Source organism: Bos indicus x Bos taurus, chromosome 3, assembly GCF_003369695.1.
Source record: "Bos indicus x Bos taurus breed Angus x Brahman F1 hybrid chromosome 3, Bos_hybrid_MaternalHap_v2.0, whole genome shotgun sequence".
Lineage (NCBI taxonomy): Eukaryota > Metazoa > Chordata > Mammalia > Artiodactyla > Bovidae > Bos > Bos indicus x Bos taurus.
Genome location: NC_040078.1, coordinates 19,381,301 through 19,525,479, shown reverse-complemented (window position 1 = coordinate 19,525,479; position 144,179 = coordinate 19,381,301). Strand labels below are relative to the sequence as shown.

General features: G+C 42.9%; 4 protein-coding genes and 1 pseudogene across 13 annotated transcripts in view; 2 read left to right on the top strand and 3 right to left on the bottom strand.

The window, feature by feature from the left end:
* RFX5 (regulatory factor X5) overlaps positions 1-2,414 on the bottom strand; it is a 7,024-nt gene extending 4,610 nt beyond the window's left edge. The window contains exons 1-5 of one of the 3 annotated variants that reach the window (XM_027533739.1): positions 2,308-2,414; positions 1,323-1,451; positions 1,038-1,071; positions 542-624; positions 1-102 (exon numbers count right to left, since the gene is read on the bottom strand). The exon at positions 1-102 is cut by the window's left edge and continues 18 nt beyond it. In XM_027533739.1, coding sequence (XP_027389540.1) covers positions 1-102; positions 542-624; positions 1,038-1,071; positions 1,323-1,438 — 335 coding nt within the window. In that variant the 5' untranslated portion in view covers positions 1,439-1,451; positions 2,308-2,414. Of the gene's footprint in view, positions 103-541; positions 625-1,037; positions 1,072-1,322; positions 1,452-1,858; positions 1,954-2,247; positions 2,271-2,307 lie in introns of those variants that run through there. The other 2 variants (XM_027533754.1, XM_027533747.1) reach the window with 2 other exon arrangements.
* Positions 2,415-14,592: 12,178 nt separating this feature from the next.
* SELENBP1 (selenium binding protein 1) lies at positions 14,593-23,401 on the bottom strand. The gene is made up of 12 exons (XM_027533726.1): positions 23,293-23,401; positions 20,479-20,535; positions 20,224-20,336; positions 19,765-19,950; positions 18,966-19,086; positions 17,306-17,488; positions 16,845-17,023; positions 16,064-16,142; positions 15,847-15,968; positions 15,501-15,593; positions 15,219-15,337; positions 14,593-15,020 (listed from the first exon to the last, which is right to left on the bottom strand). Exons 1-12 carry the CDS (start codon positions 23,294-23,296, stop codon positions 14,858-14,860), a joined length of 1,419 nt encoding a protein of 472 aa, XP_027389527.1. The 5' UTR covers positions 23,297-23,401; the 3' UTR covers positions 14,593-14,857.
* Positions 23,402-60,738: 37,337 nt separating this feature from the next.
* On the top strand, positions 60,739-61,769 carry LOC113890458 (annotated as a pseudogene).
* Positions 61,770-92,325: 30,556 nt separating this feature from the next.
* Positions 92,326-95,071, top strand: PSMB4 (proteasome subunit beta 4). 2 transcript variants are annotated; one of them, XM_027533711.1, is made up of 7 exons: positions 92,326-92,878; positions 93,123-93,329; positions 93,574-93,720; positions 93,897-93,978; positions 94,349-94,465; positions 94,674-94,762; positions 94,949-95,071. In XM_027533711.1, exons 1-7 carry the CDS (start codon positions 92,739-92,741, stop codon positions 94,959-94,961), a joined length of 795 nt encoding a protein of 264 aa, XP_027389512.1. In that variant the 5' UTR covers positions 92,326-92,738; the 3' UTR covers positions 94,962-95,071. The 2 variants fall into 2 exon arrangements, 1 of the variants encoding a protein (XP_027389512.1); XR_003509615.1 differs by having other exon boundaries at positions 94,349-94,762.
* A 1,399-nt stretch (positions 95,072-96,470) lies between these two features.
* Positions 96,471-143,852, bottom strand: POGZ (pogo transposable element derived with ZNF domain). Of its 7 annotated transcripts, none has more exons than XM_027533658.1 (19): positions 143,506-143,852; positions 127,245-127,369; positions 126,112-126,270; positions 117,627-117,802; positions 116,618-116,726; positions 115,171-115,461; positions 114,872-115,090; positions 112,003-112,109; positions 110,984-111,321; positions 110,435-110,589; positions 105,853-105,953; positions 105,024-105,170; positions 102,040-102,174; positions 101,751-101,923; positions 101,454-101,594; positions 100,919-100,975; positions 100,612-100,724; positions 100,337-100,361; positions 96,471-100,206 (listed from the first exon to the last, which is right to left on the bottom strand). In XM_027533658.1, the coding sequence occupies exons 2-19, from the start codon at positions 127,366-127,368 to the stop codon at positions 98,535-98,537; spliced, it is 4,242 nt and encodes a 1,413-aa protein (XP_027389459.1). In that variant the 5' UTR covers position 127,369; positions 143,506-143,852; the 3' UTR covers positions 96,471-98,534. The 7 variants fall into 7 exon arrangements, with proteins under 7 accessions (XP_027389459.1, XP_027389462.1, XP_027389480.1 ...); XM_027533661.1 differs by having other exon boundaries at positions 114,872-115,063; positions 143,506-143,732; XM_027533697.1 differs by lacking the exon at positions 143,506-143,852 and adding an exon at positions 142,003-142,881 and having other exon boundaries at positions 97,992-100,206.
* Between the last annotated feature and the right edge of the window lie 327 nt (positions 143,853-144,179).

The window sequence follows — 144,179 nt, the reverse complement described above, 5'->3', positions numbered from 1 at the left end:
CTTTGTTTTGGCAGGCAGGTGTCGGTATGCTCCTCTAGGTGGTTGCGGATCCACCTGTAAGCATACATGTACTCCTCGTTGCTGAGTGTACTTGGCTCTGAGCTGCAAGAGAAATAAGAGAGACAAGTATTGCCAACATCCCAACAGTTGCCCTGGTTCCATCCAGATTATCACCTCAGTAGGGCTGGACTGAATCAGTGCATCCAGAATTCACCTTTCTCTGGTAAACCAAGGCAGGACAGCAACTTTTATTCCCGACTAAGGAGAGCTGTTATGAGTATTCCTATTCACCAAGCCCTTTTTAAGGGAGCCTTTCTTTTTTTTTTTTAAGTTTTTATTGAATTTGTTACAATACTGCTCCTGTTGTTTACGTTTTGGTCAGGAGTCATGTGGGATCTTAGCTCCCCAACCAGGGATTGAAACCGCACCCCCTGCATTGGAAAGTGAAGTCTTAACCACTAGACCACCAGGGACCACCCCTAGGGAGCCTTTCTTTAAAAATAAGCACCTCTGATATCTAAAATTCCAGCACCAAACCTACCTTTTGTCTCCAGTACTGGGCCCTGAGGGGAGCTGAAGGTAGAGATACAGCTTGTCATTGTCTGAGAATTTCTGTACATCTTGCTGAGGTAGGGAGTAACAGAGAGGTAGGAAAAATTATAAGGCCAAGAAATACCCAAGGTAGGACCCTCTGATCCTTACTAAACAGTCTAGCTGAGTGAGTGAGTGTCAGGCTGACAAAGGACCTTAGAAATGATTTAAGGCTAGGAGCCCTTAAGGATTACCAAGGTGAGAAGGGTAGTGGAGGGGATCAGCTCTGATTTTATCTCTACTGGGCTTCTCCACAAGAGGTCACAGAGATGAAGTGAGATGCTCAAGGTCAAAGCGATAACAAGTTGTAAAGCCAATTATCTTCTGACAGGGCAGACAGCACTGACTCCCTGACTCCCTTGCATGAATCTTTCTAACCCATATCCTCACCATCTTCATCCCCCCCACCAATGCCATCTCTCTTGCCTTCTTCCGCAAATACTCACCAGGATCCCCTCTACTTTGTTCTGCACGGCCTTGCTGTAGAGAAGAGGAAAAAGCTGGAGGTCATACAAAAGATTTCTCCCCATCCCTGTGGCTGACTGCTAGGGAGAGGAAGGGGTCTGAAAAGCCTAGCAGGTGCTCAAGAACTGCTACCATGATGAAAATCTCCCCTGGTCAGATGCACTCGAGTGGGGAGGTGCAGGTCATCCAATACAGAGGAAGAGAAGTGCTATAGGGATCTATACCCAGGTCTGAAACAAGGTTTAGAGATGGTGATGAGTACTTACGAAATGGTACCTCGGAGCCTCTGAAGAAGGGTGGTGGGTTCCCCCGCCTCAGCACTACCTGAGGAAGTCCTTCCCCCAGTCTTTGGGCTCTTAGCATCAGGTTCATCTTCTGCCATCCTGGCATGAGGGCTAGAGTTGAGAGAAGACAGGACAAGATTTAACAAGATTTTCCTTCCCCGCTGGAGGTCCCAGGGCACTCCTCACCTCTCTACCCAGAAAGGCAGAAAAACAGAAAGAAAGCCTCCGAATTTCCCCAGTGGTCTTTTTCTATAATTTGCCTTCTACAAAAATTAGAAATTATTCCATTACTTCTCCAGGCCCATATATACCCAAAGAGATCTTTGCCATTTCCATTCTATCTGCCCCACCTTTCTGCAGTCTCCTAAATGTGGAAAACTGTAAAGGAAGAGATACGGGGGATTGGGAATCCACGTTAGAGAGAAATTTTCATTTCTGCCTCTAACCCCATACTACCCTCCTTTCCCTCAACCACCACCACAGGATAAAGTTGTCTAATTCTCTAATATACTCCTCACCACTGAATTTGCCTGGGAGGTCAGAAAGGATACGAACAGTTTCTGCCCTTCCAGGCTTGGAAAAAACTGGGCCCAACTTCTCATTACTTAATCTCGCCACGGCTTCCCCCGCAGCTCCCCCTCCCCACGTCGCCGGCCCCTACGTCATCGCCCTCACCTCCCCTCCCGACGCGCGCCCCCAGTCTCTCCCTTCCCCCTCCATTCAATCCCGCGTTGCTGCAAAGTAGGGGGTTCAGGGTAGCGGAATTCCTGTGCTGGGCGTAGAAAACCCGGTTGCGGGAAAGGGGGGGTCCTAGATTCGGGGCACGTGCACATGGGTGAAGAAGCAGTTGAAAATACAGCCAAAATCTTGTCTGCTCTCCTCCCAACTCATATTGCCCCCTCCCTACCTTTGAACAGTCACCTTCCAAAACAACCAACAATAAAGGTAAGGGAGAAAGAGAAACTACCTCGTAGCCACCTTCACTCCAGCCCAGCCCCACGATCCTGGCCCAGCGGGCTCGTGCGTTGCTTTATTTCCTTTTTTCTGAATGGCTGGAACGGCCCCGATCTGCCTAGATACTCGGACGGCCTGCTCTACGATTGGTCGTTGCTGCCACCCGGAGACAGAAGGCGCCGGGCTCGCACCGGCAGCCGCTAAAATCTGCCTGGTAACAGAATCTGATTGGTCAATAGGGGAGGGAAAATCCAAAGTTGGTCTTATTTGAGTCAAGAGGGGGAAGTCCGGGTTAGGTTTCGGTTAAAACTGGGGTCGGTTGGGACTGCCGGTCCCAAGAGGTTCTTCTCTTAAAGGGACCGCAGGACGAAAGACCGGACGCTCTCCTCCTTTTGAAGCTTTCTTTGCTTTCTCCTTCCGTGTTTCAGTTTTGACTTCGGGCGTCAGAGCTACTGGAAGAAAAGATTCAATGGATGATAAAATAGCTAGAAAATTATAGGTAGCAGTGATGGAAGTCGCTGGAAACTCACATTACCAGCTTTTGATGAAAAACAAGTTGAACTATTCCCCCCTAGTCCCCACCACCCAACACGTGCTTGCAGATACTCAGAGGAAACCTGCAAGCCCGAGCTCACATTCCTCAACTGATGGAGGCCTCTTAACCTCAGCAGCTGTACCACATAAAGCTAAAGTGCCCTTAGTCTTCCTAGGTTTCCCGCAAGGTTTCCCGCAAGTACCTCGTTTCCTTCCAAAGAGTCGCTGCTGCTTTTGCATCCCCTTAGTTCTGCAGTCAGTGAATAATGGCATTTTGACTGACTCCCCCAAGGGGTGCTGAATTCCCACCTGGACTGTTTTGCTTCAGAGAACATTGTACTGAACGGTCAAGCGTCCCTCTCCCTTTTGATTAAGGCTTTTTAAGGTCAGGAGTCTGATGAAAACAATGAACCTTCTGCCACGAAAATACAGGTACAGGCCAAGTGGTGCATCTAATTTAAGAGGTCACGGACTCTAGGTTAACCACCCTTTGAATGGATGAACAGTTTTTTGTTTTGCACAGCAGATACATTACACCCAAAACTATGTTTGTAGTCCTGTCCTGCAGTTCACCAGTCTCATCATCATTGTGTTTTTGTAAAGAGGAGAGCAGTGTTGCCTCCTCATGTGTTCATGCAGCTCAGTCATTTTGACTCTTTGTGACCCCCCTGGACAGTAGCCCGTCAGTCTCCTCTGTCCAGGGAATTTTCCAGGCAAGAATACTGGAGTTGGTTGCCATTCCCTTCTCCATGGGATCTTCCCAACCCAGGGAAAGAACCCATGTCTCTGGGGTCTCCTGCAGTGGCAGGCAAATTCTTTACCACTGAGCCATCTGGGAAGCCTGATTTTGTGATCATCACCCTTTGCAGCCTGCATTTCCCTACTACTAGCTTTGGTGGGTCCTGGGGGAACAAACCCAGGGGACTGTGGAGTTGGGGAAATACAAATATACTGCCTAGAAGGTTTTCTAGTAACAGCTAAAATTTATTTGTTTATTGCGTGCCAGACACCAGACCGAATGTTAAATACCTTATTTTGAAGTAGGAATTATTGTTGCCTCCATTTTACAGACAAGGAAGCAGACTTGGAGAGGTGAAGGGACTTGTCCAGAGTTACATTGTAGTAAGTGCTGGAATCAGGATCCAAAGTCAGTCCCTCTGCCTTCAGAGCCCATTCTCTTGAATACTGCCCTAGATTGCATTTATACAGATTTTCAGGTGCTCATGTACAAATATGGGTATAGACTGATGGAAAGATACCCCAAACACCACTGTTTGGTATAAAGTGGAATGTAAAGCACTTTAAATGGAAAAAGAATTTGGGGTAAATTATGCGGCTTACGAATTTCATTTTTTTTTTAATAATCTTATTTATTTTTGGCTGCGCTGGGTCTTTGTTGCTGCATGGGCTTCTCATTGCTGTGGTTTCTCTTGTTGCTGAGCAGGGGCTCTAGGGCACGTGGGCTCAGTAGCTGAGGTTCCCAGGCTCTAGAGCACAGGCTCAGTAGTTCTGGTGCACAGACTTAGTTGCTCTGAGGCATGTAGATCAGGGATTGAACCTGTGTCTCCTGCATTGGCAAGTGGATTCTATATCACTGAACCACCACGGAAGCCCTGGCTTAGGAATTTGAAGGTGGCAGAGAATAATCAAAACCTTTAGCAAAGGGAGGAAAAGTATCATAGCTGTGAAAGGGAAATTATTTTGACAGCACTGTAGAAAGGCCAGGTTGAGTCAGGAGGTGGGAAGGCTAGAGATGGGAAAAACAGGCAACTAAATATTTATGCCAAATTTCTGCCTAAGAGCTGAGGATACAAAGCTGAATAAGGTATAATAAGGTACTGTTGCAGGAAGGAAGCCAATTCCGACTCCATGTTGGAAATTGTTCCTTTGACTTGCTTTTATTATTATAATTATACTCAATGGCTTGCCTGGAGGACCCTGCCCCTCTGCTTGACTATAAACTAAAGCCTTTCTTCATCTTATGGACAGATAGTTTGTCCCTGCCCACCTGTGAATAGAAGAGACTAACACACCGCTTCTGAAGGCTGGACATTCCCTTGGAGATGTTTTACAAGACTGAAGACCCTTTCACTTTACTTCCCCACTGCATCTTCCTCTCTATTCTGCCTTTTGACTTTAGTTCCTCATTGCTTCTTTCTCTCTAATCTATAAAACAATCTGGCATCCAGACCCCAATAAGATGGTTATTTTGAGGCGCTAGCCTTGCCTCAACACCTTGTCTCTTGAATTCATTGGTCTATTGAACAGCAAGCAGAGTGAGGTTGGACTTGGTAACAGTATGATGGTCCTTGCCCTGAGAAGTAACAATAAAAATTGTCTGATAAGCATCATTATAAAAACAGCAATTATTTATTAACATTAATATGTGCTGAGGGTTGTTCTAGGGCCTCATATATGTTATGTTTTTAATCTCATAGCAACTCTATCAGATAAGTACAATGATTATCCCTATTTTACAGATGAGGAAACTGAGGTAATGAGAGATTAATACTTTGTCCAAGATTACACAGTAAGTGATGGACCTAGGATCTGAACTGGGCTGCCTGGATTCAGAATTTGCTCTTCAGTTCAGTTCAGTCACTCAGTCGTGTCTGACTCTTTGTGACCCCATGAATCCCAGCACACCAGGCCTCCCTGTCCATCACCAACTCCCGGAGTTTACCCAAACTCATGTGCATCGAGTTGGTGATTCCATCTAGCCATCTCATCCTCTGTCGTCCCCTTCTCCTCCTGCCCCCAATCCCTCCCAGTATCAGGGTCTTTTCCAATGAGTCAACTCTTCACATGAGGTGGCCAAAGTACTGGAGTTTCATCAGTCCTTCCAATGAACACCCAGGACTGATCTCCTTTAGGATGGACTGGTTGGATCTTCTTGCAGTCCAAGGGACTCTCAAGAGTCTTCTCCAACACCACAGTTCAAAAGCATCAATTCTTTGGTGCTCAGCTTTCTTCACAGTCCAACTCTCACATCCACACATGACTACTGGAAAAACCATAGCCTTGACTAGACGGACCTTTGTTGGCAAAGTAATGTCTCTGCTTTTCAATATGCTATCTAGGTTGGTCATAACTTTCCTTCCAAAGAATAAGCGTCTTTTAATTTCATGGCTGCAATCACCATCTGCAGTGATTTTGGAGCCCAAAAAAATAAAGCCTGACACTGTTTCCACTGTTTCCCCATCTATTTCCCATGAAGTGATGGGACTAGATGCCATGATCTTAGTTTTCTGAATGTTGAGCTTTAAGCCAACTTTTTCACTCTTCTCTTTCACTTTCATCAAGAGGCTTTTTAGTTCCTCTTCACTTTCTGCCATAAGGGTGGTGTCATCTGCATATCTGAGGTTATTGATATTTCTCCCGGCAATCTTGATTCCAGCTTGTGCTTCTTCCAGCCCAGCGTTTCTCATGATGTACTCTGCATATAAGTTAAATAAGTAGGGTGACAATATACAGCCTTGACATACTCCTTTTCCTATTTGGAACCAGTCTGTTGTTCCATGTCCAGTTCTAACTGTGCTTCCTGACCTGCATACAGGTTTCTCAAGAGGCAGGTCAGGTGGTCTGGTATTCCCATCTCTTTCAGAATTTTCCACAGTTTATTGTGATCCACACAGTCAAAGGCTTTGGCATAGTCAGTAAAGCAGAAATAGATGTTTTTCTGGAACTCTCTTGCTTTTTTGATGATCCAGCAGATGTTGGCAATTTGATCTCTGGTTCCTCTGCCTTTTCTAAAACCAGCTTGAACATCTGGAAGTTCACAGTTCACGTATTGCTGAAGCCTGGCTTGGAGAATTTTGAGCATTACTTTACTAGCATGAGAGATGAGTGCAATTGTGCAGTAGTTTGAGCATTCTTTGGCATTGCCTTTCTTTGGGATTGGAATGAAAACTGACCTTTTCCAGTCCTGTGGCCACTGCTCAGTTTTCCAAATTTGCTCTTAGGCACTATTATACATTGCTTACTAAAATTGGGAAGGAATACTTTTTTCTTTAATATTTACTTTTAGTTATGTGTTTGGGTATGGCACATGCAATCTTCAATCTTCCTTGCATGTGATCCTTTTTTAGTTTTGGCATGCAGAATCTCTAGTCGTGGCTCCTGGGCTCTAGTTCCCCCACCAGGGATCAAACCTGGGCCCCCCACATTTGGGAGCTTGGAGTCCCAGCCACTGGATTACCAGGGAAGTCCTAGGAGGGAATTTCTTAAACAAACATAAGAATGTAAATCATTAAGGAAAATACTGATAAATTTAGACACATTAATATTAGAAACAAATTTATTTTAAAAACTACTGTAAAAAGAATGCAAAGTCAAGCTACAAACTTGGAGAAGATGTTTTCAAGACATAACTGAAAAGGACTGTTATCTGGAATTTATAAAGACCTCCTACAAATAAAAAGATGAACCACCAAATAGACTAAGGGGCAGCAGAGAAAATGAACAGGAATTTTATAAAAGAAGCAGAAATGGCTCATAAATATGAAAAGTTGTTCATTCTCTATAGTAATCAAGAAAATATAAAGTAAAACCACATGAAGATATCATTTCACACTCACTAATACGCTGGCAAAAATTTAAATGTCTAGCAATATTGAGATTTGACATGGCTGTGGAGCAACAGGAGCTCTCATCTACTGCTGGTGAAAAGTATAACTTGGTATAACTATTTTGAGAAATTGTATGTTTTGGTATAACTATTTTGTATTACTTGGTAATGTTGAATGTGTTAATATCTTATGATTCTGCAATCCTACCCCTACAGATATGCCCTAAAGACAGAAGGAGTAAGGTTTATAGTCCCATTGATTGCATTAGCAAAACTGGAAGCAATCCAAATGCCCACCTGCAGTGGAATGATAAATTGTAGTACATTCATATGATGGAATATCAGAGAGCAGTATAAATGAATGAGCCATGGCTACACATGTCCACATGGATGAATTTTAGAAACAGTGAAAGAACACAAAAGAAAATATACGGTACAATGCAATGAATAGCTATTTAATGGCAGGCAAAACTGAATAATGTATTATTTATGGATTTACATATCTGGTAAAAAAATAAATGAAAAGTAATAGTATCATTATCATAAAGTTAAGGATATAAGTTACCTCTGGTAAGCAAGGGAAGAAAGGTTCGGGAATAATTGTTCAGCAGCCAATCAATCAATAATGTCTTCCATAGGACCTAATTTAATTTGTTTGTTTCCCAAATGAATGGCCAGTCACTTAAAAATATTTATCATTTCCTTCTTATTATAGTTATTTCCTTTTATGATGTTATCTTATACTTTTATCCTATGCTAAGTTCCCTTTTATAGTTGGGCCTATTTCTGGGCCTTTTTCTCTTCTGTTGATTCTATTTGTCTATTAGTCTATCCATAACACTCTATTTTAATTAATGCAATTATATAGTATGTTTGGGGACCTCCCTGGTAACTCAGTGGTAAAGAATTCACCTGCCAATGCAGGTGATGTGTTTCATCCCTGGGTTGGGAGGATCACCTGGAGAAAGTGAAAGTGTTAGTTGCTGAGTCGAGTCTGATTCTTTGTGTGACTCCATGGACTGTAGCCCGCCAGTTTCCTCTGTTCATGGAATTCTCCAGGCAAGAATGCTGGAGTGGGAATGAAGAGATGCAAGAATGAGGAGAACCCCGTGGTTCTCCTCCAGGGGATCTTTCTGACCCAGGGATCTAACCTGGGTCTCCTGCATTGCGGGCAGATTCTTTACTGTCGGAGCCACCAGGGAAGCCCCCTCCCCTGGAGAAGGAAATGGCAACTCACTTTAGTATTCTTGCTGGAAAAATCCCATGGGCAGAGGAACCTGGTGGGCTATATAGTCCATGGAGTTGAAAAAGAGTCAGACATGACTTAGTGACTAAACAATAGCAACAGTGTGTTTTGATGTCTAATGCTGAAACTTTTCCATTATTAGTTTTGTTAACTGAAAAAAATTATTCCTACATAGGGAAGATTATATTTTTCAAATATGGGCACAATAACATTTCTGGTTCCACATGCTATTCCAGAACCTTGCCACTTTCCCATCAAGAAGTGGAGTTTGTTTCTTGTCCCCTTAATTTAGCCTTTGTGAGTGTCTCAATAAATGCATGTGGTGGAAGTGACACTGTATGACTTCCAAGTCTGGGTTAGAACAGGTAATAGCGTTTCTTCTTTCCTGTCTCTTGGGACATGCCCTTGGAAACCAGCCACCATGTTGTGAGGAAGCCATGCAGCCAGATGGAAAGGCCTGTGTATGTCATAGCCCCAGCGGGGGTCCCAGGTGACAGCCAACATCAGTCATCAGACATGTGAGTGAGTGAGCCAGCAAATGGCTCTAGCCTCTAGGCTTTAATTTGCTCCCATTGACGCAGAGTGGACCAGAAACAAGCGGTTCCCATAGAGCCCTTTCTAAATTACAGGTTTGTGAGTAAAAATATTAATCCGCTAAGTTTTGGAGGCCATTTGTTACACAGCAATAGATAACTGAAACAGTGCATTTAAATTTCTAGATTAGTTTTAGAAACATCTTGTCAAGTTTCAGTATAAAACCTTCACTCCTCTGAGGTAACATGTTCTGCTAAGTAGCATCCTGCCCTATTACCCTGTCCTTACAAACACAAGTCTACCTGAATGGAAGTTTTTGTTGAATTTCTTCTTAAAAGTGGGAATTTTACTATATATATGTAAAGTATATACACACGCACACATATCTGCAACTTAACTTTTAAAATAATATTTACTTGTTTTTATTTATTTGGCTGAGCCAGATCTCAGTTGTGGCACGCGGGATCTTCAGTCTTCGTTGTGGCATGTGAACTCTTAATTATGATATGTGGGATCTATTTCCCCAACCAAGAATTGGCGGCATGTGAACTGTGATATATGGGATCTATTTCCTCAACCAAAAATTGAACCTGGGCCCCCTGCATGGGGAGTGCAGAGTCTCAGCCACTGGACCACCAGGAAGTCCCTGCAACTTACTTTTTTTAACCTTACAAAATATTGTACGTATTTGTCTGTCAGGTAGTGTTTAGAGCAGAAAGTCTGCTAAGCATCGAAACCAGTAAGGCAGGGAAGGGACTCCTAAGAGCATGCTGGAGAATGGCCAAGAGCAGATATTTAGAGCATGGAGCCAGGCAATCAAACACATGGATGGTGCAAGAAGGAGGATTATCCTCATTAGTCCCTGAGATGAGTGCAGCTGCCTGAAGATGCCTTTAGGGACCCAACCACAGTGTGTGGGAGGGCTGATCATGCTTGATGGAATGGCAGTGGGGTGGACACTTCCCAGTACTCTCACATCTTTCATCATGGTAGACTGAGGCTACAGCTTTTCTCGGGGCGGAAGGGTGTCCCTGGGCTTAGCAAACTCTCCAGAACCTTCCAGATGGTTTCCTAGGCCAACTTGTGGAGCTGACCATGGTGCTGGCAGGAGATCCCAGGTGATATACCAGAGTTTTCATGTAGCAAGCTCAGTTTTGCTATTGCTCAGTAGCCCAGTGGTGGGCCATGGGGTGGAATCTTCATGAAGACAACAGCGAGAGGTCTTGCCATGGTGGATATATCAGGGATTAGGGGAGACTGGGTCACAGATTGCTGGTGACAGGAGGGCCTCTCTTGTATTTGGAGTGTCTGTTCCAGTGATGTAGGGGCGGAAATAGTGAGATGAGGCCAGGATAAGGATGCAGGTGAAGAGATTTCTTTAAAAAAATAAAATTTTTATTATGAAAAAATTTCAAATATAGAAAAAAGAAAGGAAAACTATAATCCCCATATACACATACCCATCATCCTGCTTTAAGAATTGTCAACATTTGGCCAATCTTGTTTTATCTAGACCTCCTCCACTCTCCAACTCACTCACTCTAGATTATTTAATATAGATATTCATTGTATCATTATAGCTGTTATATATATATATATATATATATATATATATATATATATATATATATCAAATAATATACTCCTCTGTCCCTGGGATTCTCCAGGCAAGAATACTGGAGTGGGTTGCCATTTCCTTCTCCAATGCATGAAAATGAAAAGTGAAAGTGAATTTGCTCAGTCGTGCCCAACTCTTAGCGACCCCACGGACTGCAGCCTACCAGGCTCCTCCGTCCATGCGATTTTCCAGGCAAGAGTACTGGAGTGGGGTGCCATTGCCTTCTCCCATATATCAAATAGTTCAGGATTTATGTAAATACTTCAGTATGACTAAAAATAAGGACTCTTTTTAACACAGTCCTAATGCCATAATCACGCCTAAAAAATAATCTGTTATTATCATCAAATATCCACTGGGTGTCCAAATTTTTCCAATTTTCTGAAAGAAAATGTATTTTTCTGTGATATGTTCCAAACAATAACAGCAAGGTCCACACATTGCATTACATTTGGTTTTGGTTAATGTTTCTTAAATCTTTCTAATCTACATTCCCTCAGTTTATTTGTTGAGGAAACTGGTCATTTGCTCTATAGAATTTCCCACATTCCCCATTTTTATAATTGCACCTTTATAGTACAATAACCTTTTATTATTGAAAAGTTATGTATTTCTTTGTATTTATTTTATTTTTGGCAGCTCTGAGTCTTCGTTGCTGTGCAGGCTTTCTCCAGTGGCAATCGTTCTCATTGCAGTGGCTTCTCTTGTTGCAGAGCACAGGCTGTAGGCAAGAAGGCTCAGTAGGGGCTCACCAACTCCAGAGCGCAGGCTCGGTTGTTGTGGTGCATGGGCTTAACTGCCTGACAGAATGTGGGATCTTCCCAGACGTGGGATCTTCCAGACCAGGGATCATACCCATGTCCCCTGCATTGGCAAGCGGATTCTTAACCACTGGACCACCAGGGAGGTCCTGTTTTTAACCTTTTAAAACTTGTTCCTCTGTCTCCTTTATTTCCTGTAAACTGACCATGAGCTCTTCAGTCTTGATCAGTTTAATTTTGACTTTTTGGCAAGAATACTTTATGGGTGGTGCTGTGTACTTCCTACTGCATCACATTAAGATGTACTCTTCTTGTGATATAAAGATTAAATAGTGTACTCAGGTTTCATCATCTGATCTAGCCATTCTGAAACTCCATTTTGGTCTTTCATTGAATGGTTTTAGCAGTCACTGATGATTATTGCCTGGATCCAGCTGTCATTAGAGGTTACACATTGGTACTATCCAAATTCTATCACTCCTTCTGAATTTACTAGCTAAAATTCTTTGTTGCTGTTGTTTGGTTGGTTGTTTTCTTCATTTTATTTTTGCCTGGGAGTTGGGAGGCTTTGGGCTTTGGGGCATCAATTTAGGGGCAGCATTTGATGTCCCAGGGACTGATGGGACGTGGAGTCCAACCCCTAAAGGCTGTCATGCATTGGGCGAGCTGATGGCTACCCCTCCCCACAGGTCAGGATACCTGGGGCCTGACCGCCTTGGGGTACTAGGTGCAGGACCATGTCCTGCCTACCAGCTGACATTTTGTAAAGGACTTTGTAAGGGACTTTTCCTCATCAACTACTTGCTTACCCTAAGGCAAGTTCTTTCTGAAGAAGTTTGGTTATCGAAAAGGACAGGGTAGAAACCTAGGAGAGACTTGTGTTGTCTGGGTTTGAGTGCTAAGTCACTTCAATCGTGTCTGACTCTTTGCAACCCCATGAACTATAGCCCACCAGTCTCCTCTGTCCATGGGATTGTCCAGGCAAGAATACTGGAGTGGGTTGCCATGCCCATCTCTTCCCAACTCAGGGGTTGAATGTCTCTTGTATCTCCTACATTGGCAGGCAGGTTCTTAACCACCAGTACCCCCTGGGAAGCCTGAGACTTCTGTTACGTGTTACATGCTAAGTTGCTCAGTCTTGTCTGACTCTTTGAGGCCTCATGGACTATATCCTGGCAGGCTCTTCTTTGAACTCTGTTGCTGCTGCTGCTGCTGCTAAGTCACTTCAGTCATGTCTGACTCTGAGCAACCCCATAGACGGCAGCCCACCAGGCTCCCCCGTCCCTGGGATTCTCCAGGCAAGAACACTGGAGTGGGTTGCCATTTCCTTCTCCAATGCATGAAAATGAAAAGTGAAAGTGAAGTCGCTCAGTCATGTCTGACCCTCAGCGACCCCATGGACCGCAGCCTTCCAGGCTTCTCCATCCATGGGATTTTCCAGGCAAGAGTACTGGAGTGGGACTCTGTTAAGACCCAGTAAATCCCAAGGCTCCCTGAAACTTAGTCATCCTTTACAGTCACTTGTTGATTAAGGCAGAAGCTGGATGCTGAGAGTAGGCAGGAAGTCTCAGTATAATGTGGCATATAATCGAGCTGAGATGAAGTGTTTGTTGCTGTTATTGTTTAGTTGCTAAGTCATGCCTGACTCTTTTGTGACTACCATGGACTGTAGCCTGCAGGCTCCTCGGTCCATGGGATTTCCCATGCAAGGATACTGGAGTGGGTTGCCATTTCTTCCTGCAGAGGATCTTCCTGACCCAAGGACTGAACTTGTGTCTCCTGCATTGGCAGGTGGATTCTTTCCCACTGAGCCACCAGAGGTAAAGTGTAGGATGTCACTAACCTGGAGCCATTAGGGAAGGAGGTTTTCCCAGGGATATCACGATCTAGCCCAGATGGCAGGTAAGGCAGTGAGAGGGAATCAACACTCAAGTTGAGGTAGATGTTTCAAGGAGCATGTTTAAAGACCTCAGGGAAAGGGAATTTCCCTGATGGTCCAGTGGTTAAGACTCAGTGCCTCCAATTGCTGGGGAACTAAGATCCCACATGCTGCATGGCATGGTCAAAATGAAACATAACCATAAAGACCTCAGAGGGAAAGAGTGCAGCCTGGCCATCTTGGGGGTCTTAGACTATTTCAGTATTTAGAATAAAGACATCTTTGTGGAAGACAGAAAATAAGGTAGATTAATACCTGCATGTTGCTTGGTACTGTCTTGGGTAGAGAGTGAAGGAGTCAATGGAATTACTGCTTGACTGCTGCCTCTTAGATTCCTGAAACTTCCATTGCATTCCTCTTACAAACAACTGATGACTTAATGCAGAGAAAGGAGACATTTCTGATTTGGGCAAGGTTCTAAAACACCGTCCAGGCAAGGAGGGAAGAGTCCTGGGGCCTGGTTACCTTGAAGTCCCAGCCTTCCTGCCCAGTCTCGTTCCTGTCTTCCAGGTAGGAGGTGACACACCTAACCTCCCCGGACTGGTGTGCTCTCCCAGTCTTGGCAGCAGCACTGGGACCTGACAGCACCATCTATGTCTGGGGTCTAGGGGATCTCCTGTGTGTGACGGGCCATGTTACGTTCTCCTGGGGGTGGTGGATGAGATGGTTGGTTCATTAAAAGAAAGCACAAATTAGCGACTTCCCTGGTGGTCCAGTGGCTAAGATTCCACATTCCCAGTGCAGGGGGTCCAGATTTGATCCCTTGTCAGGGAAGTAGATCCTACATGCCACAATTAAGAGCCTGCACAGCCAAATACATAAACGTTTTTTAAAAAATTTTAAAGATTAAAAAAAAAATAGTTTAGGAACACCGATAGTCTCACCCTGCCAGCTCTCCTTGTGACAACCGCCTTCAAAATCTTCAGGTTCTATCTGGCCATAAAAATGAGATTTTGGCACCAATGGCATCATACTGTAATCATTGGCATGAACTAGTCATCATAACTACCCCACCCCTTGGTCCTCTTCAGGACTTTCCTGTGCAAGATACAAAGGGTCAACAGAGGAGGAGCCATAGGCCCCCAGAGACAAAGTGATCTCAGGAAGAGGTTCACCAGTTTATTTCTTAGAAAAATCATTTCCAACAGCTCATGTAAAAACAGCACAGTGAGCGGTTTGTGGCTGTGGCAGGCAGATGGAGACATGGCTCACTATATGTCACCAGCCTGGGTTTGGCTTTAAAAGGAAAAGCTGCTAAGGGTCAGAGGCTGAGAGAGTAGAGTGAAGCCAGGTCTCTGCAGAATGGAGGGTTCAAAATGTGGAACCCTCCCTAGGAGCTGGAGCTGGGGGGCTGGGGGGCTGCTTCAGAGCCAGATGTCAGAGCTGCAGTCGCCCCCAGGGTAGCGGAGCTCATGGGCCAGGGCTGGGCCAAGGGGCTCCTTCCCAAAATCCACTAGGAAGTTGGGGTTCAACTTCAGCCCTCCCCTTACTGTGTCTACGTCGATCTGCAGCATCACAGAGCCTTCCCTGGTGGAGACAGGGCAGGAGAAGAAAGAGGTCAGAGGGGGCCACCTCTCCTTCCATCAAAATTAGGTAAGTGTTGGTGGAAGGAGGAGGGCTTCCTGAGGAGGGAGGAGAGTCTGCAAGGCGAGCTGAGGAGTCTTCAGGAAGCCCAACCCCTCTGGGAGAGGAGGGCTGGGAGGGGAGCCCAGGCTGTCTCCTTACCTGATGAGATCAGGGTAAAACTGCTTGTCCCAGGCACTGTACAGCGATGTGGTAACATAGAGACGGGTCCCATCCAAGCTGAGCTGGATCATCTGAGGGCCTCCAGCCACTCGCTTCCCCTTGGGAAAAGCAGGGGTCAGATCCCAGGGTTACAAACAGGTCGTGGGAATCAGTGGCACCACTCAAACCCGGAGAGATATTCAGCTGCGGCCCAGCCCTCTCCCCCATACCTCTCCAGCAGGGATCTGAGGGACCCTTGATCTGTGGGAGAGACAGCCTCACCTTGACCACCAGGGGCTCTGGCTGGCACTTTAGCTCCTGGTCCTCCAAGACCTGCACAGGGCCTCCCTTAACAATGCTGCCCCCGAGGAAGATCTGGATGGGGAGGTGCAGAGCGGAAAGGAGGACAGTGGCGGGCGGTGAGGACATTCCAGGAAGAGCACCTCACTTCCTCACATTCCCCATGTGCAACCACGATTCCCTGTGGTTCTGGCCTGAGCGTCCCTCAGCCCCCATCTCTGTTTTTCCTGCACCTTCTTTATCATCCCCCAGGTACTTTGTACCCTTTGCCTCATGTTTAGACATCTACTTCCTCCCTCCCTCCCTCTCCATCCTGCTGGGACCCCACCTGTCCCACGAGGCGGGGCCTCTTGGGGTCAGAGATGTCATACTGTCGCAGGTCCCCGTGCAGCCAGTTGCTGAAGTAGAGGAAGCGGTCGTCCAGGGACAGCAGGATGTCAGTGATCAGGCCTGGGGGTACGGGGTGGGGTCCAGAGGCTTTAGGGACTCTTGTTCCCCAGCCCAGGAACCAACGTTCCAATTCCCATGCTCCCCCGAGCACTCACTTGGCATTTCAGGCAGTATCCAACCCTTCACTTTCTTGGGGGGCACCTGGATCACCTTCTCCACTGACCAAGTCCCTCCCTGCATTGGGGTTAAGAGGCAGAGAGGGGAGCCTGTCAGAGTCGGGTGATGGGCGTCAGGTCTAGGTCCCCCTAGAGTGTACTGTCTGCAGAGAGACAGTAGGTATAGGGTCTTGCCACTAGGGTCTAACTCCCATGCAGACCTTCCTAAGGCAGGGATCATGTCTGCTTTCCCTTTGTGTTCTCAGCACTTAGCACAGAGTGTGTGTGTGTGCTAAGTTGCTTAAGCTGTGTCCAACTCTTTGCGACCCTACGGACCTCAGTCCTCCAGGTTCCTCTGTCCGTGGGGTTCTCCTGGCAAGAATCCTGGAGTGGTTGCTGTATCAGGGTTGCTGTGCCTTGATCCAGGGGTTCTTCTCAACCCAGGGATTAAACCCATGTCTCTTTACATCTACCTGCATTGGCAGGTGGGTTCTTTACCACTAGCACCACCCTGGGAAGCCCTAGCACAGTGCCTGACTCACTAAATATTTTTTGAATGAATGAACGAATATGGCCAGTTGGGGCTTAGGGAGAAATTAGCCTAGGACAGAGAAGAGAGGCAGGGCAGGTGGCCTTATTTTTAATTCCTGGGAAGTCTGGGTTGGTGGAGCCAGAGGAGGAGGAGGCCTGGGTCACCCTGAGGGAGAAGGGAGGGCACAGTACGGAAGCTGGCAGAGAGTTGACAGGACTGCTGGGAGGATAGGGCCAGAGCTCACATCACCTGGTTCTTGTAGAAGCGCTGGATGTTGGAGCCAAGGGCACAGCCCACGAAGCCCTGGTCAGCGGCCGGGTTGTGTAGGAAGCGGATCTCCAGGGGGATGAGACCGTCCTGCAGAGTCAGGGTCTGCACCCTCTCATGGCGCTGCCAGTCCCACACGTATAAGTGTTGCCCATACAGCCCTGGGGTGGAGACACGGCCGAAAGATGGAATCAGGATCAGGGCAGGAGAGCCTGGGCCAAGGCTGGGGCCCAGCCCAGGGTAGAAGGATGAAAGATGGGTTGGAGGGATCAGAAGGATGCTTGAGCAAGTCAAGCACTCAGCACATCCTATACCATCACCCCAAGGTTCCAGGATCCACATGACGGAAATAAGATGGCTGGAGAGTGGGGGTTTGGAAGAGAAAAGCAGGGGTTCATGTGAGCAGGCTCCAGCCAGCCCATGGGTATACGGGGGATTCTCACCTGCCTCCACATCAGCAGGGTTGAAGCCATCTCGTAAGACATTGGGAGCTGCCCATTCAGTACTGATCATGACATTGTGTCGAGGTTGGTACCAGAAGTCATAGCCCATAGGCGCAGCACCTCCAGGTTGCTCCCACGTCCCCTTCACCTCAAATGTCTCTCCATCCAGGAGCACAAAACCCCCTGAGCAGTGAGGAAAGTAGAGCGGTAGATAGAGGTGGTGGAGACAGGACCCGTATCCAGCCCTCACCCCAGGCCTGTCCAAGAGGCTCCAAGCCCATCGCCTGGTGCCCCTCCTCCCACTGGGTGTGCCAGGTCCTTAGATTCAGGAGGTGGATTTGGCCACCTGTCCAAAGGGTCCCACCCAGAAGGCCAGATGAAAGGTGGGGACTTGCTCTGGTGTTCCTGCCTTTCATCAGTTCATCCCTCTCCCAGACCAAAGGGTTCATTTTTCCTCCCTTGTGCCAGGATCTTTTAGTACACTGTACCCTATGCTTCCTCTGCCCAGTCTCCTACTTTCAGTGTAGGATTCCTGCCAGAGTCTAAACTCCATTCAGCTCACTACATTTTTTTAGACAAAGAAAATGCTATTTATTTGTAATTTGACACGAGTGCCCACTGTTTTTCCCTAGCTGAGTAGGTTGTGACACCTTGCCATTTCTTTGCAAATGTAAATAGATGTCTACTCCTAAGTGTTCTTAAATCTCGGAATGTCATGCAACCCGTCTTCTGGAAAAAGCAGTTAAATGGAGTCTAATGCAGTAACCTTGATCTAATGCAGTCTAATGCAGTAATCTACTGCAGTCTAATGCAGTAATCAGTAAGGCCATCCATGACCTTAACTGATAGTTCACTCCAAGCCCTTTGGATGGAAAGCTCTGGTGAAACAGGTGAGGCTGGGAGAGAAGCAGTACACCACAGTGATTAAGACATAATTGGGGAGGCACAGTGCCAGGTTTGAGTTCTAGCTCTGCTACTTAATAGCTGCTGACTTAATCAGTCTGCACCCCAGGTTCCTAACATGTGAAACAGGGATCACAGTAGCATCTGTCTCGTAGGGCGCGTCTGGCACATAGTAGACATTTCATGTAAAAGCTATTGATCACACCATAAGTGAGCAAGTAGCTATGACAATTAAGGATCCCAAGGATTGTAAGATTTGCTCTTGAATTTGGGAAGGCTGATATTAAATGTATCTGTTTTCTGAGGCCATGTCTGTACTCTCTCACGTTCCCCATGGCAGATCAGAACTTGTAAGTGAATTCATCATTCAAGGCTCATCCTCATAAAAATAATTGAAACAACTGAAGTTACACACATATGTGCTAAGTTGTTTCAGTTTTGTCTGACTGTGTTCAACCCTATGGACTCCAGCCCACCAGGTTTCTCTGTCCTTGGGGTTCTCTAGGCAGCAATACTGGAGTGGGTTGCCCTGCCCTCCTCCAGGGGATCTTCCCGGCCCAGGGATCGAACCCACATCTCTTACGTCAATCTGCACTGGCAGCTAAGTTCTTTACCACTAGTGCCAGCTGGGAAGACCAAAGTTACATGATTATTATTTAAATACTGGATGAGACCCACCCTCTGATTCTCCCCGGAAGGTCATTCCGTCCCTCCCGTAGTTTGGAATCTGCTTCCCTCACAGGTGTGCCTACAATACCTTTGCCATTGCCCCTGGGGTCTCCCAGGGCACTGATCATCACCTCCCCACTGGCCAGACAGTGGCTGGTGTGGAGGTAGCTCAGGTCACACTTGGCATGGATCTCCTTGGGCTCAACGACCTGGAGAGGGGTAAGGAATGATGTCAGAAACCAACAGGGCCAGGAGTCTCCACTCTTTACTCCTCCCCTCCCACACTTCCATTTGCTGACCCACCCTCTTTTCCTTTCAAACATGGACACAATTTTCTCTGTAGGAATATGGCAAAGGTTCAGTCTGCAGAGCAGCAGTGGCGTCAGAGAGACTGACAACTCTCTGGCAGAAAGCTGGAATTTCTCTCCTCCCTCCTTCCCATTCCTCCCCAGTCTTGAGGGCATTCACAGCCCTTTGAGACCATAAGCTCCTCCCAGGCTGGGAGGATGCCAGTGTCAATTCTGTATCACCAGCGGCCAGCAGTGAGCGCCTGGCACAAAGAGGGCACTCAGCAAAGTGTTGAAAGGAGGGATCAGAGGCTCCGCCTAAGGGAAACCCTGGGCTCACTAACTCACTGGGGAAGAAATGGCTCCTTCAGCTCAGAGTGAAAAACAAGAGCCTCCTTCCTCCCTTGTGGTGCCCCTGGGTGACAATGACCCAGCACACTTGGTAACTCTCCTCCAAAGTCCAGCCCTGCTCCCTGCTGCTGAGCCTGACCCTGTGCAGGGGCCCGAGGCAGCTGCTGTAGGGGCGGCTTTCCTGCCCATAGGCTGCCCCAGGTGCTGAGCACATTAGGGGCTCAGAGCTGGCTGGGGCAGAGGACGTGCCTTGTGCAGCTTTGGAGCACGGGGCTCGGTGGCCACATCCACCACATAGACTCGGGAGGAGATGAGGCTGGGCAGCACCAGCTTGGTGCGCGACTTGGTGCTGTCCCCAAAGCAGCTGCTGCAGGTGTTCCATCCCGAGTGATGCAGTTCGTCCTTCAGGTTGGGCATGGGCAGCCGGTGGATGACCTAGCAGAGGAGAGCGGGTATGGGCGGTGCTTATCCAGACCATGCCTCTGTGCGCTTTTCAAAAGAGGCCCCCTGGACCCACTGCAGCTGGCAGCAGAGCACCGCCTTGATTCCAGCACTGACCTTGCACATGGGTGGGGGTGCTCTTCTGCAATGAGCAACCTGAACAACCAGACCCAGGGAGGGTGAAGAAGGATGGGGTGGGGAGGGGACTGTCAGAGCAATCTAGAGGAGGGGGTCTTAGGGCCCGCTGGCGTCCAAGCGCCACCTCACCTGGGAATACTGGGGAGACTTGGGGTTGACGTCCACAGTGGCCAGGTAATCCGGGGCTTCAGTGCCCGTGTTTCGGTAAATGCAGGGCAGGTAGACAAGCTCCTCCCTGGGTCCTAGAGGGTAGAAAGCAGGCAGTGGGGGTGATGTGCTGGGGAGGAGGGCCAGACCAGTGCTGGTGTGCCAGCAACGGGGTCAGTAACAGGCACTGGCTTGCCCACCCCTGGGGATGCTGGATCTCAACCTTCTCACACTTACCTTTCATGGCCTCCAGAGGGGAAGGGTAGCCAGGTCCGCATTTCCCACATTTGGTAGCTGTGGAAACAATGGGGCTTGTTGGCTGGCCCACGCTCTGGAGGGCGAAGGCTCCTTCCTTACATGCTGCACCCCCCAGTCCTCCCATCCCACCACTGGCCAAGGCAGAGGAACCGTCCCAGGTCCCCTCCAGACCTTCCTGAGTGTGTGGGAGTGGTGGGGAGAGTTGCAGAGATATATTTGAAGGTGCACGACCCTCAAGCAGGACCCAGGGGAGGCAGGAGAAGGGTAAGTGCAGGGGAGGCTGTGTGGTGCAATGGTTATGACATTGACTTGGGTCCCCATCTCAGCTGGTTGGTCACTGACTGGCCATGGGAACTTAGACACATCACTTTACCTCCTTGGCCTCAGTTTTCACATCATCTGTAAGAAGAGGGTAATAAGAATACCACAGTAGGCTTGTATGAGAAATAAACCAGGAGTTGAAGTCAAGCATGAGGCTGTGTCCTTGCCTGGGAGCAGCCAGTTAACCCTGGTTGTGCTTGAGGAACAGCCCTCAGGTGGCACCTGTTCATCTCATTTCACTTGAAAGGCATCTAAGCCAGGAATTCGGATACTTCCTGCTTCCCTCCCCTCTGGGTCCTGAACCTCAGGCTGCCAGCCAGCGCTAGGGTTATATAACCAAGAGTCTGGGAAGAGTTAGGAGGCTGAAGTTCAAGCCTGCAGGACAGACACCAGCTGAAGATCCTTAGACCAGTTTCTACCCCTGTGTGGGCCCCATCCACTTGGTTTATCTGTAAGTCAACCCTGGAGAGTTCAGATGCCCAACCACCAGAGCTGTAGGAAGTGGCCCTCCTTGTCCCCTGAAGTCTGGCAAGAGAAGCCACGTGGATCTAGGGGACCACAGTCAGGAACCAAAGTCAGTCCCTGACAAGGATGGCTACCACTAGGCATTAAGCATCAGGATTTGGGGCCTAATCTGGAGGAAGGGCTGAGGAATAAACTGAGGGAGTTGTAGACCAAAAAAAACCCTGGAGTGGAGTTCACAGGACTTGACATGGCCTCCCTGCCTGGAGCCTGGCCAGTCTGGCCACTGCTCCAGAATCCAACTTCCACTGGTACCTGGGCTCAGGCCCTCAGCCAGGGAGCCAGGTCCCCTACTTGCAGCAGCCACATGACTTAGGAGTCTAAAAGGCAGTAACAGCAATGGAGAGTCCAGAGTGTGCTTTCAAAGTCCAGGTTTGACATCTACTCTCTCCATTTTCTCCCCCTTTGCCTAAAAGGGCTAATAATACCTCACCTTCTTCTTTAAGTGGCTGTGAAAGCCAAACGAGACAAAGTATTCAGAAGTACTTTCAGGTGAGAAATGTTGTATAAATATGGGGAGATCCAAGGCAGTGCCTGGTGTTCAGAGAGAGGGCTGGGCTGGACTGGGACAGGTGAGGCCCAGCCCCAAGGAATTAATACTTGTTCAGCTCTACAACCAAGCTGTGTCAGGATTTGGCACAGGAGGTGAGGGGGAGGGGAAGGAGCTTGCCAGAAACAGAATGGAAGGAGGTTCAAAACTCCAAGACCTCAAGGGGCTTCCCTGGTGGTCCACTGGTTAAGAATCTGACTTGCAGTGCAGGGGATGTGGGTTCGATCCCTAGTTGGGGAATTCAGATTCTGCAGGCAGTAAGGCTACTAAGCCCACAGCTCTGGAACCCATGCACCACAACTAGAGAACCCTCGCTGCAATTAAAAGACCCCTGGTGCTGCAACTAGGACCCCATGCAGCCAAATAAATAAATAAAAATATTAAAAAAAAAAAAAAACAACTCCAAGACATCAAGACAGAGATACAAAAACTGCAAAGCCAGAGACTGAGAGAGAAGTAAAGGTATGAAGGAGGTGTGTTGTGAAGGAGGTATTGCCCCTAAGCACTATCCTCCCATCCCAGAGCCCAAGTGCCCCATGCCGCAACACCCACAGCATTTCTCCCAGTCAGGGTCAGGCCCTGTGAGCCACTCAGACTCCACTGATCATCAGTCCTCTTTCTCGGGGAGCATCTATCTTAAGCATCTCAAGCAACATCTCTGACTATCTTTGGGTTTGAGATGAGCCCAGGGGTTCTTCCAAAGCCAGGCTGGCTTGTTGGGCATTCCACCAGCACAGGAAAGAGCCAGGTCCTAGGAGGCAAGAACCTCAATACTCCCAAGCAGACCCAGGCTCCTCCTCAGCCTGACATCAAGAAGTCCACGCATAGGGGAATAGGAGAGCTTGGAGACTTGGAGAACTGAGAAGGTGGAGGCACTGAAACAGTCTGAAACAGCCTTTCTCCCCTGCCCCCCGTTTTAAGAGAGTGTGGGGGCTCCCTGACCTCCCTCCTGGAGTGATTGGTGGGGCAGGATAGCTAGAGAGCCCCCTGGCCACGGAAGGCCGGGTTCCCTAGTCCCTGCAGTGAGAAGCTGGCCTAGGACTGAATCAGGGTTGTCAGTCTCCCATGGTAACTGTCAGAGACCGTACAGTAGCTCTTAAGTGCCCTCACCCGTACGTATTTTCTCAGCTGCAGCAAGGCGCCCTGGTCCCAGGTTGCAGCTGGGGAGCTGGGTGGGAGCCCAAGGTCACCCTTCCCAGCAGTCCCTCTGCCTTCCCAGACAGACGATTCCAGAACTTTGGTTCTGGGAAATGCAGGGGTCGGGGTGGGGTGGCGACAGTGGAGCAGAGCCGGGCAGCTCCCTCCGCTAACCAGCTCCCGCTCCAGGTTTTCGGTCACTTCCTGGTGGGGGGCGGGCCAGCGGCGGGCAGCGCACGGTGGTCAGAAGCCCCGCTCCTTACCCATGCTGCTCGCTGGTGCACTTTGCTCCCGAGGGGTCTGCCAGGAGTGGGCAGAGAGAGAAGGTTGTGCTGGTGTCCAGGCTGGCTGGCTGTGCGGGAAAGGGGCACCGGGACGGAATTTATACAAACAATTGGGGTGGGCGGGGCAGGGGGAGGGCCCGGGCCGCAGCTAGGCGGGAATGACGGATAGCGGCTGGCTAGCTGGGGCACTTTCAAATGGCCTGGGCAGCTGTTTGTGTGAGAGTGCAAGTGTGTGTGCGAAGGAACCTGAGCGTGTGCAGATGTGCGCTGTGTCTGAGCACGTTTCCCTTCAGCGGGGTGGGGGCCTGGCCATGCGCTTTTGTGTATCTGGGCGGGTTTTCGCTCCTGTATACCTGTGTGCTGCCTGCGTGTATGTGCAAGTGCCTGCGGGAGTGTGTATTTGTGTCAGTGTGGCTATGTGAGGGTGCTTGTGTGTGCCTGTGTACATCTGTGTACCTGCCAGAATGTTTATGCCTTTATGGGCATGGGCATGTGTATTGGCATGAGTGTGTATGCTCACACGTTTCTGGATCTCTAAACACTCATCTCTGCACATGGACCTGACTCTTGGCATTCAGAGACCCTGAGGACTGTGGGCTCATTTGCTCCCCAATCCATAGCCAGGGTCAACTCCCTCCTGAGGTTCCTTCTTATTCCAGACATTTGTGTTCCCCTACCACAGCTGCCCTGACAGGGGCCAGGGCGGGGTTGTGTGTCCAGGTTCCACCTTCCCCAGACCCATTAGCTCCTCATAAGCTTTGAAGTGGAAAGAAGCTTGGCAGTGCTCATTACTACTCTCTACTACCCTCGTAAACCTCAGAAGGTGAAAGTGGAATGCTCCCCCTCACCTCCTAGCCTGGTGCCCCAACAACTCCTTAGGGCAGCATAGCAGGGCCCAAGGACAGCCCAGCGTGATGCCATTGTCCCTAGCTGACCGTGACAGGCCCTAAAACTCAGGCTCTCCATCTATCCAGGATATAGTTCTCCAACTGGAGGATTCCATGACTTCTGAGCCTGCTAATAGAGTGTCCCAGCTCCTAGGCAAATGACAGCTACTTGTTCAAGAACTGAGGGATGGTTAAAGCCTGATCCCTTATCTCTCTGGGGGCTGCCCTCATCTGGGGAGTGAGGGTTTAGAGAGCTGGAAAAGAGGACCCCCACAAATTGCTGTGCATCTCGAAACCAAGGGCCCCCTCTGTCATCAAACTTGGCTACGTGACTGGAGTAACCCCCACGCCCTTCTTCTAGGAACCTGCTGGCTCTGGTCTCAGGAAGCCTCTTTCATCTCATGGATGAAAGCTCTGCCCTGAAGTTTTTATTGGAGAGTAAAAGTAACAATGTTTGGGCTTGAGGTTGCCTGTCGAAAAGAGCCACAGGGCTTCTAAACCAGAGTGGCAGGCAGGAAAGCGAGGCTGGGCTTTGGTGTGTGGTGTGATGGGTGTCTGGCCTCCTGGTTCCCATGGGTGAGGGATCATTTGACTCAAGGGAAGATGCTCTGTGGCTGCCCATGACCGGGGTCCTCCCTTATCCCCTCATCCCCAGTGTCACTCAGCCCCTCTTGGCTCTTTCCTGCTTCTACATCCTCGCCATTGTACTGTCACCCAGGCAGCTGACAAGGGGGTGCAGCTGTCCCACAGGCGGTGGCCCCTCAGGGCTACTTCTTCACCTTTGCCAGCTTCCTGCTTCCAGGCTGCCTCCACTCACCCTGCCCCATCCCTCTGGCCACCCTCATTCTGGGGTCTCTATTGCCCACCTCTTCTCTACTCTTCTACTTTTTGGCTTGAGGGAGACTAACAGCCAAGATCTGAAAGAGAAAGAACCCTCAGCACCCCCCTTATCAATAGTTCTTAACTTCAAAGAAGCTATTATTTAGCTTGTCCCAGAGTCTGTCACGCAATGCAAGTTCTCTCATGCCCTGCGGCTCCACACTCTCACCTCTAGCCTCTTCCTGTGATTTTCTCTCAGAATCCTCACTCCAGAGCCTGAAAAGTTCTGGGGAAAGTTGTCCCAATCGGGGCTGCAGGTAGAGGCAATCCAGGGTCAGGGTTCAGACTGATAATGATAACGGAGAAGTGCCTTGGTGTATTTGCTTCTTTGGGTATGAACAGGGCTTGGGGTAAACTGTACCCCAATCAGCACGGGTCTCCTGAGTGCCCCTAGTGCTGCTTCTCAGGAATTTCAGGGATCCCTTTCCTGAAACAGAGGCCAACTGGAGCTGGGCGAGTTGGACTTCAGTCTACTCACCTGGGTGGCCCTGCATGACGCCCTGACTCTGGGCATCCCCCAGCCCGAAACTGGGTGCTTGGGAAGGCTGGCAGGGTGGGTGTATTCCTTCTGTTGTTTCAAGCCCCAGAGAGGCACAGTGATTATTAGAGGCGATAGGTTATCAGGTTAACAACTAGACAGCCAGGCGATTGTGTAACCGCTGCCCGAGCTTTGGCTGTGGCCTCCACAAACAGGAAGTGGGGTGTTCCTGGCTGAAGTGGGTGGTCCTGGAGCCGCAGCCACAGGGGGCGGGGGTGGGGGGCACTGCTGGTCCCCCCTTTTTCTTTCACCTGAAGCCCGATTTCTTTGGGGCCCTGAGAACATTGACGGGGAAACGGGGAATTGAGGAAAGAAGTACTAAACCCAGTGAAGGGAAGGGGGAGGAAATGATGAACAACATGATGTTTTTACAAAAGAAAAGAAACCTTGGTGTTCTTCATCTCTAGCAGAACAAAAGTGACAGGGAAGCAGTCGCAATTGGCCTGGGAGTGATATTGGGAAGAAAGAAAAATTAAGTTATGAAATCTCCTCCCACGCACCAACCCTTGTCTAGCGCCCAGTTTAACCCTGTCCCAACCCACTCTTGTAAGTAAATCATCTTTTCTCTTACAAAGAAACTGAGGCTCAGAGAGGGTCAAGGCAACTGACAGATGGTATGGCAGGATTTCCATCCAGATCTGCCTGATTGAGGAGCTCACAGTTTTTATAATCATTCCTTGGCATTTCTGTGTTTTGTTTTGCTTTGTTTGGTTGAAGGAGGAGGGTGGGGAGCACAGAAGGAATGTGGAAAGCTGTGGTGTTTTGTTTCTGAGAAATCTCAGAACATGGAGAGTTTTTCTTGAAAGGGGGAGAGGAGTGAGGAAGCAGATGTCCTCAGCTTGGAACTGTGCAGTCTTGGTGGGGGGAGTGGTGAAAACTCCCCGGTGCTCCAGGAAAGACTGGGAGCATATACATCTGAATGCCAGCCTGGTTAGCTTTGGAAAGAGGCAATGAAAGGAAGGGGATAATTTTCCATTATTTAAAAAATATACTTGTGCATTTTAAAAGATAACCAGCATGGGGAATTCCCTGGCGGTCTGGGGGTTAGGACTCAGTACTGTCAATGCTGTGACCAGGTTTCAAGCCCTGGTCAGGGAACTAAAATCCCACAAGCTGCACAGCCAAAACAAAGGTGTGGCCAAAAAGAAGAAAAGAAAAGAGAACAAGTATGTGTTACTTTTGTAAACAAACTCCAAGTAAAGGTATTAGAACAAAACAAACACAGTTCAGTTCAGTCACTCAGTCGTGTCCGACTCTTTGCGACCCCATGAATCGCAGCACGCCAGGCCTCCCTGTCCATCACCAACTCCCAGAGTTCACCCAGACTCACGTCCATTGAGTCAGTGACGCCATCCAGCCATCTCATCCTCTGTCGTCCCCTTCTCCTCCTGCCCCCAATCCCTCCCAGCATCAGAGTCTTTTCCAATGAGTCAGCTCTTCGCATGAGGTGGCCAAAGGACTGGAGTTTGAGCTTTAGCATCATTCCTTCCAAAGAAATCCCAGGACTGATCTCCTTCAGAATGGACCGGTTGGATCTCCCTGCAGTCCAAGGGACTCTCAAGAGTCTTCTCCAACACCACAGTTCAAAAGCATCAATTCTTCGGCACTCAGCCTTCTTCACAGTCCAACTCTCACATCCATACATGACCACTGGAAAAACCATAGCCTTGACTAGACGGACCTTTGTTGGCAAAGTAATGTCTCTGCTTTTCAATATGCTATCTAACACATATATATTAATATTAGAGAGAGGAAGGAAGGAAGGAAGGAAGGAAGGAAGAAAGGAAGGAAAGCAGGGTGGAAGATCAGTATGGTGTGGTCAGGGCCACAGTGGGATCTCATGCCTTGGAGAAGGACTGGCTCTGGACCCTTCACACAGCAGTTGTCTCACTAACCTGTCCACCCTCTCCTTTGGAAGACAAACGTGTGCATGGTCATTCATGCATTCAATCTCCACAAATACCCTGTTTTGGTAGGCAAATTGGTGAACAAGACAAAATTTCTATCAAAGAGTTGACATTCTAAGGGAGATAGCCTTAGAATATTATCTAATATCATTAGATAACAAGTAATCAAGTAAATGTATAAATAAATAGGATCATTTCATATATATTCTAGGGTGCTTCCCAGGTGGCTCAGATAGTAAAGAATCTGCCCACAATGCAGGAGAGCTGGGTTCAATCCCTGGGTTGGGAAGGTCGCCTGAAGAAGAACCCACTCCAGTATTCTTGCCTGGAGAATTCCATGGACAGAGGAGCCTGGTGGGCTACACTCCATGGGGTCACAAAGAGTCAGACATGACTGAGTGACTAATGCTTCCATATAAGTGCTAGGAAGGAAGTCCAACAATGTCAAGATGATAGAACAACATTCGATAGGGCTGTCTGGTATATACAGGGACAGATTTGTGTGCAAAAGAGCAGGATAAACAAACTAAGAGCCCAAGAACACACGAAGGTATACAAAAATGCCTGTAGCACATAAAGTAGCAGCCCATGGCAGCCTGGAGCAGAACTGGCTAGACAGGTTGAGGTTTTAACCAGCTCAGAATTTCTGAGCCCTACCCTGCTCATTTCTCTGCACTCTCAGAGGAAGGAATAGCTTTTACTGAGAAGCTGTTACCAGGTGTGACTGGTGCCAGGCTGGGCGCTGCATGCTAGCAAGAGGCCCACAGCAAACTTGGAGAGGCAAGGAGCTTTTTTCTTCATCCCGCATTAATGAGACAGAATCTTACTAATTTATCCAGCTGCTTACCCTCCTCTCGCAGTATCTCCCCTCTCTGAACAATGCTGAATTCAGAGCCTGCTGCCCAGACTGACAACAAAATTCAGAGAAGAGAAATAAAGAGAAAACCACACTGTCCTTTGCCAGGGCTTCCTGCAAAGGGCAGAATGTGAGAGAGCGTCCTTCCTACCTCTAATACACGCAGAAATATCCTCCCTCTGGCCTGCAGCCGATGCTTGAAAACTTCGCCACCCACCGTTTCGGTCTTTGTCTTGTGGGGTGACCTCACCCCTGAGCTGCAAGGATTACCCCTGGGGTGCTAAGCCACAAGCACCTTAGCAGTGTGGTCAGATGTATGCCTCCCAGTCGGCAGTGCTGAGGAGTGGCTATTGGTCTAATGGCAAGAGCGAGGGAGACTCTGAAGAAGGGAAAGAAAGTGTTTTTAAAGCGCTTAATTATTTTGTCCCTATTTCTCTTTTTTTTCCTTAATTTTTTTTTTTTTTTTTTTTTTTGTGGCCATGCCGGGTGATACATGGGATCTTAGTTCCCCTCCTCCTTCTTTTTGTGTGTAGTAGTGTAGTCCATGCGACCCCATGGACTACAGCCTGCCAGGCTCCTCTGTCCATGGAATTATCCTGGTAAGAATACTGGAGTGGGTTACCATTTCCTACTCAATGGAATCTTCCTGATTCAGGGTTCGAACCCATGTCTTCTGCATTGGCAGGTGGGCTCCTTACCTCTGCACCACCCGGAAAGCCCCATAATTCACCCGCCAGGGATCAAACCCGCACCCCCCGCTTTGGAATCACAGCGTCTTTTTGTGGTTGTTGTTTTATTTATATTTGGTTGTTCTAGGTCTTCGTTGCTCTGTGCAGGTTTTCTCTAGTGCGGTGGTTGGGGGCTACTCTTCGTTGCAGGGCTCTGGCTCTTCATTGTGGTGGCTTTGCTTGTTGGGGAGCACGATCTCTAGGGCTCCCAGACTCTAGAGCATGGGCTCAGTAGTTATGGCACACACGCTTAGTTGCTCTATGGCATGTGGGATCTTCCTGGATCAGGGATCAAACCTGTGTCTCCTGCACTGGCAGGCAGATTCCTTACCACTGTGCCACTAGGGAAGCTGGGAAGCTTGGAGTCTTAACCACTGGACTTCCAGGAAAGTCCCTGCTCCTATCTCTTGAGAGAAAAAAAAAGAATAGCAAGTAGGATAGGGAGATCTCTCTCTTTCTCTCATTCTGGAAGATATCAATAAATACAAAAATAGAATGAATGATTTTTTACTGAAAGTGGATGATGAACCCACAGGTACATCATCCACTTTCAGTAAAGATCAGCTTATAACCCATTTTGTTTCAACTATACCTCCCAGCCTCCCTCTACCTTGGATTTCTTTTTTGGCAGTGAACTCTAGGCATTTTATTGTATTTTGAATTAATATTTCAGTATGCGTCCCTTCAAGATAATAATTCTTTTTAAAATTATTTTTTAATTAATTATTAGGGCAAAGGCTAATAGAGTTTTGTCAAGAGAATGCACTGGTCATAGCAAACACCCTCTTCCAACAACACAAGAGAAGACTCTACACATGGACATCACCAGATGGCCAACACCAAAATCAGGTTGATTATATTCTTTGCAGCCAAAGATGAAGAATCTCTATACAGTCAGCAAAAACAAGACCAGGAGCTGACTGTGGCTCAGATCATGAACTCCTCATTGCCAAATTCAAACTTAAATCAAAGAAACTAGGGAGAACCACTAGACCATTCAGGTATGACCTAAATCAAATCCCTTATGATTATACAATGGAAGTGAGAAATAGATTTAAGGGACTAGATCTGATAGATAGAGTGCCTGAGGAACTATGGATGGAGGTTTGTGACATTGTACAGGAGACAGGGATCAAGACCAACCCCAAGAAAAAGAAATGCAGAAAACCAAAATGGCTCTCTGAAGAGACCTTACAAATAGCTGTGAAAAGAAGAGACGTGAAAAGCAAAGGAGAAAGGAAAGATATACCCATTTGAATGCAGAGTTCTAAAGAATAGCAAGGAGAGATAAGAAAGCCTTCCTCAGTCATCAGTGCAAAGAAATAGAGGAAAACAATAGAATGGGAAAGACAAGAGATTTCTTCAAGAAAATTAGAGATACCAAGGGAACTTTTCATGCAAAGATGGGCTCAATAAAGGACAGAAATGGTATGGACCTAACAGAAGGAGAAGATATTAAGAAGAGGTGGCAAAAATACACAGACGAACTGTACAAAAAAGATCTTCACGACCCAGATAACCATGATGATGTGATCACTCACCTAGAGTCAGACATCCTGGAATGTGAAGTCAAGTGGGCCTTAGAAAGCATCACTATGAACAAAGTTAGTGGAGGTGATGAAATTCCAGTTGAGGTGTTTCAAATCTTAAAAGATGATGCTGTGAAAGTGCTGCATTCAATATGCCAGCAAATTTGGAAAACTCAGCAGTGGCCACAGGACTGGAAAAGATCCGTTTTCATTCCAATCCCAAAGAAAGGCAATGCCAAAGAATGCTCAAACTACCACACAATTGCACTCATCTCACATGGTAGTAAAGTAATGCTCAAAATTCTCCAAACCAGGCTTCAGCAATACATGAACCGTGAACTTTCAGATGTTCAAGCTGGTTTTAGAAAAGGCAGAGGAACCAGAGATCAAATTGCCAACATCTGCTGGATCATCGAAAAAGCAAGAGAGTTCCAGAAAAACATCTATTTCTGTTTTATTGACTATGCCAAGGCCTTTGACTGTGTGGATCACAATAAACTATGGAAAATTCTGAAAGAGAGGGAATACCAGACCACCTGACCTGCCTCTTGAGAAATCTGTATGCAGGTCAGGAAGCAACAGTTAGAACTGGATATGGAACAACAGACTGGTTCCAAATAGGATAAGGAGTACGTCAAGGCTGTATATTGTCACCCTGCTGATTTAACTTATATGCAGAGTACATCATGAGAAACGCTGGACTGGAAGAAGCACAAGCTGGAATCAAGATTACTGGGAGAAATATCAATAACCTCAGATATGCAGATGGCTCCTCCCTTATGGCAGAAAGCGAAGAACTAAAGAGCCTCTTGATGAAAGTGAAAGAGGAGAGTGAAAAAGTTGGCTTAAAGCTCAACATTCAGAAAATGAAGATCATGGCATCTGGTCCCACCACTTCATGGGAAATAGATGGGGAAACAGTGGAAACAGTGTCAGACTTTATTTTTGGGGGCTCCAAAATCACTGCAGATGGTGATTGCAGCCATGAAGTTAAAAGACGCTTACTCCTTGGAAGGAAAGTTATGACCAACCTAGATAGCATATTAAAAAGCAGAAACATTACTTTGCTGACAAAGGTCCATCTAGTCAAGGCTATGGTTTTTCCAGTGGTCATGTATGGATGTGAGAGTTGGACTATAAAGAAAGCTGAGCACTGAAGAACTGACACTTTTGAACTGTGGTGTTGGAGAAGACTCCTGAGAGTCCCTTGGACTGCAAGGAGATCCAACCAGTCCCTCCTAAAAGAGATCAGTCCTGAATGTTCATTGGAAAGACTGATGCTGAAACTCCAATACTTTGGTCACCTGATGTGAAGAAGTGACTGATTAGAAAAGACCCTGATGCTGGGAAAGATTGAAGGCAGGAGGAGAAGGGTTTGACAGAGAATGGGATGGTTGGATGGCATCATTGACTCAACGGACATGATTTGGGCAAACCCCGGGAAACGGTGATGGACAGGGAGGCCTGGCATGCTGTGGTCCATGGGGTTGCAAACAGCTGGACACAACTGAGCTACTGAACTGAACTGGTGGCTGTGCTGAGTCCTTATGACTCCTCGGGCTTACTCTAGTTGTGATGAATTGGGGCTACTCTCTAGTTGCTGTGCTCGGGCTTCTCAATCCGGTGGCTTCTCTTGTTGCACAGCACAGGCTCCAGGACTCCCAGGTTTCAGTAGTTGCAGCCCATGGGCTCTGTGTTGCATTTCCCAGGCTCTGGAGCCCGCACAGGCTCCAGGACTCCCAGGTTTCAGTAGTTGCAGCCCATGGGCTCTGTAGTTGCATTTCCCAGGCTCTGGAGCCCAGGCTCAATGGTTAATGCGCACGGGCTTCGTTGCTCCATGGCATGTGGGATCTTCCTGGACAAGGAATGGAACCCATGACCCCTGCATTGGCAGGTGGATTCTTTACCACTGAGCCACTAGGGAAGTCCTTGATTTTCTGTTTAAATGAGGAGTCTGACTGGAACAAAAGTTCTGTCTTGTTATACATCTAGTCTACAAGAAGAAAAGGTGAAGTGGATTTGAAAATCAGTTATGTGTTCTAGAAAAGGTAATATCGGTTATAGGGACAAAAGTGAAAGTTTACCATCACCCCCACCAAGCCTTCCTCCCTTGCCAAGACTGGCTCCAGGAGTGCTGAGACGAAGGCCATAAAATGACTTTAATGCCATCGTCTTCATCTTTATAGAGGCCCACTTGGCTTGCACCCTTTCAGTTAAGAGCCTGGGAAGAAAGAATTGCATCAGTCTTGGTTAATGGCCCAAATTAAGCCATGAAACCTGTTAATCAAGTCTTCATTTTGGACATGTTACAATACTGTAAATAAAATTCCAAAGGAAAAAAAAAACCTTCTATTTGAGACTGGAAGGACCTTTGGTCCCTGGAGTCATATTCCTGAGTCACAGTTTCTCTACTAAGAATCAGGATGGGCAGGAACAAATCATCTCCTTCCCTGGGGAGCCCAGGGCCTCTGCTTTCTCACCTCAGCACCAAGATGCTCCCTGGGAAGAAGATAGGGGCTGCTTCTCCCAGAAAGACAGGAATCCTGAGGTCTGGGGACACCTGTCCTTAGTTCTAATTCTGAATCAGAAGGAGGCCTGGGAAAAAGTCTTCATGTAGATTCTCTGTCTTCCATACACTTGTCTAACCTTCTGTTTCCTCTAGGATCTCCCCAGGACCTGGAATATTAACAGTTTCTATTTGGTAAATAAATATTTGTGAGATTTCCTGTCTAGCTTATCAAAAGTCTGCTCAGTAACCTAAGTTTAAAAGTTTCAAACTGAAAAACAGTGACTGCTCCCAGATCCAAAAATCTCCAACAAATTAATATTGGAAAAAGCACAACAGAAAAATGTGCTGAGAATATGAAAAGGAAAGATAAATGGCTAATAAATAAGCAAAGAGGTACTCAATCTCATTAACAACTAGAGAAATGCTTGTTAAAACAGCAGTATGATATGATTTTCAAAAATAAAACGATTGATAATATTCAGGGTTGGAAGGAGTATGGGGGAAAGGTCATGCTTGTATTTTATTGGGTAGAGTATCAGTTCAGTTCAATTCAGTCGCTCAGTCGTGTCCAATTCTTTGCGACCCCATGAATTGCAGCACACCAGGCCTCCCTGTCCATCACCAACTCCCAGAGTTCACCCAAACTCATGTCCATCAAGTCGGTGATGCCATCCAGCCATCTCATCCTCTGTCGTCCCCTTCTCCTCTTGCCCCCAATCCCTCCCAGCATCAGAGTCTTTTCCAATGAGTCAACTCTTTGCATGAGGTGGCCAAAGTATTGGAGTTTCAGCTTTAGCATCATTCCTTCCAAAGAACACCCCGGACTGATCTCCTTTAGGATGGACTGGTTGGATCTCCTTGCAGTCCAAGGGACTCTCAAGAGTCTTCTCCAACACCACAGTTCAAAAGCATCAATTCTTGGGTGCTCAGCTTTCTTCACAGTCCAACTCTCACATCCATACATGACCACTGGAAAAACCATAGCCTTGACTAGACGGACCTTTGTTGGCAAAGTAATGTCTCTGCTTTTCAATATGCTATCTAGGTTGGTCATAACTTTCATTCCAAGGAGTAAGCGTCTTTTAATTTCATGGCTGCAATCAACTTCTGCAGTGATTTTGGAGCCCCCCAAAATAAAGTCTGACACTGTTTCCACTGTTTCCCCATCTATTTCCCATGAAATGATGGGACCAGATGCCATGATCTTCGTTTTCTGAATGTTGAGCTTTAAGCCAGCTTTTTCACTCTCCTCTCACTTTCATCAAGAGGCTTTTTAGTTTCTCTTCACTTTCTGCCATAAGGGTGGTGTCAGCTGCATATCTGAGGTTATTGATATTTCTCCCGGCAATCTTGATTCCAGCTTGTGCTTCATCCAGCCCAGCGTTTCTCATGATGTACTCTGCATATAAGTTAAATAAGCAAGGTGACAATATACAGCCTTGACGTACTCTTTTTCCTATTTGGAACCTGTCTGTTGTTCCATGTCCCATTCTAACTGTTGCTTCCTGATCTGCTTACAGGTTTCTCAAGAGGCAGGTCAGGTGGTCTGGTATTCCCATCTCTTTCAGAATTTTCCACAGTTTATTGTGATCCACACAGTCAAAGGCTTTGGCATAGTCAATAAAGAAGAAATAGATGTTTTTCTGGAACTCTCTTGCTTTTTCGATGATCCAGCAGATGTTGACAATTTGATCTCTGGTTCCTCTGCCTTTTCAAAAACCAACTTTAACATCTGGAAGTTCACGGTTCACGTATTGCTGAAGCCTGGCTTGGAGAATTTTGAGCATCGCTTTACTAGCGTGTGAGATGAGTGCAATTGTGCGGTAGTTTGAGCATTATTTGGCATTGCCTTTCTTTGGGATTGGAATGAAAAGGAATCTTTTCCAGTCCTGTGGCCACTGCTGAGTTTTCCAAATTTGCTGGCATATTGAGTGCAGTACTTTCACAGCATCATCTTTTAGGATTTGAAACACCTCAACTGGAATCCCATCACTTCCACTAGCTTTGTTCATAGTGATGCTTTCTAAGGCCCACTGACTTCACATTCCAAGAATATAAATAGTGGAATATTTTAAGAATGCAATTTAGCAACACGCACAGGGTCGGACATGATTGAAGCAACTTAGCAGCAGCAGCAACATTTTATGGGGCTTCCCAGGTGGCTTTAGTGGTAAAGAACTCACCTGCCAATTCAGGAGACATAAGAGATGCGGGTTCAATCCCTGGGTTGGGAAGATTTCCTGGAGAAGGGAATAGCAACCCACTCCAGTATTCTTGCCTGGAGAATCCCAGGGACAGAGGAGTCTGGTGGGCCAGATGGTCCATAGAGTTGGCAAAGAGTCAGACATGACTAAAACGACTTAGCACAGCACAGCACAGCAACATTTTAATCAGAAATCTACTCTATGGAAAGACATGTATACGATACAGACAAGCACACTAATATGTGAATAGGCTGTTCATTGCAACATTGTTTGTAATAGCAAAAAGTTGAGAACAATCAATACAGGAAATGGTTAAATACATTATGTAACATCAATAATATGGAACACCAAGTAATCATAAGGTACAGTTTTGTATTGTATTGTTCAGTCGCTCAGTCGTGTCCAACTCTTTGTGACCCCATGGACTACAGGACATCCAAGGAGTCGAGGGGTAAAAGGCAAAAAAAAAAAAGAGTATAATTCCATTTAATTAAAACTATATATAAAATTAATGTGTTAAACCATGTGCACGCTAAGTCACTTCAGTCATATCTGATTCTTTGCAACCCTATGGACTGTAGCCCTCCAGGATCCTCGGTCCATGGGATTCTCCAGGGAAGAATACTGGAATGGGTTGCCATGCCCTGCTCCAGGGGATCTTCCCAACCCAGGGATCGAACCCACATCTCTTACATCTACCTGCACTGGCAGGAGGGTTCTTTACCACTAGCACCATCTGGGAAGCTTGTTAAACTGTGTAGTTTTAATTAATTAATTGCTTAAATTAATTTAATTTATACTGCTGCTGCTGCTGCCAAGTCGCTTCAGTTATGTCCGACTCTGTGCGACCCCATAGATGGCAGCCCACCCGGCTCCTCTGTCCCTGGGATTCTCCAGGCAAGAACACTGGAGTGGGTTGCCACTTCCTTCTCCAGTGCATGAAAGTGAAAAGTGAAAGTGAAGTCGCTCAGTTGTGTCCAACTCTCTGCGACCCCATGGACTGCAGCCCACCAGGCTCCTCCGTCCATGGGATTTTCCAGGCAAGAGTACTGGAGTGGATTGCCATTGCCTTCTCCTTAATTTATACTAATTAGTTTAAATTATATATGTTTAACTTATATCTATGTATATTTATATACATACAAAAGGGTTTGCAGACATAAAGTGAAAGTGAAAGTCACCCAGTTACGCCCACTCTTTGTGACCCTGGAATACTCCAGGGCAGAGTACTGGAGTGGGTAGCCATTCCCTTCTCCAGGGGATCTTCCCAACCCAGGAAAACAAACTGGGGTCCCCTCATTGCAGGTGGCCTCTTTACCAACTGAGCTATCAGGGAAGCCCTTTGCAGAGATAAATCTTCCTTTATTATACCAGGCATACCAAATGTAACTCACAATGGTTTTCTCTGAAGACTTGAAATATAGGGAGAAACTTAAATTTTGTATGTTATGTATCAATTATGTATTTTTATCTTGATTTTTAAATTAAAACAATTTTTGTAGTCATGTGGTGATCTTAGTTTCCCAACCAGGACCGAACCTGCAACCTTGGCAGTGAAAGCTCAGAGTCCTAACTGTTGGGCCACCAGGGAATTCCCCAATTATGTGTTTTTAAAATTTTAATAGTAGGCTTCAACTAAATGCACAATTTGAAAATTGAAATAATGAAAGACTACAATAACACTGTTTCCTATTAGAAGAACAATATTTTAAAAGGTTAAAATCCAGTATTGGTGAGACATGAGGAAAAGGGCACACTCATTTAGGACTGGTGTGAGTACCAGTCGGTGCCTTATTAACAAAATACAGTCGGCTAATACCTATCAAAATTGAAACCATGCATACCATTTTACATAGGAATTCCACTTCTAGGATGAGGTTCAGAGACACACCTGGACAAGTAGGCAAGACATAGGTAATAATGATAACAACAACAGCTATCACTTATTAAATGCTTACTAAGTCCTTAGTGCTGTTTTAAGGACTTAAAGAGGCATGAACCCAAGCCCCATATACAAGCATGCCTGTGCCAGGTACTTCTCTAAGTTCTTTACATCCTCTGTTTGTTTAATCCTCACGCTAGCACTGTGAAGTGAGTGCTTTTGTGGCCATTTGACAAATACGGGGGTTACACATACAAAAGGGAAATAACTTGCCAAAGTCATATAGGCAGGGAGCGGCAGAGGCCAGGATTTGAACCCAGGGAGTTGACTTTAGACTCTGTGCCTCTAAACCCTACACTATAAGTGGTAAATCATGTAATCTTCACAACTCTTTGGAATAGGTTGCTTTTTTATTTTATTGTTTGGGTGTGGCCAACACATACATCCCTTTTAAACTTAACCTAGACCCCTGCATTGGAAGCACAGTGTCTTAACCACTGGACTGCCAGGGAAGTCCCCCTCTTTTTTTAAGTTTGGTGGGAGGCAGAACCCAGCAACCACTACAGGGACCAAAAGACCAGACCCTCGCTGTCTCAGGTCCCCTTGTACCCAGGAGCACGCATGGGACTTGGCCCTGGCTAGCCAGACTGTGACACAAAGAAATAGTTCCAGTGGGGAGTGGGCTTTGGTGGCTGTGGGGCCAGGCAACTTTTCTGGGTGGACAGCAAGACCATAGAAGCCCCCAGGGTGCCATGACGCTGTGGTGCCGGGGCCGTGCTTGAAATCTGAGAGGCAATGGAGTCTCAGGCCAGGAAATACTCTGTGGCTGCTCCTGGCTGCAGTTCAAGCATGTCGGCTGCTGGGGCCTCATGATTCAGGGGATCCAGTGGTGCTTGATAAACGGGGGTGATCCCTGAAGCTGTGACAAGTGAGTCTCAGAGGGAGAGTCCCCAGGGTGGCCCAAAAGGGTGCTGAGGCCCAGTCCACTTCAGCAAGTAACTGTACTTCTCTTGGTAAGTAGCTTTTGGATCCCAACAAAACCCAAGCATGGGGTTTTGTGACCCTAGCCCCGTCATGAATTGAGGATTACCTAATCCATCTAGTTGGCCCAGGGTCTCACAGGCCCCGGTGCTCCTCATCCTCAAATAGAGCTGGGTGGAGCCTAAAATTACCCTGAAGGCAGAAAGAAGCTACAAGATGCCCTGTCTCACAAATAGCCTCTCTTCCTGCATTCCCCTCCAGTGGCTTCAGGACAAGTTAGGCATGAAAGATAAAGGGAGAAAAAAATAAACAACATTCCAGCTTGGATTACAGCCGGCTGGCTCTCCACCATATACCATCACCAGCTTATTATTAAGAGACTGACAGCAAGAATTCTAAATAGACAAACAACAAGGTCCCACTATATAGCACAGGGAACTATATTCAATACCTTGTAATAATCTATAATGGAAAAAAGAATCTGAAAAAAGAATCAGTTATATATGTATGTATATATATATGTGTGTGTATATATATATATAACTGAATCACTTTACTGTATACCTGAAATGAATACAACATTGTAAATTAACTATACTCCAATTTTTAAAAATGCTTAAACAAACCCATGGTTTAAGAAAAAAGATTAGTGGCAAGAATTCTGGCACCAGATTGCCTGTATTTGACTTCTGGTTCTACCAGTTCCTAGCTATATCAGTTTAGGCAAACGTCTTAATCCCTCTGTACTTCTGTTTCCTCATCTCTAAAAGAGAGACAATAAAAATACCTACCCTCAAAAGTTGCTTTGACAATTAGATAACAATATATGTAAAGCTCTTTGAATAGTATTTACATGCCCTAAGTATTACTGTTATTATTGCAGTAATAAAGCCTTTCTGAGAAAAAGTTCTAGAGCTCTGTTGTACAACAGTGTGAATATACTTAACACTACTGAACTGTAGATTTAAAAATGATTAAGACAGTACATTTAATCATATAGGTTTTTTCCACAATTAAAAAATGTTTTAACACTTAGAAAACAGAAGTTTTTAACACGGGATTTTGTAATTAAGGTATTTACTTTCAACTCTAGAGAATCAGTGGTCCTTTTCTTAAATTGTAGATAATAATTGTCTCTTGATAAAGAATAATAAAGCCTTTCTGAGAGATGATCCTGAATGTTAATGGAGAAAGAAAATCCTGCAAGGGGTAAAATTTCAAGTAGAATGCATCATTGCCTCCACTGGGAGAAGACCCAGGGGATCTCCAGTGATTCATGCGCAAGGCCAGTGCTTTGGCTGGGTGGACAAACTTGGCTGGAACAAAAATCAGAGGTTTGGGAAGAAGTCTTGTGAACAGAATTCACAGGAGGACCCCAGAACACAAGAATATTTGTGTCCAGTACATCGACTCCCCATCATAAGGCTGACTCTCTTAGAGGCTGATCCTGTGATTAGATGGGTGAGGTGAACCTGAGTTATGGTTGTCATTCTGTCCCTGCCTTCCCCCCAGACATTCCATGGACAAAGTGGCTGTGGTGCCAAGGACACAGCTGAATGTGGCCTTCACAGGACGGACCACCCCTTACCAAGTCAGACCTAGTGGGGAAGACTACTTGGCCCACAAATGCTAGAAACCCAGCCCACCCACGTGATGAAGTGTGTTTATGTTAGCTCTCTTCCCACATGGAAAGGGCAGAAATTTGTTCTCTCTAGAAGGCAATTACCTATCTCTTTTTTCCACTGTTGATTTCATGATTATTTTATTTTTTTTAACTTATTTATTTTTAATTGGAGGATAATTGATTTACAATGTTGTGTTGGTTTCTGCCATACGTCAACGTGAATCAGCCATAGGTATACATATGTCCTCTCCCTCTTGAACCTCCCTCCCACCCCCCACCCCATCCTACCCCTCTAGGTTGTCACAGAGCACCATGCTGAGCTCCCTGGGTTATATAGCAACTTCTCATTAGTGATCTATCTTATCCATGATAATGTGTACGTTTCATTGCTACTCTCTCAATTTGTCCCACCCTTTCTTAAAAGGCAATAACATATTTTTAGCCTTGGATTTCTTTCCCCCGCTCCCTTCCATCTGCCATCCCCACCACTTATGGACACTCTGGATGCCTCACATACACGGTTCCCCACAAACACGGCTTCTGACCAGGATCTCACTGTACGGCGAAAGTGCTAACAGTGTCTGGCATGTGAAGATCTCTGCAAGTATTAGTGTAACCGAAAGTGGGGTCCAGCTGCTCACCCCTCAAAAGCCAATAAAGAAGGAAGTTGGTGGAGGGTTTGCTCTATTTTAGATGCTGACAACTGGGGACAGGCGGAGGAGGGTGATGAGAGCAGACTACTGTCCAAAGGCTGACTCCCCTTGACTGACAATCAGTGGGCAAGAGCTTTTATAGATGGAGGGAGGGGGCTCATGCAGAAACAGCGTAGTCCTCTTGAAATTGGTCATGTGGTGGTCTGACCAGCATCATCCTGACTGTTACAAGTACAGTTAGTATTCAGTTCCAGGTTGGCCTCATTTCCTTGAGGCCACTTCTCAGAATTGTCATGTCTTACGTCATGGCTACAGTCTGGTCATCGTGTAAGTTAACTTCTTCCCCCTGGTAGGAGCTTCGTTATCTATAAGACAGCTCACAAGATATGGCCCAGAATATTATCTGTAGCCCTTGCTGCTGCTGCTGCTGCTAAGTCACTTCAGTCGTGTCCAACTCTGTGCGACTCCAGAGACGGCAGCCCACCAGGCTCCCCCATCCCTGGGATTCTCCAGGCAAGAACACTGGAGTGCGTTGCCATTGCCTTCTCTGCTGTAGCTCTTGAGGAGGGTCTAAAGGCTCTTGACTTTGCTTATTGACTATTATTGCTTTGTCCTGTTTGACTGCTCTTTTTTGGTGTCCGTCACTCCTCTGATTTTGATTTTCTCACTCCTCTGATTAAACTTATTCTTTGGCTGATGCTTTTCCACAGACAAAATGCAGGCAGAGGATGTGGTGGGGAAGGACCATATGGTCCTGCTCTGTTTCATTAGCTCATCTAATCTTCACAGCAACCATATTAAACTACATACTATTATTATTTCAATTTTACAGATAAGGAAACTGACTTATCTGTTTCAGAGAAGTTACAGAGTTACAGATAAGGCTTTTCTAATATAGCTTTATTATGAATTTATATTTGGCTGTGTTGGGTCTCTGCTGCTGAGCTGGCTCTCTCTAGTTGCAGGGAGCAGGGGCTGTTCTATAGTTGCGGTGTGTGGGCCTCTCATTACGATGGTTTATCTTGCTGTGGAGCATGGACTCTGGGGAGCATAGGTCAATAGCTTTGGCGCATGGGCTTAGCTGCTTGTGTTATGCGGGATCTTCCTGGACCAGTGATTGAAGCCATGTCACCTGCGCTGACAGGTGGACTCGTTACCACTGAGTCACCAGGGAAGCCCACAGAGAAGTTTTGTAAATGGCTCAAAGTCACAGTGGGTAAGCAAGTGGGGAGCCCTGTATTTGAATCCAGACAGTTTGGTTCCAGAGTCCACACTCTTACGTATTCCAGGAAGACCCGTGGGAGTCATGGATCTTATGATGTACCCCATCCCTCAGAAGCAGTTGGCATTACACAGACTTAGTTATGGCCAAACCTTCTGAGGACGGAGTGCTGACCACAAAGGGGAGTACAGTGTATGCCCTCAACTGGCAGCTGTTCTATGACACCATTTCTCTCTCAGCCAGCATACACAGTGGCCCAAGAAGACAGAGAGAGAGCAGGGAGCGGGGCCTCTCAGTTCTCCACCTAATAACCCATTCACGATATTTTTACTTGTAGTCCAGTGACTGTGGCTCTTCTGGTTTAGAGGTTTGATATTCCAAGAAGGGGCTTCCCAGATGGCACTAGTGATAAAGAACCATCTGCCAGTGCAGGAGACATCAGAGACGCAGGTTTGATCCCTGGGTCGGAAAGATCCCTTGGAGGAGGGCATGGCAACCGCTCCATGGGAGAATCCCATGGACAGAGGAGCCTAGCGGCCTACCATCCACAGGGTCGCAAAGAGTCGGGCACAACTGAACAACTGAACACATAAGCACACACACATCCCAAAGGGATACGCTCCCACAAAGAGGAGACACCAGTAGTCTCCTTCCACTGGAATCGGAGGCAGACACCTGGCCATTGGAGGGTTTTTATGCCATTGAGTGAACAGGTAGAAAAGGAGGATAAGATATTAGCTGGGAAGATTGATTATGACGATTTAAAGAAAATAAGGTTACTGTTACACAACAGGATGAGAGGAAGATGTGTGCAACCCAGGGGCACCCAGGAATAAGTTATACCACCATGTCCAGTGGTTAAAGTTAACAGAAGACTAAAGCAGCAGAAGCAAGAAAATAGAGTTCAGATCCTCCAGGAGTGAAGGCTTAGGTCACTCCATAAGAAAAGAATCCAACCATCTTAAGACCTGACTGTGTAAGAGTGGTTTAGAGACTGAGCTCTGGTACCGGATTACCTGGATTTCTATATTTTTATTTTTAATTAACATTTTTTAAAATTATCAAAGTATGACAACACATTTACAGGAGACTTGGAAAATACAGAACAAGGTTCCACTATATATTACAGCTTTTTTTAAGTAGATAAATTAAGATTTTTAGTTGGAGTCTCAATATCAAGTTCTCAAAAATCTATAGAATGAATATACAGAGAACTAGAAGGATGTAGTAGATCTGAAAAGCATTTTGAACCAATTCAACACAGTTAAGATTTATACAATTTTCATACAACATTAGGTTACAAATTCTATTCAAGTTCCCATATGCTATAAACAGGAGACACTAGAACATATCCCGGGACATAAAACAAGGTGCAAACATTTCATGGCCTACACACTACTTGGATTTAAATCTGAGTGTTAACACATGCTAGCTGTGTACCTGTGTCGACTTTAGTTTCCATACCTGTAAAAAGGGGGTAATAATAGTTCATATATCAAATGGTTATTTTGAGAATTGAGTAATACTTATAAAGCACTTGGGACAGGGTCTGGCATGTAGTAAACACTCCATAAATGTCAGCTATGATTAAGGCAAAGGAATGAGAAGTGACAGAGGAAAGTCATAAATACTAGCAACAGCCTCAGGATCAGTTGCGAAAATGAGAGCAGTATTCACTAAAACTTGTACAGAAATGTTTATACCCGTTTTACTTGTAAGAGCCAAAACTAGTCAGAACAATCCAGATATTCTGCAGTCTGTGATTAAACAAACTGCTGTCCATCCACACCATGGTGGATTGCAGCAGTCAGAGGAAGCGAACTATTGCACAGTAAAAGAAACCAACAAAATGAAAAGGCAGCCTACTCAATGGGAGAAAAGACATGCAAGTCATCTATCTGATAAGAGCTTAACGTCCAAAATTTATAAAGACCTCATAAAAAATTTATAAAGTGCTCATACAACTTCACAGCAAAAGAACAATCTAATTAATAAATGGGCCAAGAATCTGAATAGACATTTTCCCACAGAGGATCTTCAGATGGGCAAAAGGTGCATGAAAAGGTGTTCAGCATCACTGCTCTCCAGGGAAATGCAGATGAAAAGCACAATGAGATAACATTCCATACCTGTTAGAATGGTTATTGTCAAAAAACAGCAAATAACAAGTGTTGGTGAGGCTTTGGAGAAAAGGAAACCCTGATGCACTGCTAATAGGAATAAATAAATAATAAACGAACTGGTGCAGCCACCATGGAAACCAACATGGAGGTTACTCAAAAAATGAAAAATAGAACTGCCATACAATTCAGCAACTACAATTCTGGGTACCTAGTCAAAAAAATGAAAACACTAACATGAAAAGATATGAGTACCCCCATAGCATAGCAGCATTATTCACACTAGCCAAGATATAGAAGCAACCTTAGTGTCCCTCTATGGATGAATGGATAAAGAAAATATTACACACACACACACAAACACATACACACGGATATTTTTTTAGCCATGAAAAGAAGGAAATCTTGCCATTTGCAAATTTGAAAACTCATGGGTGGACCTTGAGGGTAATTCAGTTCAGTTCAGTTCAGTCACTCAGTCATGTCCGACTCTTTGCAACCCCATGAACCACAGCACGCCAGGTCTCCCTGTCCATCACCAACTCCCGGAGTTCAGTCAGACTCATGTCCATCGAGCCGGTGATGCCATCTAGCCATCTCATCCTCTGTCGTCCCCTTCTCCTCCTGTCCCCAATCCCTCCTAGCATCAGAGTCTTTTCCAATGAGTCAACTCTTCACATGAGGTGGCCAAAGTACTGGAGTTTCAGCTTTAGCATCAATCCTTCCAATGAATACCCAGGACTAATCTCCTTTAGGATGGACTGGTTGGATCTCCTTGCAGTCCAAGGGACTCTCAAGAGTCTTCTCCAACACCACAGTTCAAAAGCATCAATTCTTCACTGCTCAGCTGTCTTCACAGTCCAACTATCACATCCATACATGACTACCGGAAAAACCATAGCCTTGACTAGACGGACCTTTTTTGGCAAAGTAATGTCTCTGCTTTTGAATATGCTGTCTAGGTTGGTCACAACCTTCCTTCCAAGGAGTAAGCATCTTTTAATTTCATGGCTGCAATCACCATCTGCAGTGATTTTGGAGCCCAAAAAATAAAGTCTGACACTGTTTCCCCATCTATTTCCCATGAAGTGATGGGACCAGACGCCATGATCTTCATTTTCTGAATGCTGAGCTTTAAGCCAACTTTTTCACTCTTCTCTTTCACTTTCATCAAGAGGCTTTTGAGCTCCTCTTCATTTTCTGCCATAAGGGTGGTGTCATCTGCATATCTGAGGTTATTGATATTTCTCCCAGCAATCTTGATTCCAGCTTGTGCTTCTTCCAGCCCAGTGTTTCTCATGATGTACTCTGCATATAAGATAAATAAGCAGGGTGACAATATACAGCCTTGACATACTCCTTTTCCTATTTGGAACCAGTCTGTTGTTCCATGTCCAGTTCTAACTGTTGCTTCCTGACCTGCATACAGATTTCTCAAGAGGCAGGACAGGTGGTCTGATATTCCCATCTCTTTCAGAATTTTCCACAGTTGATTGTGACCAACAGAGTCAAAGGCCTTGGCATAGTCAATAAAACAGAAATAGATATTTTTCTGGAACTCTCTTGCTTTTTCGATGATCCAGCGGATGTTGGCAATGTGATCTCTGGTTCCTCTACCTTTTCTAAAACCAGTGTGAACATCTGGAAGTTCAAGGTTCATGTATTGAATATGCTATCTAGGTTGGTCATAACTTTCCTTCCAAGGAGTAAGCATCTTTTTAATTTCATGGCTGCAATCGCCATCTGCAGTGGTTTTGGAACCCCCCAAAATAAAGTCTGACTCTGTTTGAGGGCAGTACACTAACTGAAATAAGTCAGGAAGAAAAAAACAAATACTGTATAATCTCACTTATATGTGGAATCTTAAAAACAAACCAAACAAAGTCATAGATACAGAGAGCATGCCAGAGGCAAGGATTGGAGATGCTGGTGGGGGTTGGCGGGTGGGGGAAGGGGATCAAAAGGTACAAACTTCCAGTTATAAGATAAATAAGTCATGGGGATGTAATGTATAGTATGGTGACTATACTTAATAATACTGATTGTATATTTAAAATTTACTAAGGGTGTAGATCTTAAAAGTTCTCATCACAAGACAGAAAAATTTTATAACTATAGTGACGGATGTTAATCAGACTTATTGTGGTGATCATTTACAATAAATACAAATATCAAATCATTATGTAGTATACCTGAAACAAATATAATGTTGTATGTCAATTACATCTCTGTTTTTAAAAAATGAACTATTGTTATATGCAACAACCTGGTTGAATCTCCAGAGAATCATGCTAAAAAAGCCAATCACAAAAGGTCACAAGCTATATAATTCAATCTCCATAATGTTCTTGAGATGACCAGATCAGATCAGATCAGTCGCTCAGTTGTGTCCGACTCTTTGCGACCCCATGAATCACAGCACGCCAGGCCTCCCTGTCCATCACCAACTCCCGGCGTTCACCCAGACTCACGTCCATCGAGTCAGTGATGCCATCCAGCCATCTCATCCTCTGTCGTCCCCTTCTCCTCCTGCCCCCAATCCCTCCCAGCATCAGAGTCTTTTCCAATAAGTCAACTCTTCGCATGAGGTGGCCAAAGTACTGGAGTTTCAGCTTTAGCATCATTCCTTCCAAAGAAATCCCAGGGCTGATCTCCTTCAGAATGGACTGGTTGGATCTCCTTGCAGTCCAAGGGACTCTCAAGAGTCTTCTCCAACACCACAGTTCAAAAGCATCAATTTTTCGGCGCTCAGCCTTCTTCACAGTCCAACTCTCACATCCATACATGACCACTGGAAAAACCATAGCCTTGACTAGACGGACCTTTGTTGGCAAAGTAATGTCTCTTCTTTTCAATATGCTATCTAGGTTGGTCATAACTTTTCTTCCAAGGAGTAAGCATCTTTTAATTTCATGGCTGCAGTCACCATCTGTAGTGATTTTGGAGCCCAGAAAAATAAAGTCTGACACTGTTTCCACTGTTTCCCCATCTATTTGCCATGAAGTGGTGGGACTGGATGCCATGATGAGATGATAACAATATACAAATGGAGAAGAGATTAGGGATTATATGGAGTTAAGGTGTGCAGTTAAGTGGAGTTAAGTGGAGTTAAGGACCTTTTGAAGGAGGTGACCATTATCTTCATTACTTCTACCATAAGTTGGCCTCAGGTCAAATAACAGGGACGGAACACAGCCCACCCTTCAACAGAAAATTGGATTAAAGATTTACTGAGCATGGCCCTGCCCATCAGAACAAGACCCAGTTTCCCTCTCAGTCAGTCTCTCCCATCAGGAAGCTTCCATAAGCCGCTTATCCTTCTCCATCAGAGGGGAGACAGACTGAAAACCACAGTCAAAGAAAACTAACCAATCTGATCACATGGACCACAGCCTTGTCTAACTCAATGAAACTATAAGCCATGCCATGTAGGGCCACCAAAGACAGATGGGTCATCGTGGAGAGTTCTGACAAAACGTGGTTCACTGGAGACGGGAATGGCAAACCACTTCAGTATTCTTGCCTTGAGAACACCAAGAACAGTATGAAAAGGCAAAAATGATGAACTTCCCAGGGTGGTAGGTGCCATATATGCTACTGGAGGTCAGGGGAGAAATAACTCCAGAAAGAATGAAAACACAGAGCCAAAGCAGAAACAACACACAGTTGTAGATGTGATTGGTGATGGAAGTAAAGTCTGACACTGTAAAGAGCAATACTGCATAGGAACCTGGAATGTTAGGTCTATGAATCAAGGCAAATTGGAAGTGGTCAAACAGGAGACGGCAAGAGTGAACATCGACATTTTATGAATCAGCAAGCTAAAATGGACTGTAAGGGTGAATTTAACTCAGATGACCATTATATCTACTACTGTGGGCAAGAATCCCTTAGAAAAAATGTAGTAGCCATCATAGTTAACAAAAGAGTCCAAAATGCAGCACTTGGATACAATCTCAAAAACGACAGAATGATCTCTGTTCATTTCCAAGGCAAACCATTCAGTATCACAGTAATCCAAGTCTATGCCCCAATCCATAATGCTGAAGAAGCTGAATTTGAATGGTTCTATGAAGACTTACAAGACCATCTAGAACTAACACCTAAAAAAGATGTCTTGTTCATTATAGGGGACTGGAATGCAAAAGTAGGAAGTCAAGAAATACCTGGAGTAACAGGCAAATTTGCCCTTGGAGTACAAAATGAAGCAGGGCAAAGGCTAATAGAGTTTTGCCAAGAGAATGCACTGGTCATAGCAAACACCCTCTTCCAACAGCACAAGAGAAGATTCTACACATGGACATCAACAAATGGTCAATATTGAAATCAGATTGATTATATTCTTTGCAGCCAAAGATGGAGAAGCTCTATACAGTCAACTAAAACAAGACTAGGAGCTGACTGTGGCTCAGATCATGAACTCCTTATTGCCAAATTCAGACTGAAATTGAAGAAAGTAGGGAAAACCACTAGACCATTCAGGTATGACCTAAATCAAATTTCTTATGATTATACAGTAGAAGTGAGAAATAGATTCAAGGGATTAGATCTGATAGACAGAGTGCCTGAAGAACTGTGGACAGAAATTTGTAACACTGTACAGGAGGCAGTGATCAAGACCATCCCCAAGAAAAAGAAAAGCAAAAAGGCAAAATGGTTGTCTGAGGAGGCCTTACAAATAGCTGAGAAAAGAAGAGAAGTGAAAGGCAAAGGAGAAAAGGAAAGATGTACCCATTTGAATGCAGAGTTCCAAAGAATAGCAAGGAGAGATAAGAAAGCCTTCCTCAGTCATCTGGGCAAAGAAATAGAGGAAAACAATAGAATGGGAAAGACTAGAGATCTCGTCAAGAAAATTAGAGATACCAAGGGAACATTTCATGCAAAGATGGGAACAATAAAGGACAGAGACAGTATGGACCTAACAGAAGCAGAAGATATTAAGAAAAGGTGGCAACAATACACAGAAGAACTATACAAAAAGATCTTCATGACCCAGTTAACCATGGTGGTGTGATCACTCACCTAGAGCCAGACATCCTGGAATGTGAAGTCAAGTGGACCTTGAGAAGCATCACTATGAACAAAGCTGGTGGAGGTGATGGAATTCCAGTTGAGCTATTTCAAATCCTAAAAGATGATGCTGTGAAAGTACTACACTCAATATGCCAGCAAATTTGGAAAACTCAGCAGTGGCCACAGGACTGGAAAATGTCCGTTTTCATTCCAATCCCAAAGAAAGGCAATGCCAAAGAATGCTCAGACTACTGCACAATTGCACTCATCTCACATGGTAGTAAAGTAATGCTCAAAATTCTCCAAGCCAGGCCTCAACAGTATGTGAACTGTGAATTTCCAGATGTTCAGGCTGGTTTTAGTGAAGGCAGAGGAACCAGAGATCAAATTGTCAACATCCGTTGGATCATCGAAAAAGCAAGAGAGTTCCAGAAAAACAGCTACTTCTGCTTTATTGACTATGCCAAAGCCTTTGATTGTGTGGATTGCAGCGAACTGTGGAAAATTCTTCAAGAGATGGGAATACCAGACCACCTGACCTGCCTCTTGAGAAACCTGTATGCAGGTCAAGAAGCAACAGTTAGAACTGGACATGGAACAACAGACTGGTTCCAAATCAGGAAAGGAGTACATCAAGGCTGTATATTGTCACCCTGATTATTTAACTTATATGCAGAGCACATCATGAGAAATGTCAGGCTGGATGAAGCACACGCTGCAATCAGGATTGCCTGGGAGAAATATCAATAACTTCAAATATGCAGATGACACCACCCTTATGGCAGAAAGTGAAGAGAAACTAAAGAGCCTCTTGAAGAAAGTGAAAGAGGAGAGTGAAAAAGTTGTTTTAAAACTCAGCATTCAGAAAACGAAGATCATGGCATCTGGTCCCATCACCTCATAGCAAATAGATGGGGAAACAGTGAAAACAATGACAGACTTTATTTTGGGGGGCTCCAAAATCACTGCAGATTGTGACTGCACCTGTGAAATCAAAAGACGCTTGCTCCTTGGAAGAAAAGTTATGACAAACCTAGACAGCATATTAAAAAGCAGAGACATTACTTCGCCAACATAGGTCCATCTAGTTAAAGCTATGATTTTTCCAGCAGTCATGTATGGATGTGAGTGCTGGACTATAAAGAAAGCTGAATGCTGAAGAATTGACGCTTTTGAACTGTGGTGTTAGAGAAGACTCTTGGGGGCCCCTGGAGTGCAAGGAGATCCAACCAGTCCATCCTAAAGGAAATCAGTCCTGAATATTTATTGGAAGGACGGATACTGAAGCTGAAACTCCAATACTTTGGCCACCTGATGTGAAAGAGCTGACTCATTGGAAAAGACCCTAATGCTGTGAAAGATTGAAGGCAGGAAGAGAAGGGGACGACAGAGGATGAGATGGTTAGATGGCATCACCAACTTAATGGACATGAGTTTCAGTAAACTCCAGGAGTTGGTGATGGACAGGCAGGCCTGTTGTGCTGCGGTCCATGGGGTCGCAAAGAGCTGGACATGACTGAACGACTGAACTGAAGTGAACTGAAGGTGTGGATGGGGGTGAGAGGAAAGTGGGTGTGGCTATAAATAGGTAACAGAAGGTGATAAAAATGCTCTGTATCTTGATTGTATCAATGTCACTTTCCTGGTTGTGACAGTGTACTATAGCTTTGCAAGGTGTTCCCCTTGGGAGAAACTGGGTAAAGGATACACAGCATCTTGCTTTTTTTTTCATTCATTTTTTTAATTGGAGGATAATTGCTTTATAATATTGTGTTGGTTTCTGCCATTATTATGTATTATTTCATACACAGCAGGTGAATTTATACCTATCTCAAAATAAGTTTAATTAAAAATTGGAACAGCAGTTTTTATTCATATTTCTTTCCTGTGTGTCTGTGTTTTTAATTTGTATCATTTGCCAATTTTTTGGTGTAAATACTACCGATTTCTGAACTGAACTACTGATTTCAAGCTACCAAGGTGCCATCACTGAACGTGGAATTGGGAAGAGATGTGCACAATCATTCCCAAGTGGTACTGGTAGTAAAGATCCTGCCTGCCAATTCAGGAGACATAAGAGATGCAGGTTAGATCCTTGGGTTGGGAAGATCCCCTGGAGGAGGGCGCGGCAACCCACTCCTATACTCTTGCCTGGAGAATCCCATGGGCAGAGGAGCCTGGTTGGGGGCAGTCCATAGGGTTGCACAGAGTTGGCCACACCTGAAGTGACTGAGCACACATGCACGTGCACAATCAGGTTTCACAACCAGCGCAGGCCAGCGAAGCCTTTTGCCCTATTAGTTTGACAAAAGTTAGAAAGGTTGATAATGCACTGTGTTGGAGAGGGACTGGGTCTTTCCAGGTGGCTCACTGCTGGAGAATCCACCTGCCAGTGCAGGAGACCTGGGTTCAGTCTCTGGGTGGAGAAGATCCCCTGGAAGAGGGAATGTAACCCAGTCTAGTATTCTTGCCTGGATAATCCCAAGGACAAAGGAGTTTGGTGGGCTACAGCTCATGAGGTCGCAGAGTCAGATACAACTGAGTAACTGAGCACACAGGCATGGAGGCGTATTAGAGGAGAATACTGATACATTATCAATGGAAATTTCTATTAATAGAAATACCTGACCAAGTGCATAAAGGTACAAAAATAGCCATCTATTGTATAACTATTTGTAATAGTAAAAACAGTAGACATTTCATTAAGGAGGATGGTGAAACAGTTCTTGATTGGAAACTTTCCTGGAAACTTTCAGTAGTTAAGACTCTGCTTCCAGCAGGGGGTGCAGGTTCGACCCCTGGTCTGGGAACTAAGATCCCACATGCAGAGGACAAAAAAACCCTAAAAGCAATTCATGATTGTATATCTGAAACTAATATAACATGGTACTTCAATAAAAATAAGTTAAAAAAAAGAAAAAATAACATTTTATGATAGATCTATGTTGTGGAATACTATAAAGTCATCACAGTAAAGTATTATAAGTAAGCCATACATGCTGGCACGGAAGGAGAGTCAAGATATCTGAATGTGAAAACAAGCTGCCATACTGTCTGTACAACATGATTTTTTTTTTTAATAAATACCTTTGGTTGCATGTGGACAAAAGCAGTCTGGAAAGACAACAAAATGCAAGGGAAGGTTATTTCTGGAAAAGAGTGAAATTGAATATTTTTACTTTATTTATGTATTTTTATCTTAATTTTTAAGATAACAAATAGGTATTATTTATACTTTCTAAAACTAATTTTTAGCCTAAGCAGGCCTGAACAGGACACATTTCATAAAGTTCATAGAAGACTGTCTCAAGGCCAGGGACCCTAAAACAGAAGGTGACTCAGAAAAGAAGGACATTCACTGAAAAAAAGTTCCAGTAATTAATTTAATCCTATAAATTATCTTAATGAGAATGAAAATAGTAAGGCACTGGAAGCGACTAACGTGGCTGCAGAGACAAGTTGTCTGAAATAGGATTTTTGAAGGGCTTGTTCCAAACGTGAAAAGAGGACGGCTGAAGTTTTCCCCTTTGCTCTCCAATATCTTTGCTTCCTTTTAGATGACTTTATAACACCAGCTTTATTGGGATTTAATTCACATATCATAAAATTTACCCACTTAAAGTATACAGTTCAGTGCTTCTTTCTTTTTTTTTTTTTTTTTACTGATCATTTCAGTGGTTTTTAAGTACACTCACAGGTGATGCAATCATCAACACAATTGAATTTTAGAATATTTTCATAATCTCAAAAAGGAAATAGTATCTGTTAGTAGCTACTTTCCATTCTCCACCCCCAGTTCTAGGCAGCCACTAATCTATAAATCTGTCTTTTCTGGACATTTTGTATAAATAGAACCATATCATATGTGGCTTTCTATGTCTGATTTATTTCACTTCATGTGATGATTTCAAGGTCCACCCACCCATGTTATAGTAGGTATCAATACTTTCACAGCCAAATAATTTCACAGCCAAATAATATTCCATTGTACGGCTATACATATTTTGTTTATCTGTTCATCAGTTGATCGACATATGGGTTCTTTCCACTTTTTGGTGATTATGAATTTGTGTACCAGTTTCCTCTGGACATATATTTTCATTCTCTTGAGTATCTCACTTAGGAGTGGTGAGAAACCTTTTTCTGTCTGATTGAGGAGGGGGATTTCTGTCTCTATCATGTTGGTGGCTTTTCTCAAATATCTAGTTATACCTGGTGATCCTGTTTATATTTAAATCAGATTTTTTCAGCGTGTCCATCTCAGTCCAGCCTTTCAAGGTAGCCATTGCCTCCAAATTCCAAGATTCTTAGGATATTTTTGCTTTGCCATGTTTTTCTTTTTTTTCACTTTTTATTTATTTATTTGGCCGCACTGGGTCTTAGTTTCCACATGTGGGATCTAGTTCCCTAACCAGGGATGGAACCCGGGCTCCCTGCATTAACAGCAGAGTCTTAACCACTGGACCGCTAGGGAAATTCCTGCTTTACCATCTGAAAGCCCAAAGTCTCTGGTATACCTTAAAAATTCACTACAGAAGCAATAAATATATATATTCTTCTTTTTTAAAAGTATAAAAGTTAACCCTGGAGATGGGAATGGCTACCCACTCCAGTATTCTTGCCTGGAGAATTCCATGGACAGAGGAGCCTGGTGGGCTACAGTCCACAAGGTCTCAAGAGTCAGACACGACTGAGTGACTAACACACACACACACACACACACACAGTAAAGCTAAAGTTCCATTATGACTCCTTCCAACCCTCTTTCCCTTTCCAGAGACCAAGTTATTCCTCTCACTCCAGCAAAGCATACTTTTGCTTTAATTCTGTTTCGGATTGGCAGATTTTTTTGATCTTTTACCTCGAGTATATTTTTAACAGATTCCTTGAATTTTTCCCCACAGTGCCATTATAAATAAGATTATGTAACAATCTTTTTCAACTGCCATCATGAATCCATTTTGTGTATGTATACATGTACACATATGCCTCATGTGTTTTGTGTGTTTAACACAAAAGCTATAACATCATTCATATCATTCTGTGGTTTGCCCTCTTCACTCCACAATGTGTTATATGTTAGGTTCTCTCCTTTTAGCCACCTTGTAGCATTCATTTGTAATAATACTTTGCATTTAATTTATTCATTTCCTCTTTGATGGGCATTTAGACTATTATCAATTTTTTGCTATTACAAATAACGCTCCAGTGAACATCCTTGAACCTGTTTCCTTGTGCCTATGTGTGATTGTCTATAGGTCATAGAGTCATTCAGCAGGTGTATTTTTCAATTTTATTAGATGTTATCAAGTTGTTTTCATAGGGCCTGCTTCAACATACACTCCCATCAGCAACCCATAAAGGACCTTTCTCCGTACCTTCTCCAGCAGTTGATATTGCCAAATAATTCATTTCTGATTATCTAATTGGTGAAAAAGTAGTATTTCTATGTTTTAATTTGCATTTTGTTAAGTGAGGGTCTTTTATATTTTATCATTTGGATTTCTTTTCTATACATTGTTATTTATATTATTTGCTCATTTTCTTAGGATTGATTATGTTTTTCCTACTGATATGTAAGTAAGTATTCAGAATTTTAGTTCTTTATATGGTATATTTATTTCCCTGTCACCTGTATTTTACTTTGTAATATTATCTTGGATCATAATAATTTTTAACATTTTGATATCAAATTTATCAGTCATCTTTACAGTTTGAATCATGTTTTAGGAATTTATTTACTATCATAAAATGTTAGTTCTCCCAAAATTCATGTACATATTTAATATAATTTCAATTAGGATCCCAATATGATTTGGTGTGTTTATAATTGGATAAAATTATCCTGAAGAAAGAATAAGTAAGGAATTGCCTGTCAGTCCAGTGGTTGGAACTTGGTACTTTCACTGCCATGGCCCTGGGTTCAGTCCCTGGTCAGGGAACTAAGATCCTGCAAGCTGTGCAGCACGGCCAGGAAAAAGAAAGAAAGAATAAATACACTAAGTAGGAAGACAGTGTGCTGGTATTCATAATATGTCAAAAGCTCTTAAAAATTAATCCAATATAAGAATGAACAAACAATTTCAATAAACAAAGCAGAGAGGAGAAAATTTTCTGCCAAGAAATAATGAAAAGATGCTTAAATTCACTGTTAGTCCAGAAATTCAAAGTAAAATAACAATATGACATTCCACCTGTCAGGCAAAAAATGAAAAGGGGGTATGGCACTATTGCTGGCAAGAATGTGGAGAAAAAATGTGCTTAGTTAGTCGTATTCAACTCTTTGGAACCCTATGGACTTTAGCCTGCCAGGCCTCTCTGTCCATGGAATTTTCCAGGGAAGAATACTGGAGTGGGTTGCCATTTTCTTCTCCAGAGGATCTTCCCGACTCAGGAATCAAACTCAAATCTCTTGCATCTCCTGCCCTGGAGATGTGGATTCTTTACCACTGCGTCACCTGGGAAAGAGTACTTTCATCTTTAACTTTTGACAAGAGGTAGCAAACTCAGGGCTTCCCTGGTGACTCAGACGGTAAAGAATCTGCAGTGTGGGAGACTCAAGTTCAATCCCTGGGTCAGGCAGATCGGAGAAGGGCATGGCAACCCATTCCAGTATTCTTGCCTGGAGAATTCCATGGACAGAGGAGCCTGGCGGGCCACAGTCAACGGGGTCACAAAGAGCTGGATACGACCGAGTGACTAACACGTTAACAAACTCAGATTTATATCCTGAAAAAATTTTTTTGTTTATAAATATTTTCTTACGGGCCTCTCATTACACCATTTTGTCTGGATTTATGTTTTATTTTCTTTAGTTCTCATAAAATTCTATTCCTCATTATTGTTATGCTCTTCTGAATGGAATTCTATATTTCATTACATTTTCATGGCATGCCCATTGAGTCTCTTTGATTTTCTATGTAGGCGTTCATTTGCCTCTCCACATTTTTTCTTCTTTCTTAATTCCTGTGCCTCATTTCTTTTTCTTTCTGTTTCCTTCCTCCCTGCCTTCCTCCTTTTGTTTTACTTATGAGGCAAGAATTGCCAGCCTATCAGATGCACTGATAATGCCTTTATCATGTTCTTTACTTTAACGAGACTATGGGACTGCATCTAAAGTTTTACCACTAACTACTGTTCATTGTTGTTTAGTCGCTAAGTAGACTCTGTAACCCCATGGACTATAGCCCTCCACCCTCCTTGTAGGATTTTTTTTTTTTTTGGACGTGCAGTTTTGTTTATTTTTGGCAGTGCTGGATCTTTGTTGCTGGGAGGGCTTTTTTTCCCTAGTTGTGGTGAGTCAGGGCTACTCTGTCTAGCTGTGGTGCTCAGGCTTCTCATTGTGGTGGCTCCCCTTCTTGCAGAGCGCGAGCTCTAGGGTGCTCTGGCCTCAGTAGTTGGGCTCCTGGGGTCTAGAGCACAGGCTCGATAGTTATGGCACATGGGCTTAGTTACTCCACAGCATGTGGGATCTTCCTGGACCAGGGATCAAACCCGTGTCTCCTGCATTGGCAGCAGGTGGATTCTTTACCACTGAGCCACCAGGGAAGCCCCTCCTTGTAGGAGTTTGGTGGTTATCCTTTATCAGGCTAAAGAAATTTCCCTCTATTCCTATTTTGTTAAAAGATGTGTAAATTCTTTTTCATGGACGTCTGTTTTAAATGTCATCAAATTCTCTTCCTGCTTCTTTTGATATATTCTCTCTTTTTTAATCTGGTGAACTACATTGATAAATTTCTTAACGGTGAATTAACCCTGAAGTCCTGAGATAAGCTCCACTCAGTCATGTGTAGTGTGTTAGTCACTCAGTCGTGTCTGACTCTTTGTGACCCCATGGACTGTAGCCCACCAGGCTCCTCTGTCCATGAAATTCTTCAGGCAAGAATATTGGCATGGGTAGCCATCCATTCCCTTTTCCAGGGAATCTTCCCAAACCAGGGATTGAACCTGGGTCTCCTGCATTGCAGGCAGAGTCTTTACTGTCTGAGCCACCAGGAAAGCCCATAATGTATTATTTAATATACTGCTGGATTCCATTTTTATTATTTTACTGTTTTTGCAAACACATTTAATAAGCCTACATTTTTCTTATACTCTCCTGTCTCAAACAGTGGCCTTTACCTAAAGGTATACATTTGACTCTAATCTTCCCTGACCATTCACTCAACAATGTAGTGACAATGACTCTCAAGCATGATTTTGGCAGGAAGCATGTTAGAATTATCTTCCGACTTCTGTTTGTTTGACTTAGGAGGGATGATGGGGAAATGTGAATACCCATAAACAGAAGGGCTTACTTCCCTGGGAGGGTTGTGTAGGTTGGGCATGAACTTTCCTCTACTTCTGCTAGAACTTGGAGCCATGCAGTTCAATAAATACTTAAAGGTGTGATGAGAAGACAATTATTTTGAGTTGCTGCCTAGGCATTTTACAGTGTGACAACCCCATCACACCAGAGTCTGAACATTCATATAAAGACTTGAGCTTAGAAGTCCTATGCCAAGTTCCTGTTTTGCTTTTCCTGGGGAATGTTTTATTTTTAGTTTTTTCTTTTAAATTGATTTTTCTTGGAGTATAGTTGATTTACAATGTTGTGTTTCTGCTGTGCAGCAAAGTGAGTCAGTTCAGTTCAGTTGCTCAGTCTCATGTTCGACTCTTTGCGACCCCATGGACTGCAGCACACCAGGCCTCCCTGTCCCTCACCAACTCCTGGAGCTTGCTCAAACTCCTGTCCATTGAGTTGGTGATGCCATCCAGCCATCTCATCCTCTGTCATCCCCTTTTCCTCCTGCCCCCAATCCCTCCCAGTATCAGGGTCTTTTCCAACGAGTCCACTCTTTGCATGAGGTGGCCAAAGTATTGGAGTTCCAGCCTCAGCATCAGTCCTTCCAATGAATACCCAGGGCTGATCTCCTTTAGGATGGACTGGTTGGATCTCCTTGCAGTCCAAGGGACTCTCAAGAGTCTTCTCCAACCCCACAGTTCAAAAGCATCAATTCTTCAGCACTCAGCTTTCTTTATAGTCCAACTCTCACATCCATACATGACCACTGGAAAAACCATAGCTTTGACATATACATATATCCACTCTTTTCCAGATTCTGTTCCCATATAGGTTATTACAGAGTACTGAGGAGAGCTCCCTGTGCTATGCATGGGCTTCCCAGGGTGCTACCGGTAAAGAATCTGCCTGGCAATGCAGGAGACGAAAGAGATGTGGGTTTGATCTGTGGGGGTGTGCTCTGGAGAAGGAAATGGCAACCCATTCCAGTATTCTTGCCTTGAAAATTCCATGGATAGAAGAGCCTGGCTTATTATTTATCTATTTTACATATAGTAATGTATATAAGTCAATCCCAGTCTCCTGATTTACCGCCCCCTTATCCCCTTGGTAACCATGTTTTTCTTCATCTGCAACTCTAGTTCTGTTTTGTAAATAGGATCTTTGTACCATTTTTTAAAGATTCCATATATAAGTAATATCACATGGTATTTGGCTTTCTGTGTCTTGACTTATTTCACTCAGTTGACAATATTTAAGTCCATCCTTGTAGCTGCAAATGGCATTATCTTGTTCTTTTTATGGCTGAGTAATATTCCCTTGTATATATCACTACATCTTTATCCATTCCTCTGTTGATGGACATTTAGTTTGCTTCTATGTCCTGCCTATTGTACAGAGTGCTGCAATGAATACTGAGGTACATGTATCTTTTCAAATTATGGTTTCCTCTGGATATACGCCCACTAGTAGGATTGCTGGATCATGTGGCAGCTCTATTTTTAGTTTTTAAAGGAACCTCCATACTGATCTCCATAGTAGTTATACCAATTTACATTGCCACCAACAGCAGAGAAGGGTTCCCTTTTCTTCACACCCTCTCCAGCATTTATTGTTTGTAGATTTTTCGATGATGGCCATTCTGACAGGTGTGAGGTGATACTTCATTACAGTTTTGATTTACATTTCTCTGATAATTAGTGATGTTGAGCATCTTTTCAAAATGCCCCTTGGCCATTTGTGTGTCTTCTTTGGAGAAATGTCTATTAGATATTCACCCCATTTTTTGATCGTGTTGCTTTCTGGATAGTGAGCTGGGAGCTGTTTGCATATTTTGGAAATTAATCCCTTGTGGGTCACTTCATTTGCAATTATTTTCTCCCATTCTGTGGGTTGTCTTTCATTTTGTTTATGGTTTCTTTTACTGTGCAAAAGATTTTATGTTTAATTAGTTCCCATTTGTTTATTTTTCTTTTTATTTTCATTACTCTAGGAGGTGGGGATCTTTTAAAATAACTACTGAGTGTTGAGCCCCAGAACAGTTGGTGACCTCTACCCCAAGCTTGCTACGTTGCTCTCTATTTCTTGCTCGTTTGTAACATGGGACAGAGATCTGGCTTTCCCCTTGTTCACTGTGCATGCCCCTGTTCCCCGCTACACACACTCTGTTTCTGGGATCTGCAAGGAATAAATCTTGTGACTCCCTTTGTATAAATGGACTACAATTGTGCCTTCAATAAAAACGACCCCAGGGTTTCACTTCCCTAAAGTGTGAGCACGGATGCTGAAGGAGCTACCTGCCAACCAAAGCAGGTGGCTTGTGCCTCCTGATTCAGCAAGTCACTGCACAATCTCAATTTAATACACCAGTTACGGGCCCCCAAACACAAAGAAGAACGGACACAATAGAACCGGATGTACAAATAGCTGGCTTTTCCACTGCACATTCCAGGGGATGAGCTTTCATAGCACAAGGGGTCCTCTGAATGGGATGGGTTAGGCCAAGTGGTTTGGGGAGATCATATGTTGTGAACATCTGCTTGCTCTTTTAATGTTAGGACTCAAATATTGTGAATCTGAGTATGAATAAAAAACACTTTAATAAGAGGGATATTTTAATCATGTCTATTTCAAATTAGTCATTGCTACTCTCAAAAGTTTATGTACCAGGGACTTCCCTGGCAGTCCAGTGTTAAGGACTTCACCTACCAAAGAGGATGCGGGTTTGATCCCTGGTCGAGGAGGTAAGATCCCACAAGACTAACCAAAAAACTAAAACATAAAACAGAAGCAATATTGTAACATATTCAATAAAGACTTTGTGGTCCACATCAGAAAAATCTTTAAAAAAAAGCTTGTGTATCTTTATTTTCTATTTTTAGTTTTTAATTGACTAGGATTTCTAGAAGTGTAATCATATATGAAAAGCTAAATAATTTTATCTCTTCTTTTCAAATATTTATGCCACTCTTTCTACTTTACTGCCTCATTCCTTCAGCTGTAAGCTCTGCAAAGGCAAGATATTTTTTCATTGCTCTATAGACTGTTGTACCTAAAACAGTTCATAGCAAACACTCAATAAACATGTGCCATATGAATAAACAAATCAGATGAAATCTTCAAAATAATGTTAAATATTTATGCTAATAGTGGACCTCCCTGTCTAGTTCTTAATTTGAATACTCTAGCAGTTAATAAGTTTGATGTTAGTTTTTGACAAATGGACACTGTTATACTTAGATTTCTATTTCTATACCTATTTTGCATAGAGTTTTATTAGGAATGGTTGTTGATTTTCACACACTGCTTCTTGGGGGGTATCTATTGATACAGTCTTACGGGTTTGTTTCTTTATGTTATTGATATAGTAAATTATGTTGATAAAATTAGTAAAAAGTATTAAAGTCCATGGTCTCTATAAGGAAAAAGATAAAATCTTAAAGATCAGGAAATGACTATGGAAAGGTAAACCATATTTCTAGAAGGAAAAATTCAATATAGAAATGTCAATCCTTGGTGGTTGCATGGGTCGCCATGGGGATGGGGCTGTTCCCGGGGAGGCTGTGATGGGTTGACAGGTGTGTGACAGCGGGAGCTGCTCTCGGCACAAGCATGTACGGCAAAGGCTAGAGTAACAACAGTGTCGTCCCATCTGACAGCCAGGCCCAGGAGAAGTTAGCACTCTACGTATATGAGTATCTGCTCCATGTAGGAGCTCAGAAATCAGCCCAAACATTTTATCAGAGATAAGATGGGAAAAGAACATCACTTTGCGGGAGCCATCAGGATTCTTACATTCTTGGTGGTGTGTATTTTGGGGTCTCTACTGTGCAGCTCCAGAAAGACGGGAAACGTGGACATTCAAGTGAAGCAAAAGCCTTCCATGATTACAGTGCTGCAGCAGCTCCCAGTCCAGTGCTAGGAAACATTCCCCCAGGAGATAGCATGGCAGTAGGCCCTGTACCACCAGGGTTCTTTCAGCCTTTTATGTCACCTCAGTACCCTGGAGGTCCAAGGCCCCCATTGAGGATACCTAACCAGGCACTTGGAGGTGTCCCAGGAAGTCAGCCATTAGTTCCCAGTGGAATGGACCCAACTCGACAACAAGGTCATCCAAATATGGGTAGGCCAATGCAGAGAATGACTCCTCCAAAAGGAATGTTTTGGGTGGCCCCGGAATGCCTGGAATGAACATGGGCCCAGGTGGTGGTAGACCTTGGCCAAACCCAACAAATGCCAATTCAAGACCATACTCCTCAGCATCTCCTGGGAATTATGTAGGTCCTCCTGGAGGTGGAGGGCCACCAGGAACACCCTTCATGCCTAGTCCAGCAGATTCAACCAACTCTAGAGACAATATGTATACTTTAATGAATGCAATACCTCCAGGACCTAACAGGCCTAATTTTCCAATGGGCCCTGGATCAGATGGTCCTATGGGTGGATTAGGAGGCATGGAGTCACATCACATGAATGGCTCTTTAGGCTCAGGAGATATGGACAGTATTTCCAAGAATTCCCCCAATAATATGAGCCTGAGTGATCAGCCGGGCACTCCAAGAGATGACGGCGAAATGAGGGGAAATTCCTTGAATCCTTTTCAGAGTGAGAGTTCCTCCCCTAGCATGACAATGAATGTGTGATCCATTACCAAGTCTCCTCACAGAAACCACAGTGAGTCAGCAGTTCACAGCACTACTACGGGAAAAAATTATTCACCACAGTGTACAGTTAAAGGAATCTCAGTCACACCAAACCAACCTTTTTATTTCCTGCTCTATCCCCGATTTTGTGAAGAAAGTGGGTCCAAACATGATTCGAATAATTGTACGGAGCAGCACATTAGAAGTGCCCTCAACTGAACTTCAAATGATTATCTGTGTATGCATATGTGTGGGAAAGAGAATGTATTGTATGTGTGGCTCAGGAGGGCTGAGAGGAGCCACTCCACTTTCAAGGTCAGCAGGGGCAGCGGTGAGGAGATACCCCTCCTCCAAGGTAAGGAGCAGTGGCTGCGCTTTGCTGGAGCAGCCGTGAAGAGATACCCCACATCAAAGGTAAGAGAAACCAAAGTGAGATGGTAAGTGCTGTGAGAGGGCATCAGAGGGCAGACACACTGAAACCATAATCACAGAAAACTAGTCAATCTAATCACACGGACTGCAGCCTGGTCTAACTCAGTGAAAACAAGCCATGCCATTTGGGGCTACCCAAGACTGGCGGGTCATGGTGGAGAAGGCTGACAGAATGTGGTCCACTGGAGAAGGGAATGGCAAACCACTTCAATATTCTTGCCTTGAGAACCCCATGAACAGTATGAAAAGGCAAAATGATAGGATACTGAAAGAGGAACTCCCCAGGTCGGTAGGTGCCCAATATGCTACTGGAGATCAGTGGAGAAATAACTCCAGAAAGAATGAAGGGATGGAGCCAAAGCAAAAGCAATACCCAGCTGTGGATGTGACTGGTGATAGAAGCAAGGTCCGGTGCTGTAAAGAGCAATATTGCATGCTGCTGTTGCTGCTGCGTTGCTTCAGTTGTGTCCGACTCTGTGTGACCCCATAGACGGCAGCCCACCAGGCTCCCCCGTCCCTGGGATTCTCCAGGCAAGAACACTGGAGTGGGTTGCCATTTCCTTCTCCAATGCATGAAAGTGAAAAGTGAAAGTGAAGTCGCTCAGTCGTTTCGGACTCTTAGAGACCCCATGGACTGCAGCCTACCAGGCTCCTCCATCCATGGGATTTTTCTAGGCAAGGGAACTGGAGTGGGGTGTCATTGCCTTCTCCAGCAATATTGCATAGGAACCTGGAATGTTAGGTCCATGAATCAAGGCAAATTGGAAGTGGTCAAACAGGAGATGGCAAGAGTGAACGTCGACATTCTAGGAATCAGAGAACTAAAATGGACTGGAATGGGTGAATTTAACTCAGATGACCATTATATCTACTACTGCGGGCAGGAATCCCTTAGAAGAAATGGAGTAGCCATCATGGTCAACAAAAGAGTCTGAAATGCAGTACTTGGATGCAATCTCAAAAAGAACAGAATGATCTCTGTTTGTTTCCAAGGCAAACCATTCAATATCTATGCCCCAACCAGTAATGCTGAAGAGGCTGAAGTTGAATGGTTCTATGAAGACCTACAAGACCTTTTAGAACTAACACCCAAAAAAGATGTCCTTTTCATTATAGGGGACTGGAATGCAAAAGTAGGAAGTCAAGAAACACCTGGAGTAACAGGCAAATTTGGCCTTGGAATACGGAATGAAGCAGGGCAAAGGCTAATAGAGTTTTGCCAAGAAAATGCACTGGTCATAGCAAACACCCTCTTCCAACAACACAAGAGAAGACTCTATACATGGACATCACCAGATGGTCAACACTGAAATCAGAGTGATTATATTCTTTGCAGCCAAAGATGGAGAAGCTCTATACAGTCAGCAAAAACAAGACCGGGAGCTGACTGTGGCTCGGATCGTGAACTCCTTATTGCCAAATTCAGACTTAAATTGAAGAAAGTAGGGAAAACCATTAGACCATTCAGGTATGACCTATATCAAATCACTTATTATTATACAGTGGAAGTGAGAAATAGATTTAAGGGACTAGATCTGATAGAGTGCCTGATGAACTATGGACAGAGGTTCGTGACATTGTACAGGAGACAGGGATCATGACCACCCCCAAGGAAAAGAAGTGCAAAAAAGCAAAATGGCTGTCTGGGGAGGCCTTACAAATAGCTGTGAAAAGAAGAGAAGCGAAAAGCAAAGGAGAAAAGGCAAGATATAAACATCTGAATACAGAGTTCCAAAGAATAGCAAAGAGAGATAAGAAAGCCTTCCTCAGTGATCAATGCAAAGAAATAGAAGAAAACAACAAAATGGGAAGACTATAGAGATACCAAGGGAACATTTCATGCAAAGATGGGCTCGATAAAGGACAGAAATGGTATGGACATAACAGAAGGAGAAGATATTAAGAAGAGGTGGCAAGAATACACAGAAGAACTGTACAAAAAAGATCTTCAGGACTAAGATAACCATGATGGTGTGATCACTGACCTAGAGCCAGACATCCTGGAATGTGAAGTCAAGTGGGCCTTAGAAAGCATCATTACAAACAAACCTCGTGGAGGTGATGGAATTCCAGTTGAGCTATTTCAAATCCTGAACAATGATGCTGTGAAAGTACTGCCCTCAATAAGCCAGTAAATTTGGAAAACTTAGCAGTGGCCACAGGACTGGAAAAGGTCCATTTTCATTCCAATCCCAAAGAAAGGCAATGCCAAATAATGCTCAGACTACTGCACAATTGCACTCATCTCACACGCTAGTAAAGTAATGCTCATAATTCTCCAAGCCAGGCCTCAGCAATATGTGAACTGTGAACTTCCAGATGTTCAAGCTGATTTTAGAAAAGGCAGAGGAACCAGAGATCAAATTGCCAATATCTGCTGGATCATCGAAAAAGCAAGAGAGTTCCAGAAAAACATCTATTTCTGCTTTACTGACTATGCCAAAGCCTTTGACTGTGTGGATCATAATAAACTGTGGAAAATTCTGAAAGAGATGGGAATACTAGACCACCTGACCTGGCTCTTGAGAAACCTATATGCAGGTCAGGAAGCAACAGTTAGAACTGGACATGGAACAACAGACTGGTTCCAAATAGGAAAAGGAGTATGTCAAGGCTGTATATTGTCACCTTGCTTATTTAACTTATATGCAGAGTACATCATGAGAAACGCTGGGCTGGAAGAAGCACAAGCTGGAATCAAGATTGCCGGGAGAAATATCAATAACCTCAGATATGCAGCTGACACCACCTTTATGGCAGAAAGCAAAGAAGAACTACAGAGCCTCTTGATGAAGGTGAAAGAGGAGAGCGAAAAAGTTGGCTTGAAACTCTACATTCAAAAACTAAGATTGTGGCATCTGGTCCCATTATCTCATGGCAAATAGCTGGGGAAACAATGGTTACAGTGACAGACTTTATTTTCTTGGGCTCCAAAATCACTGCAGATGGTGACTGCAGCCATGAAATTAAAAGACGCTTACTCCTTGGAAAGAAGGTTGTGACCAACCTAGATAGCATATTGAAAAGCAGAGACATTACTTTGCCAAAAAAGGTCCGTCTAGTCAAGGCTATGGTTTTTCCAGTGGTCATGTATGGATGTGAGAGTTGGACTGTGAAGAAGGCTGAGTGCCGAAGAATTGATGCTTTTGAACTGTGGTGTTGGAGAAGACTCTTGAGAGTCCCTTGGACTGCAAGGAGATCCAACCAGTCCATTCTAAAGGAGATCAGTCTTGAATGTTCTTTGGAAGGAATGATGTTAAAGCTGAAACTCCAGTACTTTGGCCACCTCATGCGGAGAGTTGACTCACTGGAAAAGACTCTGATGCTGGGAGGCACTGGGGGCAGGAGAAGGGGATGACAGAGGATGAGATGGCTGGATGGCATCACCGACTCAATGGACGTGAGTTTGAGTGAACTCCGGGAGTTGGTGATAGACAGGGAGGCCTGGCGTGCTGTGATTCATGGGGTCGCAAAGAGTCGGACACGACTGAGTGACTGAACTGAACTGAACTGAACTGATGTTATACGGACACTCGCACATACATACATTGACCCACAGGACATTGTAAAATACTATCACAGGACATCTTAAGTAGAAATGAGTAGGGACTTTTATTCCATACTTTTTTTCATGTTTACATTTTAATTATTAAAAGTTGCTCCTGCCTCTCCCTGAACAATTTTGTGCTGTGTATATCACTGCTTTATATAAGTTATTTTTCTTTTTTTTTTCAGTGTTACAGCTCTATTTTATTTAGAAGATAGCAGGAGAGTGAGAGAGAGAGAGAGAGAGAGAGAGAGAGAAGAGCGCACACACGCGGGAGAGAGAGTCCATGAGAAAGCGCTTTGGCTCCTGCTTGTATATGTTTTTTCCTCCACCTGGGCCTGCCCTATGCAAACTGGGCTTAGCCAGGAGTGCTGTTTGTTCTGCTTGAAGTCTTCACTCTGGTCCTCGGACCTTCCTTTGACATTCCTTGTATTTTAGCCACCGTCATTTTGGACTCCTTTTCCCTATTCTACCCACCTCACATTCCCCCCTCAAGAGATGGGAGGCCCAATTCTTTGGGAATAGGGGCAGCGAGGTCTTTCTGGCTACTTCCTGCTGAACTGGGACGGTGAGGGGTATTGGGCCTCCCCCTATTGCTAGTCTCAATCCTCAGAGTCCTTATAGCGGTGTCCAAGGGTGTGTGATATTTTCCGTGGTCAGCTGTAGTTTTGTATCTTTGTTGAACTGGCACTGCATGTTGTAGCTGGTTGACCTTAAACAGAGGTCTTCTGGAATCTGAGACTGGGCTACGTGAGCTTTCTGCTGAGTTCGTTTTTCGCTGTCCTGGTTTCCAGCACGATGGGCCTTCCCCTGCGCTGGGTTTCTTCGCCTTCCACTTCTAGCGCGGGAGCTTCACTGAGTTGGGCTCCTGTTGTGCTTGGCCTCTTCCACGAAGAGGTTGTTTCAGCCAGATTATATCCGAGTCACAGCACCATAGATGTCACACGAGTGTATGTTCCTCGGTTCTTTGTCTCGTCACAACAAAGATTTGGAGCAACAGACATTAAAGCCCTCAGTGTGTCACAGCTTTCTGGTCTTGGACAAACCGTGCTACAGCTCTTAGGCAAATCAGTGTTACAGCTCTATTTTATTTAGAAGATAGCAGGAGAGAGAGAGAGAGAAAAGAGTGCATGTACGCGGGAGAGAGAGTCCTATATAAGTTATTTTTCAAGGTGAACTCAGATGTTATGGTTTTGTAAATGTGTGTAATCATGGATAGGAATAAAAGCACTTATTTGAGAGCTTTCACTAAAAAAACAAAGAAAGAAAAAAAGAAATGTCAATCCTCAACTGAGTAAGTATTTTCCATTGAGAAGTTCAATGGGAGGTTGTGGTCAGAATGGCAGAGTAGGAAGACCCTGAGCTTACCTCCTCCCATGAGCATATCAAAATTGCAGTATTTACGGAGTGACTATCCATGAAAATGACCTCAGGAGTAGAAAGAAAAGATCATTTACAGTTAAAAATATAAGGAAGGGACTGTAATGAGACAAGTAGAAGAGGTGGAGATAGGGTATAGTAAAGATCCATGCACGCAGGTGGGCAACCCACAAATAGGAGGATAATTATACTTGCAGAGGTTTTCCCCAAGAAACAAGGGATACAGTCCTCACACCAGACTCCTCAGGCCAGAGGGTCCTGCATTAGGAAGATAAGCCCCCAGAATATTTTGAAGTCCAGAGGGCTTCAACGTTTTGGGAGAGTCAGAGGGCTGTAGGAAAGAGATTTCCCCCTTAAAAAAAAGGAAATTTATTTCTTTGGCTGTGTTGGGTCTTAGCTGCAGCACACAGGATCTTCCCTGCATCATGTGGGATTTTTATTGCCGTACATGAACTTTCTAGTTGTGGTACACGGGTTATGGCACCGGGCTCCAGAGCGCATAGGCTCAGTAGTTGTGGTGTACAGGCTTAGTTGCATTGCAGCATGTGGGATCTTAGTTCCCCAACCAGGGGTTGAACCTGCGTCTCCTGCATTGCAAGGCGGATTCTTAACCATTGGACTACTAGGGAAGTCCTGAGATTCCACTCTTAAAAGGCACATATAATATCTCATGTGCTCTGAGATCCAGGGCAGAAGCAGTGATTTGAGAGGGTTAGACTCACTTGCTGATCTCAGAGAGCCTCCCGAAGAGGCAGGAGGCAACTGAAACTCACCCCGGGGGACATAGATGCTGGCAGCAGCTATTTTGGGAGTGCATCCACCTCTGGTGTTGGCAAGGACACCTTTGGAATCCTCCCTCTAGTTGGTCAGTGCCAGCCCTGCCCACCAGCCAGTTGGCACCAGTCCTGGGATTCCCATGCCAAGCAGTTAGTCAAGTGGGGACAAAGTCCCACCTACCAGCAGGCTGGTTTTCCTAAGACCGCCTGAGACCTAGTCCCACATACCAGAGGGCCCAGGACCCAGACCTTCCCACTAGTGCACCAGCACTAGCCTTGGGACCTCAATCCCCCCAGAGCCAGCCATTAGACCCAGCCCTGACCGCCAGTAGGCTGGCACCAGCCCTAGGACCCGGCCTCACCCACTAATAAGCCATAACCAGCTCCAGGTTACCCCAGACCCTTCAGCCACCCACATCAGGAGTTAGCCCTTCCTACCAGAAGGCCAACAGCAGTCCCTGGACCTTCGTCCAGGCAATAGTTCTGCCAATCAGCAGACTGAAACTTGCCCTGGGACCTGTGACCCCATAGCCAGTCACTCCAGAACCTGGTGGACTGGCACCAGGGCTTGGGTTCCCCTGGACATGTAGCCAGTTGCAGCCAGGATAAGGCCCAAACCATCAGTGATTGGCAGCCTCCACACAAAGCAGGGCCTAGAAACCAACCAGACCAGGGACCACCTGTCAGGAAGCATTTAACAGGAGGCTTCCTGTGTGCTATTTTGGATCTGTCATGAATCCTCTGTTCCTTATTAATTCCTGAATATTCAGGAATTAAGAAGAGTGGCTGAGGAATGCATGCATTTCCTTCGTTAGCTGTAGCATACAGTGGAAAGTAACTCTTAACGACCCTTTTCCTTTTTATGGACCATACAGTAAAAGTGATTATTACAACCCTCTCTCTTTGATATGGATCGTCTTATGTTTCCTTGATAATTTGTAAGTCTGGACTTTTGATCTTTATCTTTGCTGAAAATAGCTACCTTGTAAGACAGTGTATATACCCATGCTGAACTGGACATGGAACAACAGACTGGTTCCAAATAGGAAAAGGAGTTCGTCAAGGCTGTATATTGTCACCCTGTTTATTTAACTTATATGCCGAGTACATCATGAGAAACTCTGGACTGGAAGAAACACAAGCTGGAATCAAGATTGCTGGGAGAAATATCAATAACCTCAGATATGCAGATGACACCACCCTTATGGCAGAAAGTGAAGAGGAACTCAAAAGCCTCTTGATGAAAGTGAAAGTGGAGAGTGAAAAAGTTGGCTTAAAGCTCAACATTCGGAAAACGAAGATCATGGCATCCGGTCCCATCACTTCATAGCAAATAGATGGGGAAACAGTGGAAACAGTGTCAGACTTTATTTTTCTGGGCTCCAAAATGACTGCAGATGGTGACTGCAGCCATGAAATTAAAAGGCGCTTGCTCCTTGGAAGAAAAGCTATGACAAACCTAGACAGCATATTAAAAAGCAGAAACATCTCTGTGCGGACAAAGGTCCATCTAGTCAAAGCTATGGTTTTTCCAGTAATCATGTACAGATGTGAGAATAAAGAAGGCTGTTAGGAAGAATTGATGCTTTTGAACTGTGGTGTTCGAGAAGACTCTTGAGAGTCCCTTGGACTACAAGGAGATCAAACAAGTCAGTCCTAAAGGAAATCAACTCTGAATATCCATTGGAAGGACTGATGCTGAAGCTGAATCTCCAATGCTTTGGCCACCTGAAGAGAAGAACTGATTCACTGGAAAACACAGATGCTGGGAAAGACTGAAGCCAGGAGAAGGGGACAGCAGAGGATGAGATGGTTGGATGGCAACATTGACTCAATGAACATGAGTTTGAGCAAACTCTGGGAGATGGTGAAGGACAGGTAAGCCTGCTGCAGTCCATAGGGTCACAGAGTTGGACACGACTGAGTGACTAAACAACAACAACAATTTTTGGGGGGAATTCCCTAGTGGTCCAGTGGTTAGGACTCCATGCCTTCACTGCTGAGGGCCTGGGTTCAGTTCCTTGTTGGGGAACTAAGATCCCACAAGCTGTGTGATGCAGCCAAAAGAAAAAAAGAATATATATATATATATATATATATAAACACTTTTCATCAGCATAATTGAAACTAAAATAACAAAGACATTTTCCTTATCAGATTGGCAAAAAGTGAAACAGTGATAATACCCAGTGGTTTTGAGGGTGTAGGGAAATTGGGACACATTCTAATTACACAATCATACACCATTGATGAGAGTCAAAGTTTGATACAATCTGTCTTAGTTGGCTTGGGCTGTTATAACAAAATACCACAGACTGGGTGGCTTAAACAATAGAAATTTATCTGATAGTTTTGGTGGCTGGAAGTACAAGGCCAAGGTGCCAGCAAGGTTGATTTTTGGTGACATTTCTGTTCCTGGATTACGGATGGCTGCCTTCTTGCTGTGCCCTTACGATGGCCTTTGTGCATGTGGAGAGAGAGAGATCTCTGGTGTCTCTTTCTCCTCTTATGCAGACACCAGTCCTACAGGATCAGGGCCCTACCCTTATGACCTCATTTAACCTTCAATTACCTCTGTGCCTCGTCTCCAAGATAGGAGTCAGAGCTTCAATATGTGAATCAGGGTGGCTGTGAGGAGAAGCAAAATTCAGGTCATAACACAGTAACACAGTCTTTCTGGGGGGGACCACTCCACCAAGCATGCATGTGGAATTTTAGTTCCCCAACCAGGGATGGAACCCATGCCCCCTGAGGTAGAAGCCTGGAGTCTTAACCACTGGACCACCAGGGATGTTCTAGAGAATTGCAGATATATATGTGTGTGTGTGTGTGTGTGTGTGTGTGTATAAATACTTTTTTTTATTTCTGGCTGTGCTGGGTCTTCATTGCTGCTCAGGCTTTTCTCTAGTTGTGGCGAGCAGAGGGTACTCTCTAGTTGCGGTCCTTGGGCTTCTCATTGTGGTGGCTTCTCTTATTACAGAGCATGGCTGTAGGGTGTGCAGACTTTAGTAGCTGCAGCTCCTGGGCTCTAGAGCACAGGTTCAAGAGTTGTGGTGCATGGGTTTAGTTGTTTCACAGCATGTGGGATCTTCTCAGACCACGGAGTGAACCTGTGTCTCCTACAATGGCAGGTGGGTTCTTTACCACTGAGTCATCATGGAAGTCCCATTTGAAATAGTTTTAATATGTCTAAGTTTTTAAAGATTTATTAAAAAAAATTTTTTGGCCATGCCACACAGCATGTGGGATCTTAGTTTCCCTACTAGGGATCAAACATGCATCCCCTGCAATGGAAGCATGGACTCATAACCACTGGATCCCCAAAGAAGTTCCCATAACATAGTATTTTTGAAAAGCATCTGCCAACATCTATTAAAATTAAAAATATGTTTCTTCATCATAGCCAACAGGTGGAAATAACCCAAATGCCATCAGTAGATGAATGAGTAAGTAAAATGTGGTATATACCTTCTGTAAGATCTTAGTTAATGATGGACAGAGAGGCCTGGCATGCTGCAGTTCAGTTCAGCTCAGTTCAGTTCAGTTGCTCAGTCATATCTGACTCTTTGTGACTCCATGAATTGCAGCACGCCAGGCCTCCCTGTCCATCACCAACTCCTGGAGTTCACTCAGACTCACATCCATCGAGTCAGTGATGCCATCCAGCCATCTCATCCTCTGTCGTCCCCTTCTCCTCCTGCTCCCAATGCCTCCCAGCATCAGAGTCTTTTCCAATGAGTCAACTCTCCACATGAGGTGGCCAAAGTACTGGAGTTTCAGCTTTAGCATCATTCCTTCCAAAGAAATCCCAGGGCTGATCTCCTTCAGAATGGACTGGTTGGATCTCCTTGCAGTCCAAGGGACTCTCAAGAGTCTTCTCCAACACCACAGTTCAAAAGCATCAATTCTTTGGCGCTCAGCCTTCTTCACAGTCCAACTCTCACATCCATACATGACCACAGGAAAAACCATAGCCTTGACTAGATGGACCTTTGTTGGCAAAGTAATGTCTCTGCTTTTCAATACGTTATCTAGGTTGGTCATAACTTTGCTTCCAAGGAGTAAGAGCCTTTTAATTTCATGGCTGCAGTCACCATCTGCAGTGATTTTGGAGCCCAAAAAACATAAAATCTGACACTGTTTCCACTGTTTCCCCATCTATTTCCCATGAAGTGGTGGGACCAGATGCCATGATCTTCATTTTCCGAATGTTGAGCTTTAAGCCAACTTTTTCACTCTCCACTTTCACTTTCATCAAGAGGCTTTTGAGTTCCTCTTCACTTTCTGCCATAAGGGTGGTGTCATCTGCATATCTGAGGTTATTGATATTTCTCCCGGCAATCTTGATTCCAGCTTGTGCTTCTTCCAGCCCAGCATTTCTCATGATGTACTCTGCATATAAGTTAAATAAGCAGGGTGACAATATAGAGCCTTGACGAACTCCTTTTCCTATTTGGAAGCAGTCTGTTGTTCCATGTCCAGTTCTAACTGTTGCTTCCTGATCTGCATACAAATTTCTCAAGAGGCAGACCAGGTGGTCTGGTATTCCCATCTCTTTCAGAATTTCCACAGTTTATTGTGATGCACACAGTCAAAGGCTTTGGCATAGTCAATAAAGCAGAAATAGATGTTTTTCTGGAACTCTCTTGCTTTTTCTATGATCCAGCGGATGTTGGCAATTTGATCTCTGGTTCCTCTGCCTTTTCTAAAACCAGCTTGAACATCTGGAAGTTCATGGTTCACGTATTGCTAAAGCCTGGCTTGGAGAATTTTGAGCATTGCTTTACTAGCATGTGAGATGAGTGCAATTGTGTGGTAGTTTGAGCATTCTTTGGCATTGCCTTTCTTTGGGATTGGAATGAAAACGGACCTTTTCCAGTCCTGTGGCCACTGCTGAGTTTTCCAAATTTGCTGGCATCTTGAGTGCAGCACTTTCACAGCATCATCGTTCAGGATTTGAAATAGCTCAACTGGAATTCCATCACCTCCACTAGCTGTGTTTGTCGTGATGCTTTATAAGGCCCACTTGACTTCACAATCCAGGATGTCTGGCTCTAGGTGAGTGATCACACCATCGTGATTATCTTGGTCGTGAACATCTTTTTTGTACAGTTCTTCTGTGTATTCCTGCCACCTCTTCTTAATATCTTCTGCTTCTGTTAGGTCCATACCATTTTTGTCCTTTATCAAGCCCATCTTTGCATGAAATGTTCCCTTGGTATCTCTAATTTTCTTGAAGAGATTTCTAGTTTTTCCCATTCTGTTGTTTTCTTCTATTTCTTTAAATTGATCGCTGAGGAAGGCTTTCTTATCTCTTCTTGCTATACTTTGGAACTCTGCATTCAGATGCTTATATCTTTCCTTTTCTCCTTTGCTTTTTGCTTCTCCTAGAGTGCCAGGCTGCGACAGCGCAGGAGCAGCCAAGAGGAGCTACCCCACATCCAAGGCCAGGGGTGGTGGCTGGGAGGAGCAACCCCATGTCCAAGGAGCGGTGGCTGCACGGGCGCAGGAGGGCCTAGAGGAGCTATTCCACGTTCAAGGTCAGGAGGGGCGGTGGTGAGGAGATACCCCTCCTTCAAAGTAAGGAGCAGTGGCTGCACTTTGCTGGAGCAGCCATGAAGAGATACCCCACGTCCAAGGTAAGAGAAACTCAAGTAAGACCGTAGGTGTTGAAGAGGGCATCAGAGGGCAGACACACTGAAACCATAATCACAGAAAACTAGTCAATCTAATCACATGGACCACAGCCTGGTCTAACTCAGTGAAACCAAGCCATGCCCCACCCAAGATGGGGGGGGGGGGTTGGTCATGGTGGAGAGTGCTGACAGAATGTGGTCCACTGGAGAAGGGAATGGCAAACCACTTCAGTATTCTTGCCTTGAGAACCCCATGAACAGTATGAAAAGGAAAAATGATAGGATACTGAAAGAGGAACTCCCCAGGTCAGTAGGTGCCCAATATGCTACTGGAGATCAGTGGAGAAATAACTCCAGAAAGAATGAAGGGATGGAGCCAAAGCAAAAACAATACCCAGCTGTGGGTGTGACTGGTGATAGAAGCAAGGTCTGATGCTGTGAACCTGCATAGGAACCTGGAATGTCAGGTCCATGAATCCAGGCAATTTGGAAGTGGTCAAACAGGAGATGGCAAGAGTGAACATTGACATTCTAGGAATCAGCGAACTAAAATGGACTGGAATGGGTTAATTTAACTCAGATGACCATTATATCTACTACTGCGGGCAGGAATCCCTCAGAAGAAATGGAGTAGCCATCATGGTCAACAAAAGAGTCCGAAATGCAGTACTTGGATGCAATCTCAAAAACGACAGAATGATCTCTGTTCGTTTCCAAGGCCATCCATTCAGTATCACAGTAATCCAAGTCTACGCCCCAACCAGTAATGCTGAAGAAGCTGAAATTGAATGCTTCTATGAAGACCTACAAGACTTTTTAGAACTAACACCCAAAAAAGATGTCCTTTTCATTATAGGGGACTGGAATGCAAAAGTAGGAAGTCAAGAAACACCTGGAGTAACAGGCAAATTTGGCCTTGGAATACGGAATGAAGCAGGGCAAAGGCTAATAGAGTTTTGCCAAGAAAATGCACTGGTCATAGCAAACACCCTCTTCCAACAACACAAGAGAAGACTCTACACATGGACATCACCAGATGGTCAACACCAAAATCAGATTGATTATATTCTTTGCAGCCAAAGATGGAGAAGCTCTATACAGTCAACAAAAACAAGACCAGGAGCTGACTGTGGCTCAGATCACGAACTCTTTATTGCCAAACTCAGACTTAAATTGAAGAAAGGGGAGAAAACCACTAGACCATTCAGGTATGACCTAAATCAAATCCCTTATGATTATACAGTGGAAGTGAGACATAGATTTAAGGGACTAGATCTGATAGATAGAGTGCCTGATGAACTATGGACGGAGGTTCATGACACTGTACAGGAGACAGGGATCAAGACCATCCCCATGGAAAAGAAATGCAAAAAAGCAAAATGGCGGTCTGAGGAAAAGAAGTGCTGCGATTCATGGAGTCGCAAAGAGTCGGACACGACTGAGCAACTGAACTGAAGATCTTACAGAAAAACCCAAATGAACGTTTTGGCCAACCCAATACATACAACAGGATATTATTTTTCCTTAAAAAAGAATGAAATCCTGACAAACAAAATGAATAAACCCTGAAGATACTACACTAAACAAAATAAGTCAGACAGAAAATGACAAATATTGTGTGGTGCCACTCATTATGAAGTATCTAGAGCAGGCAAACTCATAGAGATTCAAAGTGGAACAGGGCTTACCAGGGACAGATGAAGAGGGAAGGGGTAGATATTATTTAATGGGTATACAGTTTCTGTTTGGGATTAAGAAAAAATTCTAGAAATGAACAATGATGCTAGGTGTACAATATTGTGAAGATACTTAATGCCATTGAATGGTACACTTAAAATGGCTTAAATAATAAATTTCATGTTAAGTGTACGATAAAAAACTCAAAACAATTTTAAACGTACACACCAACGTATACAATGGAATACCACACAGTAAAACAAACAAACAAACACAATCATACCATTATATACGACAACATGGATGAATCTCAAAGACAAAGTGTTGAGTGGAAGAAGCCAAACACAAAGGAGTGCATACTGCATTATTCTGTGCATCTGAAGTTCAAGAGCAGACAGAATTTCTATGTTAATAGAAGTCAGAATAATGGTTTTCTTTGCTGAGGAGGATTATTGATGAGAAAGGAGGAAGGAACATAATAAGAGTTTTCTGGGGGAAAGATTTATATCTAGATCTGAATGGCGGTCACATGGGCATATATACACACATAAATGTTATTTGAGCTATGCATGTAGAATTTCTACACCATAGATAAACCCATAAAGATGTAAAAAAACCAGTATCTTTGATTTAGAAATCACAATTTTGGGAATCTAACCTACCGAAACAAAAGCATCACTATGTAATAACAAAAGTTTGCACATCATAAAAACAAATCACAAGATTCTGGGACAATGATGATTACACCATTTTTGAATCTCACTGAATTCTCTCATAAAAATAGAACAACTGGGCAGCAAAGCCAAAATCCCATTAACAATGACAAACTGACGGGACCGCAGCCCCATGACATCCAAAAACAAGTGGGTGGGGACAAACCACTAAAAGTTAAAAGACCAGTGTGGCGTCAGCACTTGTGTGGGAGAGACACTGGGGCCTCCGACACATCCGAGAATACCAGACTCCCAGAGAGCCAACAGACATTGAGGGGAAAGCTGAACAGGGTAATCTGAAAACAGCAGTTCCAGGAGAGCAGGGCTTTGCCCAGTGATGAAGCTGAGGAATGCACGTGAGGTCTGAGGGGGCTGGACTAGCCTCAGTCCCAGGAACTCTCTGACTGAGCAGGAAGGCTCCTTCTGGGACAGGGCTCCACAATGAGGAGAAATCGATGCAAGCAGAATAAAAATCAATTAAAACAGGACGATAGAGCCGGATGAAGAGAAGGAAGGTCTAAGGAAAAATGAAGAGAAAGCTAGGAAATCTCAGAGAATAGGTCATGTTTTTTGAAACACTACCTAAAAAACAACAGCAGAGGGAGCTCTATGATGTTAGAAAAGCTATCTTGAACCATGCCTCTTAAAAGTTCAGGAAAAGATTTTTGCTATGGTCTCTTTTGTTTCTTTTGCATTTATTTCTGCTCTAATTTTTAAGATTTCTTTCCTTCTACTAACCCTGGGGTTCTTCAGTTCTAATGAGGTGGATGAAACTGGAGCCTATTATACAGAGTGAAGTAAGCCAGAAAGAAAAACACCAATACAGTATACTAACGCATATATATGGAATTTAGAAAGATGGTAACAATAACCCGGTGTACGAGACAGCAAAAGAGACACTGATGTATAGAACAGTCTTATGGACTCTGTGGGAGAGGGAGAGGGTGGAAAGATTTGGGAGAATGGCATTGAAACATGTAAAATATCATGTAAGAAACAAGTTGCCAGTCCAGGTTCGATGCACGATACTGGATCCTTGGGGCTGGTGCACTGGGATGACCCAGAGGGATGGTATGGGGAGGGAGGAGGGAGGAGGGTTCAGGATGGGGAACACATGTATACCTGCGGCGGATTCATTTTGATATTTGGCAAAACTAATACAATTATGTAAAGTTTAAAAATAAAATAAAATTAAAAAATAAAAAGTTCAGGAAAAGAAATATTTCCACAGTATGGTACTGGCACAAAGACAGAAATATTGATCAATGGAACAAAATAGAAAGCCCAGAGATAAATCCACGCACATATGGACACCTTATCTTTGACAAAGGAGGCACGAATATACAATGGATTAAAGACAATCTCTTTAACAAGTGGTAATAGGAAAACTGGTCAACCACTTGTAAAAGAATGAAACTAGAACACCTTCTAACACCATACACAAAAATAAACTCAAAACGGATTAAAGATCTCAACGTAAGACCAGAAACTATAAAACTCCTAGAGGAGAACATAGGCAAAACACTCTCCGACATACATCACAGCAGGATCCTCTATGACCCACCTCCCAGAATATTGGAAATAAAAGCAAAAATAAACAAATGGGACCTAATTAAACTTAAAAGCTTCTGCACAAAAAAGGAAACTATTAGCAAGGTGAAAAGACAGCCTTCAGAATGGGAAAAAATCATAGCAAATGAAGCAACTGACAAACAACTAACCTCAAAAATATACAAGCAACTCCTACAGCTCAACTCCAGAAAAATAAATGACCCAATCAAAAAATGGGCCAAAGAACTAAATAGACATTTCTCCAAAGAAGACATACAGATGGCTAACAAACACATGAAAAGATGCTCAACATCACTCATTATCAGAGAAATGCAAATCAAAACCACTATGAGGTACCATTTCACCCCAGTCAGAATGGCTGCGATCCAAAAGTCTACAAGCAATAAATGCTGGAGAGGATGTGGAGAAAAGGGAACCCTCTAACACTGTTGGTGGGAATGCAAACTAGTACAGCCACTATGGAGAACAGTGTGGAGATTCCTTTAAAAACTGGAAATAGAACTGCCTTATGATCCAGCAATCCCACTACTGGGCATACACACTGAGGAAACCAGAATTGAAAGAGACACGTGTACCCCAATGTTCATCGCAGCACTGTTTATAATAGCCAGGACATGGAAGCAACCTAGATGCCCATCAGCAGATGAATGGATAAGAAAGCTGTGGTACCTATACACAATGGAGTATTACTCAGCCATTAAAAAGAATACATTTGAATCAGTTCTAATGAGCTGGATGAAACTGGAACCTATTATACAGAGTGAAGTAAGCCAGAAAGAAAAACACCAATACAGTATACTAACACATATATATGGAATTTAGAAAGATGGTAACAATAACCCGGTGTACGAGACAGCAAAAGAGACACTGATGTATAGATCAGTCTTATGCACTCTGTGGGAGAGGGAGAGGGTGGGGAGATTTGGGAGAATGGCATTGAAACATGTGTAATATCAAGTATGAAATGAGTCGCCAGTCCAGGTTCGATGCACGATACTGGATGCTTGGGGCTGGTGCACTGGGACGACCCAGAGGGAGGGAGGGTATGGGGAGGGAGGAGGGAGGAGGGTTCAGCATGGGGAACACAGGTATACCTGTGGCAGATTCATTTTGATATTTGGCAAAACTAATACAATATTGTAAAGTTTAAAAATAAAATAAAATTTAAAAAAATAAATTAAAAAAAAGAAAGAAATATTTCCAAAAGAAAAGAGAAACAAGAAAGGGTAGAGGGCAATTCCTACACAAAGTTATTATGAAAATAAAGAGAATAAGAAGCAGAATAACATCCTTACTGACAATGAAAGTACACCAGGCAGACATATCCACAAGAACAAACTATAATACGCTATTTCAAAATGAGCTGAAAGATACTGTGAAAATAATGTAGAAATGAAAGACCAACAGAAATGAGATTTTTTTTAAATTTTATTTTATTTTTAAACTTTACAAATTGTATTAGTTTTGCCAAATATCAAAATGAATCCACCACAGGTATACATGTGTTCCCCATCCTGAACCCTCCTCCCTCCTCCCTCCCCATACCATCCCTCTGGGTCGTCCCAGTGCACCAGCCCCAAGCATCCAGTATCGTGCATCGAACCTGGACTGGCAACTCGTTTCATACATGATATTATACATGTTTCAATGCCATTCTCCCAAATCTTCCCATCCTCGCCCTCTGCAACAGAGTCCATAATGAGAATTTGAAAAATGCAGCTATTAGGTGACTAAACATAGGAAAGAACTGAAAATAAAAGAAAAAATCTTTTCAGAAATGAAGACTAAATTAGAAGGAATATAAGACTAAGTATATATAATAGGTAGTGTCTTAAGAGAAATAGAAGGTAAAATTTTTTTAATTAAAATAAATGAGATACAGGGAATACATACTAAAAGTTAAAAATCAAGAAAAAAATTAAACAACTACATATTGAACTAACATACCACATATATAAGATTATCAATTCAGAATAACCACTGTTGTCATGTTCTGGTAAAATTACTGAGATTTAAGGAAAACATTAATGCTAAAGATTTAATGCCTAAGAATGCTCAAACTACCGCACAATTGCACTCAACTCACACACTAGTAAAGTAATGCTCAAAATTCTCCAAGCCAGCCTTCAGCAATACATGAACCGTGAACTTCCTGATGTTCAAGCTGGTTTTAGAAAAGGCAGAGGAACCAGAGATCAAATTGCCAATATCCGCTGGATCATAGAAAAAGCAAGAGAGTTCCAGAAAAACATCTATTTCTGCTTTATTGACTATGCCAAAGCCTTTGACTGTGTGGATCACAATAAACTGTGGAAAATTCTGAAAGAGATGGGAATACCAGACCACCTGGTCTGCCTCTTGAGAAATTTGTATGCAGGTCAGGAAGCAACAGTTAGAACTGGACATGGAACAACAGACTGGTTCCAAATAGGAAAAGGAGTCCGTCAAGGCTGTATATTGTCACCCTGTTTATTTAACTTATATGCAGAGTACATCATGAGAAATGCTGGGCTGGAAGAAGCAGAAGCTGGAATCAAGATTGCCGGGAGAAATATCAATAACCCCAGATATGCAGATGACACCACCCGTATGGCAGAAAGTGAAGAGGAACTAAAAAGCCTCTTGATGAAAGTGAAAGTGGAGAGTGAAAAAGTTGGCTTAAAGCTCAACATTCAGAAAAGGAAGATCATGGCATCCGGTCCCATCACTTCATGGCAAATAGATGGGGAAACAGTGGAAACAGTGTCAGACTTTTTTTGGGGGGCTCCAAAACCACTGCAGATGGTGACTGCAGCCATGAAATTAAAAGGCTCTTACTCCTTGGAAGGAAAGTTATGACCAATCTAGATAGCATATTCCAAAGCAGACACATTACTTTGCCAACAAAGGTTCATCTAGTCAAGGCTATGATTTTTCCTGTGGTCATGTATGGATGTGAGAGTTGGACTGTGAAGAAGGCTGAGCGCCGAAGAATTGATGCTTTTGAACTGTGGTGTTGGAGAAGACTCTTGAGAGTCCCTTGGACTGCAAGGAGATCCAACCAGTCCATTCTGAAGGAGATCAGCCCTGGGATTTCTTTGGAAGGAATAATGTTAAAGCTGAAACTCCAGTACTTTGGCCACCTCATGTGGAGAGTTGACTCATTGGAAAAGACTCTGATGCTGGGAGGGATTGGGGGCAGGAGGAGAAGGGGACGACAGAGGATGAGATGGCTGGATGGCATCACTGACTCGATGGACGTGAGTCTGGGTGAACTCTGGGAGTTGGTGATGGACAGGGAGGCCTGGTGTGCTGTGATTCATGGGGTCGCAAAGAGTTGGACATGACTGAGCGACTGAACTGAACTGAAGGAAAAAAGTATTTCATTATCCAAGCTATTTACATAAGGGGGAAAATTATATTGTCATTAGACTGTTTGACAGGAACAAATTATGTCAGAAGAATTCCCTGGTGGCTCAGTAGTAAAGAATATGACAGCCAACGCAGGAGATTCAGGTCAATCCCTGGGTTAGGAAGGTTCCTTAGAGAAGGAAGTGGCTACCTACTCCAGTATTCTTGCCTGGAAAGTCCCATGGACAGAGGAGCCTAGTGGGCTATAGTCCATGGGGTTGCAAAAAGACTTATCAACTAAACAATGACAACTGAGATATACTTCAGGGGGAAAAATGTGGGCTAAGGGTTTTATATCCAGCAAAACTGACTTGGAAGTTTGAAGCGCACACACAATTGTTACTAGTGATAACTAAGAGAATGTATATTCCATGAGCCCTCCCTGAAGGATCCAGAAAAAAGCTTTACAAACAAAATGATTACAACAACATCAACAGAAGGACTGGTGGTAAGACATATTCTGCTGCTAAGTCGCTTCAGTCGTGTCCGACTCTGTGTGACCTCATAGACGGCAGCCCACCAGGCTCCCTGTGTGTATATCTATAACTTATAGAACCAGGAATAAATATGTTTATTTTCTTTTCCCCAAACCTTTCCTTTTGTGAACAATTCAGTCCAAAGCCATTAGGTGGGACCAAGTAATGTGGGCAACTGTGTATGAAGTAGAGAATGGTGCAGAGCCACCGCGGCACAGCATGAGATGTGAGGAGGACATCTAAGCATGGAGGTAGGGGGCAGTGATAGGGAACTGACATAGGCTGTTGGAGCCACAGTAGGATAGAGGGCATGCACTTGGAGACATGGCCCAGTATGGTAGCCTGAATGGGGTCCAGAGAAAACCTTCATGAATGGATGGTCCAGTAGGCTGTTGGAGCCAGAGCAGAGTGAAGAGGGAATGGTGAAGGGATGCAGATGTTGACAGTGATGGAAGATTGGTTATGCATAAAAGAATTGATTTACATATAGAGAGAGGATAATTGGAGCTAGATTTCTCATTTTCAGAAAAGGAAATTACAAATATGAAAAGGAAGGAGATTAGAATATGCCAAATAGTGGATTGAAATTGGAGATACTGGTATAAACCTGTACAGATAGTTTTCAGTTCAGTTCAGTTCAGTTGCTTAGTTGTGTCCGACTCTTTGTGACCCCATGGACTGCAGCAGGCCAGGCTTCCCTGTCCATCACCAACTCCCAAAGCTTACTCAAATTCATGTACATCGAGTTGGTGATGCCATCCAATCATCTCATCCTCTGTCATCCCCTTCTTCTCCCACCTTCAATCTTTCCCAGCATCAGGGTCTTTACAAATGAGTCAGTTCTTCGCATCAGGTGGCCGAAGTATTGGAGTTTCAGCTTCAGCATCAGTCCTTCCAATGAACATTCAGAATTGATTTCCTTTAGGAGGGACTGGTTGGATCTCCTTGCAGTCCAAGGGACTCTCAAGAGTCTTCTCCAACACCACAGTTCAAAAGCATCAATTCTTCAGTGCTCAGCCTTCTTTATAGTCCAACTCTCACATCCATACATGACTACTGGAAAAACCATAGCTTTGACTAGATGGACCTTTGTTGGCAAAGTAATGTCTCTGCTTTTTAATAGGCTGTCTAGGTTAGTAATAGCTTTTCCTCCAAGGAGCAAGTGTCATTTAATTTCATGGCTGCAGTCACCATCTGCATTGATTTTGGAGCCCCCAAAAATAAAGTCTGTCACTGTTTCCCCATCTATTTGCCATGAAGTGATGGGACCAGATGCTATGATCTTAGTTTTCTGAATGTTGAACTTTAAGCAACTTTTTCACTCTCCTCTTTCACTTTCTTCAAGAGGCTCTTTAGTTCTTCGCTTTCTGCTATACAGGTGGTATCATCTGCATATCTGAGATTATGGATATTTCTTCTGGCAATCTTGATTCCAGCTTGTGCTTCATCCAGCCTGGCATTTTGCATGACATATTCTGCATATAAGTTAAATAATCAGGGTGACAATATACAGCCTTGATGTACTCCTTTCCTGATTTGGAACCAGTCAGTTGTTCAAGGTCCAGTTCTAACTGTTGCTTCTTGACCTGCACACAGATTTCTCAGGAGGCAGGTCAGGTGGTCTGGTATTCCCATCTATTGAAGAATTTTCTACAATTTGCTGTGATCCACACAGTCAAAGGCTTTGGCGTACTCAATAAAGAAGTAGAGGTTTTTCTGGAACTCTCTTGCTTTTTTGATGATCCAACTGATGTTGGCAATTTGATCTCTGGTTCATCTGCCTTTTCTAAATCCAGCTTGAACATCTGGAAGTTCACGGTTCATGTACTGTTGAAGCCTGGCTTGGAGAATTTTGAGCATTACTTTGCTATCATGTGAGATGAGTGCAATTGTGCAGTAGGCTGAACATTCTTTGGCATTGCCCTTCTTTGGGATTGGAATGAAAACTGATCCTTTTCCAGTCCTGTGGCCACTGCTGAGTTTTCCAAATTTGTTGGCATAGTGAGTGCAGCACTTCAACAGCATCATCTTTCAGGATTTGAAATAGCTCAACGGGAATTCCGGAGAAGGCAATGGCACCCCACTCCAGTACTCTTGCCTGGAAAATCCCATGGACGGAGGAGTCTGGTAGCCTGCAGTCCATGGGGTCGCTAAGAGTTGGACATGACTGAGCGACTTCACTTTCACTTTCATCACTGGAGAAGGAAATGGCAACCCACTCCAGTGTTCTTGCCTGGAGAATCCCAGGGACAGTGGAGCCTGGTGGGCTGCTGTCTACGGGATCGCACAGAGTCGGACCTGACTGAAGCGACTTAGCAGCAGCAGCAGCAGCAACAGGAATTCCATCACCTCCACTAGCTTTGTTTGTAGTGATGCTTCCTAAGGCCCACTTGACTTTGCATTCCTGGATGTCTGGTTCTAGGTGAGTGATCACACCATCGTGGTTAACTGGGTCATGAAGATCTTTTTTGTATAGCTCTTCTGTGTATTGTTGCCACCTCTTCTTAGTATCTTCTGCTTCTGTTAGGTCCATACCATTGCTGTTTTTTATTGTGCCCATCTTTGCATGAAATGTTTCCTTGGTATCTCTAATTTTCTTGAAGTTTATATATAGTTTTCAGTATATACATTGATAGATAGATAGATACAGAAATAAATATGATGTAAATGTACGTGCACAGCTCTATCCACTAAGTAGTCTTGGGGACAGCAAAATCTCAGTAATGAGCTCATTAGAAACCAAATTTGGCCTCTAAATACCAAGGTCAAGAATTTCAGTGGTGGTCCAGTGGTTAGAACTCTCTGCTCTCACTGCCAAGGGCCCAGGTTCTATTCCTCGTAGGGGAACTAAAATCCCACAAACTGTGTAGCCAAAAAACAAACAAACAAACAAAAAGAGGAATAAATATCTGTCTCCACTAAAAGGAATCAAGGTCCTTTGGAAAAATGACTGATCCAGGGCTGGTGCAGAGAAAGTATGAGCCTGGAACATCTTGTTTTGCCAAAAAGTAAGGATGTGATCAAATAATGATGTGTGTGTTGGTTGCTCAGTCATGTCTGACTCTTTGTGACCCCATGGACAGTGGAGCCTCCAAAAATATTGGAGTGGGTAGCCCTTTCTTTTTCCAAGGCATCTTCTCGACTAAGAGATTGAACCCAGTCTCCCACATTGAGGCAGATTGTTTACCATCTGAGCCTCCAGGGAAGTCCAAATAATGATACGATATGTTAAAAGGATCCAGAGGCTAGTATTTTTAAATTAAAAGGCTCTTGCTGGACAAATATGGAATAATTTGAGCATCAGAATGAATGTTTAAATCTATGAGTTCATAAAAATATATTAAAAAAGCTAACTGGTCACATTTAGATAATGATAGGGGTAAATCATTTAAAAAGTCATTAAAGAGAAAGAATAAAGCATTTATCTGACCTTTCTTAGATGAGTTTCAGATCAGATCAGATCAGTCGCTCAGTCGTGTCTGACTCTTTGCAACCCCATGAATCGCAGCACGCCAGGCCTCCCTGTCCATCACCAACTCCTGGAGTTCACTCAGACTCACATCCATCGAGTCAGTGATGCCATCCAGCCATCTCATCCTCTGTCGTCCCCTTCTCCTCCTGCCCCCAATCCCTCCCAGCATCAGAGTCTTTTCCAATGAGTCAACTCTTCACATGAGGTGGCCAAAGTACTGGAGTTTCAGCTTTAGCATCATTCCTTCCAAAGAAATCTCAGGGCTGATCTCCTTCAGAATGGATTGGTTGGATCTCTTTGCAGTCCAAGGGACTCTCAATAATCTTCTCCAACACCACAGTTCAAAAGCATCAATTCTTCGGCGCTCAGCCTTCTTCACAGTCCAACTCTCACATCCATACATGACCACAGGAAAAACCACAGCCTTGACTAGATGAACCTTTGTTGGCAAAGTAATGTGTCTGCTTTGGAATATGCTATCTAGGTTGGTCATAACTTTCCTTCCAAGGAGTAAGCGCCTTTTAATTTCATGGCTGCAGTCACCATCTGCAGTGATTTTGGAGCCCCGAAAAATAAAGTCTGACACTGTTTCCACTGTTTCCCCATCTATTTCCCATGAAGTGGTGGGACCGGATGCCATGATCTTCGTTTTCTGAATGTTGAGCTTCAAGCCAACTTTTTCACTCTCCACTTTCACTTTCATCAAGAGGCTTTTGAGTTCCTCTTCACTTTCTGCCATAAGGGTGGTGTCATCTGCATATCTGGGGTTATTGATATTTCTCCCAGCAGTCTTGATTTCAGCTTGTGTTTCTTCCAGTCCAGCGTTTCTCATGATGTACTCAGCATATAAGTTAAATAAACAGGGTGACAATATACGGCCTTGACATACTCCTTTTCCTATTTGGAACCAGTCTGTTGTTCCATGTCCAGTTCTAACTGTTGCTTCCTGACCTGCATACAAATTTCTCAAGAGGCAGATCAGATGGTCTGGTACTCCCATCTCTTTCAGATTTTCCACAGTTTATTGTGATCCACACAGTCCAAGGCTTTGGCATAGTCAATAAAGCAGAAATAGATGTTTTTCTGGAACTCTCTTGCTTTTTCTATGATCCAGCGGATGTTGGCAATGTGATCTCTGGTTCCTCTGCCTTTTCTAAAACCAGCTTGAACATCTGGAAGTTCACGGTTCACATATTGCTGAAGCCTGGCTTGGAGAATTTTGAGCATTACTTTACTAGCGTGTGAGATCAGTGCAATTGTGTGGTAGTTTGAGCATTCTTTGGCATTGCCTTTCTTTGGGAATGGAATGAAAACAGACCTTTTCCAGTCCTGTGGCCACTGCTGAGTTTTCCAAATTTACTGGCATATTGAGTGCAGCACTTTCACAGCATCATCTTTCAGGATTTGGAATAGCTCAACTGGAATTCCATCACCTCCACTAGCTTTGTTCGTAGTGATGCTTTCTAAGGCCCACTTGACTTCACATTCAAGGATGTCTGGCTCTAGGTGAGTGATCACACCATCGTGATTATCTTGATCGTGAACATCTTTTTTGTACAGTTCTTCTGTGTATTCTTGCCACCTCTTCTTAATATCTTCTGCTTCTGTTAGGTCCATACCATTTCTGTCCTTTATTGAGCTCATCTTTGCATGAAATATTCCTTTGGTATCTCTGATTTTCTTGAAGAGATCCCTAGTCTTTCCCATTCTGTTGTTTTCCTCTATTTCTTTGCATTGATCGCTGAAGAAGGCTTTTTTATCTCTTCTTGCTGTTCTTTGGAACTCTGCATTCAGATGTTTATATCTTTCCTTCTCTCCTTTGCTTTTCGCTTCTCTTCTTTTCACAGCTATTTGTAAGGCCTCCCCAGATAGCCATTTTGCTTTTTTGCATTTCTTTTCTATGGGAATGGTCTTGATCCCTGTCTCCTGTACAGTGTCAAGAACCTCATTCCATAGTTCATCAGACACTCTATCTATAAGATCTAGGCCCTTAAATCTATTTCTCACTTCCACTGTATAATCATAAGGGATTTGATATAGGTCATACCTGAATGGTCTAGTGGTTTTCCCTACTTTCTTCAATTTAAGTCTGAATTTGGCAATAAGGAGTTCATGGTCTGAGCCACAGTCAGCTCCTGGTCTTGTTTTTGCTGACTGTATAGAGCTTCTCCATCTTTGGCTGCAAAGAATATAATCAATCTGATTTCGGTGTTGACCATCTGGTGATGTCCAAATATAGAGTTTTCTCTTGTGTTGTCGGAAGATGAGTTTAACACCGGTTAACTAAAAAGTAGATGAGAAATGTCTCTTTATGGAAACATTCAAGCTAATGAATTAAAACAAAGTTATAGAATTAGAATATCATTATTGTGCAACACAGAATAAATTAACTGAAAAGGAGCAATTGATAATATCACAATAAAGAGAGACAACTAGACACAGTGGGCTTCCTGATTAAAAAACACACCACCACTTACAGTCTTGCCAAAGGCATCAAATATGAGTGTAAAGAGACCTCTAGATTGCGCTGTTTATGTGCAGGGACTGAAGAGGACTGAAGAACATGTCAAAATACTCCATTAGTGTGCAATCAGTAAAACCCAGGCTGTGCGCACAAAGGAGGGTACGCAGCTCAAACATCCTGAGGTCTTCAGCAGATACACTGTCATGAAAAAAAAGGGCTGGAGGAGGAAGTATGTAGGTTAAGAAACTCAAAACACATATAAGTCAAATAAACAGGAAATCCAAAGTATAGTGTCCAGGGAAGCACACTTGGATGATGAAAGTATAAAGAAATCCAAGGGGATAATTATCACAAAATTCAGGAGAATGGCTATTTTCAGGAGAGGGAGACAACTGCGATCAGAACTGGGCTAGCTGGAGAAACTCCATTTCTTGATTTAGATGGTAGTTTTAAGGGTGCTGGCCTTAAAATAATTCATTAAGTCATATACTTATTTATGTGTATTTTATTTTTCAGTTTTATAAAAGTAAAAAAAATCAACACATCATGACCTTCTGATTACAGATGTGGTAGGCTAATAACGGTTTCCCAAGATATATCCACAGTCTAATCTCTGGAACCTGTGAATACTTCCTTTTCTGCAAAATAAGGAAAAAGAACTTTTATGTGGAAAAACGGATTTTCCCTGCAAATGTGATTAAACTAAGGACCTTTAAATGAAGAGACTATAATGGATTATCTGGGTGGCTCCTACAGGTAATCACAAATGTCCTTATAAGAGCAGAGCAGAGGGGGATCTGATAGAGGAGGTTCCTGAGCAGAGGAAGTAAGAGGAAGATGGAGAGAGATTAGAGTGATGTACAGGACAAGGAACGCCAAGTAAGTAATGCCAGCAGCCACCAGAGGCTAGAAAAGGCAAGGAATGAATTCTCCTCCAAATCCTCCAGAGGGACTGTTGCCTTGATGTTGCTTGGCTTTCAGACTCTGGCCTCTAGAACTGTGAGAGAAAAAAATCTGTTTTTCTAAGCCACTAAGGTTGTAATTACTTGCTAAAGCATCCACAGAAAACCAATACATCAAGTAAGTTGTAGGGCATGGCTGGTCAGTATTCCTCCTAAAAGAAGCTAGAAAAGTTATAAAAACCATATTTTTTGAAGGAAACAAGGACATGTCAAAGGAATGAAGACTAAACCAAGTTAAATTCCAAGGACAGGAGAATCTTTCTGAAGTGAGCTGAGCACAGGCTAGAGATAAGGCCTAACTTAGGTAGGCCTGCTTGGGGAAGAGACATCACTGAAGATCTTGATGGTCATGCAACATTGGAGTGCCAAGTTAAAACTTAAGGTGCCTCAAATGATGGCTAGAGTTATATATGGAAAATTTGCTGGACTCTGGGAATGTTCATGAGACTGGAGAGTTGGGCTAAAAGCTTCTAAAAGGCACAGTGAATCTCCCATGTGTGTGTGTGCTTATTCACTCAGTTGTGTCCAGCTCTTTGTGACCCTGTGGACGGTAGCCCACCAGGCTCCTCTGTCCATGGGGATTCTCCAGACAAGAATATTGGAGTGCGTTGTCATGTCCTCCTCTTGGGGATCTTCCCAACCCAGGTCCTCCGCATTACTGGCAGATTCTTTATCATCTGAGCCACCAGCAAAGCCCAAGAATACTGGTGGATAGCCTATCTCTTCTCCAGGGGACCTTCCCAACCCAGGAATCGAATCAAAGTCTCCTTCATTGAAGGCAGATTCCTTACCAGCTGAACTACAGGGAAACCCAAATCTCCCATAGTCTGGCATTACTGATTAGGAAACGAAGACTTTCTGAGGCAGGGAAAGAAGAGCCTCAACTCAACTGGTCTCCTCCTCAAGATACTTGCCAGATTTTGAGACTCTCTGGAACAGGAGCCTGGAGAGCTAGCTCAATCTTCTTCAGTATTTCAGAGCTAAGGAGACCAATACCTGCCCAGCTTTCAGTTAAAAGATTGTGAGAAACATGCCTGAAGAATATGGGTGAATCGGGCTGAAACAGCAACCCGACCTTGACATAGCCTAATCTTTGACAGGATAGACTGCTCAATCCCTCATTTTATCTGCCTAATGGGAAAAAGGGAGAACTTTCTGGGGGAAGGGAACATGGTATGGAGCCTCTGTAGTTATTCAGTTTCTGGAAAACAGCAAAAAAGCATGGGACTTGTAAAGAGAGAAGAAATATGACCAAAATGAAAAGAAAAAAAGAGATAATAGAAAAAGACTCACAGAGGACCCAGATACCAGAGTTAGTATGTACGTGTGGCGTGCAGTCGCTAAGTCAGGTCCGACTCTTGGTAACCCCATGGACTGTAGCCTGCCAGGCTCCTCACACATATGATCAGTGATTTCAACAAGGGTTCCAAGCCCATTCAGTGAGAAAAACAGTCTTTCCACAAATGATGTTGAGAAAACTGGTTATCTACATTTGTCATAATGAAGTTAGACCCTTACCTTACACCATAGGCAAAATTTAACTCAAAATGGATAAGAAATCAAAACATAAGGGCTCTAAGTATTAAGCTGCTAGAAGAAAACATAATGGAAACGCTTCTTAAAAGTGCATTTGGTAATGATTCTTTGGATATGACATCACAAGTATGGATACGCTATCAAAAGTATGGGCAAGAAAAAAAGATAAACAGGACTACATCAAAATCTGGAACTTCTGTGCCTCAAAGGACACTGTTGAAAAACAATGTTTCTGCTTTTGTGGAACTTTTGGTTTAGCAGGCAGCCAGTTTTTAGATGAGTGTAACACATGCTGTGAGAAAGATATTGCAGAACTGAATTATAGAGGATATAAAATTGCAAAAATCCCTAGGGCATACCCACAGGGAAGTGCATCCATGAATAAGCTGGACCCATTTTCTTTTTCATCTTTCTGTTATAGCCCCCAGGGCCTGGCCCTGAGCAGGTCAAGAAATGATCCTTAACTCTTTTGTAGTTGAAGTTTCAAATTCCACTTCTAAAATATGGAGCATTAGCACTTTCACTGTGGGAGTATAAAATCTTAATGAGGTGGTGGTGATGGTGATGATTAATTTCAATTTAGTCTAGTGTTTTATTTCTTTTCTGAGCATTTCAAGACATTCCCTATAACCAGGGATATCCTGACATGTTACAGAACCAGTCTGATGACTACTGATTTAAAAGCTTGAACACTGGTGAGAGCTAAATACTAATTAAACTCAAAGCCAACACAGAAAACTGGGCAAACTTAAAAATGACTTTCCAGATAATACCAGACCTGATTTGACTTTCCAGATAATACCAGACCTGATTTAAAAAGAGAAGAAACTTCTTAACTTGTCTTGTTTCAGTTTAACTTACGACTTGATGTTTTCATCTTAGCACAAAAGTCATGCTAGTCGTCTTCTGAATACTGCATCATCAAACATGAGTGGTTTGCTTTCCCTGTCATCCTACTCTCAGGCTCGATGAATCTAGATTCTTTCACTTTTCTTCTTTTCGACCCTGTGGAATTTGATTGCCTGCCTGATCTCTGGAACTGGTACTGGCCCTACCAGAGCCTTAATCTAGGGATCTAAAATGGAGTGAGACCAGAAACCAGCAAGCCGCCTCAGGCCATTTCCAAACAAGGATATAGTCAGTTAACTGATGGCTAAATTGCTTTAAAGTTCATGTGATGAGGGCTCTCCTAGCTATGAAAGTCAAGGATTCTAGCAGTTTTGGAGGAATCCCAGTAAGCCTTTTGTTATCACCTGCTATGTATCCAAGTAAGCCTCTGAGAGGCCCAAGAATCACCTGGAATATGGGGGTTGGGAGAAGATGGCTATTAATTAGAAGAAAAAAATAGACTACCTGGTTTTCAAGTCCAAAAATTGACACAAAGAGCATCATTTGGGTGCCTCTAATGCAAGATCTTCAGAGAAGGCAATGGCACCCCACTCCAGTACTGTTGCCTGGAAAATCCCATGGATGGAGGAGCCTGGTGGGCTGCAGTCCATGGGGTCGCTAAGAGTTGGACACGACTGAGCGACTTCACTTTCACTTTTCACTTTCATGCATTGGAGAAGGAAATGGCAACCCACTCCAGTGTTCTTGCCTGGAGAATCCCAGGGACAGGGGAGCCTGGTGGGCTGCCGTCTCTGGGGTCGCAGAGTTGGACACGACTGACTGAAGCGACTTAGCAGCAGAAGCAGCAGCAATGCAAGATCTTGGCCCTTCCCTTTCCAGGGTTTCAAGACCTAATGAAATAACTTCATTTCAATTAAGCTAAAATTTCATGCATTATTTGGTTCAAATTAACTCAGGGAATTTAAAAAACAAAACTGATTTGATTTGGTTTCCTGCTGAGTAAAAAATTTTGAATCTAGTTGTGAAGGGAGGAGTGGCAAACGAGTAGTTTGAGGATTATTGTTTGATTCTAGACACTGCTTTCAGGCACTGCTACAAAATCACAATGAGACGGGAACGCTTGGAATTTAGTTACGCTCCCACAGTCGATGGAGTTTTTCTGCTGTTTAAGAGGAAGGCAAGAGCATCTGACCGGAGAAGGCAATGGCACCCCACTCCAGTACTTTTGCCTAGAAAATCCCACGGACGGAGGAGCCTGGTAGGCTGCAGTCCATGGGGTCGCTAGAGTCGGACACGACTGAGCGACTTCACTTTCACTTTTCACTTTCATGCATTGGAGAAGGAAATGGCAACCCACTCCAGTGTTCTTGCCTGGAGAATCCCAGGGACGGGAAGCCTGGTGGGCTGCCGTCTATGGGGTCGCACAGAGTCGGACACGACTAAAGCGACGTAGCAGCAGCAAGAGCATCTGACAGAAAACTTTCAGAGATTTGTCCAAGGTCCTACAGAGTGAGTGATCCACCTGAGATAGCACATATCCCAAGGTACTCGCAACTGTTTGTTTCCTTTTTTAAATTCTGAGTTTGAAAACTCAGACCTACCATTCCTTGCCCTGTGAACGGGTTAATCACTACACAAGTCTCGGTTTCTTATCTGTAAAATGGGTCGAATGTGCCACATGAAGCTGCTTTGAGAAATACAAATTTAACAGACTCTGAGTTCACTGTTAGTTTCGTATGGGGTTTTCTTTTCCAATCTAAAAAAAGAGCTGCTTCCTCGCGCAGCTTCAGCGTCTTGAAGTGCCCCACCCGCGCCCCACACCCATCTCCTACACCACCCACCCCTTCCTTGAATTCGTGTGTCTGAACACAGTTCTAGTCCAGACTCTACCGCGTTGTGACACGAAGTCAGGCACTTCCAGTTTTCAGGGTCTCGGTCGCTGCCCGGGACACGGGTACGGTCGGCCCCGACCTTATCAACATGGCTGCTGGAAGTGGCTTGTAGGAAGAAGAAAGGTACGGCACTGAAGGATCACTTCCGTTTCCGTTGGTGCAAAAGCTTTCACTTCTGGTGCTACCGTGACTAAGATGGAAGCACTACTGGAGTCGCGGTCCGGACTTTGGGCCGGGGGTCCGGCCCCCGGGCAGTTTTACCGCATTCCGCCCACTCCCGGTTCCTCTGTGGACCCGGTGTCCGCGCTGTACGGGAGTCCGATTACGCGCACCCAGTAAGCTCTCGGGGCCTTAACCTGCGCAGGGGGAGGGACAGTGGGGCCTGGGGCTGCCGGCCGGTTCTGGGAGCCGGGGAAGTCGAGGCGAGGACCCCGGGGCGCGCGACAGTGGGGGAGCTCGGGAGGAGGGTCTCGGAGAATGAAAGGAGCCGTGGAAAGTCAGAAACGGAACCCACAGCTCGGGAAGCGGGCTCGTGCTTTTCGCCGCGCCGCCCCTCGCCAGACCTCCCTCTCTCTCTAGGAACCCCATGGTGACCGGGACCTCTGTCCTGGGGCTCAAGTTTGAGGGCGGAGTGGTGATCGCAGCAGACATGCTGGGTTCCTACGGCTCCTTGGCTCGTTTCCGCAACATCTCTCGCATAATGCGAGTCAACAACAGCACCATGCTGGGTGCTTCCGGAGACTATGCTGATTTCCAGTATTTGAAGCAAGTTCTCGGGCAAATGGTGTAAGTCATCTAGAGAATAGAAGTAGTTGCCAAGTTGGGAGGGGAACCCACTGTTTTTTAATCCCTTCAAAAATTTCTGCGGGTAGAGAACAGGGAGACGTACTGGGGGTGGAAGATGTGAGAATTTTTGCAAATAGTTTATTTCAGTGGGTTTAAATGGGGAAGAGTGTGGTAACGTCTTTTGGGGGTGGATGAAAATCCTGACTTCTGTTCTCTCCCTTTTCTCACAACCGATTCTTATAAGGATTGATGAGGAGCTGTTGGGGGACGGACACAGCTATAGTCCTAAAGCTATTCATTCATGGCTGACCAGGGCCATGTACAGTCGGCGCTCCAAGATGAACCCCCTGTGGAACACCATGGTCATTGGAGGTTATGCTGATGGAGAGAGGTTGATTTTAATACAAATAACTTTATTTCCTTGACCACCCAACCTCTAGTGCCTGTTTAGTGTCTGTCTCTTCTCCCTGAGTGAATGAATCCCACTTCTGCTTCAGACCCTATAGTCCTTCATCCATTCTTCAGCTAAGATACAGAAACCTAAGATGACCTATTGTGTCTTTTTAGCTTCCTGGGTTATGTGGACATGCTTGGTGTGGCCTATGAAGCCCCTTCGCTGGCCACTGGTTACGGTGCATACTTGGCTCAGGTAAGTAGTCAGTTGAGGGGTAGAAGACAGAAGGTAAGATTAGTGGCTGTCTGCTTGTTTTACCCTTTAAATTCTGACATGAGAAACAGACTGTGTCCCCTACTGCTGGGTTTATTTTTGGTCCAGAGGCTGTAATGACAAGGTGGGGTGTGTCTTGGAGTGAGTCAGTATATGTACGAAAAGTGAGGACACCCGTGAATTTCCCCTTCAAGTGGGTCTTAGCACAAGCAAGCAGAATTCATTCTGCTGAGGCAGTAGGTGGAATGTCAGCTTTTCACTCATTTATGATTCTTTTTACATCGTGGATTTGCAACAGATCATCTGGTATTCAGCCCATGGTATCTCCTGTTTTTTCCTCCAATCTCCCTAGCCTCTGCTGCGAGAAGTTCTGGAGAAGCAGCCAGTGCTGAGCCAGACGGAGGCTCGAGAACTAGTGGAACGCTGCATGCGAGTGCTGTACTATCGAGATGCCCGTTCTTATAACCGGGTGAGAAGTGTGAATAGTAAATGGGGATCTAATTGGCAGGCTGTACAATTCCTGAGTCTCTATACTTTGAAGAACCTATACTTTGAAGGCCATTTCTTTGTCTATTTTACACATTTCACAAAAACCCTCCACTTGACCTTTGACCAGGCCCCAGACTCCTTTGATGACAGGGTTGGTATTTTCATTGAGAGCTCTGCTTTTTTTTCAGTTTCAAATCGCCACTGTAACTGAAAAAGGTGTTGAAATAGAGGGACCCCTGTCTGCGGAGACCAACTGGGATATTGCCCACATGATCAGGTGACTGAAATTAAAATTACAGTGGAATAATTGTTGGGAGATCCCTGGTTGTAGTAAGGTTGGTTTTTCTGGAGGTCTTAACCAAAAATTCTCTGGGTGGCAAGGGTTTGGGTTGAAGATAGAGCTATTTTGGGGAACTGACTTCTCACTCTATGGCTTCATGATTTTATCATCTTTTTTTTTTAGTGGCTTTGAATGAAATACAGATGCATTATCCAGAACTGAAGTTGTACCCTTCTTCTAACTTTGAACTTGGTTGGTTCAAAGGTACTATTCTTTTGTAAAATAAATAAATCCTTTGAAATGCTGGCTGAGTGGTTGTATCATTTGACTAAGTCACACCAAGAATGAAACTGCTAAGTACTGCTATATGCCATCTCCCTGCCTGGTCAGAGAACTCTGGTTCTTGTAGCACATATAGACTTCTCTGCATAGTACATTAGATCCACTACTGTCTTCATTTGGGTCTGTACTGAAGGCTGCTTTCTGTAAAAGTCAGACTTGATCTTTGTGTGATAATACAGTTAGTTTTTGTGTTTTAACATTTTTCTTCAACATTCTCACCCATGCACTGGACTCTAAAATACAGATTTTCTGGTTAATGTCGACTGCATATGTTAAAATTTGTTAAAATGTCATTTCAAAGATGGAAATGTAACATCTAGTCGACCTGTAGGTTACTCCCAAACCAGAAGTAATAGCCTTAATCCTGCACCCATCCAACATCCTCACCCTTCATGGGGAAACCTAATTTTGACATATAACCTAAATGTTTATTTCCAAATCTACTACTGATTTCTAGCACTGTAAGACAACCCCTTAGAAATATTGTGTGTTGACTAGAAGTCCTGTAGTGTGAGTCAAATCAGTTGGGAGTTATTAGCCAGTTCTTTTGCCAGGATGGTGTTAAACTCGAATTTTAAAAAACACCCTGGGTAATACTGCTGGTGTTTCTTTTCTAAACCTCTTTTTGAGAAACTAGTATAGGCAGGAAACCCCAGAACTATTCCAGGCATACCTTGTTTTTTATGCTTTGCAGATACTGCAGTGTGTTTTACAAATTGAAGGTCTCTGGCTACTCTGCATTGAGGAAGTTTTGGTGTCATTTTTCCAACAGTATTTGCTTACTTTGTATTACATTTGGTGATTCTTGGAGTATCTCAAACTCTCATTATTTGTTACCGTGATCAGTGGTCTTTTTTTTTTTTTAAACTTTACAAAATTGTATTAGTTTTGCCAAATATCAAAATGAATCCGCCACAGGTATACATGTGTTCCCCATCCTGAACCCTCCTCCCTCCTTCCTCCCCATACCATCCCTCTGGGTCATACGATCAGTGGTCTTTAATGTTACTACTGCAAGAAAGATACAACCTGCTGAAGGCTCACCTGGTGATAAGCACTATTTGGCAGTATTTTTTAAGGTATCTAATTTTTTTAGACATAGTGCTATTGCATATTTAATATACTGTAGTATAATCATAACACAAAAAATGTGTGACTCGCTTTGTTGTGATAGTTGCTTTATTGCGGTGATCTGCATCCCAACCTGCAGTATCTCCAAGGTATGCCTGAAATTCAGTGAGGTGAGTGCTGAGGGAGAAATCAAAACCCTTTCACTTGTGTCATCATGATTACAGTTAGCAAAATTTAAGCAAAAGAAAACCATCAGCTTTCAATCTGGATTTCACACAGTCTCAACACAAAGTAGTCAATAAATACTTGTTTATTGATTAAACTGAATTATAAAAAACAAAACAAAAAAAACTTCCTTCTACTACTAAGCCATGCAGGCAGAATCCACAAAAGTAATAACTTCCTGGCCAAAACCCAGTCGATCCACTGTTGGTATTATGGCCTTAGAAAAATTACCCATCAGGAAAGTCATACAGTGTGCAGAGGCCAGGAACCCAGCTCTGCTAAGTCTGGGGCTGCTGCGGAGACTACCAAAGAGAAAGATTAGTCATTGTACATAAGAGTTGACCATAGTTCTTGAACTTTCTGAAAGGCAAAGTTTTGACTCAAAAGTCCATATTCTGTCAAAATGGCATCAGGCAAAAAGCTGGGGAAGAGAAGCCCAGGTGGTTCCTCCATTCAGTTTTCCTATGCCATGGGTTCACAAAGCTGGCCAAGCTGTTTACGGAAGGGATCACTCCAGTTCACTATATTATAGTGTGCTGGGAGTTAAAAAACACAGAAAGAAAAACAGATGAGGAGAAACAGGTGGTGTACTACCAGGCCCATCACATTTTGAGCACCTCCCAGTCCGTGAAAGCCTGTTCAAATAGGGTCACCTAGGAAAAAAACCACATTGCTTATAAATCCATTTCCCCTCAATTTATTAAATGTTCCACTTATGTACATTTTAAAGTTGAACCATTTACAAGCCTACGCGGGTTGCCTCCTTGGCTCACAGAAGGGAAACGTTGCAGAAAGCCTCAGGATGGATAGAAAGACAGGATAGTTGTGGGAAAGGTAGACCTGGATTTCTTTTGCTCCTTTTCTCTGTTTCAGTACATTTCAGTCTATAGCCATGAGTACGTATGATTAAAAAAAAATCCCTCATGCAAATTGTAGAAAAAATTTTCTTTCCTTGAAGCTGGCAGTGAAAAATAAAGATTCATGTCTTTTTCTTTGTGCACACCCCTATGTTTCTTCTTCAGGTCAGATTCTTCTCTAAGCATTAAGAGAAATAGGGGAAAGCCACAGGGTAAGCAGGATTTCAACAAGTGGTCTTTTTAAAGTTCAATACAACTTCTTGCAGTTAGCTGCTGGCTGGAGGACATGTGATCCCTTGAACAAGTATGCTGTCCACTTAATAGGAAGTTCGACAAAGCAGGGACTGCCCCGTGGATTGCAGGATGAAGACCCATACACTGGGAATGGCTTCCACCCTAATTCTGTGTGATCACCTCAGTACCTCCTGCTTGCTAATGACCCATGTATGATCCTTTGTCCAGAGGGATGGTATAAGAATGGGGAAGGGGGCCAAGGATCACGAGTGCAAAGAATATTGGTTTTATTGTGTTTTTGTTGGAGGGAGGGTGGTGAGGAAAAAAAACCTCATCATCTTGGATGATTAAAGGTGGTTTCATGCATTTTTAAAGCCACAATTTTATATCTAGAGTTGCTGTGGAAACCAACATCTCTGGAGAGGGAAGGAAAGAAAGGAGAAGGAAGAGAGAGTTCAGTGGGATTCTTTTTCCATTTTCATTTTTATATAAAAGTGTTAAGACCACAATGAAAAAACTTTATCCATATATATATATAATAAACCAGTTTGTGAGCTACAACGTTTGTCTTTCCCATCTTCAGAAATGTTCTCACATTGACAATGGTTGGATAGCATCATGCCCAAAGACATTGGCCACACAGTAAAACAAACAAAATCCAGATGTACTATGATACAGTTGAGGTAAAAGGGGAAACAAAAAATTTAACATTCGCCCACAAAGGATTTTTTTTTCTTTTTCTTGATTTTTGTCAGAAAAATACCAAACACAGTGATTTAAATTTAAAAAAAAGTCACAAAAACCTGTTTTTAGCAGAAGTGAATGACCAACAGGCCAGTTTATCGGCTCAGACATGATCGCTATAGGTTTTCCTAATAATCCACAAATCCACAGGGATGTATATAAGTCACCATCAGGGGGGAGTGGTGGCATAAAATTAAAAAATATAAACCCAATACCCCCACTTGGTATGCCCCTTTAGCCTCTACCCCCCTCACGCTTCCCCACCCCTACTCCACACCCCTTTGTGACCCCAACACTCAAATCTCCATCAGATCTAGGTCAGCTTCTTCAAAGCCATAGAAAGACTCGGTCTCGCTTTCACCCTCAAAGAGCTGGTGAAGGCTTTCAGGCTCAATTGTCTCTTCAGGAGATGACCTGGGTCGAGGAGTGGAAGCTGAGGGTTCCTCGGACTGTTCCCCACTCAGCTTTAGCTGCTCCTCTAGGGAGGCAATTAGCTCCTCCTGCATGTCAGCGTTTCGTGTGGGTGAGTTCATGTTGCCATCAGGGCCAGGCAGAACGCTAGCCACCAGGAAGGACCGCTGAACTAGCTCTGGACAGTCCCCGATAACACCAAGCACCTCAGCCAGCCAGACCAGAACTAGCTGAAGCAGGACATCAGAATCACACGCAGTATCTGCCATTTCCCGAGCCTGCTCCTTCCACTTTTTGTGCAGGAAGTTCTTGACAGTCCGCTTGATGCATACATCTAATGGCTGGATTTTGGAGCTGCAGCCTGCGGGGATGACCGCAGGCAAAGTGCTAGAGGCACTAAGCATGGCCAGCACCTCTTCTGATAAGTGAGTGCGGTGGCAGTCCATCACCAGCATGCCTTTGCTGCGCTGGCAAGCCGTATGTTTTTGCCACACTCGGGTTGACCACAGCTCCATGATCTCATCGTCACTGTAGCCACTCTCCTTCGCCTCTAGCAAGATAGAGTCTGGCACGTTAGCAGGCTGATCCACCTGTCCTCGGTAGAAAACCAGGGTAGGGAGGACAGTGCCATCTGCCAGAATGGCCAGCACCACGTCACACCAAGGCTCCCCTGTGCCCACTGTCTGCAGAGCATTCTCCTTTCGGTCTTCACTGCTCAGTACCTCCGTATCAAGGAACAAGGAGACCTCATCAATAGCCACAATCATAGACAAGGACAAGTCCTGGTTGTGAATTTGCCGTTGTACAAATTCAATGAAGAGTCCTGCATTCTCTGCCACATCCTTAGGTAGAGTGTGGGCCACAGCGCGCCGTGCGTGGGGAGTCAGGTGGTGCCGTAGCATGAAACGCACAGCCCACTCGTATGAGATCTTAAATCCCCCCTCCAAGGAACGTCCTATTTTGGTGGCTTTCTGGAACAAGGTCTCCTCATTTACAGGTAGCTGTTGCTCTCGCTGGGTCAGCACCCACTCAGCCAGTTTCTCTTCTGCCTCTAAGCTCAGATACTTGCCCTCTAGACTCTCCCCCTGAGAGGCCTGGAAGCGCCGAAGCCAACGCCGGATGCGTCGCTGGGGGTTTCGGAAGTGTTCAGCTGCCTGTTCTGTGTTGCAGCATAGGGCAAACAGGACCACTCGAAGCTTCTTCACAGAAAGCTGCTCTTTCTTGCCAATCCCACTGCTACTACCACCCCCTGATGCTGGCTCAGGCTCCTGGGTGACTGGGCTCCCTTCATCCTGGTCATCAACATTCAGACATTCGGCCTCCTCTGCAGCCAAGGGTGGAAGGGCTAAAGTCTGGAGATGCGTGGGGGTGGGTGGTGGGGTTGCAGTTGAGGCCGGTGACGGGAGTGCCTGGGCCACGGGAGCTGGCAGCTCTTCAGGCTCAGCTGGGGTGACTCCAGCAGACTTCACAGTGGCAGCTTTATTAGAGGAGAAGGAAGGAGGAGGGTACAAGTTTTTCAAGTTCCGGTCGTGCGCTCGGTCACGAGTCTGGCCATGCCTAAAGGGTTAGCAAAACGGAAGAAAAAGCTCAGTTAAATTAGGAAAACAAAATAATAATATTTGTAGTAGTAATAAAGAACAAACATACTATAAAATAAAAATTAAACCATCAAACGAGTTTCTGTTACCTTGAGTGAGATATCCAAGTGAGTCCTATGGGAAATAACACAATAAAAAAATGTTAGCTTGGTGAAGAAACAAACCCTCCTGAGACAGTTCTTGAGATTTTAACCAAAAAAGTAAATCTACTGCTTTCCCAGCCTTCTATAAATCTCAGGTTAGAACGCTTCCAACTTGGTGAGGTGTGTCTCAGCAGCGGACGGGTTAGGCCAGGAGCAGATGCACCTGGCTCACCATGACCTGCATCCTTAGTCCCACCTCCAACCCCATCGCTCTTACTCACCCCGTGGCAGGATGCTACTGGATCTATGAGAAGGGTTGAATACCAAATGCTTAGCCATGGCATCTCCCACAGAGGTAACAAAGGTACATGAAGTGCAGGCCAGCTTGCTTCCACTGAGAAAGAGAGTCAAGAGTATGTCAGACAAATGCAGCAATGACTACTGAGAGTTAAGCTTCAAGGCTTTAATAAAGAAAAAGAGGTCCCTCTTTTCTCCTCTCAAGTTAATGCATATGTCTATACCCCAAATATAAGGGATTTAATGTAAAAGCTTGAACAATTAACAGTCCATCAGTAAGTTTGTCATTACCTCACAGAATTTTTAAACAAAGCCAAATACTTGGGGCTCTTCCGTGGAACATGATTGCTGAGAAAGACAAAGAGAAAGTTGTATGAGTTACATGGTTCAGCTCACTAAACTAGAGATCACCAGCCATTGACAAGGCCTGAACAAAAGAAATGCCTCTTTAATCAATCCTAACCTCAACCCAAGCCTATCACATTAATATTTCCTATTAATATGCAAATAGATCCTGGAGGTGGGGGGAAATCTATTAAAAGGCATATTGTGGTTGAGGGTAGAGGGGTGGTGACCAGGGTCAGAGGCCATATTTCTAAGAAGCACCCTGGCCCTTGGACCACATTCTGAGTAGCAAGGTTGTACAAAACGATTACAGACCAATGAAAGCCAAATAAAGCCAGGTCTGGCCTCTGACTCTGCTAGCAAAGGTGCACAAACAGCTCTAAAAGTTGAAGGGGGAATCACCAGAAGCAGGGAAGGGAATGAAATGAGTTCTGAAGAATCTGAAATCCCAGAGAAGAACATTGGTTTAATCCTGACTCACTTGATCATATGGTTGGCGTAAGCTCGAGAACAGCAGGTACTATAGCGACACAGAGAGCAATGAACGTAAGTAGGGAAATGATTGGGGAAGTCTGGGATCTCAAAGCTGCACTCCAGACACGTCTGCCGGCCCATGACACTCCTGTCGAGAAACAAAGAAAATCATATTACTGCCTCAGGGGTCCCCAAACTGTACAGATTCAGGCAACAGACTCTGCTTAAAAGGCTACCAGATGACACTGGCTCTCAGGAATAGCTGTGCCCGCCCGGCCCCCAGCCTCCAACAGAAGGCACTGACATTTTCCTAACAGCTCTCTTCTGGACGTTGCGCTGCACAGGGGGGTAAAGGAAGACGGGCAGAGGGTCTGCTGAGGAGGCCAGTGGTGCTGCTTCCTGCAAGCTGCCAGGAGGTCCATCACTGGAGGGTACAGGAGCAGTTCGTGGCTGCCCTCGGGAAGCCCGGATTGTCACCTGGGAGTCAAGGGAAGGAATAATTAGACGCTACCTATGAAAGAACCGCAGAACACTGAAAAGCTCTATTCCTCCCCTTCTTGGATCCACGAAGGCAATGTCAACAAACCCTTTACCTTGGTGCCTGGTTTCAAACCTTCCAGCTGCTTGGGTTTACGGAAGGTTTTATGGTGCTGCAGCTTGTGTTCAATTTTGTCCTTGGCAAAGAGAAACTGCAGCCGGCATTTGTTGCAGTGATAAACATTCCTCTTCTGAAGGGGAAAAAAAGAGACAGAATCCTTTAAAGGTTCCCAATGAATTTTCTTCCTGAGGAGAAGGTAGATCATCGCCAATCATAGCATTCTTTCCATCTTTCTGTTGATAATTTAACAGAGTTAAAATGAAACAGACAATATAACACCAAACCTAATTTTTCAATCTTTAACTTTATATATTTTGCAATACAGTTACAAGCCTTATTATTAGGTGGTGAGAATCATCACGTCCCATGCTCCCAGAGAAAGGTGCACGGAAAGCCAGGTTAACCAGGTCCTCAGAGCATCACGCCTGACTTGCTTTGACAGTTTGGCTGAGCGGCTTCAGCTTTACTTGCCCTACTACTTTTTTTTTTAGTTTAGTTATTGTTTTTATTTGAATTACTGTAAATGTTCATTTCATCCTTGATAAACTATAAGCTTGAGATTGTCTTATTACTTTATTTTTACAGTGTGGATGGACATTGCTACTACTTCTGGATATTATTTTTTAAAAATATAATAAAATGTATATGGTGAAAAAAAATCATACTTTTGTACTCCTTCATGTGTAAGTTTACCTTCAACTGCACTCCTCAGTCCCCTTCCACAGAAACAACTTGCTACCAGCTTCCTGGGTGTTCTTTCACAGATAGTCTGTGCAGATAACCATACAGCAAACTCAAATGTCTCCATTCACCACCCGTTTTCCTTTCTCTCTTTTAACAAAAAACAATAGTACTTTCCTACACAGTGCTGTTTTTTCCCTTTTAACATATCAACACATACAGATATGCCTCCCTGAAAGGCCATTTTGAGGATTCAGTCTGCCCAGTATTGAAACAGGAGACCTGTCTATGATTCCTTCCTAGGATAGCAAAGGCTCTATAACCTCAGCTACAGGTGACAGTTCCTATGCTACTGTATGGAAATACACCAGCGGTGGATTACAGCAGGCACCATGTGTGAACCTAAGAAGGTGCTTACAAGCGAGAAGCCAGGGCACGTGTGCACACACGTGGATGTCACCCACCGGTGCACCCATCTTGTTCTCTAATTTGTTCCCTCTCTATGTACCTTCACTCTCCTCCACTAGTGGCTCCTTTCCTGCAACATTTTAAAACAAAGGCTTATATATTCCATCTTCAAACCAAAACACAGCAGCAACAACAACTTCTCCCTTGATCCCTCCTTCCCTGCGTCTGCCACCCCTGGTCCTGCCCTTCATAAATTTCTTTAAGTAAGTTCTCTCCATTTCCTTACCTCTCATTCATCTGTCCCATTAAAATCTGGCTTCTACTCTGCTGACCAACAAAATGGCTAAATTAAAGGCTGGACTCTCACGTTTCTATCTTGCTGATACCTTCTTGTAACACTTGACCACACACTTTCCTTCAAAATGCTTTTGTCCCAGCCTCTTCCTCGACATCGTGACTCTTCGGATTTTCATTCCAGGACTATGGCCCTGGCTTTGTGGAGAGAGAACTCAATGGTCCTTCACCTTATTCTCAATTTGGGGGTTTGGGGGTGGGGGTGAAGCTTAGCACTTACAAATTTAAATCTACTGGATTTATATAATGATGATTTCTAAGTATCTTTCACAATTCAGGCCTCAGACCTATATATCCAACTATTTAGCATTCAATTACACTTGATGTCCACAGATAGTGCCAACTCAGAATATCCATCCGAACTTAGAATCCTCCCCTCAAAAGTTACTTTCTCCAGTGTTCCTATCTCAATATAGTCTCCGCATTCATCCAATTACCCAAGACAGAATCCTGGGCACTATTCTTAACTACTCCCTCACTACCTTCACCTAATCCATCTCTAAATTACAGATAGCATTTATCTTCTCAGTATTTTGCAACTCTAATCCTCTTCATCTTCATTTCAAAAGCCAATAGCCACTATCATCTCTCAGGTAAACTACTGAAAAAGCCTTTGGCTTGCCTCCCTAACTCTTGGAGCAGCCAGTATAATCATAAGTAAAAGCAAATGTGAACACAGTCCAGGATTTGAAAATCTCTTCAACGGCTTCCCAACATCAACTTCTTTTTTAATGAACAGAAGTCTGTGTTTTATGTTGATTTGCTTAGTTTTCACATACACTTTTTTTTTGGTTCTAGGTTCCCATCCAGGATACCACCTGGTATTTTACTAGTCATGTCTCAAAGTTCCTCTTGGCAGTTTTCCTCAGGCTTCTCCCAACAACTTTTTATAGTAAAAGTTGAAGCTCCTTTTTATTTTTTAAACTATTTTAGTTTTTGGTCAGTTAAAGCCACAGGTTTGTTTATTTACTGGTTGTGCTGTGAGGCATGGGGGATCTTAGTTCCCTGACTGAGAACTGAACCTGGGCCCCCTGCATTTGAGAGTGCAGTCTTAAACACTGAAGCACCAGGGAAGTTCTGGAGACTCCTTTTTACAGCTCTAAGATTCTCTAACCTCCAACCTCCCCCATACCCTACACACTCCAACCACACTGAACTTTCAATTCCTTGAGCCTCGCTGTGCCCCTGGGCATGCTGTCCTTCTAGTCCACTTCACCTGGCTCATCCTTACTTATCCTTCGGGTCTTGAACAACCCTTTTCCTGTAAGACTTACTAGGTTCCCAGAGTAGGTTATGTTCTTTTTTATATTCTGTATTTCCCCTAACACAACACTGTTCCTGCTTTATTGTACTGTTTAACTCTCCTGTTTAACCACTAAATCTCTAGCATCTAGCCCAGTGCCTGGTACATATTACTGGAATTCAATACATTTTTCAAACTCACACATATAATCTTCTCAACCAAAATTATTTGCCTCGCTCAGACCTGGCCCCAGCATCCATAATTAAACAGAGCAATCGCTTGGTGTCTGGTACCTGGTGCCTCATGTAATGCTGTTGGAACGCACTGCCATTTTTGAAGACCTTCAAGCAATAAGGGCAGAGCAGGTGCCGAGTATCCTCATGGATCATCCGGAAGTGGACGTCTACCTCAGAGTAGAGTGAGGAGCGGTACTGACACACCTGCATCACGTAAGGAAAATAAGCTGAAGTGAAGTGAACAACTGAGGCCTTAGGAAAGGGGTAGCAACAACAATGTTAACACAAAAAAAAATTTTCCTAAATGTACAGAAATCAAGTTATTTTTCTGATTTTGTAATGCAGGGTTATGTTTGTGATCATGAATTCAGCCGTGAAATATAGTAAAAATGGGAAGGACAGCAAAGTCTGAAAAGTCCAAATTCTGGCTAAGAGGAGCAGTTTTTTTTCCTATCTCCACAGGGAACATTCAGGAGACAGACACTCCCTCACTTTTTAAAAAATATTTATTTATTTGGCTGCACTGGGTCTAGAACTGCATGTGGGATCTAGTTCCCTGACCAGGAATCAAACCCACGCCCCCTCCACTGGGAGTGCAGAATCCTAGCCACTGGGCCAACGGGGAAGTCCCAGACACTCCCTTACTACAGGCATTGTGTTCCAAGACTGGGTTCCTCGGCTGGGTACATGCATATATCCTTTCTGTTTTTCTCCTGCATGATGAACCCTGAAAATAGAACCTGGGTTCAGTACTTCTTTTGTATTTCCTCAGTGTTCCTTAAACTGAGTTTGTGCAATAGATACTGGGAAATGTTCATTAGTGGATTCTTCATATTCAGCCTGAGAGCAAAAGACTAAATAAAGCTTCCTAAGGAAAAGGCAATACCTGGCAAACATAAGGCATCTCTCCAGGCTTGTGAGTATCCTTCATATGCTGGAGAAACAGGGGCTCACTCTCAAATGCCCACTCACAGATCTTGCACTTGGCTGTAAGAAGAAAAATAATTGGTAAATACACCTGAAAATATGACCAAAATCCTGCTGATTCATAATCTTTACTTTCTGACTCCTGTATCTTCATTTGCAATAGTATCAGTAACTTATGGGGTCTCTTCTTTTCTTTAAAATGGTTGTCAACAGTTGTGTCGCTGATAAAAAGTATCCTTCTGTCTCTAGCTCAGACGTCTTCACCAAAGCTCCATTCCAGATTTTGAACTCTCTACAGGACATTTAAACATGAATAGTCCACCATCTACAAATACAGATTTGTCCTTAAAAGACTGACAACATGAACAGAATTTCTTGCCTTATGAGTTATTACTAACAAACTGAGATAATTAAACTTTAAAATTAGCCATTTTATCAAACTTCTATATAAGCCTGCAATTCTAAATTTTTGGCAAATATTTTAATTGCTACATATTGTGAATTATACAGGCAAAATAAAGACAGTTATTTGTATTTTTCTTAACATTACTAAAATTATTTTCAAGGTTTGCAAACACAAAAATTGTAAATTACAAGTTCTAAGCGCTTATTTACTGTCTAACCCCTGCCCACCACTCCCAAATGAGTGACGCTGAAATAAAACAAAGGAGCAAAAACCAGGGGTTTTAAATCTGGGGTCCAAGGAAGAGATCTCAGGGAACCCAGGTATCCCCTGAAATTATCTGCAAAGAGTGAAATGTTTATTTTGGGGGGAAGTTTTGTGTTGATTTTCAAAGGTATCTGCAACCCATTTAGAACCACTTCCCAGAAGTACATCAGGTATGAGAACAAGATAAATAAAAAATTCTGCCTAGAATGAGAAAAGTTGATAACATAAGCTGAACCTTGAAAGAATAGTGATTTGCCAGACAGAGAAGACAAGAGAGGAATTTGAGCAAAGGCATGGAACTACATGACATGTTTGGGAAACTGTAACTAGTGGCATGACAATCTTTTCTCCTGTTTTCCTGCCCTTTACTTCTCAATTCAATTCGCTTAGCTTCTTTTTTCTTATCTAGAACACTTTAAAGCATTGGTATTTCCCAGCCTTCTGTCCAAGCCTTTTCCTAGTCTCTGTGTTTTCCCTGGGCAACCTCACTCACCCTTAAAGGCTTTTCCTATATCAGCTCTATTGTTATATCTGTCTTATAATATCAATAGTAACATTTATTAAACAATTTCTAATGCATAAGCAATATCCTAAGATTTATATGTATTATCTCATACAAAGAAAATCAGTGAGAAAGGAACCAAAGCCATCAGTGGATTTAAGAGATCTCGAATAACCTTTCACACCTGTTCTAAGGGGGAAGGAGTTGATCTGAAGAAGATTCAAGAGGGATAATTGACTGATTTTCCAAAGTGGCCATCCTAACACTGTCCCTCCCAGCCCTGTCACTCTCATCTCCTTAACACCTACCTCGGTCTCTTGCTTTGAGAAATAGGGGTGAAATACTATAGATTCTGCTTCCTGCTTTCCAAATTTGGACGGACAGATCCTTTTTGCCTTTCTAAGGTTCATCCAATCTCCATGTATATATACCATGACTGTATCAAACAAGGGGTTCTCCCTTTCCCCAGTCTTTCTTCACAAAGGATCCTCCTGACACGTGAACACAAGCATGCATCCATCCCTCAACCTTACCTCTTAAACAAGTTTAAACACAATAACCCATTGATGTTCTGGAGACAATTCAGGAAAACTTGAAAATGAAGATAGATGATATTAAAGACTTATGATTAATTCTGTTAGGTCTTGATAAAGATACTATGGCTATGTATTTTATTTTGTTTATTTCTTTCAGGTTGGAAATAAAGTTTACTAAAGTGTTAACTATATCAGCTGGACTGATCAAGTTTATACTTGTTTAAACTTGCAGTTATCACAAAGTGTGATTTCCATTAGAACCCGTAGCTTGAACACAGACCTGGTTGCTCAGGCCATGGAACCCCAGGAAGACCACTGGACTCTGTCGCACTTGGCCTCGGCTTGTGGCAGAAGTCCTACTCTCCCTGGGTGTCTCCCATGGCGTCTGCTCCATGGCTCGTGCAAGAGTGATTTTACATACGCAGAGCCGTCTAACTGTTTCAGAGTAGGGTAGTTATGCATTTGCTCATGTGAATAACCAAGCGTGTCTCTTCCTATCATCCTTCCGAACCCACATTCTTCAGGGACCCATCCTAAGTGTTCCCTAAGACTCCTGACTGTGGTCCATGTAGAGTCACAAGATCTGCAGCGGGTGTTAACTCTTCAGTAAACGTCAGCTCTCTCACCTCTTGGCCCCACGTTGAGAGGTACAGATAGAAAAAGGCCATCTTTTCTGATGAGGATGGGAATACCTATGTATTTTAAATGTCCTTATTTTTCAGAGATATATAATGAAGTATTTAGAAGTGAAACGTCATTATGTCTATAATTTAATTTAAAAACACTTCAGAAAATAAAAGAAAAAATTTTTTCAAAACTAAAAAGAAAACAATGGATCTCAAGATATTAACACGAAAAAATAAGCTACTTTCATGAAGGATCTGCCACAAATGCAAAAAAAAAAAAGGGAGTTATAAAAGAATCCAAGAGTAAAATTGATATATACTAAAGCATAGAAAAGGCATTTACCTGTTTGGATCAACAATGTCTGGGTTTTTCATCAGTATAAACTGAAGTCATAAGATACTCAAAAAATTCAAAGTCAAGGATAAAACAGTGGTAAACTAAAAGGGAAAGACTGATGAGGTTCTGCATTGCCCACTTTGTTTTTTCCCATTAGGAAGAACTTATCTTGTTATGTATAGTACAATATGTAAGTGGAATAACACACTCCACCAGATTTCTGTATAAAAGCAGATGTTTTCACTGGGAGATTCAGATGAGTAATTTGGACTTCCCATCACTGACAGTGAAGAACGTGGGACCTAACTTAGACCAAGATGCTACTCTGCTACATGTGGTGTTAGGATGGTTGAAACCAATATCTACTCCACTCACAAACTGTTAGTCCAAAGTTCCACTGCCTTCTATGGTAACCACCAGTATCCACATGGCTAGTGAACATATGAAATGGGATGAGCTCAAATTGAGACTATTTGCTCTGGTATACACACTAGATTAAAAAAAATTTTTTTAATTTTTCATTAATTAAAAAATTTTGATTATATGCTAATATTATCTTGGCTATTTTGAATTAAATAAAATATATTATTAAAATTAATTTCACCTTAAAATATTTTTATTTCAAATGACTACTAAAAAAATTAAAATTACATACGTAGCTCATTATATTTTCTGTTGATCAGCACTCATCTGAGCCACTCATGACAATCCTACTTCCCTTGACAATATGACCACAGCCAAAGAGAGAGAAAGGGAAAACAATTCTGCCTTGAAGGAACAGACTTAGGAAAGACAGGAAGACATGGCCTCTTTTTCATCTGCACAATCTTACATCTGAATGAATTCCTGAGATTAACATAGCCTTCCTGCTAGAAAGCCAGACACAAGAAAACTGTTGAAAAGTAAAGACTTAAGTTCTGGGCGTGATGCTTACTCTACCTTAAGTCTTCTCGGTTAAAGGATCTAATAATAGATGTCCTTAATGTTTAATCCAATTTTAATCAAGATTTTTAATCTGCAGCAAAAGCATCAATATTATGCATATTTTTCTGTCTCTACATGTTTGCTCATGCTGTTCCCCATCACATAAAATCTCTTCTATTTTCCATCCACCTAAATCCTTCTTGTATTTAAGACCAAGTTTATACATTACCTATTCTGTGAAATCCAGCCACAAGGATCTTTTCCCTTCTCTGAACTATTCTACCTATCATTCATTTCATCCAATGTCTGTATTTATAGTAAATACATAGTGTTGTTCTCAGATTTCCCTAGTTAAGCAATTTTTGTCTCTTCAACAAAACTAGAAATCACTTATATGATAAAGGAAATATTTCTAGAAGACTGGATTCAAATCCTCACGTCACCTTACAAGAAGTGTATGCTCTTAAGTAAATGACTAAGTATTTCTGGGGTTGTATTCAGCCTGTTTCTCACCTTTAAGATGTAGCTAACACTCCAACTTATCTTATATTTCATGAAAGCACTGTCTTAATGGTAAAGTACTTTATAATATTATCTTTTATCCTACATAAAAACGACGACATTACTAACTAAAGTGGAGACCCAAATACAAATGCTTGCTCCTTCTATAAAACAATCTAGGTAACAAACTCTTAAAATATACCTCTCTACAGTGGTCCAAGGCCCCTAATATTTGGAATCAAGCACTGAACTCAACTCAAGCTTGAACAGAATAGAAGCCAGGCTTGTAGGAAAACAGAGTAAGTGAAGTACTGACTATAAACATGCAAAAAGCTACCTGACACTGTTACCCACATATGAAGAAATATAAAGGGCTCCCCGCTAGTGCCATTCATTGAGTGAAGAACAAAGTACACCCCTAGAGTTTATGAACTTCCAAACTTACTAGTTGATTCATAGGGACTATGAACATTTTCCAAGTGGCACTGGAGCTGGAAGGGAGTGGAAAACTGACGATAGCAGTGCTGGCAGATAGTATGACCATCCACCTCACCATTCTGCTGATCAAGCTCTACATGATGTTTCATATGGTTCATAAATCTGTAGCACAGCACAAAGGAAAAGTACAGACAACATAAAAAATCAGAAGCCTTGGAGAAATACAACAGTGGAATCACAGAACAAACTTTACATATGTCCCCCCTTCCACCTTCTCACCCAACTTCCTCTTTTTTGGGATAGTCCTTTGCTCAGCCCAGAAACTAAGAGGGTTCCCGAAACTTATCTGAGAAAGGAGATGCACTGGTCTCACTCTACCCAAAGTTATCTTTTATTTATTATCACAATATCTCCTGTAATATTAGTTATTGATTTGATAACCCTGAGCAAGAGAGGCTATAATTAGGGCCATTCTCCAGACAGAAAAACTGAAACATGTAAGCAGCTTTCAGCCTTCACTTGTCCAAGGTGAGCTCCAAGGCTCTTCAACACTCACCGAATGTTGTTTTTTAGCCTTTTGGTACAATGTGGGCATCGGAAAGATGTGGCGACCTTAGGGAAGTTTGTGAGCTGGGCTACTGTGCCACCATCCCGTCCATAGTAGAAGTCATCTACTAGCATAATGAGCTTGGTCTGGACAGCATCACCCACATTCTCATTTGGCTCTGGTACTTTGGTAGGTGGTGACAGAGCAGGAATAGGTGTAGAAGAGGGAGTGGAAGCAACAGGAGCTGTTTTCTCAGGGGATGGGGGCTTTGCTGCTGATGGGACACTGGGTTCTGAATCCAGAGATTTTCCTTTCTTCTGGTATTCAACCATTTCTGGGCAACAGTACTATAAAGAAAGAAGACATCTGATCATCCTGGTTCTCCTGGGGGCTGGATGCATGTACTCCTCAGGTCCACTAACATTCCTTGGTAACAGTTTGGTTCTAGGTATTCTCACCTAGTTTCCACCCTGCAGTTTTCTACAATGTCCAGGTTTCACTCTTTTTCATGTGTCTGTGTGTGTGTACTTATATATAGATCTATGCCACTCCAAACACCATACTTTGTACTTCTTCCTGTTTTAGATCCTTGAACCACTCGCTAGTTTAAGCTGGTTCTGGGGTCCCTGGTAGGAAGAAGTCCCAACCTTTGCATCTGGACTAATACCAAAAAATGAAAGGCTTGAGTTAGTAATTGGTTAATAGCTCCTGATTTATCCAATGACACAATAAATAGAAAATGAACTGAGGCCAAAAAGTTCTGAATATCTAACAAACCCGTCCTCCTGTGCAGTTCAAAATCTACCAACTAAGGAATTAAGGTCACGTATGTTCTGATCTATTTGAGGGACTTTAAATGTTTCCTATTATATTTTTGAGTTCATTCTAAAACAGGCCAAGAGTATAACCCTTTAAAAGGCTTCCAAGTCATTTCAGAGCCCTTGCCTCACACTCTCCCAAGACTACAGGAAGTACACAGTGAACGGTAGCCATTTACGCTGGATCCCATCACAGGTGACATCACTTACACACATGTGACCTCTCAGAGCTTCAGTAACACGGAAGTGAGCATTACACTGTGGACATATCTTCCGTCCACCATCCTGGAGATCAAACACTGGGATGGGCGAGGTCACTGGAAGAAGTGAGAACATGGTAAGATTAGTAAGATACCAGAAAAAGACTATCGGCCTTTTGGAAAAAAATTATTAAACACTTCATAAGGGGTATAATTAAGGTTGGTAAGCAAGCATGAGAGGTCACTATGAGGCACATTCCTTTTACCATTCTTCTAACTTTAGGCCAGGGGTTAGCAAATCACAACTCGTAGACCAGATCCAGCCAGCTGCCAGTTTCTGTGTGAACTAAGAATGGCTTTTACTGGGTCGGCCAAAAAGTTTGTACAAGTTTTTCTGTAAGTTGTTGGGGAAAACCAAACGAACTTCTAGGCCAACCCAATGTATTTTCTGTTGTTGTTCTGGTTATAAATCATGGTAAAATATACTTCACATAAAATTTCCTCTTAAGCATTTAAAAATGTTTGGTTCAGTTGTTAAGAATGTTCACATTTTCATGCAAGAAATCTCCAAGACTCTTTCCATCCCTCAAAACTGAAACTCTATACCCATTATTAATTCCCCACTGTTCATTCCTCCTAGAACTCTAGCAATCACCACTCTACTTTCTGTCTCTGTGAGTTTGACTACTCCAGATACCTCATGTAACTGGACTCACACAGTATTTGTCCTCTTGTGACTGGCTTATTTTACTTAAGATAATGTCCTGAAGGTTCATCCATATTATATCATGTATCAGAATTTCTTTCCTTTTTAAGGCCAAACAATATACCATTTAAGTATTGATGCTTTTGAACTGTGGTGTTGGAGAAGACTCTTGAGAGTCCTTTGGACTGCAAGGAGATCCAACCAGTCCATCCTAAAGGAAATCAGTCCTGAATACTCATTGGAAAAGACCCTGATGCTGGGAAAGACTGAAGGCGGGAGAAGGGGACGACAGGAGTTTGAGCAAGCTTCGGGAGTTGGTGATGGACAGGGAATCCTGGCATGCTGCAGTTCACGGGGTCACAAAGAGTTGGACATGAATGAGCGACTGAATATACCACTGTATATATACACACCATATTTTGTTATCCATTCATCAGTTGATGAACATCTGAGATGCTTCCTTCCATCTACAGGCTTTTGTAAATAACGTTGCTGTGAACACGGGGGTACAAGTACCTGTTTGGGTCCCTGGGTATATATACCCCAAATGGAAGTATTACAACATGTGGTTAATTTCATATCTCATTTTTTGAGGGACCATCATCCCATTTTACACTCCCATCAGCAATGGACAGGGGTTCTACTTTCTCTATATCCTTCACCAACAGTTATTATTTTCTGCCCCACCCCCTTTTTTTTTGGATAAGAGCTATATTAATCGGTGTGAAGCAGTATTTTCTGTAGTTGTGGTTTGCATTTTCATGTTCAGTGATGTTTAGCCTCTTTTTGGTGTTTAATGGCCATTTGTATATCTTCCTTGAGAATTCTCTATTCAGCTCCTTTGCTCATTTTTTAATTGGGTTGTTCTTCTGTTGTTGGTTGAGATACAGAAGTAGTTTATATATTCTGTATATTAAGCCCTTATCAGATATATGAGTTACAAATATTTTCTCCCATGAAAAGTGAGTTGCTTTCCCACTCTCCATAACCCTAACCCTTTGATGCTCTAAAGTTTTAAATTTTGGAGTAGTCTCATTTATCTATTTTTTCTTTTGCTGCCTATGCTTTTGGTGTCATATGCAAGAAATCACTGCCAAATCCAATGTCATAAAGTTCTCCCTCTAATGCTTTCTTCTAAGAGTTTTATGGTTTTAGGACTTTTATTTTGGGATTTAATTCACTGAGTTAGTTTTTGTATATGGTGCGTGGTAATGGCCCAACTCCATTTTTTTGCATGTGAATATCCAGTTTTCTCAATACCATTTGTTAAAGGTTTTCGTATTTGTAAAGGGTTCAAATAAAAGCAAAAGAAGAATAAGATTTTCTGACACATGAAAATAAAATGAAATTCCAAACTCAGAGCCCATAAATAGCTTTAGTGGCACACAGTCATATGTCTAGGGCTACTTTTGCACTGAAATGGCACAAAGTAGTTGTGACAGAATCATAGTGTACATGAAGCCTAAAATATTTACTATCTGGTCCTTTACAGAAAAGGTTTGCCCAGTCCTATTCTAGGACTGAAATTGAATATGGTTATGCTCATAATCCTACACCTGAAAACCTCTCTACCAAATATCAACTTTAAAATCTAGTTTAGAAATACATCTCCTGCTCCCTGAACTATCTTTTGATTATCCTACTCATCTCTGATCACTCAATCCATTTCATTCGTCTCCAAACCACAATTAACAGAAAATTCCTTTGGGCTGACTTAGTTACACTTTTCTGGAGAAGGAAATGGCAACCCACTCCAGTACTCTTGCCTGGAGAATCCTGTGGATGGAGGAGCCTGGTGCACTGCTGTCCATAGGGTCGCACAGAGTCGGACACAACTGAGCGATTTCACTTTCACTTTTCACTTTCATGCACTGGAGAAGGAAATGGCAACCCACTCCAGTGTTCTTGCCTGGAGAATCCCAGGGACAGGGGAGGCTGGTGGGCTGCTGTCTATGGGGTCGCACAGAGTCAGACACGACTGAAGCGACTTAGCAGCAGCAGCAGTTACACTCTTCACAAGTGGCAGTCCCCTTTACTAAAGTTTCTGTGATAACAGACTATTGCAACTATACCCTATTTTCTCTATTTCACAGTATAGACTTCTGATACAATAAATACGTTATGCTAATGTTTTTGAATGATTGGCTGCCCAGAGTCTTTCTGATTATCGTACCTTTCATTGAAGACTCAGGCCCGCTGGTTCTTTGAGAGCCATGTGCGGAGCTGTTGTTGGATACCACCACTGGCCCAGGACTCTGGCCCAGGGAAGGGATGGTGTTAAGGGTATTCACCAGTTTGGCCACTTCATTGCTATTTTCACCTGTAACACCAGGTCGCTTCACAGTGACAAAGCTGGCAATGCTCACTGCAGGTGGAGAGGGGAAGGAGGGAGCTTTTTTGACCAAGTGATAATCATCTGTTCTCCAGCCACCACCCACCCCAACTGTGCTATCTCCTCTTCCCAAGCCTCACCTAGTTTGGGGTTCTGAGTCTGGCTGGATTGGCCTGGGGGCTGGACAGCAAGGTGCCCCAGTGAGGTCGGCTGTGTGGCAGTGGGTGTGGTGGAAGTGCTGGGAGTGGACTTGGTCGACTGGGACTGGGACTGTGGGACGGTGCTTCGAATGGTGAGAGTGGCTGGGATGACGGTGGTGAAGGTGTTGGTGGTGGGCCGCACAGGCATCGTGGAGCCTGGCCTCACAGGGGTCATCTGAGAGAACACTTGTGGGACGCCAACTGTCGGCTTAACAAACTGGGTACCTGGGGCTTCAAAAGAGAGACAAAGAAAAGCACCAAATCTTGGTTAGTGAGCTCTCCTATAACACATTCCCTCTGTGTTTACTGGAAATACTAGAATAGGAAAAGATTATTTCCCCAAACTGATGAAAGCAGTTAGCCTCAGTAATCAGCCCTACAAACATCACAGTGAAAGCAGATTTCCATCAACTCCTCCCCAAACACCTTAGCACGCTGCCTTTTCTATTCCAAGAGTAAATCATGAATAGCCTGACCTTGGTACTGGAAGAGAATAATGGGTATAGAGTGGGAAGCAGTATGGGTATACATAGGCCAAGAGGCAGAGCTGGTTCTGAAAAAAGTAATCCTTCTTTCTCAGAATACTAAAGAGTCTTTCATTCTCTTACACAAACTCACAGAGAAGACAGACTATGCATGCCATTCTACTAGGATGTCCCAAAGGTGAGTCTCCTGGATCAACTAGACAATTCACTTACAAGTATTTAAGAAATATCAGAACTAGATAGGATAAGCTCAGACCTGAAGGCCAAAATCCCAATGGGCTCTGAGAACAATGACAAAAACTTAGGAAGACAAGCTACCTTTACCACAACTAAAATAATATAGTATTTTTTGGCCCAAAATGTAGTAAACACTGAATATAGAACTGGGGGCAAGATTATAAGATTTTAAAGAATTATCTTTCAATTTCTTAAAAACAAAAACAAAAAAACCCCACCACTAGTCATTAGCAATATTCATCCTCAAAGAATATGCCATTTGTTTAACTTATATTCCAAATCTATGCTGTAAAATGCAAGCAAAATAAGTTTTTAAGCCCACCATGTAAGTAAGTAGACTTATTAGGAATACAGAATTTGGGAGTTTGCATTAATAACAGTCCTCCAGGATAACAAACAACAGCTGAATAAAACAGCAGAAACAGGAAAGTAACTATAAAAACCCTGTTTTACTACCTCATGAAAGGTGGTAAAAAGTTAAAAAGAAAAATAAAATTACCACCCTGGCCAAAGGTTAGGAAGTTTTTTAAAAATGGGGCTTAACTCAATATGATTTTTGTAGTTTCAGAAAGTATACTTTTTAAATGACCTTCAACACTTAGAAACAACAAAAACAAGTCTTTTGGATGCTGGTTTATTCCAAATGGGTAGACATTTTTCCTTACCTGGGACTAGTGTAATTGGTCTAACCGTTTGGCCTTGCTGTACGTTCAACACAATCCCAACCTGATTCATTGCATTTTGTACAGGCCGGACATTTCTTACAGGAAATCCCTGCATTAAAAAGCAAAAGGATCTTTAACATGGAGATCAGCTAACACTAGCAGAGACTGTATTCAGACCTATGTCCAAAAAGTTCCCACACTCTTACCTAATGATTCTCTCTCTCGAACTAGAGCTTTTAAATGACTGAGATGGAGAAAATTCTGGACTTCTGGCAAACTTTTGAGTGACAAATATTAAAACTGGAGAATGAGGTTTGGTGCATATGAACAAAAATGAAAACCTAGTTCTTGTCTTAAGAGAACCTCAGTTTAAAAAACTCATCCACAAACTGACCCCTAAGAATGGGGAAAAAACTGACACTAATGGAGTGATTCAACACATAAACAACTGTAGGAAACTGTCCCCAAAGTCTACTTCAAAAGGCCATACACCTCTGGGAAATCTGTAAGACAAGGCAGGAAAAAGCATCTGCCTTTTTATCCCACACCAGCACTGGGTTTTCAACTCCAATTCTCATTTATATCAAATAAGTCACCTTCCTTCTCTTTCAAAGATCTCCCTGCACTTCACCAATTTTGCACATATATTTCTGTAAGTCAACTAACTCACCGCAGTTTAAGAAAAATAGCCCAAGCAAAGGGTGAGAACTTTTGAGGACCAAGGCTTCCTCTTCCTCATGCAAGCTTCCCACTCTCTCCTGCCTAGACCTCAATCAAATTACTTAACAGCCTCTGGGGGCATAAAGAGGAAATTGCCCAGCTATATGCTATGTTGGGCTGACTACTGAAGTCAGCAGCAAATAAAAACTAGTAAATGAGAAAGCCAGACCAAAGGACAGAACCTAGAACCATTTCTAATTATGCTGGAGACTCAAGTCAGAGCCACAGTTCCCACAGTTCCCACAGTCCCAGAATTCTACCAGGTCCCAGAATTCAGAGTCCTACTTACCTGTGTAGTGATAAATATTGGCTGTGAGGCTACCGGCGAACTAGTCACATGGTTGGCATTCTGCATGACCTGCACAGGCCTCAATACTGGTTGAGTAACCATTGTACCGAGACCTGGGGCTGGATTCTGGGTTAGGATGAGTGGCTGTCCACCTTGTTGCACCAAAGAATTGCCAGCTAAAGGGTAAAAAGAAGAAAAAGAAGAAGGAAAAAAAAACCACTGTAAGCCACAATTTATAAGCAACACAATGGTCTTAGGTAAGAAATGGTGTCCCCATGTATTAAGATATCCAAGACTGTCACTCACCTCAGGTTTAATGTCATCAAACTTACCAAATATTTAAGCTTTACCCAAAGCTACAATGAACAGAAAAATACATAGATACAGAAAGTTCACCAAAATCTCCCTCATATCTTAACTTGTTATTTAATTGCTAAATTGTGAACAACTCTTTAGTGATCCCATGGACCGTAGCCCGCCAGGCTCCTCTGTCCATGCGATTTCCCATTGGAGTGGGTTGCCATTTCCTTCTCTAGGACATCTTCCGGACACAGGGATCGAACCTGCGTCTCCTGCAGTGGCAGGCAGGTTCTTTACCACTGAGCCATCAGGAAACCCACGTATCTTAACAAGGCATGTCTTAACACACATGGTAAGACTTTTACATGGCTATCACTTTGATGATTTAAGTGACCACGTATAATTTCCCAATACCAAATCAGCAAAACCAAGTAACATATAAATTCTTTCTCCATATTTTTACTATGTAAAACCTATTTTTTGGAATGTGATTTGTTGTTAATCTACCTTAAACTTTTAAAAAGAGGAATATTCATCAACAAACAGTAATTCAGCTTCCCAGTGAGCCAAATCTCAGAAATGCAACAGGTTCTCTAAATATCCACTGTCTTGTATAGGATGTATAGGTATGGAAACAGAGACTTCTTTATGTCATCTGAACTTATAAAGAACACACCTGCCAAAACCAATAAATATGACTTCAGAAGATTCATTCATGAATAAATAGTAACAATATCATAAATATCTGAAAACTAAAGTATTTTAAATTCTTTTTCCTGTGTGATAAAAGTAACTTTGGAAATGTTTAAGTCCTATATTTGCTGGATGTTCTCAGTGCTCAGTCATGTCCAACTCTTTGCAGCTCGTTGGACTGTAGCCCACTCTGTTCATTGGACTTCCCAGGCAAGAATCCTGGAGCAGGTTGCCATTTCTTATTCCAAGGGATCTTCCCAACCCAGGGATCGAACCCTTGTCTCTTGAGTCTCCTGCATTGGCAGGTGGATTCTTTACCGCTAGCTCCACCTGGGAAGCCTCTGTTTGCTAAGTTTGGCTAAAAAAATCATTAACATTAAGTTTCCTGATTTACAAAGACTACTCTAAATTCTATTTCAGAGAGCCAGTATGCCTAAATCAAAGATTCAAGCAAAATACTGCAGCTCTTTTCACTAGAATGGGATGAACTCCTATGAAGTTTTAAGTTACATGTGACAAATGGCATTAGTAGTTAGCTACAAAGCTAGACCACCAAAGTGGGTATACAGGTGGCTGGCTATTAATGGGCCAATAGTGACTTGCCCCATGTTCTCCCAGAAACTGAGAGATCATCAGTGGACTAGATTCTCATGGTAACTGGGCCAGCAAACAAGTAATTATAGAAGCTGACAGACAAAAAAATTCCAAGTTCTGTCTATGCTAATTATATGGGTCCTTTTCTCTCTATATATTTCAACATAAATATTTTATTATGAAAATGTTCAAATATATAGAAAAACAGAACACTATAATAAACCTCCATGTACCTATACCAGCTTCAATAATTATCAACTTAAAGCCAACCTTCTTTCATCTATACCTCACACCCTCTTACCAGTTCCCATATTATGCTGAAACAAGTATCAGATCATATCATCTATAAATACGTCAATATATATCTCTAAAAAGTAAAGATCCTAAAAAAGAAGAAATACAACATCATTATCACTCCTAAAAAATATTATAATTCTGTGACTATAGTGGATAACACTGTATGATATAATTAAAGTTTGCCGAGAGAACTTAAACATTCTCACTATTCCTATCCCAGCCCCCCAAAATGATAAATATGTGAGGTGGTGGATATGTTAATTAACTAGACAGTGAGAATCCTTTCACAACACATACATATATCAAATCCCCATAATGTACACATTAAGTATCTTACAATTTTATTTGTCAATTATGCCTCAATAAAGTTAAATATATAATTCTTGGGGGCTTTCCTGGTGGTCCAGTGGTTAGGACTCTACACTTTCACAGAAGGGTGCACAGGTTGGATCCCTGGTCTGGGAACTAAGATCCCACATGCTGTGCAATGCAGCCATAAATAAACAAAACAATTCTTTGATATTAAATATCCAGTTAAAATTCAAATTGACAATTATATTTTTTTGTTTGAGTTAGGTTACAAAAGCATTCATAAAGTACAACTGATGGACATCTTTAATCTCTTTTAACCTATAGCTTCCCCATCCATCTTTTTATTCTTTCACAATTTATTGTTGGAAAAATATTGACTAAATAAAAATACATATTTTCTAGTCACTATTTTAACTGCTAGAGTAAAATAAAATAAATTATCTGAAACTAAAAATTCTTAAGATAAAATCAATGACTAAACATCTCATCTAAATATAGGAAGGGAAGGATGGAAAATTTTTTGCATTTATGTGGAATCAACTAGTATTAGAAAGTCTCAAAAGACAGGCCTTGTTTCCAGGAAATCTATACATAGTCTACTACTATAAAGAACATTAACACATTTTCTGCAAATATTCTCTGATGTTAGGGTCATGTTTGAATTCTGGTGAATTGTTAGGACCTTCCCAAAAATAAAGTGCAAACAAAGAAGGCTTCTAACCATAGACTAGGTTTACAATTCAACTGAAAGCAAAACCAGCATATGGCAAGTCACCCAGAGTAAATATTTATTTAATGAATTCTATAAATTCATTCCAATATAATAATTCCAATTCAAACAAATGAATTGTTTTTAATGATTCCTGCATTCTTATTCTTTCCTAAAAGAAATGCTGACAATTCAGAAGTCTTCCAAAGTTCTATTTCCAGAAAACCAGTCAGTCAGTCAGAATCTTGAGGCTTAAAAAAGCCTTTAAAAGAATCATCCAACCAATTCTCTACCTGTAGGTCTGCTCTCAATTAAGTACCACAGCCTTAAACAGATTAAATAATAGAACATCCAACAGCTTCTCTCAAAACACATTCTGTTTATTTTACAAATCTGAAGGTCCTGATTTTTTTCATTAAGTTTATTTACATAGCCTTAAACCTCAGAGATAAGAGGGCTAAATGGAGTAGAAATGGACCAAACAGGAATTGAAAATCATAATTACAGTAAAAAATTTATAACATTAAATTCACATTATTCACAGCTCAGAATTAAGCAGGTCATTTCATTTCATGTTCCTTTCCAATGCATATATACGATCAGCCAGAACTATAGGAATAATTTCTAAATGCTGAGTGATGGATTCTCAAGAATGGCAAAAACAATAGTAAAACATCTTCTGCAATTTTATTCCTAACATTTTCTTAAAAAAGAAAAAAGCCTTACTGAGATGTAATTCACATACCATACATACTGTATCACCCATTTGAAGTGTATGATTTGAAGGCTCTTACGTATATTCACAGATTTTGTGCAATCATCACCACTATTTAATTCCAGATTTCATCATCCCCAAAAGAAACCTTATACCCATTAGCAGTTATTCCCCATTCTACTTCCCCCAGCCCTGGCAACCAACAGTTTTACTTTCTGTTTCTATAGATTCGTCAGTTGTGGGCATTTCATAATAATGGAGTCACACAATACATGGCGGCCTTTTTGTATTTGACTTCTTTCAGTCAGCATGTTTTCCAAGGTTCATTCATGCTGCAGCATGTATCACTATTCCACTTCTTTCTATGGCCCAATAATGTTGCGTTGTATGAATATACCACATTTTGCTTATTCATTCAACATCTTATGTAGTTTTCACTTCTGGGCTATAATGAATAATGCTGGCATTTCAAGAGTATTTGATAGAAGTCACACAGCTATATATTTTATACAAAAAAGAAAGCTAGACAAACTCAATCTATTAATGTGTGCTTATCTATGCATGAAAGAAATTTTAAGCCTTTATTGTTTTTTTGGCTGTGAGACTTATGGTATCTTAGTTTCCCAACCAGGGATTGAACTCAGGCCCTTGGCAGTAAAAGCTCGGAGTCCTGACTACTGTACCACCAGAGAACTTCCAGAACTGAAGAATTTTTGGAAGAACACACAAGACATATGTAACTGTAGTAACCAGTCTATACCTTTTTTTTTTTTTTAAACCATGAACACGGGTCAACATTTTAATTTGAATGCTAGAGCTTTCTAAAGTAAATAAAATCAATTTTTATATTTCAAAAAAATTTTTGCACATAGGCCACAGGAATCAAAGGTCCATTCAAAGAAATTAAGTCATGTGATGCTCATCTTGGGCCTCGGAATGCTGTGATCAAAGGGAAATTTAGCAAAACTGGTTGCTCATAGCACTGTGACAAGATTATTTTAAGAGAAACACAGGAAAGCAGTATAATGCAGTGGGAAGGCCACACGTTTCGAAGTCTAAATAATTCAAATCCAGTTTAGTCACTTACTATTTGACCTTAAGTATATTATTCAGACTCTCCACACCTTGGTTTCCACATCTGTAAAAAATGAAAAAAATCTCTAGAGGTTCCTCATCTTTATATATATATGAGGGTCACTAATTATATGTTGAAAAAGAATTCTAGGGGTTTTCCATGTAATAAAAATTATTTTTTTGATATCCAAAGATTGACTGGTGAGGCCGTATGTACAGCAATCTCTTATGGCAACTTGATACTATCAAATTTTAAATGCCTGACCCAGCAATCTTACTTTATATGACAGATATGCTTACATAGTAGGCACAGATATGATGCCTGAGAATGTTCATCGTAACACTGTTTATAATCACAAAAAATGGGATTGTAATAAATGTCCAAAAATATGGGAGGTAAATGGTTATATCCAAAAGTAAGAATACCAGGTTCACTTCTACTGGAAACATAAGATACAACATGTCTAGATGGCCATTTCAGGAAAAATACTGATCAAAATCCTTAAAAACTGTGATAACCTCTGATACAACAATTTGACATTTAGAAATATATTCTCAGAACTAAGGATATGAGAAAAGACAGATGTTTACAAAAACTCTTTGAAAGTAGTAGTACACCCCTTTACAACCTATTGCTAAGGACTGTTAACCAAACAACAGGAAATAATCATCAAAAATGTTACATAAAGATTTATTAAAATCACTACATATTAAGGGGAAAAAGCAATTAGAATCTGTATGGGCTCATTTTTATAAGGAGTGAATCACTTCACATAGCATATAGATGTCCATAAAGTACACATATGGGGACTTCCCTAGTTGACCAGTGGTAAAGCGCCAATGCAGGAGACACAAGTTCAATCCCTGGTCTGGGAAGACGCCACATGGCAACTAGACCTGTGTGCCACAACTATCGAGCCCGTGCCTCAACCACTAAGCCCTAGGGCCCATGGTCAGAAACAAGACACACTGCTGCAATGAGAAGCCTGTGCACTGCAACTAGAGAGTAACTAGAGAAGGCCCGCACAAACCAACAAAGACCACGTGCAGCCCAAAATAAGAAAATAAATGAATTAATTAAAAAGATACATATAAGTACAGAATAAGTTATAATCAGTTATCTCCAGGTAGTAGGATTATAGTTAAAAATTGTTTCATTCCTTTTACTGTCCCCTTTTTCTACAATGCACGTATTAATCTTATAAAATAATTAAAAATAAGTCCTTTATAGCAATGCAGTAATTCTATGAAGATGTTTACTCTAGACATGAATCTTGAGACATAACTTGCCAATAACTCATTTTCAGAATGTAGAAATAGTCATCAGAAAGGAAGCAGGAGGTATGGGAGGAAGGAAACATAATAAAAAATGTTATAATGAAGCTCATGACTGACCTTTGAATAGTAGTTTTAAGTACGCTGTTAAAAATTTGAAAGGGGCCGTTATGAAAATTATCAGACTGTAAGAGAAATGTGTGAGCTCACTAAACAAGGATTTCAAAGTAGATTTTGTCTTTATCAAATGAAGTTAAAGCAAGAAGCTACAGTTAAAGTTTGAATGGAAGGCCTGCCATTGTTGTCCCACATCTGGTAGTTGCTGTTTACATTCCTATGAAGGAAGCCTTCGTAAGCTTTTTGGCAGGTACGTGGTGAACACTTCAGTTGCACGGTCAAGAAAGGATCCGAGGTCATGGATACTACAGCTGATTTGTCTGTTTTCTTCTGCCTCATCCTGATTTACAAGCAAAATCTAGAAAACCTGCAAAAGTAAGTGTTTGGTGGCTTATCTAGAAATACTACGAAAACAATGCTGTTATTTTTGGTGAAGAATATCAATTTGTATAGTTTATTTCAGTGTAAATAAAATGTGAATTTTGTGTAAAGTTCAGGTTTTTTTTTTTTTGGGTGGGGATGAAACATATTTTTGTGGTAAATTCTCTTTTCAAAAATATTTATCATCTTCACAATTGAAGACAAGTTTTTTTTTTCTTTCCTTTTTTTGGTATATGGTTTACTACTTTGGGGAATAAAAAAGCCATTTTAATTGTGAAATTATTAAGATTTATCTAACTTTAAAAATATTACATGCTATATGACCCCTGATATAAATTGTTAATGCTTGTATAATTGTTGCTGGCTTTATTGACTATGCCAAAGCCTTTGACTGTGTGGATCACAATAAACTGTGGAAAATTCTAAAAGAGGTGGGAATACCAGACCAGGCCACCTGACTTGCCTCTTGAGAAACCTATATGCAGGTCAGGAAGCAACAGGTAAAACTGGACATGGAATAACAGACTGGTTCCAAATAGGAAAAGGAGTTATGTCAAGGCCGTATATTGTCACCCTGCTTATTTAACTTATATGCAGAGTACATCATGAGAAACACTGGGCTGGAAGAAGCACAAGCTGGAATCAAGATTGCCAGAAGTATCAATAACCTCAGATATGCAGATGACACCACCCTTATGGCAGAAAGTGAAGAGGAACTCAAAAGCCTCTTGATGAAAGTGAAAGTGGAGAGTGAAAAAGTTGGCTTAAAGCTCAACATTCAGAAAACGAAGATCATGGCATCCGGTCCCATCACTTCATGGCAAATAGATGGGGAAACAGTGCAAACAGTGTCAGACGTTATTTTGGGGGGCTCCAAAATCACTGCAGATGGTGACTGCAGCCATGAAATTAAAAGACGCTTACTCCTTGGAAGGAACGTTACGACCAACGTAGATAGCATATTCAAAAGCAGAGACATTACTTTGCCAACAAAGGTCCGTCTAGTCAAGGCTATGGTTTTTCCAGTGGTCATGTATGGATGTGAGAGTTGGACTGTGAAGAAAGCTGAGCACCCAAGAATTGATGCTTTTGAACTGTGGTGTTGGAGAAGACTCTTGAGAGTCCCTTGGACTGCAAGGAGATCCAACCAGTCCATCCTAAGGGAGATCAGTCCTGGGTGTTCATTGGAAGGACTGATGCTAAAGCTGAAACTCCAATACTTTGGCCACCTCATGCAAAGAGTTGACTCATTGGAAAAGACTCTGATGCTGGGAGGGATTGGGGGCAGGAGGAGAAGGGGACGACAGAGGATGAGATGGCTGGATGGCATCACCAATTCGATGGACATGAATTTGAGTAAACTCCGGGAATTGGTGATGGACAGGGAGGCCTGGCGTGCTGCAATTCATGGGGTCGCAAAGAGTCGGACACAACTGAGTGACTGAACTGAACTGAACGTAAATGAATGAATATTGAAAAAAAAAAGAAAATAGGAAATGAAACAGAAGCCAATACTATGTAACTTCACTAGTCAATCAACTCACTAAAAAAAAACCACTCTTTCACCATTTCCTTCAGGTAGACAACAACCCTATCCTATTTTCCACACCCAAGAACCAATGACCAAATGAAGCTGTCAAAGAAAATATGGAACAAAACTACCCTGGGAGAATTCTTATCAGACTAGTGGGGCTCTTCTAATTAAAAACAAACAAACAATCCCGTCCCCTTCATATCTCCTTAACAGTTAGGAATTTGGAGGTTACATTTTCTTTCCTAGAAATTATCAGTAAGAAGAAATCAGCTGCCCTCTGATTTGAAACACCAGCATCGACTCAGCACTAACTCAGAAGGAACACCACCACTTACTTCCATATCAGAGAATCAGGACTAAACTCACTCCAACATCAGCAGAACCACATCAGTACCTAAAACTGAAGAGGTACGGCTAATCTTAAGACCTCTTTTAGTCTCTCAACCCTCTAGCCCAGGAAGAATTTCCCAGTAATCCCACTTACCATTGTTGTTGGCAATGAGTGTGACAAGAGTCTTCTTTGTACTGTCGCTGTTCTGTGCCCCGCTGCTACTAACGGTGGTGGATGTAGAGAGATGCCCAGCGACAGAAGCATGGGCAGCGATGGGCACTGGAGCCGAGACAGGCTGCTGGCTCACAGAAACTGCGGGGAAGGGGAGGCACAGTCACTTGGAGACAGGGACAGATGACACTGAAGGACACTCTTCTAATCTTTCATCTTATTGCAGGTCTCTATAACCATAAAGTTTCCTGCTTTATTTGTAAATCTGACTGGTTATCTGATTTCTCCTCCTGTGTGTCCCTCACACCACAAATTAGACACAATGCCTTCTTTTTTGTCTCCGATTTCCTGGTGAATTAAGTTAAATTACAAGCTCACCGAACCAGATTTCACTATTTTGCTTATAGAGCACAAGCAAACCTCTAGAACTCAAAAGACTTATTATCACCACTACTGGTATTCATAACCATGCAAGAGTAAGCTGTCCACAAGACCACGAACTGTCCTGTTTCAAACCAATGCCATCTTCAGTTCTCAAGGCAAGAAAGATTAAAAAAAAAATTTAAAAAAAAGAGCAACAGATACAATTCAGGGGAAAAAGAACTACCACCCACTTTATGAATTTAGGGCAATCTAGAATTTGACCCTGCAACCGCACCTTTTTGAAAGAGAAACTACAAGCCTAAGTTTGTAAACTGTCCCTGAAGGCAGACACGAAGCAAATTCTGCTCAGCTCACAAAGGAAACCAAGTTCAAATAAAACAAACAAAAAAGCCCTCAAGACTACGGGAACCTGTTTTTCACTGGGTATATAAATGAACACTAACACACACCGCTTGTTCACACATCATTTGGTAAGAGAACTGCTTATGTGTTTGATAAATATTGGTGAACTCAACTCTCAATGTTTTTAATTTATTAAATATAGTGTTTCTAGCTTTGTGTATAAGGAAAACCAAAGCACTTACAGACCAGAGAATAGGAAAAGGTAGTACCAGTGCCACAGAAAAGCAACCCTGAATTCTTAAAAGTCTTGCACCCCATACTTTCTTAACAAAAATGCCATTCAATCCAGTCAATATAACAACAATCTAAGATCAAAGAGTTTTTGTTACCTGTAGTAGTTTTATCCACTGAATTATAGTCCTCAACTACAGAATCCTCAATGACATCACTGATTTTCTGCCATGGCTCCAACTCCTCCTCCTCACATTCCATAAACAGGTCGGTGTCCGCCATGCTACAAGAAAAAAAGATTAAATTAAGATACTGACCTCACAATGGGAGAAATAGTTTTATACAAAATATAGAATCAGACTCTGAAGCTATTGGTAACCTACACCATTGTGCTTCCTCTACCATTTCCCCTAACCTCCTCCAGTTCCAAGGTTCCAGAATTATACCTTTTATTCCTAAAAAAAATTAGTGTGGAAGACTCCACAGCAAATTATTTAATAATTACAGGTGAAAAAATTTAAGCTATAATACTCAGGGCTGGGGTTAGGGTAAGGTGAACTTTGTAAGTGGAGAGTCAGACCTTTTTTATTTACAATTACTACTTGGCTCATTATGAATTTTTTTGCACGAATATTGAGTTTTTAAAAATGATACATTTGCCATTTGAGGAAAGCATCCTAGGAACTTGTTTGGAAAACCAAGAACTTTTGAAGAAAGCACTAACCATTCTGTGTCTAGACTGCTGTTCTACTAATCCTGGACTTGAGGTACAACATTTCCAGCCTCCAGCCAACTCTGCTTGCTTCAGACTGGCCCCCACAATCCTAACTGGCAAGAGCCAGTTCCTTAGTATCACCCTGTTGCTACTGCTCTGAATTCAGTGCTGTTTGCGTACTGACAGACTCCTTGGCTTGTCACATGTCTGAAGTCAAGGGGAGGTTCTGTCAGCAACCAAGGACCTCTCTGCTCAGTCCTGAATAGAACTTCCTCCAAGTACGTGGCTGATCCCTGAATTTGTGCTACCAAATCCATGTGGTGGTTGTTTAATCACTAAGCTGTGTCCAATTTTGCGACCCCATGGACTGTAGCCCACCAGGCTCCTCTGTCCATGGGATTTCCAAGGCAAGAATACTGGAGTGGGTTGCCATTTCCTTCTCCAGGGGATCTTCCTGACCCAGGGATCGAATCCCAGTCTCTTGCATTTAGCAGGCAGATTCTTTACCACTGAGCCACCAGGGGCGTCTGTATCTATCTAATATCTATAAATATATTTAAAGGTATTTATAAAATATAAATATATCAAATCTATAAAGGTATATAATTATACCATTCCCTAGATTTTTCTCTAATTGTTTAATATATTGTACAATTTTAAACACACTGCATCCTTAAAGTTGTCTGCCCATTTACCTTTATTTCAAAAGTCTGAACAAAGGCCCAGGATATACTTAAGTTCTGTGGTGAAATTTAAATGTAAATAAAATAAAAATAATAGCATAAAAATGATATATAAAATACTATTTATTTTGATTACTGAGCCTTTTTGTACTCAAGAGCCATACTCTAATTTCAACCTCTGTGCACGTGTGTGTGCTCAGTACTTGACCCTTTGCGACCCCATGAATTGGGCACCACCTGGGAATTCCAACCTTGAACTCCACCAAGATTTTGGGAGTCAGCCTTTAATTTGAAAACACTGCTTGAACTACATTCTTCTTTTAAAAATAAAGCCTACCTATTTGCAATGCAAATTAACAGCTATTATTATGATGATGCCCTCCAATATGAGCTGAATAAAGGTTAGTTTCTTTGCTTTGGAATGGGAGTAGCACCACTGCCCAATGTTCAAACAAAGCTTTGACTGCAAGAGCTCTCAGTGCCTCCGAATCTCAGAATTTTTTCCACCACACCCTAAGGCAAAACAAACAAAACAACCAATTTAACCATTGTGTTATAGGGCCATACAATTTGATAGTTTGCAAGATGCCCAACAGATGGCGTTGTCTACTTGAAAATTTAAAATATTCCATAGCTAGTCAAGGGCCCATTTTAACAGGTAAAGTGCTTTACCTGATTCTAAGTGGTCTCTAATATTCTAATTATTTGTTTCCTCAAATCAAAACCATAAAGGAGAGATGCTATGAGTAAGGTAAGAAAAAGCTCTAAGGTATCAACTTTAACTTCCTTGTCATTTAGTTGCTAAGTCGCGTCTTGACTCTTTTGAGATTCCATGGACTGCAGCCCACCAGGCTCCTCTATCTGTGGGATTTCCCAGACAAGAATGCTGGAAGGGGTTGCCATTTCCTTCTCCAGTAAATTTTCTTAGTTTTTCATTTAATTTACATATACAAAAGACAATGCTAGCCAGAAACTGAATTAAAAAGAAGCCAAATCCGTATCAAAGGAGTTCTTTGAGTTAAGACTACACAACACACTTTTGTATTTTCCAGTCTAGTTCCACTGAAAGAGATAATATTCTAAACAACTTTTTTCTAACTACTTAGTTTTACACTACTGTTCTTTGCTGTATAACTTAAGAGTCCAAAGCCAAGAGATAATTCATGCATACTATAAAGCATCCATCAGAATGAATATAAACTGTAGATAAATGTTTTTTAAGGACTTTCTTTCAGCTCTGACCAGCTGCAAGCAAAATCTTCATACTTATGCTGAGGAATCGGTAGAAAACTTTCTATGGGAATAAGTAGAACTATCTGAATGCAAATTGTGGCTTTTCAGTGTCATGAATATGGACATTTTAATACTATATTCAAAGGCTAGTCTTTTACCTCAACTACTTATAGCATCTTAAGAGACTGAGTTCAGGTTTTGTCAAACAATGAAGATTAATAAAAACAACGAAAGTTTCCTCCACCTCACAGTCCAATTATGTTATTTCCACCATGAAGAAGGTATTCTAAGAAACAAAGAGTGGAAAAGGCAGCTGTGGAAAGATGGGAAGAGGACATTTATATCCTAATTACTTTTTACCAAGTGAGAAAAAATAACTCCCCAGGGTATATGCTCTGCCAAGACAACCAATGTAAATTAAAGGGTTCAAGATTAAAAGTTCAACTCAGAATATATTTTTCAAGATTTTTACAATGTGAAAGATGGAGTTAACCAACAAGGTGTATCAACTCAGAAAAATAATAAATCTGCTGACTGAACATATTTTATGACTTACACCCAAAACATCTCAGAAAGACACTGAAATCAAGTTTTTCAAACAGTTCTCAATTCTGATCTAGACTCTGTATCTGAGAATGGGATCATTCCTTTCATTTCACCATCTATAGCTCAGGGTCAAAAAATTAACTCTGCTGAAAAGATGGGCCATGCCAAAATAGATATCAACCTGAATTAAATTCCTTGTAAATTTTAAAAATGAAAAATGCAAATTTAGTACCCTTCTGTAGTTTTCCAGCTATCAAAAAGGAATTTTCATTAATACAATGAAGTGCTATATTTAATATCTCCACCAAGATGCTCAAGAAACACGATGATTCTCTGATCCATGAGAACACAGTCAAGTGATCTATGGTATACAAAGTTACCTTTCAACTATTTTTGAACAAAGAAGACAAGAATTACTACATATGTAGTATTAAAATGTATAAATCTTTCCAAACGATCAGTCTACTTGTGTTTAACTTCTCTCCACACTAAACCTTCAACTTAATTTCTCACAAGGAAAAAAAAAAATTATAAATTTTCCCTATTATTTTGCTATAAAGGATAAATGTACTCATAGGCTTGGCATTATTTCACACTAAAAAACAGAGTTATGTTCAAGTTGAAACATTTTCATTTCTCCTGAAGAAGTGCCAGGTAAAAATGTGAATTTAGGAAATTAAAGGCCAGCATGTAGGGAACACCATGCTCCATCAAAAGGAAAACCTGGACAGGCAGTAAATTTGAGGATCACACTGTAGCCAAGTAAAGGGGCAAACCCCCATCATATTTCAACTATGAATCTCTGAATCACTACTCTAGGGATTCCTTTTCTGCTGTTCTTCAAATAAGATATAAACTTTAATTATATACAAGAGTAGGGAACTCACTGGCAGTCCACTGGGTGAGGACTCTGCTTCGACTATAGGAGGCCCAGGCTGGATCCTTGATTGGGGCAAACACACACACACACACACGTAGACATATATCCATAACCCAGGTTGCGCACACACACACACACACACACACACGTAGACATATATCCATAACCCAGGTTGCGCACACACACACACACACACACACACACACACACACACACACACACGTAGACATATATCCATAACCCAGGTTTAAACATTATCAACCAGGCTTTCCTGGTGGTCCAGTGGTTAAGAATCCACCTTGCTATGCTGGGACACTGGTTCAATTCCTGGTCCAGGAAGATCCTGCATGCCCCGAAGCAACTAAGCCCATGAGCCATAACTAGCTGCTCCCACACTCCACAACAAAACAAGCTACCACAACGAGAAGTCTGCACACTGCAACTAGGGAGTAGCCCCTGCTCGCTGCAACTACAGAAAACCTGTGCACAGCAAAGAATACCCAGCACAGCCCCAAAATAATTTTTTAAAGTATCAACCAACCTTATTTCATGCATGCCCTCTTTCCTTCATATTATTTTGAAACTAATTCCTAATATCCCATTCCTAAATATTTTGTGTGTTGTATGCTCTCAGTCATGTCTAACTCTTTTTGACTGTAGCCGTGCTCTGTCCATGGAATTTTCCAGGCAAGAATACTGGAATGGGTTGCCATTTCCTACTCAGGGGAATCTTCTTGACCCAAGGATTGAGCCTGTGTCTCCAGCACTGGCACATGGATTCTCTACCACTGCGCCACCTGAAATATATTATGTATCTCTAAAAGGTAAGGACTTGAAAGATCATGTATTAAAAAAAAAAAAAAAATCACAGAGAATTCCTTGGCAGTCCAGTGATTAGGATCTGGCGCTTTCACTACCAGGGCAGGATTTGATCCTTGGCTGGGGAACTAAGATCCCGCAAGCCCCTCAGCTAAGTTAAAAATTAATCAAATAAACAAGTCATAGTACCATTAACATGCCTGAAAGATTTATAGTCTCAATATCAAATGTACAGGCAACACTGAAATCTCAAATCCTCTCAAATACTGTAATTTTTTTTTTTAAAGATTTATTTATTTTTGGCCACACCGGGCCTTCACTCCTGCACGTGGGCTTCTCTAGCTGAGCTGAGCAGGGGCTACTCTTGGCTGCAGTGTGTGCTTCTCACTGCGATGGCTTCTCTCGTCCACAAGCACAGCCCCACGGTGCGTGGGCTCAGCAGTTGCGTTACATGGGTTTAGTTGCTCTTTGGCATGTGGGATCATCCTGGATCAGGGATCGAACACCCCTGAACTGGCAGGCAGATTCTTGACCACTGGGGAAGCCTCTCAAATACTGTTATTGGAGTATGATTTACAATATTGTATTAGTTTCCAGTGTACAGCAAAAGGATTCAGTTACACACGTTCTTATATCCATTCTTTTTCAGGTTCTTTTCCCATATTGGTTATTACAGAATACTGAGTACAGTTTGCTGTGCTAAACAGCAGGTCCTTGTTGATTATCGATTTTATACACAGTAATGTGTATATGTTAACCCCAATTTATCTCCTAATTTATCCCTCCCTCCACCTTTCCCCTTTGGTAACCATACATTTGCTTTTTTCTCTTTCTTTATTTGGTTGCTCTGCACCTTCATTGCTGCGTGCTCACTTTGCTAGCTGTGGAGAGGAGGGGCTACTCTCTGGTTTAGGTGCGCAGGCTTCTCATTGTGGCGGCTTCTCTTGTTGCGGAAGACAGGCTCATGGAACCCAATGGCTCAGTAATTGTGGGGCACAGGCTTAGTTTTTCTGTGACACGTGGAATCTTCTCAAACCAGGGATCAAACCGGTGTCCTCTGCATTGGCAGGTGGATTCTTACCCACTGTACCACCAAAGAAATTCAAAAATTTGTTTTTGAAGTCTGTGAGCCTGTTTCTGTTTTGTAAAATAAGTTCATTTGTATGCTTTTTTAAGATTCCAGGTATAAGCGATATTCTGTATCTGTCTTTCTCTGTCTGACTTCACTCAGTATTATAACCTTCAGGTCTATGCATGTTGCAGCAAATGGCATTATTTCATTCCTTTTTATGGTTGAGTAGTATTCCATTGTATACATGTGTCACATCTTATTTACTTCTCTGTTGATAAGACATTTAGGTTGCTTCCATGTCTTCATTAAACATCATATTTCTTAAAGTTTGCTTTGATTTGGAGTCAAATAAGGTCTACATATTATGATTATTTGATAGATTTCTTAGGTCTCTTAATTTCTAGATCTTGATAAGCTGGATCTACAGGCATGATTAGATACAGGTTTAACATTCCCCTCTCCCCCAACAAGACTACTCTTAAGGGCAGGGTTTTGTTCCATCAGGAACCCTCCCATCCAGGCTCAATGCCTAGATATAGTCAGTCTAAATCTATAATTTCCTTTTCATTTGTTAACTGAAACACTCTGATTTAAAAAAACAAAAACATATCTACCATCTGGTCACCCAGTGGTGCAGTTCAGATAGAAGTCTTGATTCTTTCCACCTTGCTTCTCTTTATTTACCAGTTTTCAAAATAATAATCTGTTTCACTAGCATTTCTTCAAAGTGACCAATAAGCTTGTTCTTAAACTATCGTTATATCACAGTATAATCATTTGATATGCTTTGATCCACAGCAGTTAACCTTATTGATATTCAAAGTGTCCCATTTTGCTCACTGGAACTTCTCTGTCGGCTCCTGAGTTCTTGTGACACCGTGCTTAGTAGTGTTTGGTAAAATTCTGGCTCTGGGATAAATAAAAAGTTCCAGGCTCATCTCCTGCATTCCTGCCCCATATCAAGAATCATCCATTTCCCAAGGAACCCTGATTCCTTCTGTTACAGAATGATACTCCAGGATCACAGTCTAGATGCTAGGGGTTTCTCTGCTCATTGTAAACATGAAATTATTTCCACATTAATCCCCAACTCTTAGTCAGCTACCTTCTATTTGCTTCTGTGTCATTTGGGGGAAAAAAAAAATTTCACATCTACAAATAATCCTTGTCTTAGAACCTTAAAATTCTATCTTCTCCTGAGATTCCTGAGATGTTTCAATCTTTTAAACTTATATTTATTAATTCTCAGTACTTTCACTCTTTTCCAAACCTTTCCCTTCCCCTTCACAAGATGCCGACATCATTTTCCTTACTGGTAGAATTCACATCTAGTTAAAAAAAATTTTTTAAGAAGAATCAAAGAGGACACAACATACAGATTTTAATCAAGTCCTTTAGCAAGTAACTTTTTTTTTTTGAGTCTGCCTTCATTACCTTAACACAATCATCTAGGTTTTGTGGAATTTTTAAGCAGTTTATTTTTTATCACTGAGTAGTGCTTCATTTATGGAGAAGTCATCATTTGTTTATCCATCCACATGTTGGCAGATAGTCGTTTTCAATTTTTCAGGTTATTATGAATAAATCTGCTATGAACATTTGGGCACAAGTCTCTGTATGTGCATACATTTTCATTCTTTTGGATAAGTAACCTGAGAGGAATTTCTGGGTCATATGGTAAGTGTATGTCTGGCCACTTTTCCAAACACTGGGATAAGTAGCTTCTGACTTTCCCACTTTACAAGTCCTGCAGAGATGGCCTTGTTATTTATTTAATTTATAGTCATGCTACAGGGCATATGGGATCTTAGCTCCGGGTCTAGAGATTGAACCCTGAATTAGGAGCACAGATTGCTCACTGATGGACCACCAGGGAAGTCTCTGCAACTTACTTTATAATGTGAAGTTGCTTAGCTCCTTTGACCCTTGAAGTTTCGGGCTCTTAGCTGATACGCTGGAACAATAGGAACATTCATATTTAACTAACATAAGATAATTCAATTTAACATTCTTCCCTTAACTACCAGAAATATCTGAGTGGGCAGGAACCATGTCTTTCTTGTTAAACTGAAAAAAACTGATTTACGATGTGTCAGTTTCAGGTGTACAGCAAAGTGATTCAGGTATACCTACAGATGTTCTTTTTCAGATTCTTTTCCCTTACAGGTACTGAAATAATGAATATAGCTCTCAGTAACTATTTAAAAGACTGTCTTTTCGTGAATGCCAAGATATAAACAGATCACTCCAGAGAATTTTAAACAAAACTTTTAAGTACTACTAACACAAACTTTATCCACAACACATAGCTAATAAGGTTCTTTTTCAAGCAAATTGGGAGGTGGGAGGGGGATGAAATAAAGTAAAGACCTAGACTTGACTTACAAATGAAGAGCTGCTTTCTACTTTCAATAAAATTTCCAATAGAGCTAAAAAAATGTCATCATATTCCAGTGTTCTTCAACGTATAGTAAAAACAATCCAAACTGTGCAGCATATCTACAGAAGGTAACTATGTTCAACAGCTGCACATAGATTATATAAAAAGAAATCTAGATCATTAAGGAATCTACATATGCCCGTGGCTTTTATCCAACTCAGTAACATTCAAACAGGGATAATCTGCCCCCAGAAGACATTTGGCAATGTCTGGAGACACTTTTGGTACTCACACTAGGGGTGGGGCTGGGGAAGGGTGCTGCTGGCATCTATCTGGAGACAAGTGGCCAGGGGTGCTACTGCACATCCTACAATGCACGAGATAGCCAGGGACTTACCAGGCCCAAAATGTTAACACTGCCAAGACTGAGAAGCCCTGAGCAAACTCAATCCATGTTCTGAAGCAGAAATTAAAAAAAAATCATCTCACATTCTATGCATAAAGAACGCTCATTTTTCTTTTAAACTGAAGTACAGTTGTATTCAGTTCAGTCGCTTGGTCGTGTCCAACTCTTTGAGATTCCGTGGACTTCAGCACACCAGGCTTCCCTGTCCATCACCAACTCCCAGAGCTTACTTGAACTCATGTCCACTGAGTCAGTGATGCCATCCACCCATTTCATCCTCTGTTGTCCCCTTCTCCTCCCACCTTCAATCTTTCCCAGCAATTCTTCTTCAAAGAATCCCAGCAGATTCTTTACTAGCTGAGCCACAGCCCATAGTTGATTTACTTTATGTTAATTTTCTCATTTCTTTTTAAAATAACTTATCCTCTCTGCAACAGAAAAGATGAGCACAAGATTCCCATGAATTGTTCAAATGGTTACACCTTACACAATAAAAACATTTTTATAAAGCTCATATAGATCTAGTTTTGTTTCACCCTACAATGATCTGCCCATCAAAGAGCTTGTTCCCGCCTAAGTATATAATTTCTCCTTAGAAAACTTTAGCACAGCACTATGATGTTAGTTCTCTAAATTTATGGTTACTATCAGTAATCCCCAATATCAGAATTAACTGTGGTAAATAATCCTTGTGAAAATAATTTCCCAAAGTCCCCAAATCTCCATTTTGAAAATTTCTGGTTTTGACCTCTTTACTATTTATTCTATTCCTCTATGGGTTGCTTTTGCTAAATATATCAATTCTTCTTGCCTCTTCAACTTTCAGATCATTTTCTCAGAGGGTGGCAAACCAAAATGACATGATGCAAACTTATTACTATGGTCTTTCTCAAAGTCTTATTGTGTTTGAACTTAAATTACAAAAGTAGCTCTATATCTCAAAGCAAAAGGTTATGACAATAGTAAGTTTAAATAGAAAAATGTGAGCTGATAATCCAAACTTTACCTGTCATCAGCTGTTCTTTTGTTAGAACAAAAAAAAAAACAAAACAAATAAAAGCTATTGACAATAATATGTAACCTGAATCAAATCTAGCACTTAAATTGAACTTCAATTTTTAGGAAGTATAGCAATAGAATAAGTAGTACCACAGGGAAATAATGAGATAAATCCAGAAAGTGGGACATTTTAAAACAAAATAATCAGACAAATGCAGAATACAGAATACTTTATAAAACTGCCAACACACTAAAACTGTCAAGCACACACACAATTACACACATGCACACACAGAGACTAAACCAGACTGAAAGAAACTAAAGAGATATAACAAAATCCAACACGTGAAACTTCACCGGATTCTGGTTCATAAAAAAGGTATAAATGACATATTGGGGACAACTGGAACATTTAAAAATAGACTACATATAAGATTATATTTGAGAATTTTACTTTTCTTAGAAAGGATAACAGTATTAGTTATGGAGGAGAATGTATTTATTCTTAGCAAATGCATGAAATGTTCAATGTTAGTATCATGACTTTCAGGTGGTTCAGCAAATATATATTTTGGTGTTTTCTTATAGACATCAAATATGCCAGCGTGTTAAAAATCATTGAGTCTAGGTGGTGGATTCATTGTAGATTCTCCTTGTATTCTTTCACCTTTTTTTACATGCATGACATTTTCTTGAATAAGGTCTGAGAATCTAATGCAAAATATGGTGGCACAGTTGGTAACACTGTATAACTGAGATCCACTAAGAGAATAGAACTTAAATGTTCACACATACACAACCTAAATACGTGAGGTGATGGGTGTGTTAACTGAATGGGGGAATAGTTTCACAATATTTATGTATGAAATTACTATGATGTACACTTTAATATCCTACAATTTTATGTCAGTTACACCTCAATAAAGCTGCAATTTAAAAAAAAGAGAAAGAAAAAAACGGGGAAAACTACCTAATCATCTTTTGGTTGTGACATTGTATACCTCTATATTCTGCCATTTCCTTTTTGCTATTAATTAAACTGGTAGCCTTGTGGGTTGAATTTTCTGTTAACTTGTTTTCATTTCTAGGAGTAATTTTCACATAGATTATATATACATATTTCTTAATATATTGCACAATAATTAAGTAATACTAGAAAAAATAAAACCAAGTTGGGGTACACAGATTACCAAGGAGGTACTGCAAGATGAGAGAACGCTGCCATCTTCCATTCATCAAGACATCTTGATCATGTGACATCTTCGTAACTATGTGGTTTCTCTGTTCTGTGGTAGTTATCTCACTGGTAACATGACTTCCCTGTACTCAGTACATTTTACTCAGCACTACAACTTACACAGGACTACTAGTGATTTAAAGTCTTTGACATTCATCTTTCCACCATAATACGGGTGTACCAGATACATACCTTTCGAGGGAGGACTGCACTGTTACCTTAAATGCTGGCAAATATGGTCCTATAAAATCCGCTAATGAGTAAAAACCTATATAACTGAAAAGCAAGATACAAAGAGACTATGCAATCTTATTTACAAGCAGCAAAAAGAATCCCTCAGTTACAACTGTCAGTGTACTTCTGAGGTATTTAATGGGCAGAAAGGTTTACCTATCTTCATCTCATGTAAGATTAAGAAAACATCTGTTTTCTACCAAAACTCTCCAGACAGATTTGGCTTTTGAAGCTCTGGATTCCTATGTCTGATTCTTTTATAGCACTAAAATAAGTTCCAGGAATGAAAAATTCAGTACCTAACATTTTCAATTCACTGATAGTGCATACCCACCCACCCATAAATCAAGATAAAAAGAATATGTGGAACAGAAAAAAATGTTTTAAAAACAAAAAATTTAGAATACTACTCTCTCTTGCTCCTGGGTGAGAAATAAACATAATCCTCAAAACAATTTGCATTTGTATTCAAGTTGAAGGCAAAAGGAGAAGGGGGGGCAGCACAGGATGAGGTGGTTAGATAGCTTCATTGACTTAATGGACATGAATTTGAGCTAACTCTACAAAACAGTGAAGAACAGGGGAATCTGGCGTGCTGCAGTCTGCTGCTGCTGCTAAGTCGCTTCAGTCATGTCCGACTCTGTGCGACCCCACAGATGGCAGCCCACCAGGCTCCCCAGTCCCTGGGATTCTCCAGGCAAGAACACTGGAGTGGGCTGCCACTTCCTTCTCCAATGCATGAAAGTGAAAGTGAAGTCACTCAGTCATGTCTGACTCCTACTGAACCCATGGACTGCAGCCCACCAGGCTCCTCCGTCCATGGGATTTTCCAGGCAAGAGTACTGGAGTGGGATGCCATCACTATGGGGTTGCAAAGAATACGGACACAACTTAGTGGCTGAAAACAAAAAACGTCAAGTTACCTCAATTTTTTCCTTTAAAAGGGATTAATTCCAGAAAATCTATAGGGCTGAATACTTAGTATGGCTACGAAACAAATTATTGTTGAACTTGTAGCAAGCAGCTTTTATCTACCCAGTCCATCCCTCACAGGAACTATTGTGGAACCTCACATATAACTTTCACAATGAGTTCTTAAATACTCTTTAATAATCTAATATTCCTAAACATAAAATACTTCCCACTTATCTGGCAGCAAACTTCCTATCAAGAAGAATCCATATATATTCATTATAAGCTCTCTACTGAACAACTAAAGTGAGCAGTTAAGTTTCCTATTTTTAAAGGGTTCAATATTCAGTTTCTCTCCCAAGAAAAATTCTTCATTGACATGTCTGTTGTCTAAATTCCATTTCTACTCAATTTAACTCTGCCAAAGCTAGCAAAATGTTATTTTCTTCTCCTCTCCTCGCGAGTTACATGTAAAAATGTTTTTGTGGATATGGTTTATTATCACAAACCACACTGCCAAAGAATCTATCAAAGTCTTATCATACTGATACTATGACAAAGACACCACCAGTTCTAGGATTTGCAATTTAAATCAGAGATCTCCACTTACAACAAAAAGACATATATGGAGAAAAAAGACGAAACACCATTTGGAATACATTTTATTTTACTGTCATATAATACCAGGCATTATTATGCACTTTACATTCATTACCACAACGAATTCTCCTAACTATGTCCTAAGTAATATACTTTATGCTGCTGCTGCTAAGTTGCTTCAGTCGTGTCTGACTCTGTGTGACCCCATAGACGGCAGCCCACCAGGCTCCCCCGTCCCTGGGATTGCACTCCAGTACTCTTGCCTGGCAAACCCCATGGATGGAGGAGCCTGGTAGGCTGCAATCCGTGGGGTGGCTAGGAGTCGGACCCGACTGAGCGACTTCACTTTCACTTTTCACTTTCACGCACTGCAGAAGGAAATGGCAACCTACTCCAGTGTTCTTGCCTGGAGAATCCCAGGGACGGGGGAGCCTGGTGGGCTGCCATCTATGGGGTCGCACAGAGTCGGACACGACTAAAGCGACTTAGCAGCAGCAGCAGCAATACACTTTATAGATGAGGTCAAATGAGGTTTAGAGAGTTTAAGTAACTTGCCCAAGGTTACAGCTGGTCTGGTAAATTTACTAAGCTTTTTTGGTCTGCAACTCTCCCAATTCACTGCCTCTTCCACTATTAACTCCAACTAACATTTCTGAATTCTCCAGAAGTTTCTAAATGGGAGACAGATTTGGATGATCTCAGGAGCACAGGATAGGACAGACCCATTTTCTGGTCTCAGAACCCCTTCACATTCTTAAAATTATTAAAGATCTTAAAGAGCTTTTATTAATGTGGAAAAGATCTTTTGATACTTACTTTAGAAATTAAAACGTAAAAAGTTTAAATATTTATCAGTACAATAAAAAACAACAAACCCATTACATGATAACATAATTAAAATATATAACATTTTTTCAATTAAAAATGACTATTTTTCCCCAAAACAGTGAAATGATGTTGTTTTACTTTTGGAAATCTCTCACGTCTAGGTTAATAGAAGGCAGTTTGACTCTCAAAGCTGCTTCTGCCTTCAGCCTGCTGTTCTATGTTGTTTTGGTTGTGTATATAATGAAGATCTGCTGTCACAGAGACAGAAAAAGGGAAAAGCATTCTAAAAACCTTTTCAGATAGTTGTGTGTATGGAGACAGTACTAAAACTAGACAAATAACAGTCTCTTAAACAATAGTTGGATATTGGAATCTGAAACCCTACTGATGAAAGTTATGTTAAATTCCATCAGTGTATGTTGAATTTTGAAGATTACTCACAGTGACTTGAGTTATGCAAAAGTCATTTGAAAATACAGATTTACTGAGTTATGCCTGCCAAATCTTGACACATTCCACCATAAAATATATTTTAAAAAACCAGTCATTAACAATGACTTGCAAGGAAAGTCTTTTAAGTACCAGAAGTTGTTAAACCTGATATCAAATTTTTAAAAATTCTAATTTTCACTCTCAAATTTTTATCACTGAGAACAAATACTGTCAATTGTTTTCCCTGAAGTGACAAGCTCACTTCATTTGCTTTCAAGAAAACTCATGTGTGAAAAACTGTAGTTTGTCAGTCGTTCTTTCCAAGTAAAAATGCTGGTCCAGGAAACGAGCAACTCGCAGCTAAATCTCATAAGTGCCTTTCCTTATGACAAAGATTTACCTAAGCAGGCAGTATCAGTGGTTTATGTACATCTCCCATTTGGTCACGGATTCTTACAAGTTAAAAATACATGTACCGAAGGGTTGAAATGTAATTTATTGCTTCATCAAAGACATTCTCAAGTAAGTATGGTAGTTGTTTCCCACAGTAGTTTTATCAAGTGTTGCCTTTGGACCATCAGTGCAAATGCCAGTGAAAAAGCTAACCAGGGTCTTAGTATTATTTTGAAAACAGTTACCACCTCGTAGCTCTCCTGAGAGGGCCTGAGGGGAACCCCAGGAATTAGCAGGCCACATTTTGCGAACTGCTTTTCCAGATTTTACCACTGGTTCAAGGTGGGGTGAACACAAAATCATGTTCATCCCAAGAGACTCTATTCTGTCAGTTCCTTTAGCTTTAGATACTTCAGCATAGCTGGTACATTACAACCATAATATAGAAAGGGGAGGAAATCAAGAGCATAGATTGCCACTTAATTGTTCGAAGATGATAGTTTGAGCACCTTTATGCTAGAACCATAACTCTTAATATGGTGGTTACCTTAATCTATCTCAGCTGAAGGACTGCAGATTAAAAATGTAGAGACGATATACCCCCCTCAGCATCCCATCCAAATAAGCTTGGAGCTGAGGTATCCAGCAAACAGCACTTCTAGCGACCTGCAAGGTACTTTTTATGCATCTTGAAGTTGAGACCGACTGTGCTAAGTAGTTCAAACTCAGAATCCAAATCCCAGAGCCAAAAGCAACGGATCTCAAAATTTAACGCCGTTTGCCAAGAAGCAGCCCTCCGCCCCCGCCGTTTCCCTTCATCTAGATGGAAAAATTCCTTTGAAAGTCAAACTGCACGTCTGTGGGGTTTTGCGCGGAGGTGGGAGGTGTCTAAAGGAGTGCAGAGGGCTGGGCCACAGTCTGCAATAGAATGACGGCTATTCCGAGACAGGACACCTGTATCTCAGTTTCCATCTCGAAAAAGAAATTTGGACTAAATGTCTAACAAGACTCCTTCCAGCTCTACCTTTTTCTGAGCTGAAAATGTCCTAGACAAGCAAAGAAACGCTCAGTATTATTAACAGTTTGAAGGAATCCCGCGTCTGACGGGAAAGAAAGCAGGACAACTTGCGAAAACAGAAAAAGCAGGTGGATCAACAATATCCCTCCTTTTCAGAAGGTGCTAAGAATCTGGAGAAAATAGTCCCTGGGATAAACATGGCGCCCACCGCGGCAGGATATAACCATACGAAAATAAGCTTTTTCCGCCCCATCCCATTTTATAAATCACGGCGCCATCCCGAAGAAATTTTAGAGCCAGGGGAGGAGACTTTGTAAACTAACTGCAGCGCACTAAGGCTTCGGATGTACTATAGGCGGGATTACATAACACAAGGGAGCGGCTAAGCACTCACTCATTTTCCTCCCCGCGCTCAAAAAGAGCGCCCCACTAGTTCCCCGGCGGGGGTGGCGGGGGAGGGCCGAGCACCACCCCCACCCCCGGGGGACGTCGGCCCGCCGGCCTCCCCGGCGCGGCCTCGCCCCCTCGCCCGCCCCTCCCGCCGCGCCTCGCCGTCTCGCCACCGCCCGCGCCTCCGCCCCTTCCCCAGCGGGCCGCCGCCCGCGCCCGCGCCCGCGCCCGCCCACTCCTCCGAGACGCCTCGCGCCGGGTGTGCGTGTGGACGTCGGGTGTGTGCGGGACCGTGGGGCGCGAGTGCGCGCGCGCGCCGCGGCGGGCGCCGGGGGGCGGGGGCGGCCGGCAGGCAGACAGGGGCCTCCCCGGCCCGGCCCGCCGCGCGACTCCCGCGGCTCCCGGGGCGCACGCACTCACACACGCGCCCGCGCGCCGCACCCCACGCCGGCTGCCACCGCGGACCGCGCCGCCACTCGAGGGGGGCGGGGGCGCGCGCCACCGGGCCCCCGCCCCCACTTCTCGCGTTCCCGCCCCATCCCCCTCTCATTGTCTCGCCTCGGAACGTCTCGCCGAGCAAAAAGATAACGGAACCCCCGGGAGAAGGGGGTGGGGAGAGGGAAGGCTCGCTCGCTCACTCACCTCCCGTGGTCGTCGCCGCCGGTAGTCTGACCCGAGGAAGGCGCCGTCGCCTTAAAGGGACCTTGCACCCGGCGCCGGGAGAAGGGGGTGGGAGCAGGGGAGGGGACGGGGGCTTGGGGGGGAGACGGAGAAGAGGCAACCGTTGAAATCTCGTCTCCGCGAGGGTGAAAGGAAACCTCCCTCGGGTTCGAGTGATTTGGGGTGGATTTTTTTCCCGAGGGGGGCGGGGGGGGGCCCCGAGGGAGGGGGGCGGGGGGGCCAAGGAATGCGGCTCCGTGTACGGGAGCTGGCGCGGGGGAGAGAGACGCCGACTCCCCCCACCGACCCTCTCGCTCCGCGGAGGGATACGGCTCGTCACTTCCGCCCTCCCCCTTTTGTGGTTTTTCGATTGGTTGGAGTGCGTGGCACGTCATGGACTCATCCTAACTCTTGCCCGGGCTTCTTTTCTAGTCAAGTTTGTCTGGGCCTGCAAATAAATAAATAATTTTAAAAATGAAATGAAAAATAATTAGCTTTAGAAGCAATCTCTAAATTTTGGTGAGAACGATGGGGTTTCCAAAGGAAATACTTCCCTGGACTTCCTAGGAAAATTTTGAGAGTCTCCACACTTTGCACCCAAGGCTTATACCTAATCAAGAGGATAACCTCATTCTATAGGCCAGATGGTGAGGCCC

Coding starts and splice junctions, on each gene's coding strand:
- SELENBP1 (XM_027533726.1), bottom strand. Junction 19,087..19,764: donor GTGCTCCAAAGCTGCACAAG/GCACGTCCTCTG, acceptor ACCCCTCTCCAG/GTCGTTGAGCCCAAGGAGAT. Junction 16,143..16,844: donor AGCGCTTCTACAAGAACCAG/GTGATGTGAGCT, acceptor ACCCCAATGCAG/GGAGGGACTTGGTCAGTGGA.
- PSMB4 (XM_027533711.1), top strand. CDS start 92,739: ATGGAAGCACTACTGGAGTCGCGGTCCGGACTTTGGGCCGGGGGTCCG. Junction 93,979..94,348: donor ACGGTGCATACTTGGCTCAG/GTAAGTAGTCAG, acceptor CAATCTCCCTAG/CCTCTGCTGCGAGAAGTTCT. Junction 94,466..94,673: donor ATGCCCGTTCTTATAACCGG/GTGAGAAGTGTG, acceptor CTTTTTTTTCAG/TTTCAAATCGCCACTGTAAC.
- POGZ (XM_027533658.1), bottom strand. CDS start 127,368: ATGGCGGACACCGACCTGTTTATGGAATGTGAGGAGGAGGAGTTGGAG. Junction 126,271..127,244: donor AGTGGATAAAACTACTACAG/GTAACAAAAACT, acceptor CCTTCCCCGCAG/TTTCTGTGAGCCAGCAGCCT. Junction 115,462..116,617: donor ACCAATTACACTAGTCCCAG/GTAAGGAAAAAT, acceptor TCTCTTTTGAAG/CCCCAGGTACCCAGTTTGTT.